Here is a 144,179-nt window from a genome sequence, read left to right as displayed (position 1 = left end):
GAAATATCTTTGAGGAATATGGATATAATATGTGAAGATGAGTTTTTGGAATAGGTAATAGAAATATATAAAAGTTCCTTAGCACCTTAGCAGATTTAACTATTTATATGCCTGTGGAATATTGTGATATGAAAATACAGCACCTGTGTAGAGAAAGGTCTACTTATAGCATTGAGCAGTTAGGAAACATCTAAATAAGTAATTGCTGTAATTTGACTGCACAACTGATTTTTTGCTTTTGGAATATAATAAGGAGTTTTCAGGGTCACACTGAATGTTTGTGTATACTGTATAATATATACTGTACAACTCTAGTGGGTGCTATTTTCATCCTAAACCATGTAACCCTTGGAATTAAAACATGCACAATACTATCAGTTGTATGGAGCAGCCTGGTTGGGTATTAGGGAGTCATGGGATATACTTCCAGAATCTACCTTGAACATAAATAGGAATATTTTCTATAGCATGACCTTGACATCTAGGATACTTTTACATATTAGGATGAGTTACAAAAAATTGCAAATGTTTGACAGCTTTGACCTACAAAACTTGTAATTTCAAATGGTTCAACCCAATAAATGTATAATTGTAGATTAAGAACTTGCCAAATTACCATTGCCTTTTAAAGTTTTTCAATTATGGAAGAGCTATCAGTATAGCTTTCTCTGGTACGTATCTGCCAACCTGGCTGAATGGGTTGGGGTGAATCAAAATAAACCAAGACTGTGTAACACAGGGATAAAAGTGACCTTTGATGAAAGTGTTCATTGAAAATTGGTTTTCCTATAAAGAAGATTTGAGAAAGAAAATGTATAATGAATCTAGTAATGTCAAAAAGAAGCCAAGGAAATCCAGGAACCTTCCAGGTATATAAAAGAACATCCGATAGGTAGTGGCTCTTGACTAAGGCAGGAACATTTGTAACCTTAAAAATAAATGTATCTAGCCGGGCGTGGTGGCGCAACCGCTTGTAATCCCCGCACTTGGGAGGTGGAGACAGGAGGATCGCGCAGGTTCGAAGCCAGCCGCGCGCTCTGGTTTAGGAGACCCTGTTTCCAAATAAAAAAATGTAAAAACAGGTCTGGGAGTGTAGCCCGGAGGTAGAAGGGCTTCCGGGAACCCCAGTACCACCAAAAATAATAATAAATAAATAAATAAATAAATGTATCTAAGAAATACCTTCTTCTCTTATGAAAGAAGACATTAGGTATTAGCTCTAGAGTTCATGATCACAGATGAACTAGGGAACATTGGCTCTTATTTCACAGAAAGCATTTGTGGTCCCGGTGGTCTACCAGCATCGGGGAATTACACACCACCTCATAAATATTTTCATTCCTAAAAGAGTTTACATTTAGCTGATGGTAGAGACATAAATAGAATACACAGGACAGAAAGCGGCTATTTCTAGCTGAAGTAAACATTTGTTGTTACTGTCTGCCAAGAGTCCATTTCCTCTTCTGGAACTAAGACTCTCAATTTTCTTTGAGGAACCATGCCTCCCTACCTCTCAAACACATTGTTGTTTGTATGTCACTGATTCTTCTTTGGTTTCAGGATAGAGAATGGAAAAGAGGGGAGGGAAAAGCAATTGGGACCAACTCCAGAGAGAATTCGCTCCAACACTCCACTCCACCCAAAGTGTCTTAGCAAGGTCATACTGGCCTCCACATAATGACCACTATTACACAGTGCTAAATGCTGTGATCAGTTCTGCTCCACCTTATGTGACCGTTCATACCATTACACCCAGCTCACCATTTCCTCCCCATCAAACAGTTCACTTGGCTCTCAGAACGGGTCTAGTTTATCCCCTTCTCCCACCCTAACACACGCACTCAGCCCCTCTTCTTGGCTTCTCCTCTCATCCTAAACCCTTAAAACTAGAATATTCCAAGGTTCTATCCTTGAAACTTCCTTTCTTTTCCATCTGTAGTCACTCCCTTGATGATGGATCTCATCTAGCCTTGTTGCATTTAAATTCAGTCTCACTGAGTTTAAGCATAACTTAGTAACAGAAATATATGCAAAATGTCCAGAACAAGCAAACGCATGAATATAGAAAGTAAAATGGTGTTTGCTTAGGGCTTAAAAGAAAGGTAGAGGAAGTAGGTAGCTAGGAAATGAGAAGTGATGGTTAATGGTTTGTTTGGGGAATGATAAAATGTTTCAAAATTTTTTGCGGTAATGATGTACAATTCTGTAAATATATTAACACCCACTGATGTGTAGACTTTAAATGTCTGAACTGTATGGAATGTAGATCATATCTTCAAATAATAATAAGACAATGACCATGGATTTGATCTCAACTCCAATACTTACCAACTGAGAGATATGCCTATTTTCAATCTTCAGATTATTATTTGTAAAATAGGGATAGTAAGCCGGGCATGGTGGCGCACACACTTGTAATCCCTGTGCTTGGGAGGCAGAGACAGGAGGATTGCGCAGGTTCAAAGCCAGCCTCGCTGGCTTCAGAGACCCTGTTTCCAAATAAAATATAAAATAGGTTTGGGAGTATAGCCCGGAGGTACAAGGGTTCCATCCCCAGTACCACCAAAAAAAATAAAAAATAAAAAAATAAAATAGGGATAGTAAATAGTCCCAATCTCCTAGGGTTGTTTCAAAATTAAATTAATGTCAGTAAGGCAATTGGAATAGTGTGTGACATAATGCATACTACGAACCTGTATATTAACTAAATAAAGCCACTATTTCCATTTATTAAACACTTAATATTTTAGTTTCCTAATACTGCTATACCAAATTATTTTAAATCTGATTAGTTAAACAGCACACACTTACCCTCTTACAGTTCTAAAAGTCCGAGCCCTGAAATCAGTTTCACTAGACTGAAATCCTTAACTAAATCATATCTGTAAAGACCCCTTTTCCACATAAAGTAATATTCACAGGCCCTAGGAATTGGATCTGGATATCTTTATATCTTTCACCTTATCATAGTTACTATATTGGTATGAAGAACTATGGAAAAGCTCTTATGATTATTTGTAAGTACACCAAAAGAAAGCAATTAAAGAACAGATGATTTTTTTTGTGTGTGTGTGGTACTGGGGGTGGAACCCAGAGGCTTTCTACCTCTGAGCTATACTGCCAGACCTATTTTATACTTTATTTGGAAACAGGGTCTCACTAGGTTGCTGAGCGCCTCACTAAGTAGCTGAGGCTGGCTTCGAACCTGTGTCTGATCCTCCTGTCTCAGCCTCCCAAGTGCAGGGATTACAAGCGTGTGCCACCATGCCCGGCCAAGAAGAGATGATATTAACAACATTTTATGCAGCTTAAATTAGAACACATGAGCAATAAACTTTAAATTTTTTATTACCACCCTTACTTACTGGAAACTTTGGGGGTTTCCCTTCTCTGCCTTTTCAATATTATACCTAAAAATATCTTTGTCGATGACATATCTCTTCAGGTATATTTCTGTACCTATGTCTGAGCAATACCACTGTGATATAATGGCTCGAAGATTCTGGTTCCCATTTCCTAAATCTTGCCAAGAAAACCCACTTCCCAATTCTGCTTTCCTTGAGCATATAATAATTATTTGGAAGAAAAACGCTTGGCAATTTTCACTCACATATATTCTATACTATCTTAAGTTATTTAGCACAGACAAGGCTCAGCTTTTCCCTAAATGCCAATTGAGAAAGTTAACACATTTTCTTTTATCGTTCCCAAGACCTTATTAAATTATTTCTCTGTATTTACTTCACCTTTCTTACCATAAATCTCCATTTCCCACTCTTCTTTCTTTCTTTCTTTTCTTTTTTTTAGGTACTGAGGATGGAACCCAGGGACAATCTACCTCTGAGTTATACCCCCAGCTCTATTTTTTATTTTGAAACAGGTCTCACTGAGTTGCAAAGGTCCTCACTAAGTAGCGGAGGCTGGCCCTGAACCACGATCCTCCTGTCTCAGCCTCCCAAATGCTGGGATTACAAGCATGCACCACCACACCCGGCTCCACTCTTCTAATAAGCCACAATAAAAATATTCATACCTCCTTTTTTTTCCTAGAACCAAAATTCTCATAAGTATCAATAAAGTACAGAAAGTTGAATTACATACACTATAATTTCACATAGGAGAAAATTATAGCTGGAGACGGATTACAATATGAATAGAAAAGACTGAATTGATTAATAGATATCTAATTTTATATCTTAAAAATGTATCTTATTCACAATTATTCATAGAAGATTTACTTATATGCTTACTTACAACATAACCTCAGAAATTATATACTATATTCTCTAATCATTATGAAATAAAGTAAAATTAATAATAATGAAAATACAAGTCATTTAGAACTTTAAAAATGTACTATTATGGGTCAAAGAGGTAATAAAAATGTAACGTTAAACTGCTTAGAAAACTATACAACTGCATCTAAAATATGTGTTGGATTTATTCATTGTTGAGATTCTCATTATAAAAACACTAAGAGCAGATTCAGAAAAAAAAGTTGAGTATGCTTGTGTGATGAAGCCCTTATATAAGTTAATGTTAAGATATAAAATCTGAGTAATAGACAAAGGATGTAAACAGTATGCAGAGATGAAGCATATATTGTAAAAACTCTAAAATTTATAGTAACTAAAGAAATACAAGCTAAAATATAAAAGCGGATAGATAAGATTAATCTTTGTGAATTACCAAAGCTGTCAGGGATGTTGCCAAACAGGAACTGCTTGTGGAAGCTTGAAGGGTCCACCCTTAGGGACTGTATCTTGGCAACAGTGACCAAGAAGTTTAGAAAATATTTACAAGTTTTAATCCAGTAATTCAACTAGTGAGATTCTATCCTCAGAATGCATCCCTACATAAGGAAAAAGTTCCTGCTCAAAGACATTTATTGGAAATTGAAAAAACCTAAATGGTTCAAAAGCAGGGGAATTGTTAAACAAACCATGACTATAAAAATTATGCTAACAAAGACTGTGCTATAAAATGGAAAATACTGTTGATTCATGGCTACTCTAAAAGCCAGGGTTTAAAATTGTATATACAGCCTAATGATCATGGTGCCATCTCATAATTTTTCAAGATCCTCCTCAAGCAAGTGCTCAGTGAGAGAAACAACCCAGGCATAATAAAAAAGGACATCAAAGAAATACTCCAGATATCATGAGGAAATATTTTTCTTCTTTTTCCTATCCTATATTATCATGTTTTTTTAATGGGCATGTGCTATATTACTTTGGGGAATAAAAAAGCATTATTCATATCCTACCTATGAATCAAAAGAAAATACTTCTAATCTCTTAAATGAAAGAATTTCTTGCCTATGAACCACAAAATATAATCCCTTAAAACCTCTTATATCTGTCTATATTTTATTGTATTCCACTTCAAATGCATTATTGATTTGGTTTTGAGATGTCGTTATCATTTATTAGTTGCTAGACTATATTTGTCTATATCAAAAATCTTTTGTATGAGCTGGGTGTGTTGGCGCACGCTTGTAATCCCAGCATTCGGGAGGTTGAGACAGGAGGATCGTGGTTCGCAGTCAGCCTCTGCTACTTAGGCCCTCTGCAACTCAGGAAGACCCTGTTTCAAAATAAATAAAAAATTGGGCTGGGGGTGTAGCTCAGAGGTAGAATGCCCCTGCTTCCACTCCCAGTACTGAAAAAAAATCTTTTGTATGAAAAGAATAAAACTAAATTTTACAAAAGCAAACACCTTAAGCTGACCGTGGTAGCTCACGCTTGTAATCCCTGCATTCGGGAAGCTGAGGCAGGAGGATTGTGCAGGTTCAAAGCCAGCCTCAGATATGAGTGAGGCTCTCAGCAACTTAGTGAGACCCTGTTTCCAAATAAAGTATAAATAGGTCTGGGAGTATAGCCTGGAGGTAGAAAAGCCCCTGGGTTCCACTCCCAGTACCACAAAAAAATAAAAAATAAAAAAGCAAACACCTCTTGCTGTAGGGCATGTCCTGCTGTTAATTGTTTCTGGGTCTCTAAAGTTACTTTGATATTCTAGTACAAAAACTACAAGTTGGATGCCTATAAAAACAACTTCTCCCTTGGCTTCTTTTCTCCAAAACACATCTTTTCTCTTCACAATCCCCTTAATTTTCCAAAAATTTTAGTCCTCTCTACACCCACTTTCCTACCTTCCCATCTTTTGCAGAGTATAGACAATGCCCCAGGCACACTGCTCCCAATCTCGGGGCATTAAGTCCCTGAGACCCCCACTCCCTGGGACCCCCACACCCAGGACAGGGTTCTAGAGATAGCCACAGTTTCTGCTCCAGTATTTCTCAAGTGAGAGGCAGAAAATAAGCGAAGCTTAGGCAATGTTGGAACTGTGGGCAAAAGGTGGAAATATTTAGGAACCTAACACAAGTTCTTCTTATTTAACAAGAGACTGTGTGCTGAAGATTCAGAATTGTTTCTAGGACATGGCAAAACGAGAGCTCAATTTTTTTGTGCTACGACATATATTTGTAGAATGAACCCATGAATTAGGCTTTCCACCATCTTGAAAGGACATAGCTAATCAATGATGCAAAGTGGTAGCTCAGTAAGGGATGAGAAAGGGGGAGAGCTCGATCAATTAGTACCAAAATAAGCCCTGAGACTGAGGCATGCAGTGGCCGCATAACTCTAATCAGAGTGTGGCCTGTGGAGGTTCAACATCATCAATCATCACCTGGCAACTTGTTAGAGGTGGAGAACATTAGCTGGGTGTGATGGGATACATCTTTTGTCCCAGTTCCTGGGTGGCTGAGACAGGAGGATAGCAAGCTTGAGACCAGCCTCTGCAATTTAGCGAGATCTCTCAGCAATTTAGCTGAAAATATAAAATAGGGCCAGGTGTGGTAACAGATGATTGTAATCCCAGCATTTGGGAGGCTGAGACGGGAGGATTGCAGTTCACAGGCAGCCTCAGCTACTTAGGCCCTGTGCAACTCAGTGAGACCATTTCAAAATAAAGAATAAAAAATAGGGCTGGGGATGTTGCTTGGAGGTAGAATGGCCCTGGGTTCTATCCCCAGTACTGCAAAAAAAAGGGGGGGAAATAGGGGTGTGGCTCAGAGGTAGAATGTCTCTGGGTTCAACCTCTAGTATCAAGAAAAGAAAAAAGGAAGAGGAGGAAGAGAAGGAGGGATGCTGAATTTCAGGCCCTACCCCAGAGCTTTTGGATCAGAATCAGAATCCACATTTTAAGAAGAATTAAATGATACACATCCATGATAATGTTTGAGAAGCACTGCTTCAGAAAACACACACACACAACACACACACAAACACACACACACACAATCACTGAGAGGAAGCTAGTACCTCTACACTTTAGCATTTCTATCGAACCAGCAAAACATTTGATTATTCTTCGCCACAGGGAGACTCTTCACGTTGGCTTCCCTCTAAAATGTTTGAATGAATGTACTCTCTGTGGTTTTCCACTGGCCTCACCTTCATTCTGCATAAACTGAGCCCAGCACATCGAAACAGTAGCATGCGGGTTTAAAGGCTATGGATTCTGGACACAATACTGGTCACAAAGAACAAAGAATCAACCACAAAGGCAACACAAGGGAGAAGTCGAGGTGAAAATGTGACCAACTAAAAGCAACATTAATCATAATCATTTGTAAAACTATTTGCCAGATGTTCCTTATTAATATGCAGGAAACTCATGATTAAGTAAATCAATGAATGTGCAACAAACACATTGTAAAGGTTTATTTGATCACATGACTGGTAACCCCCAATTCAATTTCTGGACTTCTGCCTTCAAATCTCCAGGATAGATGTGCCTTTTTAGAACTTAGAAAGGAGAAGGAGCTTTTTTCTCTTGAATCTAGGTTGTAGTTTGGGTAAAAGAAACAGAAAAGTTCTTTTAGCATCACTGGGGCGGGGAAGGGCTTGTTGAGGGCATCTACTCATCTTTCTAGGTTCAGCAAAGTGTCCCATTCTTTTAACAGTTTTCCCAGAAGTCAACACTCTCAATTCTCTTTCTCATGACACTTTCTTTAGGCTTTTACTATGGCCCTTAGGGAGGTAGAATTAGGCTTTGTAGCCTAACCATATGGGTCAAAATTCCCCCTGTGCTTATTACTAGCTGTGTGACCTTGGCCGAGTGACCTCCTTCCACAACTCTAAGATGCAGAAACCAATGATCATAGTGTTGCTGTGAACATTATATGAAGCAACACATATAAAACATTATAGTCTTTGGCACATAATAAATAATCAATGTTAGCTATTATCATTGGCACTTCACAGAGTCTGGCTTCAATTAGACTTGGTTGTGTATGTGTCTCCCTCCCCTATTAGATCATGAGAAAACTGTTTATATACCAAGCAGCTGGCACAGAAACTTACAAATGGTAGACACAATCACATTTGTCAAACTGGTTTGAAGTTATGCCAGGAAGAGGAAAGGGAGGGTACTGGAAAAAACTTAATGTGCTTTATAATTTTACCCAGAGCCAACCTCTGTAATGTTTGTTTTTCTTTCATTACCAAAGTTCACTAAGACAACAAGGTTATTATAAAGTGGGGCTGGGAAGACACTACTTATGGAACCAGATGTTCTATTCAAAGATAGTAAAGTTGTGTTATGAGGCACTTGAAATCTCCAGGTTAGCTCCTGGCTAAGTGGCTGAAGTTCAGCCAGAGCTGCGCTGGCCAAACCAGGTTTACTGGCATGAGGATCACATCCACAATTAAGATCATCCTTAGGCTGGGCGTGGTAGCACATGCTTGTAATTCCAGCATCCCGGAGGTGGAGACTGGAGGATTGCGGCAGATAGCCTCAACTACCTAGTGAGGTACTTCACAACTCAGTGAGACCCTGTTTCAAAAATAAAAGGACTAGCTGGGTGGGCATGGTGGCACACACTTGTAATCCCAGCATTTGGGAGGCTGAGATAGGAGGATTGCACAGGTTTGAAGTCAGCCGCTGCTACTTAGTGAGGTTCTAAGCAACTTAGTGAGACCCCGTTTCCAAATAAAATATAAAATAGGTCTGGGAGTATAGCCCGAAGGTAGAGAAAGCCCCTGGGTTCTATCCCCAGTACCACAAAAATAAATAAATAAATACATAAATAAATACATAAATAAATAAATATAAAAGGACTAAAAAATAGGGCTGGGTGTGCAGCTTGGAGGTAGAATGTCCCTGGGTTCCATCCCCAGTACCACACACACACAAAAGATCATCCTTAGGAAGAATGTCTTTGCAGATTGTGCAAAGATGTTATATACAATAGTAGGCAGGAGGCACTACTATAAACTCAAAGATTCCCTTTTAACAGCCTCTTGACCCTTGAATGAACATCAGCCAGAATAAAATATGGTTTACTAAATACAGTAACTATCCATTAAGAAGCTCAAGTAGCTAGCAAGGAGTTTCTAGACTTGCATAAGAGCCTAGTGTGCACCTTCCCCCAGGGAAAGCCAGCAACATCTCTGAGATGGGTATCAACTTCAAGAACTGTCCTGGGGTTGGTGAATGTGACCATCAAGCTGACTCACAGTAAAGATATCAGAGATCTGTTATGAACCTCATAGAAAAGTTTGCAAGACTGTTCACGCAATCAGTGACTGTCATGTGCTCCTGAATCAGTATTCAGCATATCTACCTCCTTTCTAGTGCCAGGCTCCAGGACCAGTGCATGGGCCCCCTCCTGTGCCTCTGTCATTACTGAGGTCTCTTTCTTACTGCCTTGCACACACTGATGATAAAGTCGCCATGAATCTGGAGACTGAAAAAATATACTTGACACTGCATATCAGAAGATGGATAATGGAATTATACTCTGGGAGGAGGGAAGCTGATACAGAGGGCAAGACTACGGATAAGCAGTGAGTGCCAGCTTAGGCATAAAGGGTGAGGTGCCATGGAAACATTCGAGGTGGGTCCTCACGTAGACTGAAAGGGTTGAAGAAGGCTAAAGTGGGATAGTGATACTTAAGATTAGGCTTGAAGGAGTAACAGCAGCAGCAAACATTTCCTGAACACACGCTGCACGTTAGGCCCGTTCTCTGAATCCCGCATTCATAGAATTCATAGACTCACTCAGCTGATCCCTCATTCAGTCCTTACAGCAATCCTATAAGATAGACACTATTATTCTCTTTATTTTATAGATTTGGAAACTGAGGCACACAGTAAATGACGGAGCAAGGATTCAAGCCCAGGCAGGTTGGCTCCACAATAAAGAGAAGACAGAGGATGGGATAGTCCTTCTTGGTAGAGGAAAGTGCCTCACAGCAACCTCAGAAGAAGGAAAGGGGCAGCTCCCTTGGGGAAGTGAAAGTGGCTTGGTGAGGACTAGCTGCGGTGGGGCCACGGGGCCAAAGACAACTGCTTGCTGTGCAGATTAAAAGAGAAACCAGAAGCGGGGATTTCTGGTCTGGTCGGAACTTCCGACAGCTCCTTCACCTAACCCCTCCCAGCCTCAGTTTCTCTTTTGTAAACAGGCTATAACAGTAACTGCTTCTCTCCCATAAAGAGTGCCCTGAGCACCAAAGAAAAAATGCATATAAACTTGAGTACAAAGTCCAAGTTCCTTCACAGACTTGAGATGTCATCAATATCATTTCCCCAGTAGCACCAGGAATCTGCAACCCCTGGATCTACAGAATCGGGGTACCAGAAAGAACCTTCCCAACAAAACAACAGTAGAGGGCAGTGAAAAGGCCCCTGAGCTGGTCCAATTTGCCACTTCCTAACTCGTGATCCCAGGGCAAGTTACCCTCGCAGTCCCTCAACTATGTTATCTGAGAAATGGGCATGATAACAATAGCATTAATGTGAAAAAATGGCATATAATAAACTTAAAACAGTTTCTTAACAGCTTTCATTATTATAATCATTAAGAAATCCATTGACTGTTCATCCTATTCCACATTCTATGTGATAAAAAACGTTTTGGGATATTAGAAGTTAAAGATGATGAAGGTTTGCAATCCTACATTCTCACACTGCTACAGAAATTCTTCCTGGCTCCCAAGGGCTGGCAAGCTGCTGGCTCTCTGTCCTGGCAGAAAATGCCCAAAAGAGGAAAAAGATACTGCACACCATTTGTACAAAACAGGCTGCTCTCGTAACTTTCAGACAAAATCTCGATGTAGTCAGTCAGATGTGACCTGCTGTTTCAAGACAGAATTTTCCTTATTCCTCCCTCCACCATTCCCCGCCCCTCACCACCGGACTGCACACTCTCCGGAACATCTCCAGAGAGCTCGGCACTTTGAGAGACATACTCTGGGGTTCTGTTGTGGGATTCTGTTGTGATCTCTTGCCACATCAACTTGTCTGTCTAATTCCTGGCAGAAAAACCTTTTAAAATTTCACAACGGGAAAGTACGGAGGAAATTTGAGAACAAAAACAAATCTACACACAGAAACCAGCATCTTGGAGCAAACATGCGAAGGTACCGACCCACCGACCGACCAAGGCTAGATGACTCTGGACTGTAGATGAAGCAGCTGCCTCTTAAACTGCAAGGGGACTGAAGAAAGTCATTTGCCTCTAAAAACACCAGATCTGCATACAAATTGATAATTAATATTCATGAGCTCCTCCAGGCTGCTCAAGAGCCACCCTTGACGACAACCCTGAGCTCTGCTTCCTAAAAAGTCTCCCCAAATGCTTTCTCTGCCTCCTCGCAGAGGGAGGAGGCTGGGAGAGTTCATTTGGGGTTTTCTGCCTCCTGCTCTTTCAAGAACTTGCTCTTGCTCTGGGCTCCCCCACCCCTTCTTGTTGTTGTTGTTGTTCTTAAGGATTTAGATCAAATCAGTTTTGGTCTTACCCTTTATATCTTCCATAAGTAGCAGCTTTTGTTTTCTTCCTCTTTCCTTGTTTTGCTTTTTGAGGATTTTTTGGTTTTGCTTTTCCAGCCTCTGCTTGCTTTAGTCCGTCTCTGAGAGAGGTAGTCAGGATCAGAGATATAACAGACCCTTGGGCTTGTGGGAGGGGCTAATTTAGCCAGCCCCCTTTTGGAAACCCTATGTCTTTTTCATTGACTAGAAAGGACAGATTGGCTGAGGAGTCCAGCAGCTCATTTCCTTAAAGTTAGTCAAAAGCTTCCCCGAATTGTAACTTTTTCTGTTCTTGAAACAATGTGTGTTCAGAGCTCTCTCCCTCTCTCCTTCCCTGTGCCTTCTTCACCTCCTTCTACATTTCTCTCTCTCCCTCTCCTCTCTCTGTTACAGAAAACCATTTTTCTTTTAAAAATGTCATCTTGGCTGCAAGCAAAAATGCTACTTAGTATTGCAACTATGAAGCCAGATAAGAAGAAACTTGTTACCTTGATACCAATCAGGAACCCTGTGAGAGTCGAGAGCAGTCTTCCTCCTCCATAAAGCCAACCACTTCTGGTCCCACTATGAGCTATCCTTTTCTAGGCTCACTAGGGCAGAAGAGCAACAGGTCACCCAAGCAACAGGCGCCACTGCAATAGGAGCTGCCTCAGTGGTTGGAAAGCCAGGTGGGGCCACAGGGGAAGCTGCTCACTGGAAACCTCTGTCTGGCTATGAGTTGATGGAAGTCATCTGCCTTTTCTCAACTTTGACTTCTGAATGTCAAAGACCTATAAGCATGAATTGCCACACCCACTCTTTGCAAGATCACCCAAATGCAGATTAGAGGCTAACCAAATTATTTTCAGCTGTGCATATGAAATTATATTGAAATCAAGGCAACGGCTAGCCCCCTGAGAAGAAGGTAAGTCTTCAAGCCCCGACACCACGTTGAGCAGCTTCTTCCTCCACAAGGCTGTTGCAAAACTTACTTACACTTGAGGTTTGAAAGACATCTAGTCCAACCCAAGATTAGAGAGGTAAAATTAAGCCAGCTGCAGCTATTCACACAGAGCAAGGAGCTTGTCTCTGCTATTTGCTACTACACACACCAGCAGTTTCTCCCACGGTGTTGGCGTTCAATGAATATTGGATAAATGGTTGAATTAATAAATGAATAACAGCAAAGAAAGATTGTAGATCTGGTTTCCTGATTCCTAGTTCATGTTTTTGCCTTTTTAGCAGGAAAATTTGTGTTTAAAGCTAATTAAACCATGTCATCTTCCTACATATAAACCATTACATTTCTGACCAGTTTCAGTCATACTTTAATAAGGGCAGGGATTGATTTTTAGTTTAAATATCTCTGTTACCTTGCACAGTACCTGGTTTGTGCTCAGTAAATTTAAAGTAAAATTTGGAATAAAATCCAAATCCATCTTCTCCACTCTATTTCTATGACTGTTATCATAATACATATTTTCCTTATCTTTGCCTGGCTTACTGAAATATCTAATTAGTATGGCCCATCATTATGATCCTTTAAATGTTTAAGTTCATTTGACTTAAACACCATCTACTCTACTGCAAAGATGTCTCTTCCCTTTGGGTGCCTTTACAGTAATGAGTCCAAGAACCCAGGATTGACCTAATCCAAACAGGTCAGTTGCTGAAATCATAAACTGGTAATCTCAGCAGCTATTGCTGCTTCAGAGGATAGGACCAGGAGTCGATGGCCATAATACCCTGAACGTGCCTAATCTTGTCGAAGGATAGGATCTTCCACTCACAGTTTCCAGAATCAGTCTTCACCTACAGATTAACCCTAAAGGTGAGCTCTGCTCCTCAAATCTCCAAACACTAGCTACAGGCTGACGTCAGCCAAACTACCAATAATGCTAGTCTAGGCACTGGACACCCCCCTCAAACCTACTCACCCCCTCTTCCACCCGCTCTCTACAACAGAAAACCAACCTCTGGGCCATATGAATAGGTTTCCCAACTCCTCTGCCTTCTGGTGTTCAGCATGGGGAGCTCCGCAGGATACAGGAAACAGGGAACAAGGAGGTTAGAGTCTGGATCCTCACTGTGTTGCCATACTCCTCCATAAAAGATCTCTGCCATTCTTGATGCCCCTGACTTTAACTCTTTCCCTACAGGATCAGGTAACTATTCCCTTCATCTCTTCAAACTTGGGTGTGGTAATACCTAAGCTGCTTTTAGCAACCTTCCCACTTCATTTCTACATAATGCCCTATGGTTCCCCTACACCCACATCTTTTTAAAACTAAACTCTTATAACAAAACTCTCTTTGACACAGATTATTTCAAAGGTGTCTTCTGTTTCCTGTTAGGCCCTGACTTATATGGTAAAACATTTCACCCTATAAAATTCTATTCATGCTTAATAGCACCGCCAAGTGGGTGAGTAACAGTCAGGCTCTAACTCTCCCAAAGGTGGATCCCTAAATAAAGTAAGAATGATGCTTAAATTACTAAAATTATAAAATGTAGAATAACACATATTAACTCATTTATCATCAGACTAACTCTTTGAGCTAGATATTATTATCCTCATTTTACAAATGAAGAAAACAGATGCTCAGAAATATTAAGTAACTTGACCAGATTCACATAGTTAGTAGATGGTAGGGCTGATATTAAAACCCCTATTGTTATTATTGTAGCTTTATATGGTTTGAAATCAGAAAATATACATCTTCTAGCTTTGTTCTTTTTCAAGATCGTTTGGGGTATCTAGAGTCCATATTCCATATTAGGATTGATTTTTTTCTGAAAAATAAATATATAAATATATGATAGTTTCACCTAAAAAAAAAAAAAAGAAAAAATATTCTCTGGTAAGAAAGAAAGCAAAAAGAAATATTGAAATGTTATCTTTAAGTTATCAAAAGCTTGGTATCAGACAAATGAAACTGTTATGTGAGATTATCATTTTTAATTTTGGATAAATTGCTATAATACTAGATGTCAACCACTAAGCCAAGCATGGGAAGGAGGGATGGGGAGGGAACGGGGTGGGGATCGGGTGGGGGCTGACTGGGCGATGTGTGCATGTATGTCTACAAAAGTTTTTTTGTATCCCACTATGATGTATGAATACAGTGCACTAATAAAAAATTTAAAAAAAATAAAATAAAACCCCTATTGTTTTGACTTCAGTATACTTGTGCTTATCCACAATATTACATACTTCAGACTCATTCTCTGGTTACCTTTCAGTAGTATCAACAGGTTTAAGGCTATCAGTCTCATCCCCCTTGAGCAATTTTCCACACCATCACCCAAATAATCTTTCTGCAAAGTATATCTGATGTCATTCCCAGACTTAAAAAAATTCCAGTGTCCTTATCATCTATTAAAAAATTCAAGCCGGTTGTACCTGTAATTCTAGTACCTGGGAGACAGGAGGATTGCAGGTTCTAGGCCAGCCTCAGCAACTTAACAAGAACCTGTGTTTTTTTTTATTGGTGATACTGGGGTTCCTTCTACCTCCGGGCTACACTCCCAGACCTATTTTATATCTTTTATTTGGAAACAGGGTCTCCTAAGCCAGCGCGGCTGGCTTCGAACCTGCGCGATCCTCCTGTCTCTGCCTCCCAAGTGCGGGGATTACAAGCGTGCGCCACCACGCCCGGCCAAGAACCTGTTTTAAAATAAAACAAAAGTATGATGGGGCTGGCAAAGTATCTTAGAAGTAGAATGCCCCAGGTTCAATCCCCCATACCAAAAAATACTAAATAAATAAATAAATAAATAAATAAAATTCAAATTATTATCATGTAATATGCAAGATTTCTTTCTACATCTCTAGGCTCATTTCCCACCATGGTCTCCCAATGCTCCAAAAACTATAATTCCAGAATCCATTACATTTTTACAACTCTGCATGAATAGAAGTTGTTTTTTCCTCTGCTCAGCATGTGTTTTCCCCTCTTGTCCACCCCATCCCTTTTACCTATCCTTTATTTAACTATATAGTCTTCTCTGAAGCTCTACATGACACATTCCTGCCCCACCATACACATAAACGTGGCACTGACACACAGAGAGATGCCACTTGTATGATCATGGTGCTTTACAACTTCATTATATCTCAGGCTACATTTGGAATCACATCTGAATCCTCTTTCTTTACAGCCCAAGTCTTGCCCTTTAGCAAATGCTGTGGTTTCTACCTTCAGAATATATCCAGAAGCTGACCTATGCTCATGACCTCTACTGCTGCCATACTGATGCACAGCATCTCCCACCTGGATTGCCACAGCCTCCTCCCTGGTGTCCCAGATTCTGTATGAATATTCTTCAGTCTATTCTTGGCACAACACCCATAAAAAATTCAGTTAAAATGGCATTCCTCTGCTCAAAACTCTCCAGTGGCTCCATCTTACTCCAGGAAAAGCTAAAGTCCCACCAGCCTTGCCTGGCCTGCATCCCCCACCTACCTGACTTTATTTCCTACTACCTTCCTCTTCCTGCTCTCTCTGGTCCAGCGTTTTTATTTATGTGTGTGTGTGGTACCAAGGACTGGACCCAAGGGTGTTCTAACTCTGAGCTATATTCCCAGCTTTGTTTATGTTTTTGCTTTGAAACAGGGATTCATTAGGTTGCTGAGAAGTCTCACTACGTTGCTGAGGCTGTCCTTGAACCTACAATCCTATTGGTACTGAGATTACAGGTGTGTGCTACCATGCCTGGCTTAGCCTCTGCACCTGCTATTCTTTCTGCCTCAAATATCCACATGGTTCATTCTCTCATCCCCCTATCGGCTTTTCCTGAATTATCTTCTACCCTAGCACCAAGATTGTGATTTCTTATTACTATTTTCCACTAAAATAACCAGATTTTTTTTTTTTTTTTTTGGTGGTACTGGGGATGGAACCCTTCTCCGGGCTATACTCCCAGACCTATTTTATATTTTTATTTGGAAACAGGGGGGAGGGTCTCTTAAGCCAGCAAGGCTGGCTTCGAACCTGCGCGATCCTCCTATCTCCACTCCACCTCCCAAGCACGTGGATTACAATTGCATGTCACCAGTCCTCTCCTGGCTTTCTTTTCTTTCCTTTTTTTTAAGAAAATGCCTCATTATAGCCAAGCATGGTGGCGCACGCTTGTAATCCCAGCATTCAGGAGGCGAAAACCAGAAGATCGTGGTTCGAGGACAGCCTCAGCTACTTAGTGAGGCCCTTCACAACTCAATGAGACCCTGTTTCAAAAAATAAAGACTAAGCCAGGCATGGTGGCATACGCACGCTTGTAATCCCAGCACTTGGGAGGCAGAGACAGGAGGATCACGCAGGTTCAAAGCCTCTCGTTGGCTTAAGAGACCCTGTTTCCAAATAAAAAATATAGGTCTGGGAGTGTAGCCCAGAGGTAGAAGGGTTCCATCCCTAGTACCACCAAAATAAATAAATAAATAAATAAATAAATAAATAAATAAATACTGAAAAATAGGGCTGTGGGTGTGGCTTATGGATAGAATGCCACTAAGTTCCATCCCCAGTACCATAAATTAATAAAAGAAAGAAAAAAAAATGGTTCATTGTAATTTGAGGCAGAAATTATATAAGACTGAAACGTTTTGTTATATCAAAATACAAGGACTCCACTGGGCGTGGTGGCACATGCTTGTAATCCCAGCTTTTGGGAGGCTGAGACAGGAGGATCACGGTTCGTGGACAGCCTCAGCTACTTAGTGAGGCCCTCTGCAACTTAGACCCTGTTTCGAAATAAAGAATCAAAAATAGGACAGGGTGTGTATCTTGGAGATTGAATGCCTCTGGGTTCCATCCCCAGACCCGCAAAAACAAAACAAAACAAAACAAAAAAAACGAGAACTCTATCTAAACTTATTAAGGCTGTATCAAAAAGACTCAGGAGCGGGGCATGGTTGCATGCATGCCTGTAATCCCAGTACTTGAGAGGCTGAGACAGGAGGATTATAGATATATGGCCCTCTGCAACTTAGTGAAACCTCTTTTCAAAATAAAATAAAGCAGGGGATGTAGCTCTGATATAGAATGTCCTAATTCAATCACCAGTAAAACACACACACACACACACACACACACACACACACACCCCTCAGGAGCTAACCTCAAGTGGATCCTATTAGTCAATATAGTAAAAATGTAAGCAACAATTAAAATAATAAACACGGTAGATTGAAACATACCAGATATGTTGACACCACAAGTTAATAATACTATGTAGAAATCACTGTTCACTTCTGCAATCAATTCATTATTTTGAAAACAAGTCAAATAAAAACCTGCCAGGACAATCAAATGGTTCATGAGAGAAAGTTCTCAAAGAACTTCTAATTATGAAAAATTAAAATTGGAAACATTTGAATATCACCATTTTGTAAACATTTAATAAAGTACTCAATCTAAGCAATAATTATCAATGACTATTCACATCTTAAAAAGAGTTACAAACATTAATTATGTTCCTTCTGATGGAAGCATATATCATATCTTCTTAGGTTGTTTTGAAAAAAAAAGAAAAGAAAAGAAACTTCTAAACCTAACTACCAGTTTACAGGAAATACAAGACACAACATATCAAAAGACACTATAGAAATGCAATTAGTAAAATCTTGACTAGCCGGGGCGTGGTGGTGCACGCTTGTAATCCCAGCATTCGGGCGGCTGAGACCGGAGGATCGCGGTTCGCGGACAACCTCAGCTACTTAGTGAGGTTCTCTGCAACTCAGTGAGACCCGATTTCAAAATAAATAATAAAAAATAGGGCAGGGGGTGTAGCTCAGAGGTCGAATGCCCCTGGGTTCCACCCCCAGACCCGCAAAAAAATAAATAAATAAAAATAAAAATAAATAAAATCTTGACTGTAGAAACACTATAAAACAACTCAGTTTACTGAATAAATGTGTGTGTGTGTGTGTGTGTGTGTGTGTGTGTGTGTGTGTGTGTGTTTACTGGGGATGGAATCCAGGTGTGTTCTACCTCAGGGTTAAAATCCCAGTCTTATTTTTTATTTTGAAACAAGGTTGCTGAGTTGCTGAGAGCCTCAGCTAAGTTGCTGAAGCTGGCCTAAAGCCTACAGTCCTCCTGAGAAGATCCCAAGAACTGGGAAGGAAAATGAGAATAAAGTACCTATAAATTAAAAGAGATTTTAAAAGACAAACCAATGAAATGCAATATTGCAATTCTGAAATTCTGATTGAAACTAGTTTAAAAGAAACTTTGAGAAAAACAAGAAAATTTTAATGGATTAGATATTTTATATTATAGAGCTGTTAATTTTTGGTATTTAATTTTTTTTCAGTACTGAGGAAGGACCCCAAGGGTATTCTACCTCCAAGCTATACCCCCAGTCCTATTTTTTAGTCTTTTAATTTTTGAAATAGGGTCTCGCTGAGTTGCAAAGATCCTCTGGTGTCCACCTCCCAAATGCTGGGATTACAAGCATGCACCACTGCACCCAGCTGAATACACACACACACACACACACACACACACACACACACACAATTTGTGGTAGTAGGGATGGAACCCAGGGGCATTCTACATCTGAGTTACACCTCCAGCCCTATTTTTTATTCTTATTTTGGAACAGGATCTCACTAAGTTGCCGAGGACCTCACTAAGTAGCTGAGGCTGGCTGCAAACTGTGACCCTCCTGTCTCAGCTTCCCAAGAACTGTGATTACAAGCGTGCACCACCATGCCCAGCTAAGGTGTGATAATATTATGACTATTATTTTTAAAAGTCTTATCCTTAGGGAATTTATACTGAAATACATATAGATGAAATCAGATTAGCTTCAAAAAGAGGAGGATCAGGTAAGGTACAGATTTAACAAGCTTGGGGATAAGTTAATAACTGTTGAAGTTGGGAGATAGGTACATGGGAACTTATTTTTCTCTTTAATTTATATGTTTGAAATTTTCTGTAGTAAAAGGTAAAAAACAATTCTAGACAAAAAGGGGGGAATTATTTAATATGTAGTGCCTATATGGGAGAATTGTTACAGAGATTTTAGGAATTCAATTGAGTACTTACTGAGTCAGTAGCCATATGCAAAACTGTATTAGAACTGAGCGATGGCAAGGTGCAGCTAAAAAAACTTATTCTAAGCCTGGGGTGGTAGCATATGCTTATAATGCCAGTACTTGGGAGGCTAAAACAGGAGGATCACAGGTTCAAGGCCAGCCTCAGCAACTAAGCAAGACCCTGTTTCAAAATTAAAAGAATAATTTAAGCCGGGCATGGTGGCACACACTTGTAATCCCTGCGCTTGGGAGGCAGAGACAGGAGGATCGCACAGGTTTGAAGCCAGCCGCACTGGCTTAAGAGACCCTGTTTCCAAATAAAAATATAAAATGGGTCTGGGAGTGTAGCCCGGAGGTAGAAGGGTTTCCAGGAACCCCTTTGCCACCAAAAAAAAAAAAAAAAAAAAAACAATTAAAAATATAGGACTGGGTTGTAGTTCAGAGGTAAAAACACCCCTGGGTTTTAATCTCTAGGACCAAATAAAATAGTAAAATGGCAAGATTGTCATCACAAAATACTCTAAGCATTTCTTAGAGGCAAATAGGTCATTTTCAAGAAAAATAAAAGTAACTGAACAAAAAACTGTTACATCACTGTAAGCAGGAAAAGTATATTCACTGTGCAGTTTGTCTATAATGAAACAATCAGATAGAAATATTAAATTTTCTTTAGATTTTTGTATGAAACTTACTAGGAGGACAGTGTAAGGTCAAGAAGGACCTTACACTGTCCAATATGACACAGAATAGCTTGACAGTTTGAGAGACAATCCATACATCCAAGAGTGACCAGGCAGGAAGCACATAAATTGGACTGAGTAGTGGTGGTCATTTCTCCATCACTGGGGGCCAGGGGCGGGGAGGGCAGCTGGTTGGATGGACTGGGGTAGAACCCAGGCCATTCTACCTCCGAGCTACAACCCCAGCCCTATTGTTTTATTCCTTATTTTGAAACAGGCTCTCACTGAGTTGCAGAGGGCCTCACTAAGTAGCTGAGGCTGTCCGCGAACCAAGATCCTCCTGTCTCAGCCTCCCAAATGCTGGGATTACAAGAATGCACCACCATGCCCAGCCTTTTGTATTGTTTTTAATTCTCCACTAAAACTGAAGTCTATCCAGGAGCAATGACAAATGCCTATGCTTATCATCTCAGCTAATTGGGAGGCTAGGTGAGAAGACAGCCTGGGTCATATGGTGAGACCCCACCTCAAAAAATAGAAACAAAACACACCACCACCAACAAAAAGAAACCTCCAGAAGTCTGTTGATAAAACTCATGAAAGGGGGCACATAAAAGAGGTTTTATATGTCATAAAATAAATGCCCAGAGTAACTATTATATAGAATGACATGCTTTGCCAATTCAAAGAATACCTGTATTTATCCATTCAGCTTTTATGATGTGTGACTATATTGAAAAGCCGGGTGTGGTGGCTCATGCTTGTAATCCCAGCATTCGTGAGGCTGACATGGGAGGATCGCGGTTCGCTGACAGCCTCAGATACTTAGGAAGGCTCTTCGCAACTCAATGAGACCCTGTTTCAAAATAAAGAATAAAAAATTGGTTAAGGGGGTGTAGCTCAGAGGTCAAATGCCTCTGGGTTCCAGCCCCAGACAGGCAAAAAAAAAAAAATTGTATCAAATTTTAGCTGGGTATGGTAATGCACGCTCATAATCCCAGTACTTGGGAGGCTGAGACAGGAGGATTACAGGTTCATGGCCAGCCTCAGAGTGAGACCCTGTTTTAACATAAAGAATAAAAAAGTAGGGCTGGGAATAAAGCTCAGAGGTAGAATGCCCTGGGGTTCCATCCTTGGTAACACACACACAATTGTATCAAATCTTGACACTATTTGACATTTTGCTTTGATAGTAAACATACACACATTTGTTTTCAAAAGAGAAACATTAATTAAACTGACTGAATTAAATTTGTACTTTTTTTTTTACCATTCATAACCTCTCTCCTCACTCTGCTTGTCTATGGGTAACCAGAGATGATGAAACCCCAGCAGAGGTTAGGAAATAAGGGAAAAGGTATATCTAAAACTGCTCTGAGCATATTAGAATTGATTGAGAAAATGCCCCGCTCTTCTTTGGAGAGTAGGAAGAGGCAACACCTCTTAGGGCAGAGGTGTTGGCTGCACTTTATAGTCACTGGAAACACTTACACTGATGCAATGGCCCATTCCTACCCTCAGAGATGGGTACTCAATGCTCTAAATCTAGGGAGATCAGAATTCAAGTTATTACAGTGGGATATTACACAAAGTTAGTGGGCTCTTCTGAATCTCAGGCTCTCTATAAATAGTTTTTATTTTTTTTATTTATTTTTATTCTTTTGTGGGTCTGGGGATGGAACCAGGGGCATTTGACATCCGAGCTACACCCCCTGCCCTATTTTTTATTCTTTATTTTGAGACAGGGTCTCACTAAGTTTCAGAGGACCTCATTAAGTAGCTGAGGCTGTCTGTGAACTGCCATCCTCTGGTCTCTGCCTCCTGAATGCTGGGATTACAAGCGTGAGTCACCATGCCCAGCCTGTACGTAGTTTTTAAATCTACTTCACAGAGCCTTTGTGAATGAGGAGGGAATAAATATGTGAGCACTCCCATCAGAGACCCTGGCCCACAGCTGGATTGTGACAAGCATGTGTTTCCTTCCTGTCTGCTTCTTGCTAGATATATATTCAGATGAAAGAAAATTCTCTTTTGTTCTTGTGTCTCTTTCTTTTCCTCCCTCCAATACCTTCCATGTATTTCTCAGAAGTAACTCAGGGTATACATGTGGAATGAGGGCAGAAAGGCCTTTCCACCCACCTTACACAAAGTTAAAGTCATTCTAACTATTCAGACAGCAGCTGTGGGACGGGGGCCACGATGAGAGGGGAAGTCAGTGGGGAGCAAGTGTGCCATGGGATCACCTTGTCTTTCTATTTCCAGATAAGCCAATAGCCCTGATACATCAGGAAGGAACGCCTGAACTCTGAACTAGGAGAATCCCTAGAATGTTGCAGAATCGCCTGGAGGGAAATGTATAACCAAACAGTGGTCCAGAAGAAAGCAAGCCTAGAACACTCAGCACAGTGGCACCCAGCACCATGCCTCAGTAAGAATAATAACGTAATAATATTGGTGGGTTGTTTTTTTCAGTACTAGGGATGGAACCCAGGGGCATTCTACCACGAGTTTTTATTCTTTAATTTGAAACAGAGTCTCACTGAGTTGCAAAGGGCCTCACTAAGTAGCTGAGGCTGTCTGAGAATCCTCTTGTCTCAGCCTCCTAAATGCTGGGATTACAAGCGTACGCCACTCCCAGCTCCAATATTAGTTCTTAATTGTACCAAATGTACTATACTAATGTAAGATGCTAATACTAGGGGGAGCTGGATATGGAGTATATGAGAACTTTCTGTACAATGTCACACTTTTCTCTAAATTGAAAATTCTTATTTAAAAATACATTAAATTTAACATTTTATAGATATTTAAATGTAGGTATTAGCCGGGCGTGGTGGCGCACGCTTGTAATCCCCGAGCTTGGGAGGCTGAGACAGGAGGATCACGCAGGTTCGAAGCCAGACTCAGCTACTTAGTGAGGCTCTCAGCAACTTAGTGAGACCCTGTTTCCAAATAAAATATAAAATGGGTCTGGGAGTATAGCTTGGAGGTAGAAAGCCTCTAGGTTCTACCCCCAGTACTACCAAAAATAAATAAATAAATAAATAAATAAATAAATAAATAAATAAATGTAGGTATTATACTAAAACCCCTTGTTGAAGCAAGTCTTTATTAAAGTAACTGCTAAATGGACATAATTTTGCAAAAACATTTGTCATACACATTTCTTGTTCAAACAGAATTCTCCGTATTCACATTCAGCAAAGCAAAGTTAACTTGGGCTATGTGCCAATATACTCAAATAGCATTGTTAGACTCAATGTGAGAGTAGTATTCAAATCATTCCATCCATGACACACAATATTCCCATTGGTCGGAGGCGGGAGGGAGAAAAAAAGATTCTAAATTCATTCTCCACTGGCTCAAAAAGTCTACAAATGAGTATCACCGGGGAGAAGTCAGAAACTCTGGGGCCAAGGGAGGGCAGGAAGGAGTAGTGACTGCCGGTTCCAGTACTTGAAAAAAAAAAAAAAAAAACAAAAGGAAGGAAAAGGCCTAGGCTTCTCCAGACAGGGCCACCCTTATATGGGAACACTGCCAAATTTAAAGTAGCTCTGAGAGGGAGAAGAGCTGATGGTAAGCAAATTTACCACAGTACCCAACCCTAATTACCCCCAGGATTGTACTTTCCAAACATTCAAAATTCCAAAGGGCATAAATCTCTGACTTTTGTTTCTGAACATTGCTGGTCCTAGGAGGTAGTGGAAATTTTTGAAGAACACACGGCCCCTAGAGTCACGCTAATGGCCTTAACAGCACGGTTCACACGCCCGGCCCATGAAGACAATGGTAGTCCTCAATCCCAGGCCAGCCTATAACAGGAAGCTAGCGTGTGACTGTTAACTTCTCCGCCGTTGCAGACAGCAGCTAAGAGTGACAAACGCTAACACAGTGCCGGAATCAGACCTCCTGTTTTCCTGTACATTTGGCCCTTCATCCACTGGGGGACAGCAGATCCCAAAGAAATAGGGGAGCAGAAAAAGGCAATATAGTTTTCAGGGTTTGAGATTTCACCTACAGAATTTCAGACTTTGATACTTAGCCTACCTGGTTTTCCCAGCTCATCGTTCAAGGTCTTATTCAAATTTTAAATCTCTTAATGTCTCCCCACTAATCCTTCCCCTCCAATTTTTAAGAATATATTTAACCTCTCACCATGTCAAACAATTTGGCACTTGCATAATGCCTGGCTTGCTGGCTTTCTCTAAGTACTATGTGTCTTATATATAATTCAGAGAGTGACTTAAAATACTTGAATTAGAGTACAAATTCTTTTTCTCTCCTCCCCATCTAAGCTCTCCCATATCCCAAAGCACTTTGTCCAATATTTTGTACATGTACTTAATAATATCTGATCTCGAATGACTATTGAGAGCTTTCTCAAATTGCCATAAGAAAAATAAAATATAAAACAGATCTTACCCGTCTGGATAAACATTCAGAATACCCAGGAGGTCATCATGATTATGTCTTGGTTTAAGGTAAGAAGAAAACGGTCTTCCCTCTCACCAGTGGGGTTGTGCATGTCCTTGACCAGTTTTTCCTTTCTTGACCCTCCAACTCCTTTGGTCTTGGCTGACAGCCTGCTGCTCTGACTTTGGTATCTAGGCCTCTAAAGAGTATCTCCTTATCTAGTCAGGCAAATGGTACCCAGATTTGCATGGATACCAGATGCCCTAGCACCAGCTTCCTTCATCCCCATTTTGGTCCTGGGTCCTGCCTACTGTCATGCTACCTTAGTATCTGACACCTCCCCCATCTTGGGAAAGGATAACATATGTTTGTAGCTGAGTTCCTAACATGTGGAAATCCAGGCAGGCACGGAATACTACCAGAAAAATTTCTAATCATTAGACTATCATGTTCACATAGAGATCATAGATGCAAAAGAGTGCCTTGTTTTTTCCTATGTGCAACCTTCCCCTGATGAGCATCACTTGTGGACTCATTTACTTAATAAATATTAACTGAACACTAACCATGATCCAGGAACTTTTCTGGGCCTCAGGGCTCTCTCTCCTTTTCTCTTTTCCCTCCCTTCACTTCCTGGCCTGCTGTTAATTATTTCTTCCATAATCCAGAAGATGGGCAACTTGGGTTGTACAGAATGCACTCAAGTGTAACCTACCACTAGGGAAAATAAAAGAAGTAACCAAAAATACTTTAATTCTCAAGTAACATAAATATTTACCACATGTATAATTATTTGCTGCTGTTCTTTCCATTATGAAATGAGGAAAGCTAAGAGAGAATCAAAAAGGAAAAAAAATCATTCTTTCCCCCTTCTCGATTTAAATGTTCCTTCCTCTGCCCAGTCAGAAAAAGGTTGTGGAGAAGGAAATGGAATGTTCCCCCAAAATATATCATGATTTTCTAAAGATATACTTCAATGTTTAGCCCCAATTAAAGCCCTTGTCATATTCTGCCTTTTGGGCTCAAAGACTTATCCCTGAAACAGGTTCTATCTTAATTCATCACATCTAGGTGTCCAAAAAGTTTTGCTATTGTTCTTTTCAGTTAGAATCCATCTCAAGCCTCTGTCCCTCTGAGCTCGTAAGAAATTCCATCTCTCCCCTTGCCTCTCTGGCTTATACTAGAATCTGGGAAATGGGCAAGTATCATAAAGTGAGGGAGAGTTTCTAAGGTGATATTCTCACTGCCAACCTTTCTGTTTTAATGCTAAGTATGGATGAAGGAAGGGGCCCTTTGCCCTGGAAGCTTAGGATGGGGCGCTCCTAAGAAACTATGCGGCTTTCCTTTCTGTGGAATTGTCCACCAGGATAAGACCCAGAACAAACAAGGGTCCCCACTACCCATGGGCCCAACCTCCATCCCCTTCCCAGTGCCCCAGAATTTCCACTCTGACCTGACACTCAAAGGTACCCCTTCCTTTTCCCTACTCCCTTTTTGCTTTAGGGTACCTCGCATTTTCAACAATGAGCCAGTGTAGGATTAGGAACCCACAATAATTAACACCTTAGCGAAGTATCCTGGCACTCATGCTTGAGTTGTCATTTCTTCTCTCCCAAAACTTCCTTTCACTCCTCTTCTCTTTCTCTTTTACTACCAGACTTGAAGTTCCATAGGGAAAGGCATATTTATTGCTTAGTTTATATCTTTTAAAATACCTAAACCAGCTTCATTTTTCTTTACCATGTGTGTATATGAGTTTGATCAATATCAAGATGTCATACATTTTTAATTACCTATCATAAAAATCATTGTTTAAAAAAAATACCTAAACCAGGAATTCTCAACCACTGCACTGAGAGTGTAAGTCCCGCTCAGCAGTCCCTCCAAATTATTATTGATGTGTAAAAAGAAAAAAAAAATGTGAGTCTGAGTGTAAGTACTGTCACAGAAATGCTTGGGATGAGAAGATCAGACAAACTGGAGTGAAATGGCCTTGTTGCACAACTAATACAAGGTGAGTGTGTCATTAGATCTGTACTGCAGAAAAACTGCAAGAAGTTTGCTTCCAGGAAGAGCACAAGCAGGGTAAAACCAGCTCTTCATCAGCAGTAATCCAGAAGAGCGAGCCATAGACAACCAGAGTGCATCGTAATCACTGCTGGCCTAATTAGGGTTGCTTTCAAGCATTTAATTATCACATACGATGTATCAACAAATTTTAGTATTTGACATGTGCCTCTGTGACAGACTATAGAATTCTCATATTTATTCTCATATTTATTTATTCTCATATTCTTTTATTTATTTATTTATTTAGTGGTACTGGGGGTGGAACCCAGGGGCATTCTACCTCTGAGCTACACCCCAGCCCTACTTTTTATTCTTTATTTTGAAACAGGGTCTTGCTGAGTTGCAAAGAGCCTTACTGAGTAGTAAGTAAGTCAGTCCATGAACCGCGATCCTCCTGTCCCAGCCTTCTGAATGCTGGGATTACGAGCATGCACCACCACACCCGGTTTGGCTCTCATCTTCTAATGGAAGGAGATCCAGTGTTTGGCCACCCAGCATGACGTCTGCATGCCCTGTTATATAGCAACAGTGTGTCCCCATGGCTATGCCTGGCCTAAAGAGCCAAGGGAGGAAGAGGTTCCAGAATTCACAGGGCATACTAGGGCCATAGGAAGCAGCTGTCTTACAGTAACTGTGGCTTCTTTGTTGAGGTGGGCCACCAGAAGTCAACCCTGAGGCTAGGATTTGAACACTAATGTCTAATTTGGGTGGCAATCCCAGGAGGCGTGGGTAAATGAGACAGGGCAAGGAAGGAGGCCAATACAGAATGCAGATCACCACCAGTGTGGAGTGCAGCTCCTCGATGGTCCAAGTCAAGGAACAGAAGTAGAGGCATTTATCTACCAATTCTGATATTTTCCATCATTCTGGCTTGCTCTGCACATGATCTGAGTATGTTTCCATAGATAGAAAAGGGCCTCTGGCAGAGAGTAGCAGATATTTTCTAAAGGAGCCCCCATCATGTATATGGAATGAGGAGGCTGAAGGCACTTGGGTAGGGTCTACAGGGTCGGCCACACCTCATTAGCATGTAACTGCCAGCATTTACAGCACAATAGGAAAGGGGCTGAGGAATAGATGCCACACCTCAGAAACCCCTTTATACAGTTCAGTCTGGCCAGCCTTCCAAGACACAGAGCAGGATAGAGGAGGATGCACAATGAACAGAGGATGATCATATATCTGCCTTAGGACATTTTCAAGCTTCAGTATTTAAAATCTGAAACAGCACTCTTTGACTATAAAAAACATTATATCTATACATTAACTAAAACCAGTGGAACTGGAAAAGGCCATGGGAGAGTTATGTAAAAGTCTAAGCAGTCAAAAGAGAAATACTCAATGAGAGGAGACAAGTTTAGTTCCAGCTATGATAATTCCTACTGGCGCCACTTTCAGTACATCTTTAGCAGGTGAGGCCTCTTCTTACTTTCATAATGGGACAAAGTTCTATTGATCTAAAGAAGCTATTGTGAAAATCAAAAGAAAATGAAAATGTTCTGCCATTACAAAGGTTATCCTTGTGTTATATACCTTCACTGTTCTCGAAAGATAAGCAGGTCCACTGTTAAAATACAATCAGAAAATAATGGTTTGGTGTGTTTGTCAATTAGAAAGACATTCACAAAAATATTTGCCATCCTATATCTTTTTTCATATAAACAAGTAATACATGCTTATTACACTTATTCATAATTATTTTCCTAGTACTAATCCCCCACCAAAAAACCTACTTTTAATTATGTGTCAGTTTCTAATAGTCAGGCTTGTCTTTCAATTTTTCTTTCATATTTCAGTTTGCTTTATGCTCTCAATCACCTCTTCTGTGTATATATGCTTAAACATTTATGATGACCCACTAATTATACTGAAGACCATGATTCTTTGTTCTTTCTCTTCTCATTTCCTTTTCCATGTAGAAATTGCAGTAAATGGTAGAAGTACCATTAAATTATGGCAAGAAATACTGGACGGAACATCTTCTATGTACAAGAACCACACCCAACGAGTTGGTAAAATTACTGTTGCTGTTCCTAAATGGAGACTTCGCTGTTTCTGTGTTGTTATAAATCAGGACTCAAGATACACTACTCCAGGGAGTTCATGAAGCAAAGGAAACGTTCCCTTTAGGGTTCTCACATGAATATTGCCTTAACAGCTCACCCAGTGTAAGTAAGTGTAAGTAGGTGTAAGTGTAAGTACATGTAAGTTTATTTAGCTGGCCTATGATGGTGTTCAAAAAGAAACTCTGGGGTAGGAGAGGTTAATTGTTTTTAATCCATCACTACTAGGTTTTTAATGACCACTGCTATGAAAATAAGCATTTTTTGGTTCTTATCTATTCAAAACAAAGCAGAGGAAGGTGGAGACTCAACATCATTAAGGAAACAAAATAAGAAATGGCACAGAGTGCGTCTAAAGCTGCCATTCTCCTTGTTCCTATTGTTTCAAGTCTTCCCAGTGGGTGGGAACAGGAATATTTAGAAGTGTAAGGAAGGAAAAGGTTTTGCCCTTTTCCTTAAAGTAAGTTTACTACATTTTAGTAAGAGCTGTTATCTTTTTGCTTCACATCAGGAACAGTGTAACACCCCATAATCACACCATCTTGAGGAAACAGATACTGCCCTCCTGAACTCTAGTAAGAAGCATAACAGATGCCGCAGCTCAAAATTGACTACTCCAGGAAAGGAAGGTTTTGTGTAGACTCTCCACCAGTAAGGTCAAAAGAAGCTACTTTTTAAAATTTTTGTTTGTTTGGTTTTTGGTACTAGTGATTGAACCCAGGAGCATTCTACATCTGAGCTATCCCCCAGCCCAGTTTTTTATTCTTTTATTTTTTAAACAGGTCTCACTAAGTTTTGGAAGGCCTCACTAAGTAGCTGAAGTTGGCTGCGAACCTGAAATCCTCCTTTCTCGGGCTCCCAAGTATTGGGATTACAAAAATGCACCACCATGCCCGGCTAGGCTATAATTTTTATATTCCCAAACGTACTAAAGGTTTCTTCAATTTACAATATCTAAAACTATAATTATCTTGTGTTATAATTTCATTTTAATGAAAATATGAATCAACTAATTTACACAGACTATTTATGTGAGTATTCTGATATTTATACACCTGTCACTCCAAATATGAAAACTCTGGATTGGTTTGGGTGTTTGAATCAGAGAGCTAGGATTAACCATATAGGTCAATACTTTTATTTCAGCATTTTAAGATGCCATTAGAAGAACCTCTATCAAACTAAAAATTTTACCACTTTCCTGTTGATATCTTAAAATTTTGAACTATAGATGAGTTCTTTACTTCACAATTAGTTATAATCATGAAAGATGTAATATCAACAGATACCATTTCTAGGTTAAAACAATAAGAAGAAAATGCATCTACTTACAGGAATTATAAACAGCGATATTGATATTAATTATATATCTTGATCTAACCAAGAAGGGATAGAGGGATTACATTTTTCCTTTAATGTTTGCATGGGGGGGGGGGAGGACTAAGTATCGAACCCAGGGAGAGTAGGAGAATATTCAACAACTTGGCTACACCTCCAATACTTTTATTCATTTATTTACTTATTTTGAAATAGGGTCTTGTGAAGATGCTGCATGCTGACCTCCAACCTGTGACCCTCCTTCAGTATCTCGGGTGCTGGGATTACAGATGTGTGCCACTGCACCAAGCTTATCCCATACCGTGTTTTAAATTCTTATGGCTGACTAATGCATGACAGTATTCCTTCCATGAATAAATGAGTGACAATTAAAATAAATAAATGCTTATAGGTATAAAATATGAATTTCCTATAAATTATCCAAAGGGAATTCCTAGATAGCTTACAAACAGAAGGTAGAGACGTTAAGGTCATCTCAAGGCTAAATTTTGGGCACCATTCTCAGATCTGGGGAAGAGATTAGATTCTAGAGAATAAATATGAATGGAGGCCCTTTGTTTTGGAGGTTCTGGGATTAATACAAAAGTTCCTCGTCATTAAATGAGTCTCTCCTCTTTTCCTCAAATAAATAGGAAAATGCAAAGTACTAAGATGATGACTCAAATCTAAAGGTCAAGAAACACTGTGAATAACAAATGTGATCCTATATCCAAATGTTAGAGCTCCATATTTAGCCAAATAGTCCTCATAACCCCACCAGACTGCTCAGGCAAGTACCATATGGGACAAATTGCCATCTTATCCAATTGTGAACTTGAGCTGAGGCATAATTTATTGCACAAACATGCTGAAGTAATTTCATATTCTTGAAAGCTCTCTAGATTGTAAGCTGAACTGGAGCAGGTAGCAAGCCAGTGACCAGACAAGAGTTTGAAAGCCTGTGCTCCCAGAAAAGTGGCACCACCTTCAAACTCAGGTGAGTGGCCCCTGTTCTAGTACTGTTACCCCATAACATGTTTCAAGTTCTTTTATGGTTGACTGATGAGGGAGAGGATTCCTTCCATGAATAAATGAGCAACAATTAAAATAAATAAATGCTTATAGTTATAAAATATGAATCATATATAAATTATCCAAAAGGAATTTGGATAAATATGGGTACTTTAGAAGTATCCATAAATTAGAAACTCACAAACTTATGAGTTTGAAAACATCATTACTTCTAAAAGGCACTGCTAGCACTCCTGACCCAGTATTCGGTGATGACAATGGCAACTTATACACCTTATGATACAAGAAATTCAAAGAGCTCTAGGCAAGATAAGCCCAAAGAAACTCACACCAAGATACACCAAAAATAAAAATTGTAAAAGTTTAAAGACAGGTTGGACAACAAAAATGTCTGCAGAAACCAGCAGTCACTGGAAAGATCTCAGGAAATAGGCTTGACAACTGGAAAATGAACTTAACCTGAAACTAGTTTCCTTTGGTAAACTATGTACAAGTTACAGTCACAGCAGCCAAGATGGAAGGCATGGCAGTTCTGATATAACAGCTCTCTAAATGGATCAAGCCAAGACAGAATGTTTGAGACAATGGCAATTGAAATTGAACAGCTTTGGGGAAAGCTTAAAGGAGTAAATGATAAAATGGCAGAATATAACAATAGTGCAGGTGTCCCCTCCTCAAACGCAGCGCTGATGTACACATTACAGCAACATAGAGACATATTGCAGGATTATACACATGAATTTCATAAAACCAAAGCAATCTTTATGGCAACACAGGAAAGGGAGAATCTTATGGGACCAGTACAAAAAGATATTGAGTCTTATAAAAGTGGATCAGAGCCAGGCGTGGTGGCTCACGCTTGTAATCCCAGCATTCAGAAGGCTGAGACAGGAGGATCATGGTTCGCGAACAACCTCAGCTACTTAGTGAGGCCCTCTGCAACTTAGTGAGACCCTGCTTCAAAACAAAGAATGAAAATTAGGGCAGGGAGTGTAGCTTGGAAGTCGAATGCCCCTGCGTTCCATCCCCAGCCCCACAAAACAAAACAAAACAAAACAAAACAAAACAAAAAAAAAAAAAAGTGGATCAGGAGTAAACAACAGGAGAACATAACTTTCTTTTTCTTTTCTTTCTTTTTTTTTTTTCCAGTACTGGGGATTTAACACAGAGGCATTCTACCTCCAGGCTATACCCTCAGCCCTACTTTTTTTTATCCTTTATTTTGAAACAGGGTTTCACTAAGTTGCAGAGAGCCTCACTAAGGAGCTGAAGCTGGCTGTGAACCTGCCATCCTCCTGTCTCAGACTCCCAAGTACTAGAATTACAAGCTTGCACCAATATGCCCTGCTAAAACAAAACTATTTTTGAAAGAACATGACCACCTTCGAAACTCAGATCATCTGATAGAAAAAAACAACAACAATAAGTATTACTATAGCAACAAAAGAAAATATGATTTCACAGAGAGGAACGTTAAAGTCAATTCACAGCAAAATGAACACCTTGGCCTATCGGTTTCCTGCTCTGAACGGTCTGATTCAGAGGATCAACCTTAGGGAGCGAGGAGACTCATTCATCCTGGGTGGCGTAATTGGCATCTGTACCATCCTGTTGCTACTGTAGAGTCCTATTGATAGGACATTTCCAAGGACTCTCGACAATCACCACTTTCACGCCCTGATCTGGAGTAAGAAGAAGCAGAAAGGAGAAGTTGACTATCCTGATAATTAGCCTAACTAGCTAAAGGACTTGGGAACCAACAGTACAGCTCTGTGACGTGGTTGGAGTGAGCTGAAGCCACAGGTTTTCTGTGCTATCTTTTCTAACACATACTTCCCGTTTTTAGTTTGAAAAAAAAAAAGTTTTCAGTTGATTTTTGTCTCCCTGGGAGGTAATTGAACCAATGGAAAACAGCGTCTGTGCTTCAGTGACAGCGCGGAAGCCTGTGACAAGTCAGGCCCAGCCGCTGGGCTCCTCAGAGCACCAGGCTTCTCTGTGTTCAGAGACTGCTTTCCTCTCAGCCTCCAGGTTGCGTTGTGAATAAAAAGAATTCATGTCCTTTCATTTAACAATCATGATGAGACATCACAAGTCCATCCTTGATCATCTGGGCTATAGATTTCCACTCTCTGTTCTCAACTCCTTTGGTATTCAAGGAAAATTCTGTTTTCTAAGATGGTGACGGGCAAACTTCAGCATATGTGAGATTGTCTGAAATGGAAAACACGTGAAAAAAAAAGCGATTGTCAAGCCGGGTGTGGTGGCGCACGCGCTTGGGAGGCTGAGACAGGAGGATCGCACAGATTCGAAGCCAGCCTCAGCTACTTAGTGAGGCTCTCAGCAACTTAGTGAGACTCTGTTTCCAAATAAAATATAAAATAGGTCTGGGAGTATAGCCCGGAGAAAGCCTCTGGGTTCCCCCACCCAGTACCACAAAAAAAAAAAAAAGCTATTGTCTTTTCCTTTCTTTTCTTTTTTCTTAAATTGTGAGTATGCTGGGGTTAACTGTATTGCTAGAAAAATAACAGAAATGACAGACATTTTTTAAAAAGGAATCAGTCATTGTTTTATTTCTTTATTTCTTCCACTGGGTTAATATTTGCTCCTGCAAGATAAGAGAATCTCAGTTCTGCCATGACAAAAGAAACTAATAGCCAGTGTCCCTCATTGCCCCCAGCTATTCCTGGATACATTAGGATTAACACTGGCAACTCGGAGGGAGGGGGGAGTGGACTGCTCAATTTTCAGTGAGATCTGATCAACAAGCCACATGTAAAAAGACATCGAGGGGTCATTATCCAGGTAACTTCCTTTGTAAATGCTCCACAGCGTAGGATCCCAAGTTGAAAGACTACTGCCTGATGAGCCAAGAATTCTCTGTTCTGGAAAACTGATTCATCCTAAATCTATTAAGGTTTTCCAAACCTCCAGAGAACTGTTTCACTGTTAAAGGTGCCTGTGACAGGATGTATGCCAACCTGCACCCTTCTATTACCATCCCTGGACAGTGACAAAAATTTAAACAACCGGACTTCTGGGAAGATGGTGATGGAGAAAAGCGAGGCTTATGAGCCCCGCTAACAACCAATCTCTATTACTACAAAATCAGCGCCTTTCATGGTCAGAAAACACCATCAGCAGAGAAACAAAAAACGTAATTAAAAGGGACAGAGAAAAAGAGGGCTGGAAAAACGAGACACCAGAAATAAACCAGATCGCAGTGCTGTGGCTGGAGCCGTGGTGCGGAGCGGCGGGCGCCATCTTTCCTTGCAGCACCAGGCTCCAGAGAGGAGGGGAACTCAGAACAGAGCTCAGAGCCACAGAGGAGATACGCCGGCCTCACGCCTGAGGACGCGGCAGCAGCGCCTTACTGCTGGCGGCAGCGGCAAGTTCACCAGACGGCTCCAGATGAACGCACTCAACAGCCCACCAGGCTCCAGAGAGGAGCGGTGGACAGCAAGCCGAGGTGAGCTGCTGCGGAACAGCTGGGTGGGATGTGGCGCAGGGAGCATCTAAAGCTCCCAGTGCCTGGGCTCAGCACACCCTGCAGGGACTCAGAGCAGAGCTCAAAACCAGAGAAGAAATACGCCAGCCTCACGACCGAGGGCATGGAAACAACGCCATATTGCCACCGGCAGCAGCAGCAGCGAATTCACCAAGTCCACATAGCTCCATTGGCGCACTCAACAACAGTGAGTCAAATTGTGGCCCCTAGAGGAGAAATCCCAGTACTGTACTCCCAAGGACTTGACCCAGTGGGGGAGTGGCAGTGGCAGAGATATCACACCATAGGAGAACACCCAACCTGGCACCCCCCGTGGTCTAAATCAGCCTCGATTGACTCCCAGGGTCTGAGACTCTGCCATACAACCTAGTAAAGGAGTAGTGGGGACCGAGATACCACAGACTCGAGATCCAGAGCACCTTAAGTGAAGTCGTAGTGACCCAAGGGAAGAACCCAAAGAAGGCACAAACTTCCGAAATCATGGGAAAGAGGAATAACAATGGAGCAATGAATGCCCACAACCCCACAACATCAGAACCTGATAAAACAGAAATTCAGGATTTCTAGAAGATCAAATCAGGAATATAACTGTAGAAATAATAGAGGTGTTTTGAAAAGAATTCAGAGAGAGCCAAAAAGAGATGAAGGATGCAATTAATGAAGTAAAGGCCTCAATTCAAAGCACAAGCAACCGATTAGACCACATGGAGAATAGAATTTCGCTCTTAGAAGATGATCACTCCAAAAATGAATGCATAGTTTCTAAATTAGAAAAAAAAATCTGACAGCAGGAATCTGACATTGAAGAAATATGGGCCCATTTTAAGAGAGCTAATCTAAGAATAATTGGAATTGAGAAGGGAAAAGAAGGTGAAACCAAAGGGGTCAACAATCTCTTCAAGGAAGTAATAGCAGAAAATTTTCCAAACATAGAGCAAGAGGTCGATACACAGGTCCAGGAAACTTATAGAACCCCCTTTAGACAGGATCGGAGAAGAGGATCCCCACGCCACATAATTGTCAAAATGACCAATGTGGAAGCCAAGCAGAGAATCTTAAAGGCAACAAAAACAAAGGGCCAAGTGACATTCAGAGGCAAACCAATTAGAATCACTCCAGACTTCCCAAACCAAGTCATGAGAGCCAGAAGGGCTTGGAGTAACATATTCTAAACTCTGAAAGGAAACAACATCCAGCCAAAAATTTCCTACCCAGCAAAACTTTCTATCAAATTAGATGGGGAAATAAGAAGCTTCCATGACAAACAGAAACTGAAGGAATTTATGTTTTCAAAGCCAGCGCTAGAGAAAATACTCAAAGAGATTAACTACAAAGAAGAATTAGGTAACACACACCAGAACCAGAGAAACAAGATTTTCCATCCAACAGACAACTAAGTGGTTATCTTTGGAGATTCATTATTTATTTTAGTCTTTTACCTATTTCTAAATTGTATTGTTTGCTTTTATTGTTGCTAATTTTTAGGATTTCTAGTTGGAATATTAATATACCTTCAGATATAGCATTTGGAAATATTTTATCCCATTCTATCAGTAACTTTTAACTCTGTCTACAATGTCTTTGGATATACAATTTTTTTTTAATTTTTAGGGAGTTTGTTTACCCTTCTGTTGCCTGTACCATTGAAATCATAGCCAAGAAATCACTGCCAATTTCAATGTTGTGAGGTTTAATGACCCAGATTTTCTTCTAAAAGTTTATAGTCTTAAGATTTATATTTAGGTCTTTTATCTATTTTGAGTTAATATTTGTATATGGTGTTAGGTAAGGGTCCAATTTTATTCTTTTTTATGTAATTATTATTTTTCAACAATATTTAGTTAAAAGATTATTATTTCCTTCACCAAATGTTCGTGGAAACCTTGTCAAAAATAACTTGACAATATATGGAAGAATTTATCTCTAGGCTTTTATTTAACTCCAGTGGTTTATATATCTGCCTTTAGAACAGTACTACACTGTTTCAATTATTGTAGCTTTATATGGTTTGAAATCAGAAAATATACATCGTCTAGCTTTGTTCTTTTTCGAGATCGTTTTCGGTATCTAGAGTCCATATTCCACATTAGGATAGATTTTTTCTGAAAAATAAGTAAATAAATGTATGATAGTTTCACCTAAAAAAAAGAAAAAAATATTCTCTGGTAAGAAAGAAAGCAAAAAGAAATGTTGAAATGTTATCTTTAAGTCATCAAAAGCTTGATATCAGACAAATTAAACTGTTCTGTGAGATTATCATTGTTAATATTGGATAAATTGCTATAAAACTAGATGTCAACCACTAAGCCAAGCATGGGAAGGAGGGATGGGGAGTGGACAGGGTGGGGATCGGGTAGGGCCTAATTGGGTGATGTGTGCATGTATGTCTACAAAAGTTTTTTTTTATCCCATTATGATGTATGAATACAGTACACCAACAAAAAAATAAATTAAAATTTAAACAACCCACTAGAATTCTTTTCCATTTTTACCATTTCTCTGTTTCTGTACATTAATTACTTATCTCACTGAACTACCAGATAGTTTAAAGACTGCCCACATCTACACTCCTCACCCAGAGAGAAGACTGTTGTTCCTGTTGGAATTCACTATTGCATTCAATTTTGGCTTCAGACTGTGCCACAGAGGTACAGGACATTAGCCTGTCGTTCGTCAACACACTGTGGTGTGGAGGTGCTGCTGTTCATGTGGACAGACATGCTGCCTAGCAGTTAGAGGGCCATCCAGACTAGGACAGAGGCTGCTGTCAAGGCTGTATTACATCCTGGGTATGAAGGGCATTTTTTAAATTTTTTATTGGTGCATTATATTCATACATCATATTGGGGTAAAAAAACTTGTGTGTACAGACATGTACACATCACTGATTTAACCCCTACCCAATTCCCACCCCATTCCCTCCCCGTCCCTCCTTCCCTTGCTTGGCTTAGTGGTTGACTTCGATATGTTTAAGTACATTGTGTGTTTTAGAGATTTTTCCTCTTCCCCCCTTCTTTCTCCTCCTTTAGGTTGGCTTGTTTGCTCCCCTATAGGATTCCCTTTTTCATCTAGAGTTCCTCCTATGACCCATTTCTCCCTAACTCTCACATATTAGGGAAAGCATCTGCTTTCTTATTTTTTGTGACTGACTAATCTCACTTAGCATAATGTCCTCCAGTTCCATCCATTTCCCTGAAAATCATGTAATTGAGTTTTGAAGGGCATTTGATATATTTTTCTTAACTATGGGGTTTATTTTTCTCAATATGGGTTGATCAATCATTTTTTTGACTGGAGATGCCCTTGAAACAAAGTTAAGTTTCCCAATGTGAACTTATAAAGAATCAGGGAAGTAAGTTCATTTATTAAATTCTCTTTTGGGAAAACAAAACTTTTTTTCCCTGACACTTTATTATCTTTGATTTTTCAAACGGCCTTGATTGGTGGTTGTGCCTCAGAATTTAGGGGACTTTTGGTTGCTCTGTAGTTGATATTTATTAAATCAGAGATATCATTAAAGTTATTTATTTAATGATACTACCAGTCCTTTCTACTGGTCTGATGACTTGGTTCATTTATTAAAGCTGATTGTTTGGGAGTGAAACTAAGACACCAGCTAAGCTAGCTTGCTGCAGCCAAGCAGGAAAACAGTGTTGGTGGCTGGTCAGTCTGTCCAGTGCTTATATGAAGATTAATAGAGCTGTGTCGGTTGTTTTCTTTATAGAAATAAACAAGTTCTCCCACGGAAGTTGAAAAGGCTTAGTGTAGTTGCTGGGGTCAGATGGAGACCAGCCTCCCAGTGCTGTCACCACAGCAAGGTGGTCGATGGCCAGCAGAGTGTGCAGCTGGCTAGGAGAGCATCCCCGCTTCCCTCATCCATCCCCTGCCTGCTGTCCTTGCAGAAAGGAAACGAGATGTGCCCTTTATGCGATGCGACTTTTTCTGAATCTTGGGGTTGCTGATTTGAACTCTAGTTTTATACCACTCAATCTTTTTTTTTTTTTTCATTTTGGTCCCCCACCCCTTTTTTCTGCCTTCCTTATAAACCACTTGCTATGCTCGGGAGCCAATAGTCAGTTACTTGTTAATGCCAGTCAGAGCCAGGGTTACCAGTTCAGCTGGAGGAGGTCAGAAGGAATCTTGCGTTTCTAGTCCCAAGAAATGTTGCATCTTAAAGAAATGCTTATGCTCTCTTAGTCATTATGCGCGTGCACGTGTGTGTGTGTGTGTGTGTGTGTGTGTGTGTGTGTGTGTGTTACTGGGGATGGAACCCAGGGGCATTTCTACCTCCGACCTACACCCCCAGCCCTATTTTGTATTCTTTATTTTGAAGCAGGGTCTCACTGAGTTGTAAAGGGCCTCCCTCACTAAGTAGCTGAGGCTGTCTGAGAACCATGATCCTCCTGTCTCAGTCTCCCGAATGTTGTGATTACAAGTATCCGCCACTACCTCTGGCTTCCTTAGTCATTATATCATAAATCTTTCCTTTAGGATCTTTTTCTTTTAATTCCAAATGGTATCTTTCTTCTTCCTTCCTTCCTTCCCTTCCCTTTCTCTTCCTTTTTTTCTCTCTTTTTTTTAGAATGTTGGGTCTTGCTAGGTTGCCCAGGCTGGCCTCAAACTCGCAGTTCTTCTGCCTCAGGCTCCAAGTTGTTGGAATTCCAACAGTCAGGGGATATTTAGCCTGGTGTCCAAAAAGATATGGAACTTTTCATAATGGTCTTAATAAACAAATCTTGTTTATGCCTTTATAAATCTACATACCCTTAAAACTTCATAGGAGGAAAGAAAATGACACAGGAACAAGTGGGTTTTAAGAATGCCTATTGGAAAAGAACTTGAGACCAAGCTGAGCCATGTCTGAAGGATTTTTCTCATTTTTCTTGTAACTAACTTAAGATCTGACTTCTGGTATCAAATTATTTCATCCATTTCTACTCTATTATCTTTTAGATAGGGGGAATCAATTCCAGTCACATTTTACTGTGATGGAAGATTTTTAAAATCTATTTTTTCAAATGCAGTTTTTATTTTTTGCTTTTAAAATAGCTTCTTGGAACCAGCTTTATTGTATTTGTACCTAATTTTTTGTGTGGTACTGGGGGTGGGACTCAGGGGCTTTTCTACCTCCAGGCTATACTCCCAGACCTAACTTTTTATACTTTATTTGGAAACAGGGTCTCACTAAGTTGCTGAGAGCCTCACTCAGCAGCTGAGGCTGGCTTTGAACCTGTGTGATCCTCCCGTCTCAGTCTCCCAAGTGCTGGGATTACACGCTTGCACCACCACGCCTGGCTTGTACCTAATTTTTGTTCTCATATAAATTTGCATTTTTGGACTTTAGAATTTAACAATAAACTAAATGCCTTAAAAATTAAAGACAAGATACCAGGCATGGTGGTGCACGCTTGTAATCCCCACGCTTGGGAGGCGGAGACAGGAGGATCACGCAAGTTCGAAGCCAGCCTCGCTGGCTTAAGAGACCCTGTTTCCAAATAAAAATATAAAAAATAGGTGTCTGGGAGTGTAGCCCGGAGGTAGAACGGTTTCCAGGAAGCCCAATACCACCAAAAAAAAATTAATTAAAGACAAGATAATATTTTAAAACTAGAAAAACAGAAGTACTGCTTTACCTATAGAAAAAAAAAAACAATTAAAATTGTAGCAGATTTCTCATCAGAAACCACAGAGGCCAGAGGAAATGGCATAGTATTTTTCAACTGCATAAAGAACTACCAACACAGAATCCTCTGTCTAGCAAAAATATTTTTGAGAAATGAAGGTTAAGTGGCATTCTTAGATGAAGAAAAACTAAGAGAATCTATTTTCAGCAGCTCTATCTTAAAAGAATGGCTACAGGATTTCTCTGAACAGAAAAACAAACTAAATAAGAATTTTTGGAACATCAAGAAAAACATAGCAAAAGTATGAGTAAATACAATAGCCTTTCCTTTTCCTCTTAAGTTTTCTAAATGATGTTTGATGAATGAGGTAGAAATTAAAATACTTTTTCCTTATGGTTATATATATATATATATATATATATATATATATATATATATAGTTGTAAATAAGGAGGGACATCATAAAATCAAATAAGTATGTAAGGAGAAGCAAAAGGATGTAAAGGGAGATAAGGTACCTATTATTAAACACAACCACTTCAGAGCATTGAAAATTGAGTAAAAGAAAACAATAAATTAAAAAGCATTTATTATTGAAAATTATCCAAAACTTTGGGTAAGAACAATGGGTGCTGTGACCTACCTTCCTGGTTGTCTTTAATTTCCTCCCCACCTCAAAAATATGGCTTGGCAAGAATGGCAGTTCTGCCAGTACAGGGTTGGGTGTAAAAACTGGAAGCTTTCCTACCAGAAAGAGCAAGCTCAGGTCAAAGAGAGAGGAGAAAACCAAGTTTGCAGCTAAATGTAGCTGACTCTGCTGGCCATGAATGGGGAAATCCCAGGGTTCTGCAGTCCCAGTTAGGCCAAGAGGTGCATCAGTCAGAAATTTAATGGGACTATCTGAGTTGATATAGACTCTTCACCTCGCTCTGGCTCACTGAAAACTTGTGCTTGTTTAGAAGAAACACAAAAGAGCCCAGCAAAAACCGAAAGCCAGAGACCCGAAGACTGGCTGTAACTCTGAGAGTAATCCCTAACATACACACAGATTGATCAGCAGAGGGTAGGAGTCCTAAGAATGGAATTGAAGGTTGGTTTTGTGTGTGTGTGTGTGCTTAAAGTATTGACTAGTATGTTAGTTTATTTTCTGTTGCTCTAACAGAATACACAGGAGTAGGTAATTTATAAAGAAAAGAGATTTATTTTGGCAGAAAAGTTCAAGATTAGGCAGCTACATCACCACGGTCCTGATGCTGCATCCTAAAATGTTGAATGGCGTGACATAGCAAAGGTGCGTGTGAGAGTGGTGGGTGGGCCCATGCAGAAGAGAAGAGGGGACAAAAGGTGCCAGACATTTTTTATAACATGTTCTCCACGAGAACTAACCCATGCCTGAGATAACTAACCCAGTTTCATAACAAAGGCATTAACCCTGTTAATAAGGCCTCAATTCCCAACACTGCTATATTTGCAGCAAAATTTCAACATGCGTTTTGGCAGGAGCAAAGCGCATCTAAACCATAGCGCTGACCACTCAACTAAAGCAGCCAGAGGGGCAATTTGCAAGAAGCCAGGCTAAAAGATAAAAATAAAAAAATGAGTCGAGACATCAGTGGCTGAACACCACAGTGAAGATAAAGTCTTCAGTTGACTCTCAAACAAGATGCTAGAAAAACATAAAAATGAACAAGCCTCAGAGAAATAAAGTGGGATCCAGGGTTGCTTTATTACCTCATTTATCCAGTACTCAATTTAAAATCACCAGTCATGCAAAGAAACAGAAAAATGTTACCTACTCAGAGGAAGACTGGGGGGAAGATCAGTCTAAACTGATTCCAAAGGAGATCAAATATTCCATGTATCAGAGATTTCAAGAAGCTTTTTATTAATATATTCAAAATTAAAGTAAGATATGATGGTAACAACCTAACAAAAAGGAAATATCAATGAAGAAATAGGAGCTGAAGCAAAGAGCAAATGGAATTCTAGAGAATAAAAGCAGAAATAACTGTCACAAAAACTTCACTAGGTGGGCCCAAAACTTGATTGGGAATATAAGGATAAAGAATCAGTGAAGTTAATATATCAATAAAATGTGTCCAATCCAAAGGATAGAGAGAAAAGAAATTGAAGAAAAATGAGCAGAGCCTCAGAGATCTGCAGGACAATGTAGTGTTCTAATATATATGTATGGAAAGTTCCAGAAGGAGAGAAGAGAGAAAAAGAAACAGAACAAAAGTTTGAGGAGATAATGGCCCAAATTTTCCAAAATTTGATTTTTAAAAATTAACCTGAAGCCGGGCTGGATGTGGTGGTTCGTGCTTGTAATCCCAGTACTTGGGAGGCTGAGACAGGAGTATCACATAGGTTCGAAGCCAGCCTCAGCTACTTAGTGAGGTTCTCAGCAACTTAGTGAGACCCTGTTTCCAAAAAAAAAAAAAAAAATAGGTCAGGGGTGTAGCCCGGGGATGGAGGCCCCTGGGTTCCATCCCCAGGACAGAAAAAAAAAAAAAAAAATCTGAAAATTCAAGAACTTTAATCAGTTCCAAGTAAGATAACCATGAAGAGATCTACATCCAGATAGATGATCATGTGAAAACAAAGAAATGGTGAGGATTTGGGATTATCACGTTACTCTCTCAGGAAAACAGAAGACACGAAATTCCTTGGCCTTCAACACAAGACTTTATTATTCATGGCACAGCAAGAAAAACATGCATCAGCATATTTTCACTGGTTCACTTTACGTCTAAGTCCCGTAGAGTCAATGCTTGCACACACACACAATGAACCGCTTCATAGGACAGGAACCAAAGGCAAAGGACTCGACATACTTTGAGCAAGGAGCACAGCCAGTTTCCTTTTTCCTTTCCTCTCCCCAGGCAGTGAGGAGTCTCACGGTACACTTTGACCGACTATGTGACTGGCTATAGAAACAGCTTGGTATCAGGAAAGGAATAAACTCTGCAAACTAGCACACAGCAAGAACACGCAGGAACAGTTAGGAACACTGAATACTGCCTCTCCTAACAAAAAGCAAGGGGAGAAAACAGAGGTATAGTGAGGCAAGCCTGCTATATTTTATCACAGGTGAATCAGCATTAGCCTGAAGCAGATTTTAATAGATTAATTATGCATATCATAATCCCTAGAGCAACTGAAAAACAAACTTTAAAAATCAGTGGTTGTCAGGGGTTTAGGAAAAGGGGAAAGGAAAGAGACGGACTGCTTATGGATATAAGAATTTTTTGTTCTGAGAATATTAGTGATAGTTTCACAATTTTCTGAAGGTACTAATAAAAACAACTAAACTGTACACATTATTTATTTATTTATTTATTGCGCTACTGGGAATTGAACCCAGGAGCATTCTGCCATTGAACTACACTCTCAGCCCTTTTAATTTAATTTAATTTTTTTATTTTGAAATCGGGTCTCACTAAGTTACTATGTGTAAGCCTGGAACTTCTGATCCTCTTGTCTCAGCCTCTCACTACTGGGACTAAAGGCATGTGCCACCTTACCCAGCTATTCCTTTTTTTTTTTTTTTAGATTGGAAATCTCATTATTTTGCCAAGGTTAGCCTCAAACTCGCAATTCTCTTGTCTCAGCCTCCCAACAGATGAGATTATAGGCATGTGTCATATACCCATCTCAAACTGTACACTGTAAAAGGGTGAACTTTATGGTGTGTGACTTGCATCTCAGCAAATAAAATATTGATTTAACACCAAAGAAGGCAATAAACTGGGAACATAGGAAGAAAATAGACATAAAATGAATACATATCAATAATTACATTGAATATAAATAAAATAAACACTTCAATGAAAAAACAAAGATATCAAATAGCCCTATAGTTTGATCTTGAGTGGTCCCCAGAGGCCATGTGCTTGGTCTCCAGCTTGGTATTGTTGGGAGGAGGTGGAAACTTTAAAATATAGAAGCTGGTGGAAGGGCTGAGGTCACCAGGACCATGCCCTTGAAGAGCCTATAGCACACCTATCTCTCCTCTCCGCTCCCGTGAGGTAAGCAGCTTCCTCTGTCTGCCAGTAACTCCTGCCATGATGTATACTCTCTACAGGGCCAAAAGCAACAGGGCCTTGGAGGATGGACTCAAACCTCCAAACTGTGAGCCAAAATAAACCTTTCCTTCCTAAGTTGATTATCTCTGGGGTTTTGCTACAGTAATGCAAAGCTGACTAATACAGATGTATAAAATATATCCAACTATATTGTCTAGAGGAAGACCACTTCAAATTAAAATATACAAATGGGTCGAACACTGTGCAAACGACAGCAACAAGGGAGCAGAAATGGCTGTATGAATACCAGACAAAATGGGCTTCATGGCCAGAAATAGTAATAGAAGAAGGGCGTTTCATAACACTGAAAGGGAGATACATCTAGGAAATACAACAATTATAGACGCCTATCAACAGGCCATAAAATACATGAAGCAAATGCAAACGAAATTGAAAGGAAAAATAGGAAGGGTATAACTCACTCATCTGAAAGGACTCTTGCTTAAGTAGTGTACACAACAATAAATACAGTTACTGTGCAGTTTCAGGAGAAATAAAAAAGGTATAACAAGAATCACTGCCGGGAGTGGTGGTGCATGCTTGTAATCCCCACACTTGGAAGGTGGAGACAGGAGGCTCACGCAGTTTCGAAGCCAGCCTCTCTGGCTTAAGAGACCCTGTTTCCAAATTAAGAAAAATATATAAAAAAAAATTCGGTGTCTAGGAGTGTAGCCTGGAGGTAGAAGGGTTTCCAAAACCCCCAGTACCACCACCAAAAAAAAAAAAAAAAAAAAAAAAGGCTATGGAAAATGATTCAACAAGTATCCCTAGCTTATCTTTTTGAAAAAGGGAAGAATAACCCTCAATTTGTAATTATAGTATTGAGTGAATTCACTTACTTACTGCTGTTCTTTTGCTTCTAGAGTTGGATAGTGTATGTGTGTGTGTGTGTGTGTGTGTGTGTGTGTGTGTGTGTGTGTGTGTTACTGGGAATGGAAACCAGGGGCATTCTACTTCTGAGCAACACCCACAGCCCTACTTTGTATTCTTTATTTTTGAAACAGGGTCTCACACAGTTGTGAAGGGCCTCACTTAGTAACTGAGGCTGTCCACGAACCACGATCCTCCTGTCTCAGCCTCCGGAATGCTGGGATTACAAGTGTGCGCCACCATGCCGGGTAGAGTAGGATTTTTTAAATGAAGTTATTTCTGGCTCTTTTTTTTTCAGTAAAATCCAAAAAGCATATAACACTTATTTTGTTTTATTTTTTATTGGATACTAGGTTGAAAGAGTTAAAATGTGCCTTTTTTCAGTGTAAATGATAGATAGCATGTTCTGTATATTGTTTATGGTTTGTTTTATACAGTTGCCTTGGAGATATTTCCATTTTGTTAAGTACATAGCTACTTCAAACTTACTGCTTCACAGTATTCCATAGTGAATGGACCGTTTTTATATCTATTCTGCTAATGACAGACACTGAAGTTGTTTCGAATGAATATGCTTGTATTTGTCTTTTCTACACTTGCATGTATTTTTCTGCAGTGGATATCAAGAAGTTAAAACCTAAGTAAAGGAGCATGTGCATATTAAATTTTCCTAGATACTGACATATTTCCTCACAAATGGCTAGTACAGTTTACATTCCCACAAGTGGCATACTCATTTTTCTATAAATTTTTTCATTTCCAATGAGATTAAATTGGGAAAAATATAGTAACTTTTAAAAAATATTTTATTGGTGCATTGTATTCATACATCATAATGGGATTTAAAAAAAACTTGTGTAGATATACATGCACACATCACCCAGTTAGTCCCTACTCAAACCCCAACCAGTGCCCTTCCCATCTCTCCATCCCATGCTTGGCTTAGTGGTTGACTTCAATATGCTTAAGTACATTGTGTGCTTTAGAGAGTTTCCTTCTTCCCCCCTCCTATCCCCTAAGTTAGGTTGTCTTATGTGTTCCTCTATAGGATTTCCTTTTTCATCTAGAGTTCCTCCTATGACCCTTTTCTCCTTAGCTTTCACATATTAGGGAAAGCATCCGATTTCTTATTTTTTGTGGCTGGCTAATCTCATTTAGCATAATGTCCTCCAGCTCCATCCATTTCCCTGTAAATGATGTAACTATGTTTTTTTTAATGGCTGAGTAAAATTCCATTGTGTACATATCCTATAGTTTTGTAATTCATTCATCTGTTGATGGACATCTTGGCTGGTTCCATAGTTTGGCTATGGTGAATTGTGCAGCTATGAACATAGATACACATGCATTAGTTTGGTAGTTTGGTTTCCTTTCTTTTGGGTAGATACCCAACAGTGGTATTGCCACAAATGGTAGATTTGTTCCCATTCTTCTGAGGATTCTCCATACTGTTTTCCAAAGTGATTGCACTAATTTGCAATCCCACCAATAATGTCTTAGAGTTCCCACTTCTCCACATCCTCACCAGCATTTGTTGTTCTTGTGTTTTGAATGATTGCCATTCTACTTGGAGTTAGATGAAATCTCAGGGTAGTTTTGATTTGTATCTCTCTGATTGCCAATGATGTTGAGCAATTTTTCATGCATTTATTGGCCATTTGAATTTCTTCTTTCATGAAATATCTATTTAGTTCACTTGGCCATTTTTTGATTGGATGATTTGGTTTTTTTTTTACTGTTGAGTTTCTTGAGTTCTCTGTATATTCTAGATATTAGTCCTCTATTGGAAGAGTAGGTGGCAAAAAATCTCCCATTCTGTTGGCTCTCAATTGATGTTCTTGACAGTTTCCTTTGCTGTATAGAAGCTCTTCAATTTCATGCAATCCCACATATTGATTTGCCTTTTAGTTTGTTGTGCCTTGGGGGTCTTATCGAGGAAGTTTTTATCTGTGCCTATGTGTTGCAGTGTTGGACCTATGCCCTCTTCAAAGAACCTCAAGGTCACTGGTCTAATTTCCAAGTCTTTGATCCATCTTGAATTGACTCTTGTGCAGGGTGAAAAAGTGGGATTAATTTCCATTTTCTGCATTTGGTTAACTAGTTTTGCTAACACCATTTTTGAACAGGCTATCTTTTTTCCAGTGTATGCTTTTTGTCACTAAAGCTAAAAACCAATTAGCTGTAAGTGTATGAATTTGTTTCTGGGTCTTCTATTCTCCTCCATTGGTCTATGTATCTGTTTTTGTGCCTGTACCATGTTGTTTTTATTAAAATGGCTTTGTAGTATAGTTTAAAGTCAGGTATTGTGATTCTTCCTGCATGGTTTTTGTTGCTGAGAACTACTTTGGCTATTCTGGTTTTTTTGTTGTTCCAAATGAATTTAAGGACTTATTTTTTCTATGTCTGTGAGAAATGATCTTGGTAGTTTAATGGGCATTGAATTGAATCTGTAGATCACTTTTGGAAGGATGGCCATTTTAATGATATTTATTCTGCCAATCCATGAACATGGAAGATCTTTCCATCTTCTAAGATCTTTGATATTTCTTTCTTCAATGTTTTATAATTTTCTTTGTAGAGATCTTTTACCTCCTTGGTCAAGTTTATTCCTAGGTATTTTATTTTTTTGTGGAAAATCCTGAGTGGAAGTGTTTTCTGAAATTTTTTCAGTGGATTTATGGTTGGTGTACAGGAAAGCTTCTGATTTTTTAAGATTGATTTTGTATCCAGACACTTTGCTGAATTTGTTCATCAGTTCTATAAGCCCTTTAATTGAGTTTGTTGGGTTTTCTAAATATAGTATCATGTCATCTGCAAATAGTGAAAGTTTGAGTTCTTCTTTTCTTATTTGTATTCCTTTGATTTCCTTTTCTTGTCTTATTGCTCTGGCTAGAGACTCAAGTACTATATTGAAGAGAAGTGGTGATAATATACATCCTTGTCTTCTTCCTGTTTTAGAGGGAATTCTCGAAGTTTTTCCCCCATTTAATATGATGTTGGCTGTGGGCTTATTGTAGATTGCCTTTATGATGTTGAGATATATTCCTTCTATTCTGATTCTCTGCAGTGCTTTTACCATAAATGGATGTTGGATTTTATCAAATGCTTTTTCAGCATCTATTGAAATAATCATGTGATTTTTGTCTTTGGTTCTGTTTATATAATTAATTTTATGGATTTATTTTCATATGTTGAACCAGCCTTGCATCCCTGGGGTTAACCCTACCTGGTCATGGTGTATGATTTTCTTTATGTGGTTTTGAATGCATGTTGTTAGTATTTTGTTTAGTAGTTTTGCATCCAAATTCATCAAAGATATAGGCCTGTAGTTTTCCTTCCTTGAACTTCTTTATTTGGTTTTGGTATTAGTGTGATATTGGTTTCATAGAATGTATTTGGAAAAGTCCCGTTTTTTTTCTATTTCATGAAATAGATTGAGTAGTATTGAGATTAGCACTTCTATAAAGGTTTTATAGAGTTCACTTGGGAACCATCTGGTCCTGGGCTTTTCTTTGATGGTAAGCTCTTTATTGCTGTTTCAATCTCTGTGATTGTTATTGGTTGGTTTGAATTTTCTATATCTTCTTGACTTAGTTTAGGAAGGTTGTATTTATCTAGGAAGTTGTCAATTTCCTCCAGATTTTCAATTTTGTTGGAGTATAGTTTTTCAAAGTAGTTTCTGATAATCCTCTGGATTTCTACACTGTCAGTAGTAATATCTCCTTTTTCATCCCTTATCTTCATAATTTGTGGTTCATTCTCTCTCTTTTTTTAGTAAGTTTGGCTAGTGGTTTATCTATCTTGTTAACTTTTTCAAGAAACCAGCTTTTGGTTTTGTTGATTTTCTGTATTTTTTTAAAATTCTCTACTTCATTAATTTCTGTTCTGATTTTAATAATTTCCTGTCTTCTACTGGCTTTGAGGTTAGATTGTTCCTGTTTTTCAAGGGCTTTGAGGTGTGTCATTAGGTTATTTATTGAAGATTTTCTGTTTTTCTTATGTGAGCACTCAGTGCTATAAATTTTCCTCTTAATACTGCCTTCAAAGTGTCCCAGAGGTTTGGGTATGTTGTATCTCTATTTTCATTTGTTTCTAGAAATTTCTTGATTTCACCACTTACATCTTCTATGACCCATTCTTCATTCAGCAGTTTAGTGTTCAGTCTCCACATGTTTATGTGGTTTATCTGGGCCTTCTTATAGTTGATTTCTAACTTCATTCCATTATGGTGTGAAAAGACATAGGGAAGTATGTCACATTTTTTTATTTGCTAGTGCTCACTTTGTGGTCCAGGATGTGATGTATTTTGGAGAAGGTTTCGTGAGAAGCTGAGAAAAATGTGAACTCCACTATAGTTGGGTGAAATATTCTATATGTGTGCAACAGGTCCCTTCGATTAATAGCGTATCATTAGGTCTGAGGAATATTTATTTATCTTTTTTCTAGAAAATCATTCTAATGGTGTGAGAGGGGTGTTGAAGTCTCCCAGTATTATTGTACTGGGATTTATGTGTGACTTAATGTCACAAAGAGATTATTTTTTGAAAGTAGCTGCACCTATGTTTAGGGCCTAAATGTTAATTATTGTTATTTCCTCTTGCTGGATTGTTCCTTTTACCAGTAAAAAATGACATTCTTTTTCTCTTATAATAAGCTTAGGCTTGAAGTCTAACTTGTTTGATATCATAGGTGGTACTCCTGCTTGCCTTCAAGTTCCGTTGGCATGGATTACCTTGCTCCAGCCCTTTACCTTAAGTTTGTAACTATCTTTACTTGTAATGTGTGTTTCTTGCAAGCATCAGATAGCTGAGTTCTATTCTTTAATCCATTTTGCCACTTTATGTCTTTTTATTAGGGAGTTGAGGCCATTTACATTCAGTGATTATTGAGAAATGATTTTTAATTCCTAACATGTTTTTATTTTATTTCTGTTTGAAATATTATTTGTTCATATTTATTTAGTTGTCTTCTGGATGAAAATTCTTGTTTCTCTGGTTCTGGCATGTATTCTTTATTTCTTCTTTGTAGTTAATCTCTTTCAGTATTTTCTCTAACGCTGGTTTTGAAGACATAAATTCCTTCAGCTTCTGTTTCTCATGGAAGCTTCTTATTTCCCATTTGAAAGATAGTTTTGCTGGGTAGGAAAATTTGGCTGCAAGTTGTTTTCTTTCAGAGTTTGGAATATGTTACTCCAGGCCCTTCTGGCTTTCATGACTTGGGTTGGGAGCCTGGAGTGATTCTAATTGGTTTGCCTCTGAATGTCACTTGGCCTTTTGTTTTTGTTGCCTTTAAGATTCTCTGCTTGGCTTCTACATTGGTCATTTTGACTATTATGTGGTGTGGGGAACCTTTTCTCTGATCTTGTCTAAAGTGAGTTCTATAAGTTTCCTGAACCTGTGTATTGACCTCTTGCTCTATGTTTAGAAAAATTTCTGCTATTACTTCTTTGAAAAGATGTTGATCCCTTTTGTTTCACCTTCTTTTCCCTCCTCTATGCCAATTATTCTTAGGTTAGCTTTCTTAAGATGGGGCCATATTTCTTCAATGTCCAGTTCCTGCTGTCAAATTGTTTTTTCTAAGTTATAAGCTGTATGTTCGTTTTTGGAGCGATCATCTTCTAGGAGCGAGATTCTATTCTCCATGTGATTTGTGTGTGTGTGTGTGTGTGTGTGTGTGTGTGTGTGTGTGTGTGTGGCACTGGGGTTCCTGGAAGCCCTTCTACCTCTGGGCTACACTCCCAGACCTATTTTTACATTTTTATTTGGAAACAGGGTCTCCTAAGCCAGTGCGCACGGCTGGCTTCGAACCTGCGCGATCCTCCTGTGTCTGCCTCCCAAGCGCGGGGATTACAAGCGTGCGCCACCACGCCCGGCCCTCTCCATGTGATTTAATCTATTGTTTATAGTTTGAATTGATGCCTTTACTTCAATGATTACATCCTTTATTTCTTTCAGATCCTCTAAATTCTTTTCTAAAATCCTGTATTATTTCTACAGTTACATTCCTGATTTGTTCTTCTGGTGATCTCTGCATTTCTCGGTTATCAAGTTCTATTATTGTTGAGTTGTGGGAGCTCACTGCTCCATTTTTGTTCCTCCTTCCCATGATTTCAGAATTTTGTACCTGTTGATTTTGATAGATTTCTCTCAGTCTCTAGGTATCAGCTGGTATATCCAAGGGCAAGTTGTATTGTATTCAACAGTGAAGGTTGAGTAAGGAGGGAAGTGAAGGAGTAAATGGAATAGGGTAAGGTAGTAGGAGAATATGGGAGATAGGGTTGAGTAGTATGAGAATATGTTTTTGGTAAGGTAGTATATACTAGAGATTGGAGATAGTAAAAATGTAGTAATATCTACTAACCAACATAGAGTTTCTGGTATAGTGATATGAAGTGGATTTAATACAAGACAAAGAAGAGATAAAAAGAAGAAAAAAGATAGAAAAGGGATAGAGAGAAGAGAGTAGGTATGTTCAAGGGAAAAAGCTTTGGAGAGATTTTGGGAAGAGGGTTACAAAAAAAAAACAAAAATAAATGACAAAACAAACAAAAAAAATAAAACCAAACAAAAAACCCAGAAAATTACCCAAACAAACAAGAACAAAAAAAATCAGCTAGGCATACACTGTCACACACACAAAAATAATGAAAAAACCAAAACAACCGCATGTATGGACATGAGTTATTGTATTCATCTGACTTTTCTGAAACTTCTGGAGATTTGGGAAAGTGAAAAGTTGGGAGTGGCTAGAACTTTTTCTCAGGAAGTCTTGATCTAATATCCTGACTAAATTTCCAATTACATATTGAACTCCTTTAATCCCAAACACAGACAGCTGCTGTATCATATGATCTAATTTGGAAACCACTGTTTCTGAGGTAATGTCATATTAAACTTTCTCAATTTAAGACTTGGTCCCCATGTTAAAACAGGCATCTGTACAACACATGTGAATAAATTTTATTCTTCTTCCTTAAAATTATCTTCCAGACTTTAATATGAGATCTCAAAAAGAATTGAGATTTTGTACTATGAGATTCCAAGAAACATATAATGATAATAATACACATAATCTTTTTGCTTGGTTATAATAAAATAAATTAGAAGAAAAAATTAACTTTTCTTTAAAAAAATTTAAGTGCTAGAACTTTTTTTTCCTTTGGTGGTGGTGGTGGTGGTACTGGGGTTCCTGGAAGCCCTTCTACCTCCAGGCTACACTTCCAGACCTATTTTTATACTTTTTTAAAATTTGAAAACAGGGTCTCTTAAGTCAGCATGGCTGACTTCGAACCTGCGTGATCCTCCTGTTTCCGCCTCCCAAGCACGGGGATTACAAGGGTGCGCCACCACACCCGGCTTAAGTGCTAGAACTTGAAAATAAGAACAAGCAACTCAAATGTTCCTGACACTGTTTCCTTTATCACTCAACCTTGAAATTATTTCAATCAACAGACTCTTTTGGCAACTCTAATGAATTCAAGAATAACTTAACAGGTTGAAACTTGCAGTATAAATTCTAAACTCTGAAATCTAAAACAGTCTCTGATCAGATGTACAAAAAATAGAAATTTTATACAAAGAAATTCAATTCTAAAATAAAATAAACTATATTAATAAAGAACTGATGAGCTGGGCATTGTGGAGCATGCCTGTATTCCCAGTACTTGGGAGTCTGAGACAGGAGGATTGCACAGGTTCGAAGTCAGCCTCATCTATTTAATGAGTGAGACTCTTGGCAACTTAGTGAGATCCTGTTTCATATGTGTATGTGTGTGTGTGTGTGTGTGTGTGTGTGTGTGTGTACATATATATATATATATATATATATATATATATATATATATATATATTGAAGTGTAGAGTGGAGGCCAAAAGCTCCTGGGTTCCATCCTCAGTACCACAAAAAAAGAGTTGAAAAACAATCTTTCATATACTTTTAAAATATTTATGCAAAACATGTCCTATGCACTGTTCCAGACAAAGGGATACATCAGCAGACAAGACATACAAAACCTACTTTATGGAGTTTATATTCTAGCAAATACATATAATGTGAGTAATGTAATTGGCTTTTTCCTATACAAAATACTAATAAGGTAGATGAAAGACCAAACACAAATATGCACATCTCTCATAGCAGTCAATCACTCAATCACATAAAAATATGTTTGAGGCTGGGAGTGGTGGCACAGGCTTGTAATCCCAATACTTGGGGGGCTGAGACAAGAGGATCGCAGGTTCATAGCCAGCCTCAGCAACCTTGTGAGGCCCTCCACAACTTAGTGAGACTATTTCAAAATAACACACACACACACACACACACACACACAAACTTGTTTGAGAGTATAACAAAGATGCATTCAGTTACTGACTTCAAAACATTAGAAAATCAAGATCTTGGAGAATGTGAGCAATTGAGGTTTCATAAAACGTATCTGCCTCAAAGTGGTTCACTTGGAAAAGGAGGTATTGGCTCAATTTTTAAGAAGTATACTAGATTTCAGATAACTCTTAACATGTCTTAATTTATATTCCAAACTGAACAATTGAGATAATCCAGATGTCAAAACTGTGAAGACAGAAAAAGACTGGGTCTAGCAGGGGCAAGATTTTGCTGTTCAATATAATAGCTACTAATAATCTGTGGTTATTTAACTTTGAATTAATTAACATTTTAAAATTAAATATTCAGTTCCTCAGTCACAAAAGGGACATTTGAAGTATGCAATAGTCACATACAGTGTGTGGCTACCACATTGGATAGTGCAAATAGAAAACGATTCCAACATTGCAGAAAATTCGATTGGATAGAACTGTTCTAGAAGAGGCATGCCACTTCCGAGAAAAACAAAATTCTTCTAAAGAGTGTCACAAATAGCAATGTTAACTATGGCAAAAATTACGTGTTTTTCTCCGTCCTTCGGCTTTTTCCATTCCTGCATCTTATTTTCTCCTCCTAGGAAATCTATTCCTCTACTCTTAACTCTTTCTCTCCCCGCTTCACATTGCCCCCACCCCATTTTCTTATTCCTAATCTCTAAGCTATTTTTCTAGCAACAAATATGCAGCCCACCTTGATAATGACACATTTTTCTTAAAGTTTAAAGAACATTTTCAATATTAAAACTTTAGGAGTGAAATGAACATTATTTCTAATGAATTCCCCCCCCCAAAAAAAATATTATATTTAGAGGAGCTTTTTTAGGTATGTGACCTTCCCTGTATTTTCTTTCCCACCCTTCCACAGAAAGGGTTTCTCACCATAGGCATTCGGTGTGAAAATGATTTGCAATTCTAATTCCGGCCTCTGGGGTTTCCCTCTGTCCGGGAAGGGCGCACTCTGCCGCTCCGCGAAGTCTGTATGGGACTCTGTTCTGTGGCCGGTCCCTCGAACCCCTACTGTCATCTAGCGGAGAGAACCCGCCAGCGCTCCTTCGCCCCCGGCGGTTGCCAGGCAACGGAGGCAGCGCTCGGCGGGCCTAAGGAGGGGGGCGCGACTGAAGGATGCTGAAAGAGCTGCAGCAACCCCGCTTCCTATTGGCTGAATGACTTTACGCAAACGCCGTGAACCAATGAGCAGCTGCGTACGGATGACATCAGACGCAGCGCGACTCCTCCCATCGGCGCTCTAGCAACGCGTCTGGAGGTCGCGGAGGCTCGCATTAGACCCTCTGGCACCTGCCGTGACGTCTCATGTGCAACCCGCAGCTCCTGCTGCTGCAGGTGTTGTTCCTGATGCTCCCCGAGGGCGTCCGACTTCAGCCCTCTTTTAACCCCTCAGGGGCAGTGCCCACCCCCTCAGACCCGGGGCCAGTGACGCCGGACGGGACCCTCCCGTCCTCCTCGGTGGGGACCGCAACCTCCTGGGACACGCCTGGGATCTCTACAGTGGCCCCTACTCTTGCGACTCCCTCGGGGCCTGGGAATAAGACCACAAACCTTTTCCCAGGTAAGAGAAACTACTGACTTCTCCCATCGGAAATTAACTGGAGTGGGCTGTTGAGAGAGGGCCAATTAGCACCTGGATGAGTTTGGGCATCCTCATCGCCCCGCTCTGTCTTTTGTACTTCCCTAGTCTTACCGATCTGTGTCTGCGACTTGACTCTGGGTGCCTGCGATTTAAATTGCTGTTGCGACAAGGACTGCTACCTTCTCCATCCGAGGACGGTTTTCTCCTTCTGCCTTCCCGGCAGCGTACGGTGAGTGCGGTGCTCAGATTGAATCCTAAAGGGGACTGGGGCTTAAATGGTTAATATTTGGAAGTAGGAAAACTAACCTTGATGGCTTTTTGTCCTTGCGTCCACTCCTAGAATGTTCGTTTGCTTTCTCCCAGGAGTGACCTTCCTTTCTGATTTTTTAGACCAGAGCTTGTACAGTAGAGTAGGACCTTGGCGTTGCTCTATAGCTGCCCAAGAAACGTCTTTAGCATCTGACTGACATCCGCGGGACACCCTGTTTATACTTAACTCTCCACCCCCTAACTATGTTTTAATCCTATTTTCTTATAGATCTTCAAGCTGGGTATGTGTAGACAACTCTCTTATCTTCAGGAGTAATTCCCCATTTCCTTCAAGAGTTTTCATGGATTCAAATGGAATTAGACGGTTTTGTGTTCATGTGAACAGCTGTGAGTAGAAACGTGCTGTCTTTTCTTCTTATCTAACATTTACTGAGAGATGGTTCACCTTCGGCCTTCTTGTTTCTTTTTTTAAACTTTAATTTTTGTTCTTCGAATACCTGTCACTTTCCCATTCCTATCCCTTTCCTTGCATGATCCGGCACACTCTCTCCATTTCCTCTCTTTCTCTCTTTAGATAACGCTTGCAATTTCTTTGGCCCTATTGCCAATGGAGCAGATAACTCATAGAGAACTTTAACTTAATGCTTGTAATCGTCTCTGTTAGCTCAGATAATCACAGATAGACTGTATCCCCCACTTGCTACAATCTGCATGAGAGCACTCACTGAATTCCCAGTCTTAGGCACCAAATAATACTTAAATGTGTTTTTGAAAAAATGAATCTGTGCCGACATTGTTTTTCTTTCATGAAGCAACCGTGTAGGAAAAGGAGCATGAGACTAGAATCTCTGTCCTTCCATTTTCTTACCTGCTGCACAGATTGATTTCTTCGGCTATAAAGTGAGGAATTTATGTCCCTGTCCCTGCATTTGAAAGTACTTTGTGACTATAGAGTGCAGTGAAGATGCAGAGTGGCTATTATTGGGATCTTTTTATTGGACTTAAAAGTTTGCTAGTGATAGCTATTCATTTTAAAGATATGAAGCTAATCCTCTTTTTTAAATGTCTATGAAACGAAGTAATTATTCCCAACTAACCAAATTATGTATGTGCATGTCCAAATATGTAACAGTGGATCCCACTATTATCTATAATCATAATGTACCAGTAAAGGAAGAATAATGTTACTACACAACATAGATTTAAATGTCCCTTGAATCCTGAAAGTTAACTCATCTGGATTTTATCTGACTTTGAAAAGAAATTGTAACACTGTATTTGTCTCAGAAAACAAATCAGGTTTGGGTTTAGGGGGCCCTTGAATTTGGAAACAGTTATCAGGGGTTCTGTGGCCATTTAGGTCACAAAAGGATAAAGAGAGCAAGGGGAACCCTGTGGGTGGGTGTGAGTGTGGTGCTAGGAATGAACCCAGGGCCTGGCACTTGTTAGTCAAGCACTGTACCACTGAGCTACACCCCAGGCCCATGGATACTTCACTTGAACATAAGGCTGCCCCTTCCTTTGTAAACCTACTAGACTCAACCTTATCGTGTTCTGGGGCTTTTGCCATAGCATCAAACTGGTGCTCCCTTCTTTTAATCTGTCTTCCTGCCAGCATACTGTCCTGTACACAGTTTCTGGGTCAGCAGTTGTTAATTTTCTTTTCTCAACAATGCCTGGTAAGGGTGGCTACCTTCAGTAGTAATAGTGGATCATCGTATCCATGTACTTTAACTGAATGAGATGGGTAGTGGAGTCATAGTATAAAAAAGGCAGATTTCCCCTTGTTCTGATCATTTGCCTACCTCTCTCCTACCTACACAGGTAGCAAGCACACACAGCCTTGGATAATCACTGCTAGATTAATCCTTGCCTAGCACTACATTATGTTGCTTCCGCAGTCAGAAGCCTCCGATGGCTTTCGGCTCCTTATAGAATAATGTTCCGCTTCTTTAGCCTGGTAGTATGGTGCTCTCATAGTTGAGCCAGCTCTCCTGTCCAGGCTTTTCTCCCGTCATCTCTACGTCAACCCTCAATTCTGACCAAACTCACATCCTCGTTGTCCTAACTGTGCTGTGTTCTTGTGGAAACAGTACCATTTTGTTATAGCACACACACACACACACACACACATATCATATAGGCCAATTTGGAGCATTTATTGAACTTTATTTTATAATGTGTGCACGTTATTATTATGTAACATATAATCATACACATTCTTAGCCACCCAGGACTTGGAACTGACTGGCCCTCATTGACCATATTCTTAGCTTGGATCTTAATACTGAAATGGTAATTCAATTAAAAGGGTACAAATAAAGCCAGGCGTGGTGGCGCTGCTTGTAATCCCTGCATTTGGGAGGCTGAGACTGGAGGATCACAGTTTGCGGACAGCCTCAGCTACTTAGTGAGGCCCTTCGAAACTCAGTGAGACCCTGTTTCAAAAATAAAGAATTAAAAAAAATTAGATCTGGGAGTGTCTCTCAAAGGTAGAATGCCCCTGGGTTCAATCCCCAGTACTGCAAAAAAAAGGTTGCAAATAAATTAAGAGATAGAAATCTGAGTTATTATGTTTGGAGATGGAGTATTGATTTACAACCTTCTAGGACAGTTTTCTATAACTAGACCTAGGTTACAGTAGTACCAGTATGTGAATCTATAAAAATTCTTTGAGTATATACTTTAGTGCATGTATATACATCACTGTATATGTTATATAAGTATTTTATTGTAATAAAATATTTTTAAATTAGTTATTTGGCATGCAAGGTATTTGAAAATAAGTGTTTTTTCTGTAAACTTCTTTTCTTTTTAAAAACATTGTAGCAAAAGTAAACTACTTCCAGGAGCTCCAAAAGGTCAATGCAACAAACTTTCAGACCCTGGCTGCAGAGTTTGGAGGCGAATCACTCACTTCAACATTGCAAACCCAGTTACCACTTCCTTTTTACCGGGTGAGCCTGGGGATGGGGGTGAAATTGTTTTGTTTTGATTTTCCCTTCTATTAGACACTTGGCAAGGTATCTTTGCAATGCCCCACTGCAACAAGCTCCTTTAGAGGGCAATGCTGTCTCTTAAACAGGCTGCTGAGTTAATCTTTACTTCTCTTTTCTGGTGCAGTTCAGTCCAATCTCATTGTGAATAAATGTTTTCCGTATTTTATTCAGGCTGGGGACCCCATTCTGACTTACTTTCCCAAGTGGTCTGTAACAAGCTTGCTGAGACAGCCTGCCGGAGTGGGACCTGGGGGACTCTGTGCTGATAGAAATCCTGCAGGTGAGGCTGAGGCAGAAGAAATTATGGCTCAATTTAACACAGGCTTTCTCAGCTTGGCGTGATGGTGCACATTTGTAATCCCAGCATATGAGAGGCTGAGACAGGAATATTGCGGTTCGCAGACAGCCTCAGCTAGCGAGGCCCTTTGCAATTCAATGAGACCCTGTTTCAAAATAAAGAATAAAAAATAGGGACTGGGCGTGTAGCTCAGTAGAATGACCCTGGGTTCCATCCCCAGTACCAAAAAAATAAAATAAATATAAAAAAATAAAATAGGCTTTATCATTTCCCACCACCTTAATTCTCTTGTGTTCTAAGGTTTCCTAGAGAGTAAAAGCACAACCTGCGCTCGTTTCTTCAGGAACTTGGCACGCAGCTGTACCATGGATCCCTCCCTGGATGCTGCCTCTTACTATAACTTCACAGTCTTGAAGGTGGGTGTCCTTCTCCCCTCACTCCCATTACTGTGACTTTGAAGTCAACACGTTTGTCGTTGTGTGTTGTGGAACAGGCATTTGACAGGCAATCAGAATCTCTAAGAACTACATAAAGGGAGAAGGCCTAGAAACCCTATCATCTGAAGAAAGATGAAAGAAATAAGAATACATATGTCCAGAATAAGACATTATCACCCTCCTGGCTAACGAGATTGGTTTGGGAGGGAAGAAGGGGGCCCAGCTGTCCAGTAGAGTTCAGGGAATGGGCATCACAGTCTTTTCAGCCTCCCATTCAGCTTCACTCCCTGACATTTTAGTGTGAGGAAGAGTCAGGTGGAGGAAAAGAAGCTAATCATCTGATATCTTGGTCCTCCCCTACCCCTCAGCCAAAGTCTGTTGGTGATAATATGAAAGGTATATGCACACTTGCCTCTCCACTGGTCACTTTTTCTAGGTTCCAAGAGGAATGACTGATCTGCAGAATATGGAGGTATGATACTGTGTATCATGAAAGATGAAAAGGAATATCCGGCTCCTTTATATCTGCGGCAATTTCAATGTAGATTACAGTGGTCAAAAGTGGATCTAAAACAGTGCTTTCAGTGAGTTGGTATGATTAATAGCTTCATATAAAATAAAGATTAATGAACTGGGTATAGACTTGGGAGGCTGAGGTAGGAGAATTACAGATTCAAAACCAGCCTGCTCAACTTAGCAAGCCTCTATCTCAAAATAAAAAATATAAAGAGCAAGGGATATTGGTCAGTAGTAGAGTATTCCTGGGTTTGATCCCCATTACTACAAAAAAAAAAAAAAAAAAAAGGAAGGAAAGGAAAGAGAGAAAAAATAAAAGATTAATGAGATATTTAATAATAAGTTTGGAAAATACTGAGTTGAACAGAAAACACTGTATTTGGGGTGGGTTTCTTAGAGGGCCTTATTAATCTCTAAGAGGGGAGTGTTGAATACAGAATTTCTAAAACTTGTTTGGCTATGGAACTTTTACACTTAATAGAATTAGTGTTCTGAGAAATATATTTTGAGATGTGCTGATTTATAATGACTTTTAAAGTTAAGATGTAGGCTGGCAGTAGAAAGAGAGAGAAAGGGATGGTTAACAGGAAGGAAAAATACTCCCATAACATGCTATGCAGCTAGGAGAAACAACGCAGCTTTCGGTCGTGGTTAACTTGCCTCTTCCTCTTGCTAGTTCCAGGTCCCGGTAACACTGGCCTCAGAGGCCAGCCCTCCTCTGTTGGCTGGAAACACTTGTCAGAATGCTGTTTCTCAGGTAGGGGTGCTGACCTTCTGGACTGAGGTATACTGACCGGCACTGCCAGCAGTGCCTCCTTTTCATTGAGTGCTAGGCTGACCCTGCCTGAATTTTTGTGCATTACCTGAAATGGAATATGCCACGCGTTAAGCCATCACCTTCCTCTCTGCTGTGTTCAGGTCATGTGCACTGCTGTCACCCTCCAGTGTTTCACGTTCAGAATATCAGAATCACTTTTGACTCCCTTTCCTTTGTACACACATAGCCTCTTACTAGCCCTTATTGGCTGATTACGTCTTCCTCTGTTGGCAGAGTGTCATCTGAAAGTGTGAAGTAGATAAATCAACCTCTGTTCCTCTGTTCTCTCTTCTAATCAGTCCAACCTAAAGAAGTAAGAATTATCACTTTAAAGGCAAGGCTCAAGCTGGGTGTGGTGGCATATGCTTGTAATCCCAGTACTTGGGAGGTTGAGACAGAAGGAACCCAGCCTTGTGGCCAGCCTCAGCCTCGGCAATTTAGCAAGGCCTTCCACAACTTAGATCCTGTTTCCAAATAAGAAATAAAATTGGGTTGGAGGTATAACTTGGAGATAGAATGCCACTGGGTTTAATCCCTAGTACAAAAAAAAAAAAAAAACAGTGCTCAGAAATTTAAAGTTACCTTCAATTACCTGTGTCTTCCATTCTTAGCTACCATCCTTTTAATATTTTATTTATTTATTTATTTATTTATTTATTTATTTATTTTTAGTGGATATTTCACCATGTTACCCAGGCTAGCCTTGCACTCAAGCCCTCTCTTGAGTTGCCTCTTACTGCACCTAGCTCTCAACTACTATCTTCATCCATTTCTGTCCAAAGACCCAAGGAATCCAGGTTTCTGTTCCATGCTTACCTCTGCCTTTATTTGAGTGCTTGCCCTTATCTGTTCACAATCAGAGCTTACTTTTTTTTTTTTTTCTCTTTTTGGGGGAGTGTACTGGGCATTGAATCCAAGGGTATGCTGCCTCCAAGCTATACCTCCATCCTTTGTATTTCTTTCTTTTTTTTTTTTTTTTGGTGTTACTGGGGTTAGAACCCAGGGGCTTTCTACACTCCAGGCTACACTCCCAGACCTATTTTATATTTTATTTGGAAACAGGGTCTCTTAAGCCAGCTGAGGCTGGCTTGGAACATGTGTGATCCTCCTGTCTCAGCCTCCCAAGCGTGGGGATTACAAGTGTGTGCCACCACGCCCGGCCTGTATTTCTTATTTTGAAACAGTCTCACTAAGTTGCGGAAGTTGATCTAAAACTTGCCATCCATCTGCCTCAGCCTCCCAAGTATTGTAATTATAGGGATGTCCTACCATGCCCAGCTCAAAGCTTACTTTTTCTTTTTTTGCGGTACTGGGGATAGAACCCAGGAGCATTCTACTTCTGAGCTACAGCCCCAGTCCTATTTTTTAATCTTTATTATTATTATATTTTTGAAACAGGGTCTTACTGAGAAAGGGCCTAAGTAGCTGAGGCTGGCTGTGAACCGCAATCCTCCAGTCTCAGCCTTCTGCATGCTAGGATTACAAGTGTGTGCCATCACACTCAGCTTACTTTTCCTTAACATTACCTTTCCATAAACTTTTCCAAAAGGCTCTATTCCCTTGCGTGTACATGCATTCGCTCACTGTTCTTGCTCTTCCCCACCCCATCTCTTTACATGCAGATATAATTAAAATAAAATTTTATCTTTTCATAGTATTTATCAGCTCAATATCTGTTTTATGAATTGAATCTTCTTTTGCATTTCAGGTTATCTATGAGATAGAGACCAATGGGACCTTGGGAATCCAGAAAGTCTCTGTCACTTTTGGACAAACCAACCTGACTGTTGAGCCAGATGTTTCCTTCCAGCAAGACTTCATCATCCGCTTCAGGGTTAGAGCCCTCCTGTAGAGGATTTAGAAGAGAGCAATTATTGGGTTAGAAATAGTTCTCTGAGCCAGGCGTGGGGGCGCACTCTTGTAATCCCCGCGCTTGGGAGATGGAGACAGGAGGATCACGCAGGTTCGAAGCCAGCCTTGCTGACTCAAGAGACCCTGTTTCCAAATAAAAAAATATAAAAATAGGTCTGGGAGTGTAGCCCGGAGGTAGAAGGGTTCCATCCCCAGTACCACCAAAAAAAAAAAAAAAAAAAGAAAAGAAATAGTTCTCTACTTCCATAATGCATGTGAAATAGAATAAGAATATGATGGCCTAGCTCAATCTGCCAATTGAGGCCTCTACATTTAATATTCCTTAGTTTAACTATAAGTGACAGATGTTCAACATGTTTGTTAACATTTCCTTGGATTCTCTGACCTCCCTAGCAAAGCAATATTCAAATCAGAACTCTTTTAAAATAGTCATTTTGAAATCATAAACTCAGCCAAGAACCCATGGGAATTCTTTTAACTAGCTTTTCTCATATTTCTGTATATTGATCATTTGGTTTCCCACTGAATCTAAGTTTCTAAATCTTGATGACCAACTTTCAGCTTTCTTCTACTTCTTTCCTGTCTTTCAGCCCAGCAGAGTTCTTTTCAACCCTGTGATCAGCCAAGTCCTATGTCTCTCACAGTTCATCTCTGGACTTTTCTATAGTTCATTAAAATAAATTTCTGAATTAGATTAAAATTCCTCTGGGTACAGCTACTCTGAACATATCCCTAAATTGATAGTCGTTTTTAGGAAATGGAGTTAGGGAACCCTAACTTGGTTGTAATCACTGGTAAAATCAGCAGGTAGCCAATTTCAATATCCAGATCACTCAGAGTTTATTTTGGTGAAGAAAAAAACAGAGGAAACACTGGAGTATACATTGCAAACTGCTGCACTATGGAAGGAAACAAGGTTGTTCTGGCAGCTCACCTATTGCATTACCTTAAGGAAAGACAGGAAGCCAGCAGTGGGAGGGCAGCGCGCGCTTTTCGCAGTAATTGCCTTCTCTCTCCTCTCTCTCCACAGGCTTTTCAACAGAATGCGGCTGCTTCTCCCTCTCCTTCTCGAAGTGGGAATCCTGGCTATATTGTTGGGAAGCCACTGCTGGTTCTAACTGGTGATGTGAGTCACTCGGTATCCTTTCTGGAGTTTGGCAGCCTGTTGCAGCCTAATGCTACAGCAGCTAATTTTTTAGATTTTCCAGTTGTCCAGATTCCCTCATTTCTTAGGTACTGAGCACATTTCTTACCAAACTCTTAGTACGTTATGTTCCCAAATGGTAATACCACCAAAGGCTTTAAAACTTATGTCAGACTGTGTCAAGGTAAGGATTGCACTTATTTTGCTAATTTTAATGAGATACTTATATAGTGGCACATGGTTAATCATTTTTTGAAAAACTATTTTTTAATTACTAAAGAAACTCCACAAATCTGTGACTTGAATGATATCATGATATTAATAAAATATAAATAGTAGGGGAACAGTAGAAGCAAAAATCTTTCTAGTTCTGCCTGCTTTCTTTGTTCTGTTATGATCTCTTTGACCATCACTTTTCCATCTCAGATGACCCTCTTGAAGAGCCAGGGAAATGGAATTTGCTCTGTTAAGAGACAGGAAGTACAGTTTGCAGTGAATGCAATGTCTGGATGCAAGTTCAGGTAACTCTTGGCTTCCACGTCATTGCCTACAATTTTGTCTTCGCTTATAGGGAATATGATGATATGGTAACTTTTTAATATTTTAAATGACAATCCAGAAAATGCTAGTTGGGAATAGTCTTTCAATAATATCATATCGCCAAGAGTTTTATGACAGCCCTTAATGCCTACTAAAGTATTATTTCCTCCATTCTATTGTATGATGTTACTTGTAATGTTTGAATTAATATGCTAATATAGTTATACTGTCAAGTTAGCAATAGACTCTGGCATCCATGGTGTTTAATTACAGGCCAAAAGAGACCAACTGCAGCCACTTGCAGCAGGAGATTTATCAGACTCTTCATGGAAGGCCCAGACCAACACATGTTGCCATCTTTGGTAATGCTGACCCAGCCCAGAAAGGAGGGTGGACCAGGATCCTGAGCAGAAGCTGCAGTGTTTCAGTAAGAAAAGAAATGCACTTTCTGACAGTGTCTTGTTTTATACCTTTAGGAATTAAGATAATGAGGTTAAAACCAGCCTTGTTTCCATAGAAAATGTGCTCGTCGTGCAAGGAAGAATGTAATCATGCCTATTTGAAGTCATTTCAGGTTAGGCTTACAGTCTAACATTTTCTTTACTTAGAAAACAATTTAAAGGAAAAAAAAAAAAAAACCTGACATTGTTTGTAGTTCAGAATCATACCCTGTATTTCAAATCTTCTCTTTCTAAAGAAATATTTGGAGCCGGGTGTGGTGACGTACGCTTGTAATCCCAGCATTTGGGAGGCTGAGACAGGAGGATCAAAGTTTGAAGACAGCCTCAATACTACTTAGTGAGGCCCTTTGCAATTCAGTGAGACCCTGTTTCAAAATAAAGAATAACAAATAGAGCTGGGGGTGTAGCTCAGAGACAGAAGGCCCCTGTCTTCCATCCCCAGTAGTGCAAAAAGAAAAAAAGAAAGAAAGAAAAAGAAATATTTGGTCAGCACAGATCCTTTAAATTGTGTCCTTTCTGTTATCATTATAAAAATTAATATTTTATACAAAATATATCAACAGGTTAAAAAATGGAACCATATAAAGTATATCTGTCCTATGTCTTATAATTAATTCTCCTAGAACTGCTTTAAATATGCGATGTTTCTGTTCTAGAAACGTTCATGGCTCTCTGATGCCTTCAAAACAGATGACTTCTGTGGACTTCACAATCTAACCCTAAGATCTTTAATCTTTCACTGTCCTATGTCCAAATCCTTTCCTCAAGCTAGTCTGTGGCTGATGCCTTACACATGCCTGGCATGTGAAAGATGCTCCATAACTGTCCTTTAAATCAATTAAGCCAGGTGTGGTGGCTCACACCTGTAACCCCAATACTTGGGAGGCTGAGACGGGAGGATTCAGGCCAGCCTCAGCAACGTAGCGAGACTCTTGAAACCTAGCAAGACCTGGTTTCAAAACAAGACAAAACCAAGCAAAAATTAGTGACTCTCTCTCCACATGGCATAATGTGCTATTCTAATTGTATATTCTATTGAAAAATTTCTCGTTTTAAATAAAGTAATAATCATACATATTTATGGAATATAGTGTGGTATTTCAATACATGTATATGTGTATTGATCAAATGAGAGTAATTACTTACCATTTCCATCTTCTTAACATTTACTTATATCCTGAGCCTCTGAACTCCTCTTCAAGTTCTTCATAAAATATATAATTGGTACTGTAAATTATAGTTAGCCTACTGTTCTATAAGAACACAAGATATTGTTCATCCTATTTAACTATATTTTGATACTGGTTATCCAACCTCCCACTATATGCCCACCCCTCTTTCCTAGGTTCTAGTAATCACCATTCCATTTTTGCTTTAAAATCAACATTTCGCCGGGCGTGGTGGCGCACGCTTGTAATCCCCGCACTTGGGAGGCGGAGACAGGAGGACCGCGCAGGTTTGAAGCCAGCCGCGCTGGCTTAAGAGACCCTGTTTCCAAATAAAAATATAAAAATAGGTCTGGGAGTGTAGCCCGGAGGTAGAAGGGCTTCCAGGAACCCCAGTACCACCAAAAAATAAATAAACAAATAAAATAAAATCAACATTTCTAGCAACTATAAAAAGCAAGAACATGCAGTCTTCATCTGACTTATTTTACCTAACATAATGTCCTCCAGTTCCCAGACAGGACTTTATTCTTTTTTATGGATGAATAATATTCCATTGCATATATTACACATTTTCTTTATTCATCCATCAATGGATGCCTCAGTTCATTCCATACCGTGGCTATTGTGAAAAAGACTGTAGTAAATATGTGAGTGCAGAGATCTCTATGACATGCTGATTTTTTTCTTTGACTATATACCCAGAAGTGGAATGCTGAACCATGTGGTAGATCTATTTTAGTTTTTTTTAGAAACTTCCAAAGGATTTATTCCTACCAACAGTGACTAAGACTTCCCCTTTCTCTACATCATTGTTAGCATTTGTTGTTTTTGTGTTTCTTATTTTTGTTTTTTTTTTTTTTGCTTTGTTTAGCTTTTTTAATAATACTCATTCTATCTGGCATAAGATGATATCTCCTGGTTTTAATTTGAATTTCCATGATGGATAGGGATGTTAGGTATTTTTCCATTGTGAAGAGAAGATACATGATATGATTTCCATTATTTTGAATTTGTAAAGGCTTATTTTGTGTCCTAATACATGGTCTATCCTGAGGAATGCTCTGTGTAGCTGTATAACTTTTTTTCTACCCAATTTTGCTTTTAATGATTATTTCTCCTTTACTCACCCTGGTTCCACAAGGCCATCCACATTCAGAAACGGCTGTCTTGTCTGACATTTCACAACACCCACTGAGCATTTCTTGCAACCATTGCAACTTTACTGAATTCATTTATCAGTTCTAACAATCTTTTGATGGAGTCTTTTTTACCTATATACATGTACATATGTATACATGGAATCTTGTTACCTACAAACAGGAATAGTTTTACTTTCGCAAGCCCTGTTCGTAGGCCTTTCGTTTCTTTGTGTTGCCTAATTGTTCTGGCTGAGACTTCCAGTACTGCATTGAATGAGGGTAAGGAAAATAGAGATCCTTGTCTTACTGCAGATCTTAGAGGAAACGCTTTTGGCTTTTCTCTGCTGCAGTGTTAGCTATGGGCTCGTTATCTGTGGCCTTTATTATATTGAGGTACTTCCCATAACTAATTTGTTGAGTTTTTGTCATGAAGGAGTATTGAATTTTATCAAAATGCTATACAGTTTCCATTTTTGGCTACTTTGTTGGGAATCTTTTGACTGTAGATGGGTGGATTTTTCTAAATTATTTGTTCTGTGTTATTGAACAGAACAATTCCATAATTGATAATTCTTAAAGGTCAAGAACAATTTATATAGCCTGTTGTGAACTTTTGTGCACTCCTTCTAAGCCATACTGCCTCTGTATTATTGCATAATGTTTAAGAAACAATGTCTGCTTGTGGTGATGTGGCTGACTATAGGCAACCATCAGTCCGTTGAAGCGGGCACTCCTTTTTTTTCTGCAGGCTACAAACTGCACTTCCTGCTGTCTCATACCAGTGTCCTTGGAGATCCAGGTGTTATGGGCATACCTAGGCCTTCAGTCCAACCCTCAAGCTCATGTGGCAGGAGCCAGATTCGTATACCAATGCAAGTTCATACAGGTAAGTCATGGCTCATAAAGAAGCAGTAAGCCTCACAAAATCTAGACTGACCCATCAGCCATTTGATGACCAGATAATTTCTTAACTTCTGAGAGTCAGATTTTGTTATAACTAATGTTTATGTAGGGTGAGCTAACAACAATTAATTTTCAGGTATGTCTCCCCTGCCTGATTACTAAAAGTAACATTTTATCATGGTGAGAACAACCTGTTCTCACCATGTTTCTGGGGTTTTGTTTTGGTGGTACTCAGGATGGAACCCAAGGGCATTCTACCTCCAAGCCCTGTTGTGTGTTTTTTTTTAAATTATTCTTTATTTTGAAACAGAGTCTCACTGATTGCAAAGTGTCTCCCTCACTAAGTAGCTGAGGCTGGCTGTGAACTGTGATCCTCCTGTCTCAGCCTCCCAAATGCTGGGATTACAAGCGTACACTACCACGCCTGGCTTATTCTTTATTTTGAAACAGAGTCTCAGTAAATTGTGGAGAGCCTCACTAAGTAGCTGAGGCTGGCTGTGAATCTGTGGTCCTCCTGTCAGCCTCCCAAATACTGGGATTACAAGTATGTGTCACCACTTCCAGCTGTTGTTGGACACTTATAAAACTTAAATTGAGCAGGAAATATACCACTTATGGTAACTTTTGAAATAAATATTATGTTTTAGGATGTATTCTTTTGAGAAAATGAATAGATGAATGATTAGAGCATTTGAAAATATAAATTATATATAAAGATATACAAGCTCTAGATTATGGTTGCCAACCTATTTTAAAACACCTGTGTTAATGTCACTGAAATATTCACAGAATTTAAAACTTGGGACTTAATGGGTAATCTCATATAGATTCTGCACTGAATCCATTGTCAAATTTTTCTAAACTCTGTCTTTATTCTCTATAAGTTCCCATGTGGTAAGGAGATACCCAAGGACTTTTTTTTTCTAAAATGTTTTATTCTCTTAGGCATTTAAGCCACCTACTGCCTCTTTCTTTTTTCTTGTCTAGTTAATATCTTTTTCTAATAGCTAAAAGAGATTAGCTTTTCAAGTTAGTTTCCCCTCTCTACAAAACCACACTTTGCAGTCATTCAGTGCCTCTGCCTGGCCTGGGTGGGTGACCGTTGAGAGTTCATCTGTGCTTTGATACGGCATCACTGACACAACATCTATTCCAGCAATAATGTATGTTGTCTTGCACTTACTGAGAGGTAATACGATACATACATACAAAGGAAATTTAAAGGTGATTTAAGGAATTACACAAAGGTAAGTCTGACTACATAAAATTTTTTACATTATGTCTTAACTTGAGCAGCTTATCTCCATGAAAAATGTCATGCCAGGCCAGGCATGGTGGCACACGCTTGTAATCCCCGAGCTTGGGAGGCTGAGACAGGAGGATCGCGCAGGTTCGAAGCCAGCCTCAGCTACTTAGTGAGGCTCTCAGCAACTTAGTGAGACCTAGTTTCCAAATAAAGTATAAAATAGGTCTGGGAGTATAGCCTGGAGGTAGAAAGCCCCTGGGTTCCACCCACAGTACCACACACACACACACACAAAAAGTATAAGGAGTTATTAAATAACTCAAAATAACACAAAAGTTACTTACATGCAAGCATTTCCTTATATAGACTTTCTTTTACCTCTTCAACTTTTGGTGGAAATGCACTCCTGAAATCATATAAACATATTCTTTTTCTTTATGCATTTATGGTTGTTTGTCTTTAACCTAAACCATTTCCCTATTTATACAGATTTATCTCTTAAGAAATCCTGGGGATTTTTTCCCCCCAGAATAGCAATAGCTTGCCTGAAGAAAACTAGTGTACATATTCTAAAGCTTCTAAAGTGAAAAGTAGTTATATTTGCCAGGTGTGTATGTTCTGAGATTTTTCTCCCTTTCCCTGTGGCCACCCTTTGAAAGCACCTAGTTGATAATGGTCCCACCGAGGCTGTGCCAGTCACTTTAGTGTAGCTGAAACTTAAAGGTTTTCATTTGCTTCTCCCGCAAATATACATTCACTCCTAAGGAACTAAATGAAGAAATGATGTGAAAGAAGCCGGGCGTGGTGGCGCGCACTTCTAATCCCAGCATTCAGGAGTCTGAGACAGGAGGATCCGGGTTCGCGGACAGCCTCAGCTACTTAGTGAGGCCCTCTGCAACTCAGTGAGACCTGGTTTCAAAATAAAGAATAAAACATAGGGCAGGGGGTGTAGCTCGGAGGTAGAATTCCCCTGGGTTCCATCCCTAGTATGCAAAAAAAAAAAGATGTGAAAGAGAATATTTTATAAAAATAACCCATTGATTATTTTTCAGAGATGATTATTCTCTTTAATCTTACTTTATCTAAATTACTAGTTCTCCTAAAATCATAGTGTTAATACTAGAGATCAGATAACTTCTTAACAACTGTGTACTTCTTTGCCAGGCGTGGTGGTGCACACTTTTAATTCCTGTGCTTGGGAGGCAGAGACAGGATTGCGCAGGTTCAAAGCCAGCCGCGCTGGCTTAAGAGATCCCGTTTCCAAATAAAAAATATAAAAGAATAGGTCTGGGAGTGTAGCCCGGAGGTAGAAGGGTTCCATCCCCAGTACCACCAAAAAAAAAAAAAAAGAAAAAAAAAAGTGTACATGGGCCTTTACAATATTCTTCATAGTTCAATAAGCTTAAACAATCACAGTAAAAAATCACTATGTCTGATTGTGTTAGATAAAAAAAAGATTATACACAGTCACAACACACACATCTACATATGCACATATATATGCAGTTCATGTTTCTGGCTTAGACAAATAATTATAAAGCCCATTTATTTACTCAAAAGAAAATATATGCCCCCCCAAAAAAAACTTGCACAAAAAAGTTCATAGCAGCCTTATTCAGAATAGCACAAAGAAAAACCCAAAATATTCATCATGAGGAGAATGGGAAAATTATGGTACATCAACACAGTGGAATACTACTCAGCAGTCATAAAGAGTGAATTACTAGTACACACAAAAAATTTATGAATACCAAAAATATTTATTTCGAGTGAAAGAAGATATACACGTGCACACATGAATATACTGTAAGAGTCCATTTTTATGAAGTACAAGAACAAGAAAAATTATTTTTTAGTAATAAAAGTCAGGAAGTGGTTGCTTCTAGCAGAGGGACAGGGAATGGACAGGCAGGGGGCACAAAGGAACTCTGAAATAATGGACCTCTTCAGTCATATACCTTGTTGTGGGTGTTCAGATTGATAATTGAACTAAAAACTTCAGGTGTATACATTTTATTATTTATAAGTTTTATCTCAATAGAAATGTTAAACAAAAACATTTGTGAAAAATGAAAAGAAAAGTCACTACTAAGGGAAAATATTAGCAATACACATCCATGGCAGTGTAATTTTACATAGAATGAAGAATTCTTAGCTGGGTGTGATGGTGCACACTTGTAATCCCAGTACTTGAGAAGCAGAGACAGGAGGATAGCAGGTTTGAGGACAGTCTCAGCAAATAGTGAGATTTTTATCAACCTAGCAAGACCCTGTTTGAAAATAAAAATTAAAAAAAAAAATAGGGCTGGGAGTATAGGTTGGAGGTAGAATGCCCTGGTTTTAATCCCCAATGCCCCCCTCCCAGAGCGAGAGAGAGAGACAGACTGACTGACTGACTGACTGACTGACTGACTAACTGACTGACTTCTTATGGCTTAATAGTATTAGAATTGTAGTTTAAATAGAAATAAATTAGTAGGGTGCAGTGGGGCACACCTATAATCTACTACTTGGGAGGCTGAGACAGGAGGACCGCAGGCTCCGGACCAGCGCACAGTAACAGCAAGACCTTGTTTCAAAATTTAAAAAAATAAAAGGGCTAAGGGTATGGCTTAGTGGTAGAACATCCCTGGGTTCAATCCCTTAGTACTACCAAAAAAAAAAAAAAAGTAGAAACAAATTAAGTCAACCATGCATAACAGAACTGAATCCATAGTAAAAGAAAAATGTGCTGACTTGGCCATGTGTCTTTGTCTGTCTTGATAAAAGAAATGAGATGTCCAAACTTTGATGGAGTTGTTTTTGCAGTGTTGACACATTGAATAGTGAATTCTCTGATTTTGTCTATGCATAACTTTAAAATTGCAAATAGAAAAAGTTTAGACTTCAGAATTTAAACATAACGCACTGAACATAACTCAAACTCAGTTCCTTTTAATTGGATGATCTGCTCGGCTGCATTTATTCCAGACCTTACCACAATTATGGTAATTATTTTTATTTGACACAATTATATATATTTTAGGGTACAGAATAGTATTTTGGACATGTATTTAATCTATAGTTATCAAATGGAGTAACTAGCACTTCTAGAACCTCTTTTATGATTCTTTTCATATTATAAATGTTCAAAATCCTCTCTTCTGGCCATTTTTTTTTTTCCGGTACTGGGGATGGAACCCAGGGGCATTCTACCTCCAAGTGACACCCCCATCCCTATTTTTTATTCTTTATTTTGAAACAGGGTCTCACTGAGTTGCAAAGGGCCTCACTAAGTAGCTGACCTGGACAATCCTCCTGGGATTACAAATACTGGGATTACAAGCGTGCAGCACCGCACCCGGATTCTTTTGGCCAATTTGAAATATATAGTAAGTTTTTAACTATGGTCACACTACTGTGTACCAGAACTCATTCCTCCGATCAAACTGTATTTTGGTACCCATTATCCATTCTCCCTCTCTCGCCCCCTCTCCCTATCCTTCCCAGCCAAGGCTCTTATTTTAATAAATGAAGAATAAACATTTCATTTAAAATATTTGTTAATAAATAAATGTATGAATTAATAATTAATTAAGCACAGCCATTAGGGAATCTTAATTATAGTGTGGTAGGAAGGGTTAAGGGGTCAAATAGATCTGAAATTGCTGACTCAAATAGCTAGCTATGACACCTACTTTCTACTTTGTGATTTATCATTTCTTGTTACTTTATATTCATTCCCTATCTGAAAAGAAAAAAAAAAGTCTTTCCTGGATGCCTGCTTCCCACCAAGAACGATGCTTGGATCTAGAGTGCTGAGCAAGATAGGCTTCATCCCTGGGAGTTCTGAGGCGAAACCAGGCAGGAATTAGAACACTGCTGTTGAAATACACCAGGAGGTTCTGCTGACCCGGACCCAAGTGGGATGGCGAGGGCCAAGAGTAGACAGAACTCAGAGGTTTAGGGGTGACACAGGTGGGACTCCATTGCTTGGCCAGGGAGGGGGAGGAGTCCAGGATAGTTATTCACCGCCAAGTGATAATCAGAAGCTTGCTTGGTAAGCGCAGAGTCAGAACAAAGGGAATTCGTATTGGATGGCCCTGAGTCATTAGGTACAGCTGTGTCGACCAAAAGCCATGTCTGTGAGAGCAGATACCGCTATCACCCCTACAGGGTACTTTCTCCTGGAAGATGTTTTATTTAATTTGAGTTGGTGAGTGGTAGGGAGGGTCCTTTCTCACCCATGAGTTTGTGTATCTGCTGTTTTTTTTTTTTAGTCTAATATTACTGAGTTCTTTGCTTTTTCTATAAATTGCCCCTTTCTTTACTGCTTGGCGTGTGTGCGTTTTCTGAGCCTGCGGCCTTCTGGGACCTGATAGAGCAGAGCTGCCGAGTGCTGAAGGCAGCAGTTCTGTCATCTGGCCTCTCTGATATCAGGCAGCTCCCCAGCCGGGGGCAACTAGAGTCGCTCTTTAGGTTGGTGCTGCTGCTCACAGCTCTTGTGTTGTGGACTACTGCTAAGGGATGCATTTCTTTGTGTCTCACAGAGAACTACACAGAACCATATGAAGTATACAAGGTGTATCTTGCTTAGAGCAATTTGTCTTTGGTCTTTCTTCAGGGAAAATAAAAATAAGAGTCAAGCTGGAGGACTCTGCGAACGGGTCCTAAGCACTCACATGTCCTTGGCTCTCTCCCTGCAGGATTCCCAACAAAGAACAGAGGAATCTTTGACAACTCTCGTGAACTTTGTGGACATTACCCAGAAGCCAGATCCTCCGAGGGGCCAACCCAGGATGGACTGGAAGTTGCCATTTGACTTCTTCTTTCCCTTCAAAGTGGCATTCAGCAGAGGGGTAGACTCTCAGAAAGGCTCAGCCTATCCCATCCTTCTCCTGAGCCTCCTCCTGCTCAGAGTTCTCAGCCTGGAGGCTGAGTGAAGAGGAGGAGGAGCCAGACTTCAGTTTTCCCTATGGGAAGCTCTGAGGCAGCCTACTTACCTTGGCTGAATAGCTTGTCCTTACCTGGCCGCGAAGGGAGGACAGCGTTGGGGGTTAGTACTAGTATAGAAGGCATTTGAGAAGGCCAGGGATGTAGCTCAGTGGTAGATCACTGTCTAGCATCCACCAGGCCCTGAGTTCCATCTCCAGTACTAAAAAAAACAGTATTTTAGAAAAGCACTAAAAATACTTTCATCATCACCCCCTGCTTCAGGCTGGGGAGGTCACCAGGTTCACATTAGGTTCTCTGTTTCTCAAGCTGGGGGGGAGGGGGGAGAGCTTTCCTCCAGGCCCCTCCCCTTGTCACCTGATTAAAGGTGCACCAGCTTTTCACCCATCTGCTCACCGGTAGTCAGGCCCAGCAGGAAGAGGAACTCACACCCAGGGTGAACTCCGAACTCCTGGACAGCTGCAGGATTCCACAGGAGACGACGGTTCAGCCAGAACACTGCTGGCCACGTATTTTGTCTGGCTCCTTTGCCAAGGTCTAGGCATACCGTTTGCCCAGGCATGAGTGGAGAAAGCAGCTCTTTCTACTCAGTTTCCAAAGCAAATATGAAATACCAGCTCCCTTTTCTTTCTTTTTTCTTTTTAATACTGAGGATTGATCCGAGGAGAATTCTACCTCTGAGCTACACCCCTAGCCCTAATTTTTTTTTTTTTAAACAGCCTCACTAAATTTCAGAGGGCCTCGTGAAGTTGCTGAGGCTAGCTGTGAATCTGCAATCCTGTCTCAGTCTCTCAAGTACTGGGATCACAAGCATGTGCTACCACATCCAGCTACCAGCTTCCCTTTCTACTAGCTCGTACCTCCGAGCGATACCCCCAACCCTGTTACTGTTTTTTGGTTTTTGTTAACCACCTTGCTAAGTTTCTTCGAGTCACACTGAGTTGCTAAGCCTGGCTTCAAACCTGCAATCCTCTTGTCTTGTCTTCTAAGTTCTAGGATTACAGGTTTGTGCCAACACGCCCAGCCCTACTATGCATTTCTGCTCTGTCCTCTCCATTGAGGTAAGGGGAAATAAACTGAGAGTTTTGTTGCATGCAGCAGCATGGGAGAAGTTAACTGCTCTGTGATGTATTTCATGATGAAATTTTTTCAATTTGTGTAAGGTTTAAATAAAAATATTTCCTAAGTGGCACAATAGCATGCAAACCAAGGAACCTGAGTTCTTTTCCTGGGCGATAACTCTCTGAAAACCCAAATTTTATGGCAGTCATATTAGTAGTGGGTTCAGCATTTTTTTCCCCAGTATAAGGCAATGGCAACTTATAAAGGGCCCTGACTGCCTGTCTTGCAGAGAAAACAATTTGAAAGGTAATTTGGTATCATTATTCTTGAGCAGAGAGGAATTAATTGGCTGGGAATTATAATGAAAAATTGGCAGAAAGCATAAAGTGGCTTAGTCTTGGGGAAGATTCATGCTATCCTTGTAACTAAGACAATTTTTTGGTTTTGGTTTTTTGGTTTGAATTTTGTTTGTTTGTTTATTTTGTTTTTGCAGTACTAGGGATGGAACCCAGGGGCATTGTATCTCTGAGTTACACCCCAGCCCTATTTGATTTTTTTTTTTTTTTTAGTCTTTTTAATTTTGAAACAGGGTCTCACTGAGTTGCAAAGGGCCTCGCCCAAGTAGCTGAGGTTGTCTATGAACCGCGATCTTCCAGTCTCAGCCTCCAGAATCCTGGGATTACAAGTGTGTGCCAGCACGCCTGGGTTCTAAGGGAAATTTTTGATGGAAGATATAGTTACAGGGCACCCACCGGAGAAGACCACTCAGACTTAGTTTAAGCCAAATAGAAAGTCTTTATTAGCCAGCCGGCGACTACACACTGCCGAGTGTTTAGTCCTGAGTGCAACCCTGAGCCATTTTTTAGGGCTCCTTTTATATGTCAAAACCAAAAGCTCAGGAGTAAAGAGGTTAGGTTCCCACAGATATGGACAATTCCCAACAGTTTGCTTTAGTGAGTGCGCAAGTCAAGCGGAAAGTACAGAAGCCAGGATAGCACTGTGCAGGAGTCAACAACCCATGTCCATCCCTTCTATCATCCACCTTTTGATTGTTTTAAGGATAGAAAGTTCCCAACAGCCTTTGTTTCTTTGCAGGTGCAAGCTAAGCAGGAGCTATAGAAGCCAAACAGGCAGTTATGTGTGACCAGCAAGGTACCTGGTGACCAACATTAGTTCCCAGGCTGATGAACATGAGTGCTTTGGGGTCACCTAGGGTAACATCTTGGTGTTACTGAAGCTAAGGCCTAGGCTCACTTTATCACAATATCATTAAATCTATTTTTTTTGAATTTTAAGTTCCTTAGTATAAGGAACTGTACATAAAGAGTAAGATGTTAACTTTCAGTGTGGTAGCCTGTGCCTGTCATCCCAGCTACTCAGGAGGATCTCAAGTTGAAGGCCAGCTTGGCTGGTAACTTAATGCGCCCTTGTCTCAAAATAAAAAGGACATGGGATGTAGCTCAGTGGCACAGTGCTCTGGGTTCCACCCCCAGTAACACACACACACACATCTACATGCACATGCATGCGTGTAAAAACGGGGTGGGGAGGTGGTAGAGTAACTCCAGTAAAACTAAAACATGGAATTGTAAAGCGTATCTCTTCCGTTACCTGACAGTTTGTTTGGTGGGGGACACTGACCTTTGACACTTGTTGAGAGAAGCAGATGGTCACTGTGGCCAAGTGAGGGCAAGCTTGAGCTGGTGAGTGGAGCTCAGGTACAGGTGGGCAGGACTGGGAGAGTCACTGACCCCACGACTGAAGGGCCAGGGCTCCTGTGGGTCAGCAAGTCTGAGGCCTGCAGTGACTGCAGAAGAAACACTCACGGGCAAAACAGTATAGGAGATCATCATGTCATTGTGTGGGGACCTGGGGGCAGTTTGCGTTTTTTCACAGCATATTAATGCTCTGAAACTAAGTTGTCTTCTGATAAAGCATATACTTGGTGATAAAAAAAAGAATCCTGCTTCCTGAGCAGAAAATACTAACTATAAACTATCTCTGCCTTATCATTTTGCTCCATTCTAAAGTCCCTGGGAAGCAATCAGTTTCCCTGTAAGAAAGAGGCAAAGTTCTTGTGGCCGTTATTACTAAACTAGAGGAAGTACTTCCATACAGGGAAGATTTTGCTCAGGAAGTCAGGAACTGGAAAGCCCGAACACCATCATCCACTGCAGAGATGTTAACTCAGCAATACTGCCTGCAAGGAGACCTGTACTATTACAGGACTTAGGTCCTCCATGTTTGGTCTTAGAGAAATAACCTTATGTGCCAACTCACCATAGGTTATGGGGTAGCAGACGGACACCCAGTCTACTCACAATAGGCTATGAGTCCCTCGTGAATCTAGTCTCTGCTCCTTTATTCAGATTATCCCCATGCCCAAGGGCTATGAGACCACTCTGCCCAGTAAAAATACATATAATTTATATGCCTTAAAATTTACCCTTTTAAAATATGCAGTTTAGTTTGTTTTGTTTTGTTTTGCAATACTTGTGATGGAACCCAGGGGCATTCTACCTCCAAGCTATACCTCCAGTTTTGTTTTGTTTTGTTTTGAAACAGGGTCTTAGTGAGTTGCAAAGAGCCTCACTAAGTAACTGAGTGTATCGAGAACAGTGATCTTCCTGTCTTTCAGCCTCCTGAATGCTGGGATTGCAAGGGTGTGTGCCACCAAGCCTGGCTTATACAATTCAGTTTTTTAAAGTATATTCATTGTTACACAATAACCACCACTGATTCCAGAATGTTTTCATCACCCTAAAGAGAAAAGGTATATGCATTAGCAGTCAATCCCCATTTCTTCTCTTCCCCCCAGCCCCTCGCAGTCACTAATATCCCTTGTCTATATAGGGTTGCCTATTCTGGACATCTCTCATAAATGTAATCATATAGCATGTGACCTTTTTATGTCTGGTTTCTTTCACTTAGCATAATATTTTCAAGGTTCCTTCATGTGACATGTATGAATACATTGTTTCCTTTAATGGCTGAGTAATTTATTATATAGCTATGCCACATTCATCAATTTATCAGCTAATAGACATATAGGTAGTTCCTCCTTTTGGGCTGTTCTGAACACCCATAGTTTTCATGTAGACTTTTTTTTCATTTTTCTTGGTATATGTATAGTAGTGGAATTGGTGGGTAATTCTGTGTAACTTACTGAGAAATTGCCAGGTTACTTTCCAAAGTGACTGCAGCATTTTATAATTCTACCAGTTATGCACAGTAATAACATGTTACTGTTTTTTGTTTGTTTGTTTGTTTTAGGCTATTCTAATGGGTACGAAGTGGGATTTCATGATCACTGTGCCTTTTTTTGGGAGGGGGCAGTACTGAGGATTGAACCCAGGCCCTTATGCATGCTAGGCAAGTGTTCTACTACTGAGCTATATCTTTTTAAAATTTTATTCTCAGACTGGCCTTGAACCTGTAATCCTCCTGCCTCAGCCTTTTGAAAAGCTGGGATGACAGGCATGTTCCACCACACCCAGTCACTGCCTTTTTAATCTGCAGGACAGATTAAAATGTAATGTTGCATAAGCAGTCAGCACTTGTGTTCTTCCACTGCAGAGACACCCCCGTGTACTTTTCCTCCTACTTCTAGTGATTCATCCCTTCTCCTTTGCCCCTTGAATACTCACCAGTATGCTTGTAGCTGTAGTGTGAACCCAGAGATCACAGAAATATACCACACATACCCCCAAAATCATTGAATACCGGTCATCATGTACATTTCTGTTATATTAGGATTAGAGACAAGTTCTATTTAGAAATAACTCCACAAAACAATTTTTATATTTTACTTTCACATGGAAAACCAGATTTGCTTCAGCCTCAAAGAGCATGTTTGTATAAAATTAAATGAATGCAGCAGTAAAACTTCACTTATTTTCTCTCTAAACAGAAAAGGGGTTAATTCATAAGCCTGTTTTCCAAATACAAGGTCACTGAACATACCTTAGATAAGATTTTATGGTCGTCTTATCTCTACTTAGGCTTCTTGTAACAGAACTTCACCTCGATTGCCTTATTCATTTGAATGTTTGGTACACACTAGGTCCTGTACTTAGTTTTCTTTACATTGGAAAGCCATCCATAGAACAATACAGTCTTCTTAATCCTTTTCCTTTTTCTACACAGGTAAGTTATTAGTCACTTAACTTACTCCACAAAAGGTCTTTGTAGTAATCACGTATTCAATTTAAGAAATGGGTTTTACTTATAAAAGGGGCATGTACAATTTGGGTAAAATATAAACTTTAGCAGAAGGACAGGTAGATATTGATAATATGTATCAAAAGCCTTAAATGTTTATAAACTTTGTCCCACCAATTCCAGTTATTAGAAATTACCCAAGGGGGAAAATATTCAATAATATAGATCTAGCTAAGTAAATTATGTACCTCTGTAGATTGAACAGTTATACAACTACTGAAAATTGTTTACAACTGCCTTCATTGCAGTAGGGAAACATTTATGATTTACTTTTAAGTGAGCAAAATAGACTGCAAAATAGTGAATATAATTTATGGTTTTCGTTTTGTAAAACAAAATGTGTGTATGGTAAACAAAAACTGAAAAGCTACGCGTCAAGTGAGACTTTTAAAGTAGCATCTCTGATTTTTATAACCAAAGAAAATAAAACTGCATTTGAAAGATATTTGCTCTGTTAAAAGAATCTCTGTTTAACCAGGCATGGTGGTGCATGCTTGTAATCCCATCATTTGGGAGGGTGAGACAGGAGAATCGCAGTTCGCAAACAGCCTCAGCTACTTAGTGAGGTCCTTTGCAACTCAGTGAGACCCTGTTTCAAAATGAAGAATAAAAAAAGGGCTGGGGGTGTAGCTCGGAGGTAGAATGCCCCTGGGTTCCATCCCCAGTACCGAAAAAAAAAAAAAAATCTCTATTGTATGTAAGAATGTTCTGCATTATAACCCCCCCCCCCTTTCTTTGGTACTGGGGATTGAACCTCAGGGTACTTTACCACTGAGCTTCACCCCTAGTCCTTAATGTTTATATCTTGAGACAGGATCCTGCCAAGTTGCCCACCTTGCAATCCTCCTACCTCAGCCCCCTGAACACTGTAACTTCCCTTTTCTATCAACATATTTAATATTCTAGGCCTGTGTAGCAGTGGTTCTCAAATGCCCGTCACAACATAAACTGCTAGGGTTCTTTATAAAAAAATATTGATTCCTGGGCCCTATCCCTAAGGGATTCTGGTTCACTGGTGGAAGAGGAGGCTCAAAAGTGGATCTGTAAGACTCCATAATTTTTAAAAAAAAGCTTTCCGGGTGCTTCTGATGTGCAGCCTAATTTGTGAAAGTATAAAGTGATATCACCCAATGTAGTCAAAACTGGTTTCCCATAAATGTTTGTCCCATCATTGTCAGCTCATGGAATATGCCCACCCTTTTTCTGAGCATTCCCATTACTCAGAGATCTGCTGAAGGGGCAGCTCCAGCCTCTGTGTACCCATCCCAAGCATGACCTTCCTCTCCCTGCCACGGCTGACTGGTCCAAGAAGAGTCCTGAATCACGGCAGGCCAGAAGGTTTCTGTCTCCCAGGGATCTGGAAGTGAAACCAAGACTAGAAGTTAACCAGGAGTGGACAGCAACTGGAAGAGATGTTTAGGGCCGGGGAAAACATTTCCCACTAAATGTTCACTAATGAAGAGTCTATTCGAAGAAAAGGAGGAAGAAGGAAGCCAATGTGCAAAGAGGATGTATCGTTTCCTGATTTTCCAGGTCCTTGTCTTTGCCCCCTTCTGAGATCTATGTTTACCTCTGACTCTTGGAGACTGTCAGTTGCTCCCGCCAATACATTGCCTTGTCAGAATGGGTTTCTTTCTCTAATATGAGACTGAGCGAACCGAAGCCTAAGAAGACATAGAACTAGCATCTGAAAAGCAGATCTCAGACCTGCCTCCTTACAGCCCGACCCTAAGATGTCCCACTTCCTACGTGACTTCCTGGCCATTCTCAGTGTTATTTCCATTTGCTGAAACAAAATCCTTCCAGTCAAAAAATAACCTTTGTATATGAAGGAAATATACTATGACTGAATTGCTCCTTAGACTTTTGTGGGGAGATAAACTAGCTCATATGTCTGGTATTTGATTTTTCTCAATCCACAGTCATAAATTCTACTCCCTTTTCCTTACTGGTGGAATAGAATATTAGTGGTAAAATAGTAATGAAAGTAATAGTAATAAAATATAAAATGGCTGTAGAATATTAAGCATCTTTATATTTGATACTTTTTTGGTACTAGAGATTGAACCTAGGGCATTCTATCTCTGAGCTATACCTCCAGCCCTTTTTATTTTCTTATTTTAAAATGGGTTCACTGAGTTGTTGAGGCTGCCTCAAACCCACAATCCTCCTGTCTCAGCCTCCCGAGTACTGGTATCATAGGCATGTGCTACCATGCCTGACATATTTGATACTCTATAACCCTATGAAATATACAAGGATATAGTAACCCAATTTTATTAATCCTATTTGTTCCTCCTTTCCTCCCTCCCTCCCTCCCTCCTTTTTTCCCTGCTAGAGATTAAACCTAGAACATCACACACTAGCCAAATTTCTTACTTGAGAAAGTTAAAGCAAAAGAATATATATATATATATATATATATATATATATATTCATTTACTGAATATTATATCTTATGTTCCATCAATATACTTCACTGCTGTTAGGGCCTTACATTCTAGCAGGGAAGGAAGACAAGCAATTGCCTTAAGGTGATATGTGGGTTAAGAACCAGAATAAGCCTTATATCATAGAGAAAGCCCTAGTCCGTTAGCTCTAACTACACCCACAGTTACCTAATTTGTCCTGAATATGTGATGAGAATCTTTAAAGTGGAGATGCCGGATGCAGCTTATTTGAGGGCAGATTTCTTTTGCATCTCCCACCCTACATCAACCTGAAATGCTCAAAATTTAACACATGTTCCACCCTCTCATCCTGTTACCAAACTCAAGTTCTCAGAGTTGTAGAAAGGAAAACTGGACCCAGAAAGAATTTTATGTAGCAACAAGACTTTATTTGGGACTCCTCATGCCAGAAGGTCAGAAGGTAGGCGGCACAGGGCACAGGAATCCCAGGCGGGCTCAAGCAGAGAACAAAGGAGAATAGAGCTCTTATGGCATGTATGGGCTAGGCAGGAACCTGATGCCCTGATGTCCCACATGGGGAGGTGGGGCTTCAGTCGCACCTGTGCTTGCTCATCAAGTGTCCTTACCATTCTAAGTCTTCACCAAGGGTGTAGTTTACTAAGGTAATAAAGTAAAGGTAACTGTGGGTCACTTTGCTGACCATTCTAGGTCTGAGTTTGCCCCTCACCACCTGGAGTTGCCCCTTATCAAATCTAGAAAAGTCTCTAATATAATTATTTTCAGAATAGTGCTGAGCTGGGTTTAATGGTTTTAGCCAGCACTTCTAGTCAACAAATAATTTCTCAGCCTCCTGTCTCCTTATCTCATTCCCTTACCCTTGAAAACTAATGCACCTACTACTTCCTCATTTTCCAGTATGGCTGCTGACACCATAAGAGAGGGCCAGCCTGGTTGAAAGGTGCTCATCCTTTAGTCCTAAGGGTCCTGTTTTTCATGGAGGGAGGGGGGCTCCTGTGTCAATCCCTCACATTTCCTAACTCATTGCATTACAGCACCATCAGATGCCCAAGTCCTCCCCTTTAGTACTGTGAGCAGTCAGTTAACTTCCTTTGTGCTCCCGAGCCCCCTCCTGGGGCCGTCCTGACCTGAGCCTTTGAGCTAGACTAGCCAACCTCCCAGCCTCTACCCTCCTTTTACTGATTTGTGATGCATACAAAATCTGATCATATCATTCCAGTACTTTAAAGGTTTGGGCTCTGTCTTTGAGGATCAAAAAATTCAAAATCTTTAACAAAACGCAGAAAACCCCCTTGCAAGGAGGGCTGTCAGCCGGCCATCTCTTGGGTCACACTCCACATGCAGCCTCCTCTCAAAGGTGTCTCTGCATACTCTGTTCCCTCTTCTTCAGGTTCCTGATCTTCCTCTTCTCTTCCAAGTGAACTACTTACTTCTTGTCCTTCAAAGCCCAGTTCAAATGACGACTCTCTTTGAAGCCATCCCTGAACCTCTGGGCACCCCCTTATCTAGTTTGTCACAATGCTTTACAATGATTTTCTCTTTTATCTGTGTCTCCCATAAGGAGAGTGAACTCACCTACGGTAGGGGACAGTGTCCTCTGCACCTAGGGGAATGCCCAGCACCTAAAGTAGCAGCCAGTCCATTCTGTGCAGCTACAATAGAATACCTAAGGTACATGATGTACACTCACAAACATCAATCACTAAGCCAAACATGAGGAGGGAAGGGGGAATGGGGTGGGAACTGGGGAAGGGCTGAGTAATGTGTGCAGGCATGATTGCCTCTACCATCTTGTACTCCATTAAGATGTATGACTACAATGCACCAATAAAAAAATAGAAATTTATTCTTCATAACTCTGGGGGCTGGGAAGTCCAAAATCAAAGTGCTGGCATCTGGTGAGGGGCTTGTTCTCACACAGCAGAAAGACAAGCCAGAAAGGCTCGCATGTCTGAAGAGTGGAAGAGGGCAAATTCACTCGTGCAAATCTTTTTATAATGCCCTGAATCCATTTATGACTGTAAAAAGGATCCCTTTGGCCTAAAATCTCCCATTAGGCTTCACCTCCCAATACTGCTGCAGGAAAGATGAAGTTTCAAACGCATGAATGTTGCGGGTACCAACTGAGACCACAGCAGTAACCAGTGCTTAATGAATGAGAAGATGAATACATAGGCTTGGTAGGGTTGTCAGGGCTGCAAACGCTAAAGGCACCTACCTGTCACCAACCTCCAATCCAGCACCCCGCCCAAGCTATGTGCCCTTTGTGGAAAACACAGCAAAGTAGAAAAAAAAAAAAGAGGGAGAAAATACCTGGTCTCATTCTAAGGGTAGATCTGTGTTCGCTTGGGAATAATTTCCAGTTGTCAGAGATTAAATGCACTGTTTTGCGATGCAACAATTTTGACCTCTGTCTTTGTTGAAAGATACAGTGTTGGTGGCAAATCATTTGACTGTCATGCCAAAAAAATTCTCATTTAAACAACCGGAGAAGGAGGGGAGTTTTCTGTAAAATAATTCAAACAACCCCCCGAGGGATGTAAATGATCAACACTGACAAACATACCTTGCGGAGCCTGGCAGCAGCGGAGCACACCGGGCCCTCTGGTCTCCGCAGCCGGCCTCCGCTCGTGGGCGTGTCCGGCGGAGCCCCGCCTCCGGCCGTGGGCGTGTCCGACGTGGCCCCGCCCCGACGCGGGGGGCGGGGGCGGCGCCGCCACGTGGAGCGCGGGCCGCATTCTCGGACGCCGCCTACGCCGATTCCGCGGCGCAGCTCCGGGCCGGCCGGCCGCCCCACGCCAACAGCGGAGGCCCGCGGAGGGTTTACTCCATCACTGCTGACGTAACGCCATCGTGCGGGCGCAGACGGAAGGAGGAGGAGAGGAGCGGGCGCCGGAGTCAGCCCGGAGCCGAGTGCGGGAAGGGCTGCGGGCCGGGCACGGTGGCGGAGCGCCGCGGCGGTGGCGGAGACGCGGTAAGCGTTGAGCTGCGAGGATGGCGGGACGCCGGCACCTCTGCGGAGGAGGATGCGCGCCCAGGGCGATGGGTGTGCGCGCTCGGCCTCCCGCCACCCCGAGGTGCGGGGGCGCGGCCCGAGCCCGGCGGGGATCTGGCCTGCGGGTGGCTGCGGGTGCGGATGGAGAGAGGACGGCGCCCTCGGGCGCGCTGCAGGGCGCCGGCGCGGCTCCATATGCCAGGGTACCCAGACCCCAGAGTCTACTCGTGGCGGGCCCCGTCCTCCCCGGCCGCCCCTGGGTCGCCCACAAGCGTGCTGGGCCCGTGGAGGTCAGAGAATCTGCAAGCCCCTACTCTGAGAGCCGGAACCGGCTTCTAGTGCACCTGCGCGGGAGCTGGTGGTGCACCAGGTTTGTAACGGGCCACATCCAGACTCCCCCGGCCTGGGCATTCGTGGGCCGCCCCGGAACCCCGGAATTGGCTCCAGACCGCCCGCGCGTTTGGAGTGTGGCATATGGTGCGTGATCGTTCCTTCCTAGCGCATCGGGGCGCACTGGGGCTCCAACCCTGACACCTCCCCTTCCCCCAGAATTATCAGCCCTGTCCTTTGTTAAAGTGGTGAGCCATGTACTGAGCATGTGTTTCTCAGGTGAGTTTGTTGGGACTGAAGTTCAGTTCTCCGTCTACATCAGTAAGATAAGGGCTTTTTGTTTACAGAGAATGTAACGAGGTCCTGAGAAATGTTGAGTCAAACAAAACATGGAGACGGTTTTCACCTCATGACATTGAGCCTAGACACACACACACACACACACACACACACACACACACACACACCTTGGCTCCTTAGAATCAGCTGTCTGCTTTTTTTTTTATGTACTAGGAATTGGACCTAGGGGCTTTCTAACTGAGCCTCACCCTCTCCCCTCCCCGCCTTTTTTATTTTTTGTTTTGAAACAGTCTCATAAGTTGCTGAGGCTGGTCTCAAACCTAAACCTGTGATCCTCCTGTCTCAGCCTCTCAAGTACTGGAATTAGAGATGCGGGCCACAATTTCAGCTAGAGCCGTCAGCTTTTTGAGGGCTCAGTAAACTCTGGCAGGATGAACCCTCCCACCGCAGGGAAGAAAGTCAGCGGAGACAAGTGGTGTAGGGGAGGAGGCCAGGTTCCAGCAGGTGACTCAGTGGACCTGAAGCATTCAGAGCTTCCTAGTACCTTAGGTAAGAGAGGAGAAAGCTGTCTACATGTGTGTCCTCCTATTCATCAGTGTCTTTGTGCCTGTGATGGGCCCTGAGGAAATAAAAGGAGAAAAAGTTGTAAGACATTGTTACTGCCTAGAATACTGATGGAGGAGGAAACGCGATGTTTATGGTATATCTTTTGCACTCAAACACTGTTCATGATCTCATTTAATTCTCACAGTAATCTCATGAGGGCTTTACTGGTACGGTCCCTGATCCACAAATGAGGAGACTGAGGCTTAGGAAGAGTCAGTTACCCTCCAAAAGGCACACAGCTGTCAGGTACAGAGCTGGAGCCCAAATCTATCCAACTCCCAGGTCCAAGTTCCCCATCTTGTTTGCAGTGCTGTCCTGGTAAGTTGGGAAGAGCTAACCTGGAGGCTTAAATCCAACCTCGAAGGCTAGAATTGCTGGGGAAGATTTTATGAAGAGTTACAACTAGAATTTAATATTGCTATTTGATTATATTACACTTTGGCTCTGTATACATATTTTTGGAATCACATATAAATAATTGTTTAGCAACCATTATTGAAGGGTGTGTGTGTGTGTGTGTGTGAATGTGAATGATACTGGAGATAGATTGAACCCTGGGGCATTCAGCCTCTGAGCTACACACACACCCAGCCTATTTTACTAAGTTGCAGAGGGCCTCACCAAATTGCTGAGGCTGGTTGTGAACCTGTGGTCTTGTTCTCTCGGCCTCCCAAGTACAGGGATTACAGGTGTGCACCACCACACCCAGCTTATTGAAAGGATTTGTATTGGACAAACATAGACTGTGGGTTCAAATCTTACTTCAGTAGATTGCACAACTAGAAGTCAACAGAGACATCTTTTTTTCAGTTGTCTACCAGGTGCCATGTGTTTTATAGCAGGTGTACCCTGCCCGTCTCTTCTCTTTCCCACTTCTGTGCATTAAAAATTGTAGAGCGGTTTGTGCTCTTCCTTGCCTTTCACTGTGGAATTAAATGCTAGTTTTTAAGGCACATTTCAGAAGAGAATTGGACTATATCTACCAATTTATATGATGTAAGTTATAGGGAGGCCCGTGAGAAAAAAAAAAAAGTGCAGCGTTCGTCTTATCTTGTGAAAACAGCGACATCCCTCTAGCATAATAAGAATTGCAATAATGAATGGCTTAGTCTCCATGTGTATATAGGAAGGAGTCCCCTGCCCTTTTGTGAAATAAGCTATTTTTTGTCTCAAGCCTCAATTTTCATCCAGGGTGAGAAAAATGTCTATAAGCACCCTGTCCTCGAGACTGACATTTCTAAACATGTATTATCCTGCATGGGATGGGATGTGCTCACAGTCCTTTAAAATGCTAGCAACCTCCCACCCCCACCCTGTTTCAGGAATGCACGAGTTGCTTCAGATTCCTCTGGGCAGCAGGAAGAAAGGTATTGCAGCAGACTCTGCTCTTTCCTCTCTTACTTTGTTGCTGGCAAAGATCACACTGACATTTCAGGGGTGTGAGTTTCCTTGTTTGATTGGTAGGTAATAGCAGGAAGATTGGGATGGCTCTCCAGGATGGTGGGTTTGTTTATCTACTGGAAACCCCCCAACTATATAGGAATTGTAATGAAGATTTAGTGTCAGTGTATGAACACTGTATATTAAAGGTTTTTTTCTCACTCAAAATAGTCACTGTCCTAACTTCTTGTTGGCTTATATAAAAACTAAGGTGGTCTTGGAAAAGAAAGGATTAGGGTTGAGGTCTGAGAAACCATCATTTATTCTTTTTTCTTATAGCACAGAGGAGGTGGGAGTTTCTCTAATACAGAAGAGTTTGGAACAGGATGATGAATTTTTTTATTCTGAGTATGGGGATGTAGAGGGGGAAAAAAGAATTGTTTAGTATTTTTTTTTCACTTTTTTTAAAAAAAAATACATTCTGCAGATACTTGGATTAGTGATCACATCTCATCAACATGTTGAGTCAAGTTTACTGCTCTGGGTTCCAGCCCTTCAGCCATCGTCTCCTGCCCTGGGTCCAGTCCACAGCCATCTCCAGATCTCGTATGTACCACTGATGAGTATGTGGGAAGTTTGGTGGTCAGAGTGTGTTTCACACGAGGTTTAAAGGAAGAAAGAAAATGTAATTTAACAGAATTGGACAGATGCAAAGAGGCTGCCTACTGGCGAAATGTTCTAAGTATTTGTCAACAAAGTTTGCTTTAGTTTTTTTTCCCCCCTCTCTCCAAATTTGTACAGGCTATTTTTTACTTTTGTGTGTATTTAATTAGGTGTTTAATTTTGAAATAGTTATAGATTTGCTTGCAGGTTTTTTTTGTTTTGTTTTGTTTTGTTTTTTAACGGAACTAGGGATGGAACCCAGGGGCATTCTATCTCTGAGCTCCACTCCCAGCCCTATTTTTTATTCTTTATTTTGAAACAGGGTCTCACTATGTTGTGGAGGGTCTCACTAAGTAGCTGAGGCTGGCTGTGAACCTGCAATCCTCCTGTCTCAGCCTCCTAAGTACTGGAATTACAGGTGTGTGCCACCTTGCCTGGCTATTAGATTTGCTTGCAGTTTTAAGAAATAACATAGAGAAATCTCCTTATATACTTTACCCATTTTCACCTGGTGTTTCAGTGTTTTAGCCATGGAAATTAATACAGTCAAGGGACAGAACGATTTAATCATCAGAGGAGCCTTCATGTTTCCCTTTTATTGCTACCATTCTTCCCTATTCCTAACCATTGCCCACCACTAATCTCCTTCACATCTTTATAATTATGTCATTTGAAGGTCCACTGGGCATGGTGGTCCACACCTATAATTCCATTTACCCATTCAACATCTGGGTTTTTACACTTTTGAGTGGGTGCTATTATGAATAAGGCTGTTTTGAACATTTGTGTACAGGATCTTGTGGATGTAGTTTTCATTTCTCTGGGATAAATGCCCAGGAGTAATGTGATTGTTGTCAGATGGTAGTTGCATGTTTAGTTTTACTAGGAACTTTATGCAGAGTATCTGAACCACTTTACGTTCTTACCAGCAACGTATGAGTGATCTACTTTCTCTCCGTCTTCATGGTGTTTGATGTTACTGCTCTTTTATTTTAGCCATTTTGAGCACTGTGTAATGATTCCACACTGTGGCTTTGACTTGCTTTCCCCTAATAACTAATGATGTTGAAGATCTTTTCAAGCGCTGTCTCCCATCTGTGCATCTTCTTTAGTAAAACATCTGTTCATGGTTTGAGTTTTGGTCGTTCTTTATGTCTTCTAAATATTAGTCCTTTGTCAGATACGTGGTTTGCAAATATTTTCTCCCTGCTTCTTAGTTTGCCATTTTATTCTTTTAATAAAGTTCTATCATAAAAGTTTTTTGTTTTAATAAGGTACAATTTTTCTTTTTATGGATTATACTAAGAACTCTGTGTATAGCCCTACATCCTGAAGATTTTCTTCTTTGATTTTTTTCCTAAAAGTTTTACAGTTTTTCATTTTATATTTAAGTTTATGATCCATTTTTGTATAAGGTTTAAAGTTTAGGTCAAGGTTCATTTTTTGACCTATGAATACCCAGTTCCAGTATCATTTATTGGATCCTATGAAGCTGTCCTTGGTGCTAGGACCCACTGGACTTGTCTGGGTGTTGGTTTTTTTTTTTTGGTTGATGGTGGGTTTTTTTTTGTTTGTTTGTTTGTTTGTTTGTTTTCGGTACCAGGAATAGAACCCAAGGGCATTGTGCTTCCCAGCTACACCCCAGCCCTATTTTTTTAGTCCTTTTTTATTTTTGAAACAGGGTCTCACTGAGTTGCGGAGGGCCTCGCTAAGTAGATGAGACTATCCAGAACTGTGATCCTCTGGTCTCTGCCTCCTGAATTCTGGAATTACAAGTGTGCACCACCACGCCTGGCTTTGTCTGGGTTTTTATCTACCTGGAACCGTACAATAGTTGTGACCTGCTCTTGAACCTTGTCAGCCCTAATCTACTGTGACCCAATTGCCTGCAGCCAAAATGACCCTTGACTGCCTGGCACTGAGCCATAGCAACCTCCTTTGCTGATACAAACTATGGGTCAGAAGTCTCCTTCATGCCAGCCTTTCTGCTGGATTCTGATTGGTTTCTGCCACTTGATCACTGGGACTGAAAGGGTGGCTTCCACCATGGGTGAGGTGTCCTTCCCATGTTCATAGGCCTTCCACTGGACAGGAGTGGAATGGCCAGCAGGCCTAGAACTGACAGCTGCCAAAGGAATACATGCTCCTTGTGTAACTCTGAGCTCTACAAATTCTACTGATGATCCTTGATCCAGACCTCTCTTATGGGAGTAAGTCCCTCCCTCCATCACCCCTCTCTTTATCAGGACACTGAGGCCAAAGCCAAACCAGCACTCCTTAGTCCCTGGGACGCCCCAGCAGAGACACACAGGTCACCTGTGGGTCCAGCAAGGGTGTCGAAGCCCCAGTTCTGTCCTGGATGATGCCTTCATGAGCAGCCTAGGGCTTGGGTTAGACTGCAGATGTGTTGTGAAAAAAGGCCAGATCGTCTTTCTTGTATCTCCACAAACCTGAAACATAGTCACTGTTAAGAAAAAAAAAAAAACAACAACTTCTTATTTAAGGGAAGGAAGAAAGGACTTTTTAGTGCTTTTTTTTTTCTTTTTTCTTTTTCTTTTTTTTGGTGGTATTGGGGTTCCTGGGAGCCCTTCTACCTCTGGGCTACACTCCTAGACCTATTTTTATATTTTTATTTGGAAACAGGGTCTCTTAAGCCAGCGCGGCTGACTTTGAACCTGCGCGATCCTCCTGTCTCCGCCTCCCAAGCGCGGGGATTACAAGCGTGCGCCACCATGCCGGGCTTTTTACTGCTTTCTAAGAATGCTCTAGGATTTGCGTGCAGGAGGCTGGGGAAGGAGAACGTGGTAACCCTGCAGGCCATGGGGGTGAGCTGCTGCCTGCTTCTTCCCACCATTGCTTCAGCAGGGAGAACGAGAACAGAAGCTGGATGATGAGGAAAGGAATTAGCAGTCAGGAGATAGAGGGAGAGAAATTTGTTGGTAAATACTGGCTGATTGAAGTGAAGGTAGTTACTCTGTAATAGTAGAGTTAGAAAACAATGGTCTAAAAATGGCTTGGAACAGTTGTTTTAGTAATTTAGTCAAATATTTATTAGCTGTTTGTAATGATGCATAGAAAACTCTCCATGGGTAATGTTCAGTCTTCCTGAGAGAGAATCTCTGTTAACCCATCTTGTCTCACTTCTTGCAGTCGAGAGTCCCACTAAGGGAAGGTCTGTTTGCCATATTGACAGCATCTCCTTCCAGCCCAGCCTCACCCTACCCATCTACCCCTGCACTCCTCATTCTGACCAGTTGTTAGGTGTGTGTAACAGGGAACTCACATAATGGCTCCCACAGAGAACAGTGCATTTCTCTCCTGAAGGGAGTCTGGTAGCCTTGCAAGTAGGTGGGCCATCTGGGGCTGCCAGAGCAGCTGGCTCTGTGGCTTTTTTCTCTTATTTCATAGTTCCAGTGTTTTCCTGTGGTCCCAAAGAACATTTGAACTCCAGGCTTCATACTCAGGTTCCAAGTAGCAAGATGGATGAAGACAGTTCCTAGAAATCTCATCTAACACTTTCACTTGTGTCCCATTATCCAGAACTTAAGTTATGTGTTCAGGTATAACTGAGCAAGAAAGGCTGGAAAAGGTGGTCTTTTAATTTCTGGCATTGTGCCAGCTAAGACTTGGAAATCTATTTATTTGTGAGAGGAAAGCTAACTAAGTAATTGGTCAGCTGCCAACAGAAGGACCTAGGCTCCTGAGAAATGCTGAAAGAGCTCCTTGCCCAATGTTCAACTTTTTCTCTTCTGCTTTTGGCTTTATGCAGATATCTTTCCAACTTCCTTGTTGTTGTTGTTGTTGTTGTTGTTGTTGTTGTTGTTGTTGTTATTGTTGTTGTTGTTACTGGGGATTGAATTCAGGAGATTTCTACCTCTGAGCCATACTCCCAGCCCTATTTATTCTTTATTATGTAAAGGATCTTGATAAATTACCACACACTGGCCTTGAAGCTGTGGTCCTCCTGTCTCAGCCTCCCAAGTACTGGAATTACAGGCATGTACCACACTGCCTAGCTTTAGCTTTTTAATATTTTTTCTCCTTCCATGAAAGTCTTTTATAGTGTTCCAGGAAAAGAACCAGGAAAGGATTGCTTGGGGGCAGATGCCCAAAGGGATAGAGGAGAGTATCTCAGTCCAACATTGCTTTTTCCTCAGAAAACCTTCTGGTTGTTGTTTTGGTTGTTTTTTTTTTTTTTAATATCATTGTTACAGGCATCTCAATTCATCTCTGTCATGTCAGAGATAAACATTGTAGGTAGGTTAGTTACGATTTTTTAATTCACACCAATTGCTTTGCTCTTTAGTGTCTGCTAATTAGATTCTTCCTCTTTTTATAATATCATTTGCATAAGAGCACACATTTTTCTTACTATGAAAGCAATACATATTTACTGTATAAGTTTGGAAAATACGGGAAAGGTTGAAAAAAATTAAAATTGTCTACAATCCCATCAGGATTTTGATTGGTTTTATTCATCTTTTTTCTACATATTTAGACATATGTATGAAACTAAAATATTATGAGCATTTTTCTATTATTAAAATCTCTAAAAATGTTCATCTTTCTCCTCTCCCTATTTTTTCTTGACATTTGCTCTGTCTTATATTATTTTTCCTGTCCTTAATAATAATATAACATTCTGATAAGTAACTTTCTACCCTTGATCTTAGCCAACAGGCTGAGAAATGATAAGTAGCTTTTTATTTATTTATTTATTTATTTATTTATTTATTTTTTGGTACTGGGGATGGAACCCAGGAGCATTCTACCTCCAAGCTACACCCCTGGCCCTATTTCTTATTCTTTATTTTGAAACAGGGTCTCACTAAGTTGCGGAGGGCCTCACGAAATAGCTGAGGTTGTCTGCGAACCAGGATCCTCCAGTCTCAGCCTCCCGAATGCTGGGATTATAAGCGTGCGCTACCACGCCCAGCTAAGTAGGTTTCTGATACAGCTCTTTGTTCCAAGATTGTTTTAGACAGTTGACCAACATGTCTTCAGGAGAGATTATTTTATTTATGTTCTTCACCAATAGTGTTGAGTGAGCTGTGACTTGTGTACTGGGTATAAACTCCATACAGTGCTAGAATAAGAACATACAAAAATATAGTTTTGATTATAGTGGTTAATAATACCAGTTACTAAATGATAGAGCTATTTTTTGGTGACTTAAATGGTTAGCATTGTTCATGTGTCTTTGCTGTGAAGTAGGTTTTATAAATATTTCTCTAATAGTATGTCTTTTTTTCTTTTCTTGCATTTAACTTTGGGAGCTACAGATCGTATCCAGCCTTCAGCCGTCAGACATGTTCGTTCATGGAGCAACATCCCCTTTATCACCGTTCCCCTCAGTCGTGCTCACGGCAAGCCCTTTGCCCACCGCAGTGAGCTGAAGCATGCCAAGAGAATCGTGGTGAAACTGGGCAGTGCCGTGGTGACCCGAGGAGATGAGTGCGGCCTGGCTCTGGGACGCCTGGCGTCCATTGTTGAGCAGGTAACCGCCAAGATTGATAATTCTGTTGAACCAAAACAGGGTCTTCAAGTTGTTATTTTACTGTAACAACTTGTAAAAATAATCCTGATTTGAGTGCACTGGATTTAACCCCATCTGAAAATTCTCTTTGCAACAATAGAGATGCCAGTGAGAGACATCCTAGGGCAAGAAAAGAAGTAGAATTGAAGCCATGCAGTTCATCCCTCAGATTTCCTAGTGATACAGAGATGTGTGTGTCAGCAGTTCTTAATCCTGGCTGTACAGTAGAATCATCTGAGGAGCCTGGAAATGCTTGGGCTTCACATGCATTTTTTGATAAGTATCTTGGGGAGGAGACTCAAGCATTCACGTCTCTAAAGTCCCCTAGGTGCCTCTGATATGTAGTCTGCATTGAGAATCCAGATGGACATGTGTAAATACTGAGCTTTTTTTTCTTTTCTGTTTTGCTGATTTGAATTAAAAACCAGTCATCCAGACATCCCAGAGATAAGCTAGAGCTTGTCTCTAGCTATAACATACCTCAATCCTCCATAAGCATATTTTTTTCAGTTTTTTAAAAAACAACTTTCCTGAGGAATTGGTATTAGGAAGCTGCTAACCTGAAATTGATGGAATTTGTGACAGGTTCATCAGGGAGAATGGAAAATAGAGCAGCTCATGCTGGCAGGCAGAGCTCGGGAGATAGGTGGAGTTGCCATTCAGTCTGAAAAGCAGATTAAAGGTTTTGAGCCGAGGAAAAGATTGACGGGAACAACAAGGAGACTGGTAAAGGTTTGCTTTAGGTCATCAGCTTCCCTTCTGGGGCCATGATGGAGCTAGTGGAAAGGCTCTAGTGATCATGGGCTCAGAAGCCCACTTAAAGTGGCCTCTACTGACTAACGGTGGGATGACTTGAACATCAGTAGTTTCTCTAGTGCAATGGAAAATGTTTTCAAAGTTAATATTTATGCTTTAAAAAACTCATTGGATATCTTTGGAAGAAGCTAGAGAACCTGTCCACTCAATGTTTTGAAAAAGGGTAAGTAAAAGGAAAGTTGTGAGTTGTCCTGTTTTCTGCAGACCAACTGTACCTCAAGGTACACAAATAGTTGATGAAGGAGTTTCCCTTTATGATAGCATTCCAGCCTTTAAATGAAGAAGAAATGGATTGAATTAGAATATCAGCATTTTGCAAGCCCTAATAGAATAAAAGATCTTGGCCATGATCATCTGCAGCTGCTAACATTGCAAAAAGAAAAGACAGCCAAGCATTGTTCCCTTGATGGAAATGTGCACTACAACCTAAAGAGAATTCTCAACCCAGGAAAACAAAAGCCTCCTTACCTACCTGCAGTTTACAGGAGATACAGAGGTCAGAATTAAACCATACCGTATAGACACAACCAGCAAAATGTAAGCCAGGAAATCTTAATGAACACGCAACTCAGCTTAACAAAATTTGCAAAGGGAGAAAATGATGAAGGGGAGAGGATTAAAATTACTCAAGAGACATTTTGCCTATTTGCAGTGTATGGGCTTAAGTTGCATTTCAGTTTGAGCAAGCCCAAAACGTTTAGGGAATGTGAATACTGGCTGTTTGATCTGAAGGAATTCATTCCAGTGTGTTAGATGATAATGGTTTTGTAGATGCATACATATGTAAAATTCCGTATACTTTTAATGATTACTAGTAAGTTATTTACGGATGAAATAATGTGTCTGGGGATGGGATTTATATTAAAATAATGGTGGGAGTATAGAGGCATCAGAGTAGAAAATTGGTCATGGGTGGTAATTATTAAAACTGAGCAGTTGGTACATGGAAATGTATAATAATGCTTTCACTACTCTGATTAAACATGAATTTTTCCAAGATAAAAATTTATTTTTTTAAATCATGGTTCGTTACATCTATTAGTGAGTTCCTGAAACAGGAAAGAGGGTTCCGGCATCAGGAGGAATGAACAGGTTAGGGGTATTGACTTTGTTATGTCATACGTCTTTGATTCTTTATGTGGGTCTGTCCAGGGTAGGACAGGAAAGAGACATAGCTGATTCTAGGTAGACAGAGCAGAGCAGGGTCAGCATCCGCCCTTGGTCTAGGCGGAGGTAACATAGAGACTAGACGTGCCCCAAATTCAGTCTTGTGAAGGGAGGAGAGAGAGCGTACAGTGACCTGTGCTTTTCCCTGCTCAATGCCAGGTGTCAGTGCTACAGAATCAGGGCCGAGAGATGATGCTGGTGACCAGTGGAGCCGTAGCCTTTGGCAAGCAGCGTTTGCGCCATGAGATCCTTCTGTCTCAGAGCGTGCGGCAGGCCTTGCACTCAGGACAGAACCAGCTGAAAGAGATGGTGAGGTCCATTCCCCCAACCCTGTGACCCTGGGGTGGTGCTCAGGTCTTCTTCCCCGTTAACAACCACATCTTGTCTGATTGATGTATTTGTAGGCAATTCCAGTCTTAGAGGCACGAGCGTGTGCAGCCGCCGGACAGAGCGGGCTGATGGCATTGTATGAGGCCATGTTTACACAGTACAGCATCTGTGCTGCCCAGGTGAGAGGTTTGGGGGGGGTGGGACCTGTGAGGCAGGCTCTTGTAGAGCAAAGGGCTCTGGAGCCAGAGGCCAGGAGGCTCTCAGCTTTACCACTTGCTGCTTGGGAGTTCTGAAAGTCTGCCTTAGTTTTCTCATCTGAAAAACGGGGATATCTCTGTCCCCTTCAGAGGGATTTTAGTAGGGGTCAGAAGACAAAAGTGCTTAGTGCCTGCTACATAGTATATTCTTGGTAGTACTTGTTATCTTAATAGTAAGTCTGAGGACCACTATAATTGCAAACTATCACTTATCATTACCTTAATTCATATACTTTTCATCCTTTTTATAATCTTATTGGTGCATCATGATTATACATCATACTGAGATTCGAAGTGATATAAACATACATGCACACAGCACTTGGTATGTTTCCGTCTGGATCCCACGCCACTGCCCACCCCTCCCTCCCCAGACATAGCGAGATTGATGGTGATACCATCATATACAGATGTAGCACTATTTGAATTATCTCCTTCATTAGTTCTCCTTTTTTCCCTCCCTGACTCTCTCCCCCACCTCCTTTTCATTATTCTACTAGTCTTTCTTTTCATTTATCTAAAGTCCCCCTTTTTTGTTGTACTAGGAATTGTACCCAGAGGCATCCTATCTCCAAGCCATAGTACCCCAGACCAATTTTATTTCTTATTTGAAAACAGGGTCTCACTAGGTTAATGAGATTCTCAGTACTTGCTCAGGCTCTCCTCAAACCTGTAATTTTTACAGTGACAGTTTTAGTCCTTTTTTGTTTTTGTTTTTGAATGGCATCTTGTTATGTTGCCCAGACTGGTCTCAAACTCCTGGACTCAACTGATACTCCTGTCTCAGCTTCCCAAATAGTTGAGACTACAGGCATGCATCACTGTGCCCAGTTTTTTTTTTTTTTTTTTTTTTTTTTTTGGTGGTACTGGGGATGGAACCCTTCTACCTCCCGGCTACACTCCCAGACCTTATTATTATTATTATTATTTTTGGAAACAGGAAACAGGGTCTCTTAAGCCAGTGAGACTGGCTTCAAACCTGTGGCGATCCTCCTGTCTCTGCCTCCCAAGCGTGGGGATTACAGGCATGCGCCACCACGCTTTGGTTTTTTTAAAGGTACTTGAAGCCAAGTATTCATTAAGTTGTTTCCCAGGTTAAAGACATAAACAAGTACAGCGCCTTATTTTTTCTTTATTAAAAATGAAACTGATTTTGCATTTCAGCAATTTGCTTTTATTGAAGCACAAAATTTTCCCTCTTGGGGCCCTCTCCATCCGCCTTCATAGCCTGAGTCTGTGAAACTTTTTTCAGCAACAGTATTTTCCCTGGACCTTAGACCTCCTGCTTGCCTCTCCCCCACACACACGTTAATTTTCATTGATCTTTCAACTGCCATGACTACAATCCTCATGTTGAGCTTTGACTCGGTCCTGAGCACTACAGAAATAAGTTTTTCTAAGAAAGAGTTCATGATCTTTCTAGAAAAATAGGCCACATTCCACCTTCTCCCAAAAGATCAGGTTATTTTGGGAGTGTGTGTGTGTGTGTGTGTGTGTGTGTGTGTGTGTGTTGTGCAAGAGGTCAAACCCAAGACCTTGTGCATTCTAGGCCAGTGCTCTGTCACTGAGCCATATCCCCAGCTCTTTACTTTTATTCAAAGACAGAGTCTCACTGAGTAGCTGAGGCTGGCCTCACACTTGAGATCCTTCTGCCTCAGCCTGCCAAGTAGCTGGGATTACAGGTGTGTGCCGCTGCACCCAGCACCATCACCACTTTTATTCTCCATTCCAACAGTTAGTCCAAGCCTTGGCATTTCAGAGGCACTCAGCAAGTTTTTTTGTTGAGTGGGCACTTTTTTCCCCTCAGTCATGTTACCGCTTTCTCTCCACCCCCTATGTTTTATGTCATTAAAGTTGCTGCTTTTTTGCTGTGTTCTTTTCAACTGTAGCTGGACCTGGTGCAGTCCTTAACTGTCTTGCTGTTTCAGTACCCTCCTTCTTTCTGCCTCCAATCTTTTCTTTCACCTGCCCTACATAACAAAGGACCCTCTTCCTTTAACTTCAGATGGATGACATTAAAACATTTTTCTTTTTTTTTTTCTTTCGAGTTTTAGGCTTTGCTCCCAATTAGTTTCTTGTTCATCTTCATTCACCTTCTCTCCTGCTAAACATTGCCTAATACTCCGATTCAAGCAGGAAAGCAGATCTGTTTACCAGCCCCCGCTGCCAGCTCTCCACTCTCACCTGTGAGCACCTTATGCTGCCCCCCTCCCCTGAGCTGAGTTAGGTCTAGTGCCTCTGTCAGCATGTGACTAAAGATTCAACTCCACAAAACTCTCAAACTAATTCCACATTGCCACATACTCAAACACAGTCTTTCCTAACTCCAGGAATGTTCTGCCTCAGAACAAGAATGGTGACAATGTAGCCCTGTTCCATTTTTGTCTCTTAGACTTTTCAAAGCATGTTGCAGGGTGGGGGGGGCACACTGTAACCTCTGTACTTGGGAAGCTGAGACAGGAGGATTGCAGGTTAGAAGACAGCCTCAGCAACATCAAAGTGAGATCCTATTTCAAAATTTAAAAATAAGTAAAAAGGATTGGGATATAGCTTGGAGGTAGAATGTCCCTGAGTTTAATTTCCAGTATAACAAAAAGGCAGGGTAAACCATTTCTTTACTCACTTACCAAACATGTAGGTGTCACCTCTGGCCGGGTGACACATTAAAAATGAGCAATCATTAATCTTCCCATATCCCTTTAAAGTAGATCTATAGTTTACCTAATTTTGTAAATCGGTGAGATTTAGTAGCACCTTTAAATCCCCCGGGTGATTGTACTTTTTTTTAAATCTCTGAAAAATTTGAGTAAGTACCCGAAGACGTTTCATCCCAACCTGTGTGAAGATCCAGAAGTCTGAAGCTGGATTCCCCTACTCTCCGCGTCTTGTGTCCTGGGAAATCCCCCGCGTCCCTCCCTACTGGATTTCTGACCTGTTTGACCCTCTTAGATTTTGGTGACCAACTTGGATTTCCACGATGAGCAGAAGCGCAGGAACCTCAATGGAACACTCCATGAGCTCCTCCGAATGAATATCGTCCCCATCGTCAACACCAATGATGCTGTCGTCCCCCCCGCGGAGCCCAACAGTGATCTCCAGGGGGTAAATGTGGGTACAGTGTTCCTAAGGGTCGAGCATGCTGGTGGCACTAATGCACACTGCGCGGCACATACTAACACGGAAAGCCTGGCATGAGCGAGATGGCAGATTGGGAGAGATGCTGGCGTCCCGGAGCAGTGGCTGCAAACGCTCCTCCGAGGCCAGGGAGTTGCATTCGGCAGGGTGAGGTGCCGTCATGGCTCAGAAGGCGCTGCGAGCATGGCTTGTGTGTTTCGGTGGCTAGAAGGCTGCATTTTGGAAGAGGGGGTGTCGGGAGGCGTTGCACTTTGCAGAGCTGTCATCTGTCTGTTCGGGGTCATTGTTTTTGCCTGCCAGAGCCTATTCCTTTTGGACCACGTAGCTTACTCACTCATGACATTTTTCCTGCATTCTAGGTTATTAGTGTTAAAGATAATGATAGCCTGGCTGCCCGCCTGGCCGTGGAAATGAAAACAGACCTCTTGATTGTCCTTTCAGATGTAGAAGGTACAGAGCGATGCCTTTTTCACTTGTTTGCATTGTGAGCACATTGAGTTTCCTCCTTGCTTGAGTCTTTGATTTTTTTTTTTTTTTTTTTTTTTTTACTATAGACCATTATTTTCTAAGCCATATGGTCTGACAAAGAGAGTTTTTATGACTCAAAAGAGGGTGGGCAAGTCTGGGAGATGCCTATTGGGTGGTGAAATATTATTTCCAGGTGCTTTCAGCTTCATTTAAAAAAAATAACAGCTTTATGGAAATATAATTCACATACCATACAATTCACTGATTTAAATTGTACGGTTCAGCAGTCTTTAGTGTAGTCACACGGTTGTGGAACCATCTCCACACTCAGTGATAGGATATTTTCATCACCTCAGCAAGAAGCCTCACACCCATCTGCAGTCACTCACCACTGCACCCCAATTCCCAGCCCCAGACAGCCTCCACTCTGGATTTACCTTTTTTAATGCTTTATATTAATAGAACCATGCACTATGTGGCCTTTTGTGCCTGGCCTCTCTCACTTACTATGTTTCTAGGTTCATCCATGTTATAGTATTGTATTGGTCAGCTTTCCATCACCATGAAAAAATTCCTGGGAAAATCAACATAACGAAGTACGTTGATTGTTATTATTTTTGGTTCACGTTTCTGAGATGTTAGTCCATGTTGATCTGTCCCCATTGTTTTTAGGCCTGTAGCAAAGTAGAACATCATGGCACATGGTAGAACAAAGCTGCTCACTTCGTGATGGCCAAGAAGCAGAACGAGGAGAGGGCCAGGGACAAAATATATCTTTTAAGGACATCTCCCAAAGACCTGTTCCCCAGCTAGGCCACCTCCTAAGGTTTCCATCACCTCCCGATTAGCCCATGAAGTTATCAATCTGTCAATGGATAAATCTCTTCAGAAGGTCAAAGACCTCGCGATCCAGTCTCTTCCCATTTCTGAACACTGCTGCACTGCACACCTAGCCTTCACCCATGAAGTTCTAGGGGACGTTTAAGATGCAAGCTATAGGCCGGGCGTGGTGGCGCACACTTGTAATCCCCGTGCTTGGGAGGCAGAGACAGGAGGATCGCACAGGTTCGAAGCCAGCCGTGCGCGCTGGCTTAGGAGACCTTGTTTCCAAATAAAAAAAATGTAAAAATAGGTCTGGGAGTATAGCCCGGAGATAGAAGGGCTTCCAGGAACCCCAGTACCACAAAAAAAAAAAAAAAAAAAAAAAAAGATGCAAACCATAAGCCACGCTGCATACCTATCAATCTAGTAGCTGGGAGGCAGAGACAAGGAGGATCATAGGTTCACAGCTAGCACCAGCAATCTTGTGAAGCCCTCCAAAACTTAGTGAGACCTTGTTTCAAAATAACAAAATAGGGCTTGCAGTGTAGCTCAGAGATAGAATACCTCTGGGTTCAATCCCCAGTAACACACACACACACACACACACACACACACACACATCCAGAGCATAAAAAGTATGAGTTAGTACTTCATTTCTTTTTGTTGCCACTCTCTGGATATACAGCATTTTATTTATCTATTCTTCAATTGATGGACATTTGGGCCATTACAAATAATACTGCTGTGACCATTCATATACAAGTTTTTGTGTGAGCGTGGTTTTATTTCTTCTAAGAGTAGAATTGTTGGGCTGCAGATGGAGGCCAGTGGTAGAGTACTTGCCTACTATGCACAAGGCCCTGGATTTCATCCAGGGGATCAGAAAAGCCCTGCTTAATTCCCAGGCCGCACCCATGGCAGGTTAACGTGGCAGAACTTGTTCCCTGTTTTACACTTCAGCTATGTAAGGTAAGAGCAGGGGCTGTCTATTAGAGACAACAGCAGATAGAGGTGACTTACTGGGTCTTCTGGCCATGTAAAAAGTCATAGATATCCTGTGTACATGTCAGTTGTTACTGTGTAAGAAGTCTTGGCGCAGTGCGTTATTGACTGTAATTCGAAAGATGGGTACAGCTAAATTAGGATGAGTATGAGCCACCCTGAAGAAGGCACCATTTTGGTTAACCAGCAGATTTTCATTGTATTCTTTACTGTGTGCAAATAGCGTGCTAGGTTCCCTCCCTAGAAATGTCAGTTTATTCAGTCTTTGGAGTAATCCTACAGAATCGGTAGGTTAACCCAGTTGTATAGATGAAGAAATAAAAATCAGTTGTAAATAATACATTCAAAGTCACACATCAACTGCTTCTCCGAGGCTAGTTTCCAGTCTAAATCTATTCAGTTGAAAACTTACTCTTCTTTCATTTACTGCTTGGGAAGGTAGAGGATGGGGGTTTGTGCTATCAATATAAAAGACCCGATATGAACCAGACTGTAGTAAACATTTTTGATGTAGCTCAAGATGCCAAAATTGGTCATCAGCAGGCTTATACTCTTACTGTTAATTAGTTATCCATCAAATGTGGATTCTTCACACAGTATCAGGATTTTACCTAGGCTGTTGGTGGGGTTGGTGGGCTCCTCCCAGGGAAGAAGAAGAATAGGCAGACTTCTAGAATGGTAGGAGCCCCTCAGTGCCTCTGAAGATGGTTTGGCTTAGAATTGTCCAATATTTCCCATACTGCTGCATGAAACCCAATAGCCTCTCAGCCCAAGCCTGACATCTGGTCATAGCACATGTCTTCTGGGCAGAACCCAGCCTCAGATCCTGGAGCGCTGAGGGGTACGAGCTGAGCTAGACAGATACTGCGCCAGGTTACTCTCCCTTTCCCTGCCCTTGCTGCTCATGGTTTGCACTGGTCCTGTGCTGGACACTGATTTCCTCACTCCCCTGGAGAAGTCATGTATAAAACAGGATTGTTTCAAAGATCTGGAATAGTGGAGGGGAGGGGTCCCCTACCTGGGGTCCCCCACCCTTGCTTTTCCCTTTCTACCTTCCAAGGCCCCAACTCTACTTCAGAATGAAATTGTGAGGATTTTTAACCTCTTGTTCTATGCACATAACATTTCACATAACTATTTTATGTCACCCTACTCGGTTACATATGCTCTTTGGTAGTAAATTCAGGCTGAGTGGTGAGAGTCACGAGCTCTCCTGCTGACTCAGGCCAGCTTCTCCAACCACTCACTCGTAAAGTGGAGTTTAAATCAGGGCCTGTTTCAAAGGGTGCAATGAAAGTTAATGAGTACCTGTTTCACATTTTGTCCTGCCTGGAAACATCAAACGACATATGGCCACCGTTTCTTCATGTGACTTCTATTTCTGCAGTAGTCTCACTTTTTCAGTTGTGTCCTTGAGGTATAGCATGGTAAATGGCAACAGCAGAGGTCAGGGTGCCTGCCAGTGGATATATTCTATGCCAACGATATGGCCATACTCCAACATTCCTTTATTAAGCAAAAAGATAACAATGTAGACGACGAGCCCCCCACTCCCACTGGAGCTATTTTTTTAGCGTGGATGGCTCCACAGATTCCTTGTTCTTACTTCTGGTTGGAGCAGTAGAATTCATTTAAATGAGTAAAGCAAAGTCGTTTTCTCTGGTACTGGCAGTCGCTTGGGGATCCCTTTCTGCGGGACACATATTTCAAGGCAGTGTTACTGACTTTTGTCCACTTTTTAGGCCTCTTTGACAGCCCCCCAGGGTCAGATGATGCAAAGCTCATTGATATATTTTATCCTGGAGATCAGCAGTCTGTGACATTTGGAACCAAGTCTAGAGTGGGGATGGGTGGCATGGAAGCCAAGGTAAGAATCAGTGCCCTAACTGTGTTTAATAATTGTATCGTATTTTGTCCTTTTTACTTTTATAATTGTTTGGGGGATAATGGTTTAGATACCAGGCACCTACACTCAGGTATGCACATAGAAGCTTAATGAGTATTGTCTACCTATGTTTAGTCATGTCTGTATTTGTGTTTTTATTACTGTTTTACTGCTCGTATTGCAAATTCCTGAAAGCAGAGATAACATAATTTTCACAATTCATAAATCCTCTGTCTTCAGCTCAAATATTTCTTGACTTTTTTTGTGTGTGTGGAACTGGGGATCGAACCCAAGGGCCTTCTACCTCCGAGCTACACCCCCAGCCCTGTTTTTTATTCTTTATTTTGAAGCAGGGTAAGTTATGGAGGGTGTCAATAAGTAACTGCGGCTGGCTGCAAACCTGCGATCCTCCTATCCCAGCCTCCCAAGTACTAGGATTACAAGCGTGCGCCACCACGCCCGGCTTCTTGACATTTAAAAATAATTTTCTGCCGGGCGTGGTGGTGCACGCTTGTAATCCTCGCACTTGGGAGGCAGAGACAGGAGGGTCGCACAGGTTCGAAGCCAGCCGTGCGTGCTGGCTTCGGAGACCCTGTTTCCAAATAAAAATGTAAAAATAGGTCTGGAAGTGTACCCCAGAGGTAGAAGGGCTTCCAGGAACCCCAGAACCACACACACACACACACACACAAAAAAAATCTCTCCCATTAATTGTTCTAAGAAGTTATACCCTTAAAGATAAACCATCATATATAGCAGTGACAGAGATGAGGACAGATCCCCATTTGCCAGAGCTAAATGTATAAGGATCACACCCTCTGCTCTTTACTGAGCTGTTGCTAAGTTGAAGTACAACAAATCAAAGCACAGAAGTTATGAGTTGCACTCGTACCAGAGAGTCTCAAAGAGAGAACACGCTAAAAACAAAGGCTAGGTGGGTTCCTCTCTAGGCACATGCCAGGGCCAGGCTGGGAAGAGAACATGGGCCACACATGCTCTCAGAGCTTTAGAGCTGTTAAAAACCACTCCTACATTTACCTGACTTGCTCAGTATCAAATTGTATTTTATATCTTTTCGTAAGTTTAAAAATGTGTGGCTAGGTCTGAATCTCGCCTTTGGACCTGACCTGTCCCATCAGGTGAAAGCAGCCCTCTGGGCTTTGCAAGGTGGGACTTCTGTTGTTATTGCTAATGGAACCCACCCGAAGGTGTCTGGACACGTCATCACAGACATCGTGGAAGGAAAGAAAGTTGGCACCTTCTTCTCAGAGGTGAAGCCTGCAGGTAAGTAGTAAGGCCTGTGAATGGTAGCTAGTGACACCTAGCCTAGTTGGGACTGAAGACTGAGTGCAACTGAGCTCTCCCTCTGGGAATGTGGATCATAAAATCAGTGTGCTAATGTTTAAAACTCTGATGTTGTTTTAAACACTCTTTGGAAATTTGGATTTTGCTCTTCTTTTGTAAAATTCTATCCTGCCTTGTGGGTCTCCTGTTCTCTTCAAAATCACTAGGTTAAAGAACAGAAGTTTTCTTTTTTTTTCAAGGAAGGTTTACTAGGCCTGCACTGGATGCTAGGTACTAATAAGCACTATGCATACAAAGATGTATAAGATAAAGTGGGCATTTTTAACCAGGCATTACACTCTGGTAATCCTATTATTACAGACAGAAAGATTGCAGGTTTGAGGCCAGCTCAGCAACTTAACAAGACCCTGTTTCAAAATAAAAAATGAAATAGGCCTAGAGATGTAACTCAGGTAGAATGCCCCTGGGTGCAATCTCCAATATCCCCCCCACCAAAAAAAAAGTTACAAGTTCACCCATACCAGAAAGATAATGGTAGCTATTCAGTAGTGTTCACAGAGGCTAGAACTGCCTGTAGTCTGTACTCACAAATGCAAGCACATTAGAAAATGCAAGTCAGAGTGGAGTGGAAAGAACTCTAGAAGGCATAAAATTTCTTGTCTACCCCAGAAATGCAGGCAAGTTCCTGTGTTTGTACCGGAATTAATCTGGCAAGTTCTTTGGCCACTTTATTGGTCATAGTGATCCCCTTATGTAAAATAGGCATGCCAAGATGCCGAGCACTCCTTCTGCACATGCTGAGCCTGTGCACGTGCTAGAAAAGATAAAACTGAGCTCAGCACAGCCTGATGCTTGCGTGTTCTTGCAGGTCCCACTGTGGAGCAGCAGGGAGAAATGGCACGATCTGGAGGAAGGATGCTGGCCACGTTGGAACCCGAGCAGGTAGGAACCCAGCTGATGGTTTTGTCAGTTCCCAGAGCAAGTCGTGCTGTGCTGTGTAGTCTACAGCTCAGCCTGCTGACCACCCCCCCCCTTATTCCTTTGTCCATTATTTTTCCTCTGGCTATTGTAGACTGACATAAAATGACAAGGTCAGGAAGGCCACCTAATCTTACCATGGTGGACATGGGAATGTGAGAAAGTTCTCCCAACCATTGCAAATCTCCTGCAGACCCATGAGGCAGAGGCTTGAGAGCCCACCCCATTGCTGGTGCCCTGCCCGTCTATAGTGAACTAGTCATGAACTAGTCTAAGTAGCACACGGGATGAGGCTGGACACAGCAGGGAAGGCAGGTGAAAGCCAGGGCTGGCTCTCCAAGAGGAACTTGAGAGCGATGGATCTAAGTTGCCTCTAGGGAACACTTTGGCCTGAAAAAAGAGCAGAGAATTTAAAATAACTACAAGTAAGCTTGGTGTGGTGGTGCATGCTTGTAATCCCCGTTTTTGGGAGGCTGAGACAGGAGGATCACACAGGTTCAAAGCCAGCCTCAGCTACTTAGTGAGTCTCTCAACAACTTAGTGAGACCCTGTTTACAAATAAAATATAACATAGGTCTGGGAATATAGCCTGGAGGTAGAAAGCCCCTGGGTTCCACCCCCCAGTTCCATAAAAACAAAACAAAACAAAACTACAAGTAAGGAAAGAAAAGCAAAGGAGGAAGAACCTAGATTCTTTCTCAAAGCACTTCCCTCAGCTCCTTCAGTAACCACACCCCTCTGCCACATTTTATACTCTGAAGAGACTCTTCAAGCTTCTAGGGCTGGAATTTTCCTCTTTGACTGATCTTATCAAATAATTGACAAAGAAGAAAAGCTATAAAAACATACCTGGGAAATAAACTATCAGTGATATTAAATCTATAAAGATGTTTAGCTGGGTGTGGCACTGTAATGCCAGCACTTGGGAGGCTGAGACATAAAGATCACAGGCCTCTGGGGCAAACCTTAGCAACTCAGTGAGGCTCTGTGTAACTTAGTGAAATGCTGTCTCACAGTAACAAAATAAAATAGGGCTGGAGGTATAGCTCAGAGGTAGGATGCCCCTGGGTTCAGTCTCCAGAACCAAAAAATGATAGATAGATGGATAGCCAGACAGACTGAATCTCTAAATATGTGTGTATCATGCCAATTCATAGTGCTGGCCTGAGCCATGCATGGTAACACACACCTATAGTCCCAGTACTTGAGAGGCTGAGTCAGGAGTATCACAGATTTGAGACCAATCTCAGCAACCTAGCAAGGCCCTCAGCAACTTAGTGAGACTGTTATAAGATAAAAAAATAAAAATAAAATAGGAGTAGGGGTTGGAGTGCTCAGAGTTGGAGTGCCCTTGGGTTCGGTTCCCATTACCTCAAAGTGCTGGTCCGGCCTCTTTCTCATGGGGAAATTGTATAATCCTCGTGCCTCCTTCTCACCTGTAGGCCACGGTTTGCTAATTACAGTAGTCGGGAGTGGTAAAAGAGGGGGAAAGGAAGAAGAGATGAAGGGAGGTTGGAAAATGTGGGCAGGAGGAGTGGTGGGAAAGGAATGATGGAGTGGTGGCCTTGCTTGGGAGCCAGGCCTGGCCCTACCAGAAGATCAGGTTGAAGAACCATTGTGCGTTCTTGGTTTTTTAATGGTTGGTCTTTCTTCTAGAGAGCAGAAATTATCCATCATCTGGCAGATCTATTGACGGACCAGCGGGATGAAATCCTGTTAGCCAACAAAAAAGACCTGGAGGAGGCGGAGGGTAAAAGAGTCCTGCCATAGAGGGTTTCTGTTTTATTTATTTTTGTTGTTGTTTTTTGCTTGGTTAGCAGTTCTTAGTCTACATAAAGGTGAGATTGTTATAGAAGAAATTACAAAATGTGCATTGTCTTTACTGGTTAGGTGGCTAGTACTTGTGAGGTCTTTTTAAACTATTCATAGTATTCCTGACCCTTTCCTGATATTTTAGAACAGCCCCCAAAGGGGTTTTTTCTGTTCCCCACAGCTCATACAAGCTGTGGCTGCTGTGGCATTTTCAGGATAAAAAAGATGAACTCCTCCACTTTAGACATTTAACTACTAGCAGCTAGCAGTTACTGGGGCTTTTCTGTATTACTAGACACTTCGCTAAGGGCTTTACCAATAAGATCTCATTTAGTCTTTACAACATAATATATCTGAAGAAGCTGTTCTCCTCATTTCACAGAGGATGAACTGGAGCTCAGAGAAGCTGTCGTTTTCCCAAAGCCATATGGCCAGTGATGGGCCTGGGATTCCAACACAGATGGACTGTATGCATATACATATAAAAGAGTTGTAGAAGTAGTTGGTGCAGCCTGTGCTGAAAGATGGGTTGTCTCTTAGTTCAGTGGCCAGTGTGGAGTCGTCTCAGAGTCAGCACCAGGTGCTGCCCAGAAGTGCCCTAGGATGCAGAGCAAGTGAGACTGCTGAGCTAGCGTCACAGACAACTAGATAAAGTCAAGGAAACGCGGATTCTTTTTTTTCATTTTGTCTTTTCCACAGTAAGACAATGGAGGTTGACAGGTGTGGTGGCACATGCCTGTAGTCCAGCTATTTGGGGAGCTGAGGCAGAAGGATCACAGATTTAAACCCACTTTCAGCAACTTAAGACACTGTCCCAGAATAAAAAATAAAAAGAGCCGGGGTGTAGCTCAGTGGTAAAATATCTTAGGGTTTAATTCTCAGTACCACAAAAAAAAAACAGGGTTTGATTTTACGGAGTTTTGAATTTCCTTTCCTTTTGTATAGGCATGCCGTAGCTTACACATCCAGATTAATGGTGTTACTTTCAAAGAAAGCATCCAGGGCTCATCAGCATTACTTCTGATTCTTCAGACACTTTTGAAGCATTGCTCTAAAACTTTTTCTAGAGGTTACATCTAATATTTTGAAGTTTTGTAGTATTGTAAAGTCATGAAACAGATTTTCAGAAATGGAAGGAGTCTTTGATAATACCCTACCCTTTTCAGTTAAAGAATCAAGACACCCCCCCCCCCCGCAGTAGTTAAAGCTATCACTCAAGGTCATATAGCTTGTCAGTCTCCAAATTCTGATCCCAGTAATACCTGAGTACACAGGATACACACCAGAGGCTAAGAACAAAATCCTGGTCAGGCACAGGGGCTCAAACCTGTTACCCCAGTTACTTGAAAGGCTAAGGCAGGAAGAGTGCAAGTCCAAGGTCAGCCTGTGCAACTCAGCGAGCCCCTGTCTCAAAATGAAAACTAAAAAGGGCTGGGGATATAGCTCAGCAGTAGAGTGCCCCTAGGTTCAGTCCCCAGCACTCTCTCCTCCCCTTCCCCCCAGAAGAAAAGAACAAAGTCTTGGTATACACGAGCTTCATAATCCCCTTCAGCTCTGTAATCCTAATTCAGGGAATTGATCCCATGAAAATTATCAAGAGGAGAAAACAGCTCTGTATGTAGAGAGGAGGAGTATTTATTATACTGAAAAACCGGAAAGCTGAGTATCTAACAACATAGGATTGGTTAAGTACATTAATAATCTTTGCAATGTAGAAAACAAACTTGCATTGAGAAGTTAAAACTAAGATGTAACATTTAACATGCAATATAAACTATAATTAAAACTTAGCACATGGGAAAAGTGAATTAATTTATTTGTATTTATAATTGTTTGGTAGGATGGTGCTTTAATTGTTTTCTTAAGATAAGGCTGGTTCTTCGTCTCCAAAGTGGAAACATTCTATTATTTTTATCTCGGTCTGTATAACTAGGGAAATTTTTCATAATCTCATCTCAGCATTAGCCACAGTGACTTGTGGTATATGATTCCAAATTGTTTTCTGAATATGTGTACATGTACATGTATATTTAGAGAGATACACACAATAGGATACTGTTATATTTAAAATTTACTATAGCCAGGTGTGGTGGTGCATGCCTATAATCCTAGTACTTGGGAGGCTGAGACAGGAGAATTGCAGGTTTGAAGTCAGCCTCAGCTACTCAGGCCCTCCACAACTTAGTGTGAGACCCTGTTTCCAAATAGAGAATAAAATAGGGCTGGGCATGTAGCCCAGAGATAGAATGCCCCTGGGTTTAATCCCCAGCGTCATAAAAATAAGTAAATAAATAAAATTTAGTATATGAACTGCCATAATTTGATTTAACTTATTTCAGAAGAAAAAAATCACGATTGCATCTGATTATAAAAAGAATTTACTCATTGTAAAAAATTAAAACATAGAATGATAATGTAGACAGAGGCTGTAACCTTCCAGACATCTCCCTGGGCATACTTGTCGTACCCAATTTAAAAATCGCATCATACTTGTTGTTTTATTTTTTTTAATTTTTTTTATTGGTGCACTGTATTCATACATCATAATGGGATAAAAACCTTGTGTAGACATATGTGCACGCATCGCCCAGTTAGCCCCTACCCAATCCCCACTCCATTCCCTCCCCCTCTCTCCTTCCCATGCTTGGCTTAGTAGTTGACATCTAATTTTATAGCAATTTATCCAAAATTAACAATGATAATCTCACATAACAGATTCATTTGTCTGATATCAAACTTTTGATCACTTAGAGATAACATTTCAATATTTCTTTTTGCTTTCTTTCTTACCAGATGATATATTTTTTTAAGGTGAAACTATACATTTTTTTCCCAGAAAAAAATCTATCCTAACTTGAAATATGAATTCTAAATACCCAAAACAATCTCAAAAAAGAACAAAGCTAGAAGATGTATATTTTCTGATTTCAAACCTTATAAAGCTACATTAATTGAAACAGTGTAGTACTGCTATAAAGGCAGATATATAAATCAGTGGAGTAAAATAAAAAGCCTAGAAATAAATTCTTCCATATATGGTCAAGTTATTTTTTACAAGGTTTCTAAGAACATTTGGTGAAGGAAATAATGATCCTTTCACTAAATATTGTTGAAAAATAATAAATACATAAAAAAGAATAAAGTTGGACCCTTACCTAATACCATATACAAATATTAACTCAAAATAGATAAAAGACCTAAATGTAAATCTTAAGACTATAAACTTTTAGAAGAAAACCTTGGTCATAACACTTCACAACATTGAAATTGGCAGTGATTTCTTGGATATGATTTCAAAGGCACAGGCAACAACAGAATAAACAAACTTTCTAAAAAATAAAAAAAATTGTACATCCAAAGACAGTGTAAACAGAGTTAAAAGTTACTAATAGAATGGGGTAAAATATTCCCAAATGCTATATCTGAAGGCATATTAATATTCCAAATAGAAATCTTAAAAATTAGCAAGAATAAAAGCAAACAATACAATTTAGAAATAGGTAAAAGACTAAAATAAATAATGAATCTCCAAAGATTTTAACCAATAAACACATGAATATATTCTTCTTTGCTTAGTTGTCTGCTGGATGGAAAATCTTGTTTCTGGTGTGTATTACCTATTTCTTCTTTGTAGTTAATCTCTCTGAGTATTTTCTCTAACGCTGGTTTTGAAGACAGAAATTCCTTCAGTTTCTGTTTGTCATGGAAGCTTCTTATTTCCCCATCTAATCTGATAGATAGTTTTGCTGTGTAGGAAATTTTTGGCTGGAAGTTGTTTTCTTTCAGAGTTTGGAATATGTTACTCCAAGCCCTTCTGGCTTTCATGACTTGGTTTGGGAAGTCTGGAGTGATTATAATTGGCTTGCCTCTGAATGTCACTTGGCCTTTTGTTTTTGTTGCCTTTAAGATTCTTTGCTTGGCTTCCACATTGGTCATTTTGACAGTTATGTGGTGTGGGGAACCTCTTCTCTGATCCTGTCTAAAGGAAGTTCTATAAGTTTCCTGGACTTGTGTATAGATCTCTTACTCTATGTTTGGAAATTTTTTTGCTATTATTTCTTTAAAGATATTATTGATCCCTTTGGTTTCACTTTCTTTTCCCTCCTCTATTCCAATTTTTTTTAGGTTAGCTCTCTTAAAATGGGCCCATATTTCTTCAATGTCAGATTCCTGCTGTCTGATTTTTTTTTTCTAAATTATAAATTATGAGTTTGTTTTTGGAGTGATCCTCTTCTAGGAGAGAGATTCTATTCTCCATGTGGTCTAATCAGTTGTTTATACTTTGAATTGAGGCCTTTACCTCAATGATTGCATCCTTTATGTCTTTTAGATTCTATCTAAATTCTTTTTGAAGGTCCTGTATTATTTGTACAGTTATATTCCTGATTTGATCTTCTGGAGATCTCTGAATTTCTGTGTTATCAGGTTCTGATAATATGGGGTTGTGGGCATTCATTGCTCTATTGTTCCTCTTTCCCATGATTTCAGAAGTTTGTGCCTTCCCTGGGTCACTACAACTTCACTTAGGGTGCTCTGTATCTCGAGTCTGTGGTAATCTCTGCCACTGCTACTCCTTCACTGGGTTGGACTGCAAAATCTCAGACCCAGGGAGATTATCAAAGTCCCTTTAGGGGCCGCATTTTGACTCACAGTTATTGTGTGTGTTGATCAGGAGCTGTCGAGGGCGCAGTGAACTCGCTGTCGCTGCTGGCAATATGGCGCTGCTGCCACGCCCTTAGCCGTGAAGCTGGAGCTGCTGGCTATGTGGTGCCACTGCCACGCCCTCGGCTGTGAGGCTGGAGCTGCTGGCAATATGGCACCGGTGCCACGCACTCAGCAGTGAGGCTGGCGCTGCTGGCAATATGGCGCCACTGCCACGCCCTTGGCTGTGAGGCTGGCGTATTTCTTTTCTGGTTTTGAGCTCTGTTTTGAGTCCCTGGAAGGCGTGATGAGCTTGACCACTGGGAGTTTTAGACGTTCTTTGTGCTGAAAGAACTGCTGAATCACACCCAAATGATCCGCAGCTGCTCACTTCAGCTCCTTGTTTACCTTTCCTCTCTGGATCCTGGTGCTGTGAGGGAAGATGGTGTCAGCGCCGCCTTGCTGCTGCATTGCGAGCCTGATTTCTGGTCTCTGGTTGTTCTTCTAGTCTTTTTTTTTCTCTGTCCCTTGTATTTACATTTTTTTGTTTCTCTGCTGGTGGCGTTTTCTGGCTATGAAAAGCGCTGATTTTGTGGCAATAGAGATGGAGTTTTAGCAGGGCTCATAAGCGCTGCTTTTCTCGGTCGCCATCTTCCCGGAAGTTTCTTACTTGTTGTTTTATAGTTGGCCTTTTTCACAAACTATCCTGCATAACTTTCCATGTCAGTAGACATAGATTTAATGTTTATAACTGCATTGTAGCCCATTGTCTGAGTTTTTATCTAGAATCAGTTTCTCGTTTTTATAAAATGCTGTGGTATGTGTCCTTGTCACATAAAGCCTTGCTCACGCAAATGATAAATTTCTGGAACTGAGATTTCTGGTAGAAAGAGCCTAGATGTATAAACCTTTACATGATGGTACATGCAGCAGTCAAACTGACCCCCAGGTAAGGCTGTGTAAATGGCATGCCATCTTACTCAGACCCTCAGGTTCAACATCTGTCCCTAATTCAGCATCACTTGTCAGTAAAATGTCAAGAAATGTAGCTGTCGCCTGCCCAGGTCTGCTGCTACGTCATGTGTTCTCAACACTTTTCCAGGGAGACTTGCAGCCCCTCTGCTGAAGCGGCTAAGCCTCTCCACGTCTAAACTTAACAGCTTGGCCATCGGGCTACGCCAGATCGCAGCCTCCTCGCAGGACAGCGTGGGGCGTGTTTTGCGCCGAATCCGAATTGCCAAAAACCTGGAACTAGAGCAAGTGACCGTCCCAATTGGTGTTCTACTAGTGATCTTTGAATCTCGCCCTGACTGTCTACCTCAGGTTTGTGACTGCCTGTGGGTGGAGTAGAGGGTAAAATTAGAGGAAGCATGGACCTCCAGGATCTCGAAAGTTGTGTGTGTGTGTTTGTGTGTGTGTGTGTGTGTAAGAAAGAAGACCTTTTTTTTCACCCAGAAGACAACCTTTGAGATGTTATTCTTAAAGTGATTTATGTCCTTGAGTATTACAGTATCCCAAAGTAGTAGCTATTCATATGCCCATCTTACAGTTAAAGAAACGGAACCTTGAAAAAGCTAATGTTCTGCTCACACGTATAAGAGGGGAGTTGTTACTGAAGTCCAGATCAAACCACTCTGGGACATTTGCAAGAGCGAATTTCCAAATCTCTTTGCTCATGGTGCACTTTGAGTACACGGTGTTTTCTGTGTACAAGGGCCGGGCTGCCCACCTTTGCTGTGCTCGTCTGCTAGCTCTTCTTGGCCTTAAGAAGAAAACCCATCATTATCAGTGTCGCAGATGGCTTCCCATAAGCGCATCTCCTAAAATAGAACTTCCAGTAGATAGTGGAAACTAGAGTGTAACTCTCTGTAAGGAGTGTTCAGAAAGCATGTACTAAAGGTCTCATAAACACAGGCTAATGTTACAGAGCAGCCTCGCTGTTGCCCTAAGCTCTCCCAGAAATCTGGGAGCCTTTCCTCACTGGATTGTCGGTAGAATGACACCAGCTCTTTCTTCACCTTAGCCCCAAAATCTCAAAAGGAAATTCTACTTTAAAACAAACAAACAAAAAACTGAGCTCCTCTGGTATAAAATGCCAGGGACCGTGGTAGTCTAGGTGCTCCACGGAGGGTGTTCTCCAGTGACCTCAGACCAGCTTGACTACTGGAGGACTGCTGGGCACTGGTTCTATCCTCTGCCCCCACTGATGCTGGCATACCATCCCTCCATCCACGAGTCTGTCCTGGAGAACAGCCTTATGGTAACTACGCAACTCATTTACGCTAGTAAGAATGGGCTGTGTCCATGAAGTGTCTGCCCCTCTCCACACAGCTGACTCCTCACCCAGAGTAAGTTTCCTCCTCAGCTCAGGCTTTCCCCCTGTGCCCCCTAGATCTGAACCTGGATTGTGACCAGGATTGATGATTCCTAAAGATTATGCAGACTACAGTGTCCCTGTGCTAAGAGGTCCATAAGCAACAAAAGCAAAATATGAATTAACTTCTAATCTGAGCCAGGCATAGTGGCACGTACCTGTAATCTCAGTACTTGGTCATTGGAGACAGGAGGATCACAGTTCCAGAACAACCTTATTGACCTAGCAAGACTCAGCAACCTAGTGAGACCCTGTTTCAAAACAAAAAAATAAATAAAAAGGGTTGGGGGTGTAGCTTGGAGGTAGACTCTCCCTGGGTTCAATATCCAGTACCACAAGGGGAAAAATCAACAACCCTAATCTGGAAATTAACCTGGTCAGGCAAGGGTGTTTTTTTTTTTTTTTTTTTTTTTTTTTTTTTTTTTTAGTATAGTTTTATTCCCTGCCTTATAAAAGCAGGAAGATTTCATTCATCCCATGAGCATTAAAAAAATTAAGCTTCCGGCTTAAGATGATCAGGTGGATGTCACTAACTGCTTTTAACAGGGTAGCTGAGCCCCCTCCCAGTTTCCTCCCACTCACAGTATGTGCTTCCTTCCCAGAAGCCTCCGCCATTGCTGTCAAGGTTGGCAGGAGTGCTGGTCTTCTCCGGGTTCTTAGCATTAGGCATTTAGAGCCCTGGGGACAGTTCCAGGACCTGAGCAGGATTGGCCAGGGGTGCTGCCCAGCCTCAGACTGAGTCAGGGAGAGCAAGTGCGTCCATAGGAAGCCAACTAAGCACCCTCCTCTCTACCACTGGACCCAGGTCGCCAGGCTGATGGTGCTGAGAAAGCCACATAGCTCGGTTCCTAGGATCCAGGTGGTTTGATTCTAGAGTCAAACCACCTCAGTCTGGCTTCCAGCCCTGCCATTTTAATTTTTGTGACTTTGGGGAATTGATGGCCTCTCTGTGCTTCAGTATACAGTGAGATAAAACAGGTATTTAACTCACTCATCCCTGAAGATGAGACAGCATAGCCCTTTAGTGAAATGCTCAGAAAGTGCTGACGTCTCTCCTCTGGTTGCTTCTCTCCCTGTGATCTGCCCTCTCCTTCCGTCTGTAGGTGGCAGCCTTGGCTATTGCAAGTGGTAATGGCTTGTTACTCAAAGGAGGGAAGGAGGCGGCCCACAGCAACCGGATCCTCCACCTCCTGACCCAGGAGGCCCTCTCCATCCATGGAGTCAAGGAGGCCGTCCAGCTGGTAGGTCCCTGGGGATGCGTGCCTCATGCTTCAGCACTTTTTAACGTGTCACATTTAATTACTTTTACCTATTTTTTACTTCATATAAATGGAGTCACCTACGATGCACTTTTGTGTCCCGTGTCTCTTGTTGCTTATTATTTCCATGGCTTTCTTTCATCAATATTGTTTCACTGAGTGGTGGTTTTTCCTTTTTCATCATGGTGTAGTATTCCATTCACGTGCATATACCCTGGTTTATCCTTTCTTCTGTTGATAAATTTTTGGGTTGTTTCTAGTTTTTGTCTGTGCAGAATAAAGTTGCTATGAACATTCTGGCACATGTACATTTATACTTCTCTTGTAAAGGTAACATGACCCGATGGGGAATGATTAAAAAATCAAAAAGAGAAAAAAGGAAAAAGGAAAAAAAAAAGCCTATAATCTCAGTTCCTGACCCATGCAATTTATAAGCAGTTCTACAAGTGTGCCAGGAGGAAGACTGTCGACAGAAGTCTTAGAAAGCCGTGACTTCCTAGCATCACCCAGCATTTCCTCAGAGCTATAATTAGAGAACCAATGGAGGAGCCACTTCCTTCAGTAACCCTCCTAGCCTGGCACTAGCTATACCACCTTGAACTTGCACAGTTAGCACTTGGTACCTTCTCTGGCATTTTAAAATTGTCTTCCCTGTATTACAGCTAGTTGTGTCCTGGCCCTGCTTCCCTACTAGACTGAGCTCTGGAGACAGCGACCGTATCCTGCATGTTTTGTTACACAGAGCCTGGTACCAAGTGTGTAGAGTTTGATCACCATTTGTTGGACAGCGTTTCAGTTCCCAGGATCAGGAGCTTAGTCTTGTTCTCAGAATCACCTTCCCAGCGCCGCCTTTACTTCTCAGGGTGTGCAGCCAAAATATGCAAAAAAAGGGAAGCAGCTATTTCTATATTTTGTGTGGCCAGAAGATATTATCTTTACCTTCTTATTCTCTCCCTCTTCAGGTAAATACCAGAGAAGAAGTTGAAGACCTTTGCCGCCTGGACAAAATAATAGATCTGATCATCCCACGTGGCTCTTCCCAGCTGGTCAGAGACATCCAGAAGGCGGCCAAGGGCATCCCAGTGATGGGCCACAGCGAAGGCATCTGCCACCTGTATGTGGATTCAGAGGCCAGTGTGGACAAGGTCACCAGACTCGGTGAGCTGGAAGGGCTGCCCCGCGTAGCGAAGGCACCGGAGCTGCTCAGGTCTCTGTGCCTGTGGATCACACCAACAGAAATAATCCTCTGCTCTTCTTGCAGTCAGAGACTCTAAGTGTGAATACCCGGCTGCCTGCAATGCTTTGGAGACTTTGTTAATTCACCGGGATCTGCTGAGAACACCATTATTCGACCAGATCATTGACATGCTGAGAGTAGAACAGGTAAAACAGACCTACAGGACTGGGTGATACCCCAAAACCCCCACTCCCCAGCCCAGGAGCAGCTGCCACTTAAAGCAATTCAGGAAACAATCTTTTTGAGCCTGTACTTGGTATGAAATGCTTTTATAAGCACAAAGGTGAATAAGACAACCCTGGCCCTCTGGCTGTGCCGTAGGTGAACTGAACTGATGCTCAGGTAGAACATTACAAAGTGCAGCCTGTTACCTGCTGGAGGGTTCAAAGGTAAGATTGACCACACAGCAGTGTGCTGAGTAGACTCTTTCTGGCAACCTTTTATTCAAACGGCAGAGATTAAAGTCTCTTTATGTTCCTTTCTGGATTTGATTTTAGAAGATTATGCAAGAGACAGGCATGGTGACATACACCTGTAATCTCAATACGTAGGAGGCTAACACAGGACAATCACAGGTTCAAAGTCAGCCGTAGCTACTTAGTGAGGCTCTCAGCAACTAAGCAAGATGCTGTTTCCAAATAGAAAATAAAGTAGGACTCGGTGTAGCTCAGAGGTAGAATGCCCCAGAATTCAATCCCCAGTACTACCATAAAAATTATTGTCCATAAATGTTGCTTTCAAACCAAAAATGTATATGTGTTTGCTCCCCTGCCCCCACATGTCTACAGTTACCAATATTAATGTAGTTTATACAATGATATTTGAGGTCAACAATTTGTATAGTGTCCTCTCTGGATTATGTCTGTACCTTGTCATTAAGGTTCTAAGCAAACCAGAGCTAATAAGCTTCAAATATAAATTTATGCTGTCCTAAATTCATGATTGTGAGGTAATAGAAGCTCTAAGGCAAGTGGACAGTTTGTTCGACTTCCTGCATGGATGGTTTCAGTTCTGAGAGCCAGTGTCATGGTGCTCTTTCAGAATTACATAAGCACAGCCCCAGGGAAGGTGCCACCGGCCTTGGCTACTTTGACCCTGATACATCTCTTCCCTCTTTCCTTTGCAAAAAAGGATGGCTGTAGTCTGCTTATAAATCTGGCATGGTCCTAGTAAGAACCTAAAAGAATCATTTTAAAAATGAAAATGCACCCCACAGAGTAAGGGGGGTTTAATTCACCTGATCATTCATGTTCTTTATGTAAGTGGCCCATTTGATTTGATACTATGGATGCTACGTGTCACAGGGACCTGGACTGGATGGGAGGAAAGTGCTGTCTCCATTGGCCAGGACTAATCGCCCTACCCTAATGTGGACAGACCCTTAATGCTTTCAGTCATCAAAGTAAGGGTTGCCTTGACGCTCCTTACACCCAAATGGGTCAATGTGTATAACTCATGTAGCACCGTCACACGTAGGAAGCAAACCCAGCCAGGTAACCTGCTTAGGGGTGGGGATCCAGTCCCTAGTGGACATAATTGGACCCCAGTCCTGTAGGAAGTTTTGTGGCAGATGGGGAGCCCCAACAGGGCTTCAGGAACAATGAGGACAAGGCAGACATCGCTTGTCATAACCGAAGCCTAGTCCAAAGCTTGGCGCCCAGAATCAAGGCATGTACCCCATCCTGGGTGGTCTCATAGAGCAAGGCCCAGGTGGGAGCAGATTTGTGCCAGTAGCTCTCAGTGATCAGTCTGGGATTCTTATGTTTCCCTAACTAGGAGCAGGATTAGTGACTGACCCAGTCAGAAATCCTGTAGGTGACCACAGTTTATAGTACTGAAATAACTGCCAGCCCTGCTTAACTTTCCTGGGTATGGGGAGGGGAAAGGGAAATGTTACCCTCTCTCTTTCATTCAGCGTCCCATGTTAGGTGCCACATTAACATTCAAAGGGTTCCTGCTCTAGTTGTCTCAAGGGCCTGTCACTGGCAAGGGACCAGTTAACCCTTCCCAAAGCAGAGTTTGCAGGTGGAAGGCTGGGCTACATCTGTCCTGGGCTGCACAGGCCATGTGGGGCTGTGGTTTTCCAGACTCTTCCTGCATTGCATAGGTTCATCATACAGGCTCATCTTGCTGTTTGATCCTATTGCCGCTTTTTTTTAAGCATGCAATGCATTTTTTATTTTATTTTAAAATTTTTTATTGGTGTATACATCTTAATGGAGTACAAGATGGTGGAGACATACATGCACACATCATCCAGTTAGCCCTTACCCAGGTCCTGCCCCATTCCCTCCCCCTCCCTTGTCATGTCTGGCTTACTAATGATGCTTCTTTCTGTTGTTTTATGTGATGCTCCCTGGCCTGCCTTGTTCCAGGTAAAAATTCATGCCGGCCCCAAGTTTGCCTCCTACTTGACCTTCAGCCCTTCAGAAGTGAAATCGCTCCGAACAGAGTACGGGGACCTGGAATTGTGCATTGAAGTGGTAGACAGTGTCCAGGAAGCCATTGACCACATCCACAAGTATGGCAGCTCCCACACGGATGTCATCGTCACAGAGAATGGTCAGTGTGTGGGTACTTCGGGTATGTGGTGTCTCTTGGTCCACTTTGATCTCCATATGGTCCTGCTCCTCCGCACCCCGGGACTGCAGGAGAACACAGTCCCAAGGCCAATGCCGATCCCAGCACTGGCTGCATTCTTTGCTGTTTTCTTGTGTGTTATCCTGTTGTTTTGTCTCGGTGACCCTGTTGGGGGCAGGACAGGGATGATGAACACTAAAGACAACTCATCCTGTGTCAGAAGCATCGTCATTTAACCCAAGCAGCCATCCTACCAGGACTTAAACCCAGGCCAAGAGATTAAGGACAGAACCAGCTCTGTCCCTTGATTCATTCATTCCACAAATAACATATCGAGGGACACGTCCAGGTATCATTCCTGGGGCGCAATGGTGAAGGGAGCCATGTGGTCCCTGAGCAGTTCACAGCAGTGTATTGGAGATCATAACCGCAGCATCAGCAATGGCAGCTAACATTTCTTCTGCACATCTGTGGGTTAGGTACCTGGATGAGTGCTCCTGGCTGCCAGCCCAGCTCATCCTCTCCCTACACAGTGAGCCAGGTAATGTCCTTTCCTTTTTATTCAGGTGCAGAGATGTTCAGACACCTGTCCAAGGTCACATCCTTAGGGGGTGTGGACTTGGAATTCAGAGATAAGCAGTCTGGCTCCAGAGCCACTGAGCAGGAAGTGTGGAGAGGCCATCAGCCCAGGAGATCTGGATTCTAACTGAGCCGTTGCACAACACTGTGACTGGTGGTGCTGGTTGGCCCTCTTCCTCTTCAGAACTTTCCTGAGCCTGGTTGTTTAATGTGTGAGGAGAACTCATGGAGCAGCTCCCTGAGAGCCTGAATGCTGCCCAGACCTGTCGCCCAGAAGTGGCCGAAGCAGGGACATTTGCCCTGGGCCATACTAACTCAGTTTCTCTTTACTCTGCAGAGAAAACAGCGGAGTTCTTTCTGCAGCATGTAGATAGTGCCTGTGTGTTCTGGAATGCCAGCACTCGCTTCTCTGATGGCTACCGTTTTGGACTGGGTAAGAAAGATGGGTCAGGGAAGACAGTTTGGAATCACCTTGGGAAGACACCTTGGGAATCACCTCATGGTCAGGTGGAGGAACCCTCCCCACATGAGTGAGGAAGATGATAGAGACAGATTTGTAGCAAGTAGAGAGAACAAGAGCAAATGGTACTAGTCGCCTACCTTGAGCTGGTGGGCATCCTCTGCCTTAGTAGTTTCCTGTGTTAGAAGGTAGGTACTTGTATTTCCTTTTTCATAGAGAAAACCAAGTCAGAGAAATAACTTGTCTAAAGTCATTATAGCTGATGTTAAGACCTGAACACAAGTGCAAAGCCTGCTTGCTTCTACCGCGGTGCAGGCAGACACAGCCTGTCTTGCGCAGCCAGGTCAGGCAGATGTGCCAGGGTCCCTCGAGAGCACCACCTTGCAGATTGACAGGTGCCTAAAGATAGGAACCACAGAAGACAAGAGAAGGTATTGTACTTGTACTGGACCTGAGTACCAGCCAGAAAAGCAAGTAGGTTCAGTGGCAGACACGTGGCTTAGCATGCTCAGGGACCTGAGTTCCACCCCCAGCACCAGAACAAAAACTGGTAAGCTTAGAGGTGCAAGCTAAACTTCCGCAGCAGACTTTGAAATAAAAGAATTTAGAAGGTCACACTTCTCCCCCCTTACATTATCTATAAACTCTTCAGCCTCTGTCATGTATGGCTTATTTGGACAATCTGATTTTCGGGGGTACCATGATGCAAAACTCCAGTAAAACACTTATGTCACATTTTCTGAATATTTGAGGATTATCTCAACCACTTAAAATATTTTAATCCCCCTAAACTTTTTGAGTAGATGATCTGCCTAGAAAAATAGTTCTCCCTGAATTGTTAAAGGCTATTAAAGGGGATTTTACTCAGTTATTCTTAGTCATCAGAGTCTTTATTTTTAGTTCCCATTTCTATCATGTTGGAGTTTGGACTTAATTATCACATCCCTCGCACTGATCTTTGTACTCCATGTTCTTGAAAAAGAAACCGCTGCATACTCTCAAGGGCTGAGTTCCCTAGTGTTTAAGAGAAGGTCCAGGTCAGGAGAAGAGCAAAAGGCCACCTCATTGTCCTTCCAATACCAGTTCAAAGTCCCGTGGTCTTTGCACTCTCGACGCAGGTTCTGAGTCCTGGCGATCCCCTCTCTGTTGGATACTACGAGGGCACACCCTCTCAGCCTCCACACTTGCTCTTCTCTCTGCCTGCAGCACCTCACCTGCTCCTCCCTGGCCAGATCCTCTGGGTTCAGATTCCAGACAAAGGGCACTATTATGTAAGGGCTTTGCCTAACAACCCTACATAGTATGTTCCTGACCCAGCCACCTAGTCTCTGCTGTAGCGCATCCCTCACTCTATTTGAATAACATATGAAATTATTTACTGACATGTCCTATGGCTGCCTTGCCTACTAGAATATCAGTTCCACAACTTTGTATCTGTTACTCATCATTTTTATCCCTAGGGCCCAGCACATGCTCAGTAAAGTAAAAATGAGTGAAGGAATTTTTTTTTTTTTCACTGAATACCATGCAAGACGCCAAGCCAGATGCAGGAGAACCTCTGGTGTGCCCCGACTCTAAGCCAGGAGCAAGAAGGAAGGGAATGAACAATGACTTTCCGTGTTTTCAATAACTGTCTGAGGAGTGCCTGTGTGCTGCTTAGACTTCTGGAGGATGCTAAGAACATGTTCTTTATTTTAAAAGAACATTTAGGGAGATGAAAAACTTTTATACTAAGCATTGTTGTACAAATCAAAACAGGCCCAAATGTCAAAATATGGTACACGATTTAGGTGCTTTAAGTTTAGACTCCAGAAACAGGACTATAAATATTTGTTGGTGATGCATTGGGATTCAGTACGTTGAAGAGGTTGTGCTCCCTTAGGAGGGGTGCACCATGATATGTGGTGACGGAGAACATGCTGGTGGGGACAGTGGGACTCGAGCTGGCCTGGGGAGGTTGGGACAGGAGTTGGTAGGGAGAGAGGGTACCCAGTGGGCAATGAAATAATGTGAATCTGGCAGGGTGGTAGGAGGCAGGGGCTGGGAAAAATCATTCTCTTTATCCCTATTTTTTCTCAGGAGCTGAAGTGGGAATCAGCACATCACGAATCCACGCCCGGGGACCAGTGGGACTTGAGGGACTCCTTACTACTAAGTGGCTGCTTCGAGGGCAAGACCACGTGGTCTCAGACTTCTCAGAACATGGCAGTTTAAAATATCTTCACGAAAACCTCCCTGTTCCCCAGAGAAATACCAACTGAAAAGAGCCAGGCAACCCGGGAATGTTCCAAGAGTTTTTCACACTTAGGCTAGTCTTGAGAATCTCTGGGGAGAAGCTACATCTTGTCTACACCTCCTGGGAGGGTCTGCCTGTTGGAAAGTGCACTTAGATGCTTCTGGGCTCAATTTGGGACTGTCAGTCTTGGCTAATGTTCATGCTCCATTCCATTTTATAATTTTTAGCAAGAAAGTAACTGCTACAGATAGAGACTTCACCTTGCCCCCTCCTGTTCCCTTCAGCAATAGCAGCAAAGGAGCAGTTTCCTCCACGAGAAAGCAAGGAGACTGACTGCCTCTGATCACCTCAGTGAGGTAAAGTCTCCCTTGGCACGTGGCCGGTACTCGCTTCGTCAGCCCTGATACGCCTTTCCACATTCCATTGCATTTCCTGTCCCATATAGTCATCTTGGAAAAGAAAGATTGCAAATGTTAGAAAAGGGCAGGCCTTCTTGTTAGCTTTCTCATCAGAAACGGACAAAAATGGACACAATTATTTCCACTGGGGAAAGGAGCCCTTGCGCATGTGTTTGTGGTGTAGGTAAATTGGCGCTGCAGACACCTGTGGCCTGTCCCAGGGTACACGGCGCCTGCGACACAGCAGGAACCTGAGCTGCACACAGGAGGCCCGGCCTCCGGGATGTTCCCACCGCGCGAGAAGGAGTATCTACAGCAATTATGCTTGAAACTTTTCTACAAATTATTTTGTCATCCTGTCCTTTTCCTCCAAAACAAAGATTAGAGGATTATTTTAATACTTTGGATTCTTCCTCCCTTTTTTGAGAAATAAAATTGTTATGAAAAGCTTGTGTTCCTGGTGAAGCTTTTCTTCCTTATTTGTCCTGACTGTTCTTCCCTTCTCCTGGGTGACCCTCTGGCCCCTGCGCTCAGGCTGACTGTGTTCTCTGGAAGCAGGCTGAGGAGACCAGCTTCCACCTCAGTGTCTGTGGAAGCAGCCAAGCAAGCCCTGGGGGAGGGAGGAAAGGAGAGCGAGTGGGGACCAAGGAGCAGGAGCCCCGTGAGCTAGCAGAAAGGCTGGAACAGAGATGCTCTGATGGTCTGAAGTGGTGCTGTGACAGCCTTATGCCATTTCCTCTGTGTCAAGGTCCCAGGCCAGCCACTCAGCCAGAGGCCCAGCTGACATCCTTAGTTCACTGTGGCTGTAACTGAGTTCCCCCACTCCTCCCTGCGGTGGCCTCAGGGTCACCTGACAGCTCTCACTCCTCCCTCCCTTCTGCCCTCTATCTCTTGTCCTGAGGGTCCCTGGTGCCCGGCAGTCTGCAGTCAAATGGTTTTCTGTCTCATGGGGGCCCTCCTGAAGAAATAAGTACTTGCCGACATGCTGTTGCTTATCTGCTGAGGATGTTTTATGAGCACAAGAATTACAGTGTTCTGTGGAACATGTTTCCAGGCTGGCTCCAAACTACCTCTCCTCTAGACCCTTACATGGTCTGACAAGTCACCCCGCCTGTTCTGCCCCAAGAAGGAGGAACTCCAGCATAGCTTGCCTGAAAAGGCAATAAACAAAGTCCTGCTGAAACTATATCACAATTACTGCAGTCGGCTCCCAACCAGACAACAGATGCCCCAGGAGTCTAAAATAGAAAGCAGCCCCAGAGAGCGGCACCCTTGGGGAAGACCACTCGGAGGCAGGCTTGGATCTGGGCCCGGGGGAAGACGAGTTGTGGGAGTAGCAGGTGGGCAGAGCATCCAGGCAGCAGGCTGGTGCAAGCTAAGACCCAGAGGTAGGGGTGAAACTGCAAGTCTGGGCAGCGGTGAATATGCCAGTTTGGGGTAGAAGGTCATGGGTGAACAGGATGGTATCATGTCTTGGACAGCAGTGTTGTTAAAACCTCCCCTGGAGCCTCTGTTCTCAAGGTAGAAAGCTGTTACCCCTATGCACAACCTCAGCATTAGTTTCTACTGAGACCACCAGCATCCTCCCTTTTCCACCAAAAACGAAGAGACTCCTGAGTAAGGACTTGCCTTACTCAGGCAGTCATAGGGTGCTTACTGGCTTGTCCTACAGGAAGGGGCTTTTTATGAAACCCTTTGTGCTACTTGCTGGTCCTGGTGACCAACTTCTGACAACACATGCCATTGAACCAACCTCCCCAGCAAGGAGGAAAACTAGGATGTGTAAGAGAAGGGTTGTCTTTCGAGTCAGTTTTACTTGGATTTAGGTTTTGTTACTTGCATCCAAAATAATCTCAGTGATATAGGATGTACCTACATTTTGAGGGCATTTGTAATATGACTTGTAAGGATGAGATTATGATGTGTTATTTGCCCTGTATATTTTATGGGAATACCTTTCCCCCATTTTTCTGTAAACCTGTTCATTTTCTGTGGTTCAGAAGAGGGATCCTGGTCCCCTCCAACATTTATAGTGGTGGTCACATGACTCGGGTCTCATTAATCAGAGTACTTTGTTTCCTGTTGACAGTGATTATTCAGGGCTGGGCATATAATTTAAATTTGGCCAAACAGGATACTAGTAGGGATTTTTACTGCAATTACTATAAAAGTGAATTCTCTTTCCCTCTAGGGTCAGAGCCCAAGTGAGTAGTATCAACAGAGGCAGAGTATTACATACTTATAACCCCAGTTACTCTGGAGGCTGAGTCAGGAGGCTCCCAAATTTGAGACCAGCTGGTAAGATCCTGTCTCAGAATAAAAAAGGCTAATGATGTAGCTCAGTGGTACAGATTTGCCTAGCATACATGAAAGGGAGAGAGACAGAAATGTTTGCTCATGGCTTCCACCTGTGTCTGAAACCCATTCCTGGACTAAAGTCAGTAAGAGGCATTCTACTTCTAAACTATGTCCCAGCTTTATTTTATTTTATTTGTTATTTATTTATTTATTTATTATTATTATTATTATTTTTTGGTGGCATTATTTTTTTTTTTGGATGGAACCCTTCTACCTCCAAGCTACACTCCCAGACCTATTTTATATTTTATATGGAAACAGGTCTCTTAAGCCAGTGAGGCTGGCTTTGAACCTGCATGATCCTCCTGTCTCTGCCTCCCAAGCATGGGGATTACAAGCGTGTGCCACTACGCCTGACTTATTTTTTTATTTTGAAACAGGGTTTTACTAGGTTGCTGAGGGCCACATGATGTTGCTGAGGTTGGCTGCAAACCTGCCATCTTCCTCTCTCAGCCTCCCAAGTACTGGCATTACAGGTGTGTGCCACCACGCCTGGCATGCTCTGATTCTGTGCTTGGTTCTGTTCTCCACTTGGAGCCAGAAGTGTCTTCTGTTATTAGGTGAGGCTATTTTCAAGAGCCAGATTTCCTCATCTCAGCTGCGTGTGGTCACCAGAAGGCCAGCCTTGCCCTCAACATGAGCAGTGCAGAGCGGAGTGTGGAGCCTGATCACACTGACCTGGGTGTGCAGTGGCTGCTATTGAGAAAGCCAGGAGGTGCAGAGACCCTATTTCAAACCTGAGAAAGAGAAAGTGAATCCAGGTGAATGTCATCTGCTACCTGAAAGAAGAGAGGCATTCCCAGGGTGGCTGGAGGGGAGCGGAGCTGCTATGCAGGGAGGTGGGAACAAAGCAAGACTGGGTTTCTAGGTACATGTGAGCACAGCCATGGAGTGTGAAGTATAAAGAACATATGCAGTGTGTGGGCTCTTCTGAGTTGGCAACTCGTGTTTACATCTCTAAGCAGCCGGGCGTGGTGGCGCACGCTTGTAATCCCTGTGCTTGGGAGGCGGAGACAGGAGGGTCACTCAGGTTTGAAGTCAGTCTCGCTGGCTTAAGAGACCCTGTTTCCCAAAATAAACAAGTATAAAATAGGTCTGGGAGTGTAGCCTGGAGGTAGAAGGGCTTCCAGGAACCCCAGTACCACCAAAATAAATAAATAAATAAATAAATAATTAAAAAAATAAATCTCTAAGCAAACACAAAGGTTTTGCATATTTGGACAGATCATCTGGATACCTTGTCTAGGTAAGACTTTAGATCTGTTATTTGTGTCACTATATTCAAGTGGTCACAGAACAAAACATTTCCAGGTATTTTTTTTTTTGTGTGTGTGTGTGTGTGTGTGTGTGTGTGTGTGTGTGTGTGTGTGTATGTGTGTGTGCTCTGCAATGGATAGCATCTCTGAGTAGTAGCAATGGTGGGGAATGTTTTCATGGATAAGTAACAGAAACCCTGGATCAAACCAGGGGTATGTGTGTGAGAAATTGAACCCAGGGGTGCTTTGCCATGGGGTTACATCCCCAGAACCTTTTGTAGACAGCAGTGGGGAAATGGTGGGGGGTGTGAGGTCTCACTGAGTTGCCCAGGCGGGTTGCAAACTTGCAATTCTTCTGCCTCAACCTCCCAAGTAGCTGGGATTTCAGGACCGTGCCACTGTACCCAGATCAAACTAGTTTTTACAAAAATAAGATGTACTTGTTTATAAAACTAAGTAAGTCCAGAGGTATAGTTCAGATGTGTTTTGATCAGGGCTCTGGCTCTATTTCTCTGCAGATCTCTGTAAATCAGTGGTTCTCAAATTTTAGAATCCTCAGAATCACCTTCTGGGGTTATTTAAACAGATTCCTGATTCAGTAGTTCTGGGATAATGGTTGAGAAATTTTCACTTGTCAGACGTTTCCAGGCACTGTTCCTGCCACCACTGTTGCTCCAGGGTCCACACTCTGAGAACCCAGCTGTCCAGCATTGGCCTCTTTGCACTGTGGGCTGGGTTAGGTGGGATCAGAAAATTGATCCCTCCCACCACCACCGCATTCTAAGCTCTGCTTTTATTAAACTAGCCTGAGTCACTGTGGTAAATATAGACCTGGTATTGAGCTGCAGGTCACAGAATATCCGAGCATCGGGGGTCGAAGAGGATAGTTCTTTCTTCATGCACAAAGAGGCCTGGAAGTAGGCAGCCCCGGGCTCCACAGTGACACCAGGCTCTCATCTCCTTTTGGGTTCTGTTCTTCCATTTTAGGGTGCGCCCCTCACTCATGTGCTAGTGGCACTCCGACCATCAGGACGGCATCCCAGGCAGCAGGAAGGATCATGGGCAGAAGAGTAGTGCCAGCTGCCCGCCCCCCCAAGTGGCCGTTCAGGTAAGCGCATCCAGTGGGTTGGCCAGAACTGGCTCCTGGCCTCCCCTGTCTACCAGGCACATGGGAACTGTAGCTTCTTCTTCTTCTTCTTCTTCTTCTTCTTCTTCTTCTTCTTCTTCTTCTTCTTCTTCTTCTTCTTCTTCTTCTTCTTCTTCTTTTTTAACTTAAGCACATTGCAGCTCTAAGAAAGTATGGGTAATATTGGTAAGGGAGAGGGGAAATCATGTGGAGGAAGACTGTAGCTGATTCACAGCTGGGTGTTATTGATAGAAATAAAATGTCCCCTACAGGGCTTATTTATTAATATTCAGAGTTGATGTAGTAGATTCCTGAGGGTTGTAATCCCAGCAGTAGATAATCCATTCTAATGGATTTACCTGGATGGTACCCAGGAGGCCAGTAGGGTGTGGCTAGAGGAGATGGTCCCTGGGGATGCGACCTTGGGGATTATATATATGGCTCCTCCTCCCTCTGATCTCTTTTTTGCTTCTGGCCTCCATGATGTGAGCACAGTTCATGCATTCTTCCTCTCTCTACCTCCTGCCGCCAAGCCCTGAGATGCACGGTCCCTGGCCTCTCATGGACTGAACCTGAAACCATAAGAAAATAACTCTTCCTTCCTCTAAGTTACGTGGTCAGGTCTTTAGCTTATGGCTGTGGGGATGCTGACTGGAACACTGGGGATGGTATCGATTCATCAGGACAACATGGCTGCTGCACGGGGAAGGGATATGGAACAGAGGCCAGGGAAGCAGTCACAATGTCCCACCACACTGTTTCACATAGAGGAAGGGGGAGAGGAGACAAGGCATCCCAAAGGCTCATGGTACTAGCTACAGCCCAGAATGTGGGAAGAAGTCTGAATCCGGACTCCAGAAGGTTTTTTCAGCTGTTACTGCCTGGCCCTGAGACCTTGGGTGACTTAAATGAACATCTGTACCTCAGTTTCCCTATCTGTAAAATGGGGGCTTGGACCAGATTTTCATTTAGATAGGGGTGGGAATGCTTCCCATCCCTAAATTGCAACTTAGGTGTTTTTCCTAGCTGACATCTACAGCTGCTCATATCTTTGGTAGGCATTTGAAAGCTAAGTTCAAAGTCTCTGACACCCCTCCCCTCTGCACACACATCCCTCTACTAATGGCTGAATTTATGGAGGTTCCTCAGAAGAATGGGAATGGACCTAGCACATGACCCCGCTTTACCACTCCTGGATATCTACCCAGAGGGATTGAAACCAGACTACTATATTAATGCATGCCTATCTATGTTTATAGCAGCACAATTCAGGATAGCCAAACTATGGAACCAGCCTTGGTATCTATCAACAGATGCATGAATTGCAAAATTATGGGATATACATACAATGGAATTCTACTTAGTCGTAAAAAAAACAAAATCATGTAATTTGCAGGAAAATGGATGGAATTGGAGGATATTATGCTAAATGAGACTAGTCATTCACAAAAAATGAAAGGTCAGATGTTTTCCCTCATATATAGAAGCTAGCAAGAAACTGAAATACAAAAGTGACCTTAGACAAAGGAGGAGAAACCCTAGTTCAGTGATAGAGGGAACCTAATGGAGAGAAGTGAGTAAGGGAAGAGAGATTCATGAAGGAAACACCTCAGTGGGCATGATTTACATACACAAAATTGCCACTGCCAATGCCAATATCAGTGTCTGAACAGGGAAGGCCACTTCAGAGAGCTTGCCCTCACCCACTGCCCCAGCCAAAACCTTGCTGAAGATAAAGCAAGAAGGCAAGATTACTTTCTGCCAGCTCGGAAGCAAGCCCTTCACCATGAACCGAATCAGCTAGTACCTCCATTTTGGACTTCTCACCCTCCAGACCATGAGAAATAAATTATACTGTATGAACCACACAATCTCAAGTATTTTTCTATAGCAGTCTATGCAAACTGAGACAGAAATAATTATTTGGAGTTAATTGCTTTTTTTTTCTTTTTCTCTTTTTTTTTTTTTTTTCTGGTATGAGGGATCGAACCCAGGGGCATTCTACCCCTGAGCTACATCCCCAGTCCTTTTTGTTTTTATTTTTTTAATTTTGAGACAGGCTCTCACTAAATTGCCCAGGCTAAACTCAAACTTGCAATCCTCTTGGTAGCTTTCTGAGAAGCTGGGATTACAGGTGTGCACCACCACATCTGGCAGGGCCTTGCTTTTAGAAAAGGAGTTCTGTTATTCCAAAAAGAATTAGTCAGAGTGACTTGGCAGAAAGAACATGCATTTGGGAGCCATATGACACGTGCGGCCCTTTGTAAACGGTTAACTTACAGAGAATTGCCTTTACTGAAATGAGCCTCGACTTTCTTATTTGGAACAAATACAGCTAATACCTACCTTAAAGGGTTCCTATCAGGAAAGACTCAGGTAACAGGCCATGCAACTCAGAGAGGAAATGCACTAGTGTTAACCACCAGCAGCCACATCAGGTAGGCCCGTTTCTATTCCCCACTGTGCTCAGAGAGGAGCAGTACACAGGTGCTCGCCGAGTACCTACTGAAGGGCTGATGTGGGCAGAGTTACAGAGGTGGAGGGGACTTCCCTGAGATCCACGGATCAGCAGGCACACCAGTGTGAGGCCAGCAGTCTGGAGTGACCCCCAACTCATTTCTTCGCAATGGAGGAGTGTCACTGTTCTAACCTAGTTGTAAAAGGGCCCTGTGGAGCCTCCTGCAGAGAAAGGTGGGTTAAGTGTCCCAGTGTTTTTACTACTAGTGCTTCTGGCAAAACTCGATGAGTAACTTTATAACTGGTCTCAGGGGCACCTGTAAATGAGCAGAATTCCCTCTAGCGAGAATGAGATAGAAAACTTCAAGCCGTGTGCAGTGAGCACCTTCTATCCACCAAGCGGTGGGAATCAGACATTAGCCTGAGGTTACTGCTCTAACCCCAGATAATAATGCTCCTTAACTCATAGTTCTATTTTGCCTCTGTTCCTAGAGAAACTCTCTGGCCAATAGGAAGGCATCAGACTAGAGAGACTTGCTTCCCTGCTGGAAGGCTTCTCCACAACCCCAGAAGAAAGAGCCTCACTCCTTACCCCAGCTGGTCTCCTCTAACACTAGGGGGCAGACTGGCCCCATGGACCTAAGGAAGTCAGCCCTTTTATCTACAGTAGCCCAGGACCTATCCCACCCGACAATCTCCAAGGGCTGGTCTGGTAACAGTAAAATAACTTCCAAAAACTCATTTACCTGCAGGAGAGGAAAACAGGCTTTTTGACTAGGTAGTTCAATAGGATTTGGACCTGGATTTAAACGTCTACTAGCTATCCAACCTAAGGCAAGAGTCTTCACTTCTCTGGACTTTGATAAGACCCATAAATGAGCTTTGTGAGATTCTATATACATCACTCAGCATAATATTCCAGCATGTGGTAAACCTGTTAACTGTTCCTGCATATGCTTGCAACAAATAGATTTTCCTCATTTCTGCACATTGCTGTTTTACTTCAAGTCCAGACACTTCTTTTTAGGAAATAAAGTGAGAATACTCTTAGGACATATCTACTATCCATCAGGCACCGTAGTAGGAGCCTTATGTTTGGCATCATATATAAATGAGGGGATCATTAGCATTTTACAGCTACAGGAACTGATGATTACAGAGTTGAGTCAATCACCCAAAGTCACACAATTAGGAAGCAATAGAGGAGTCTGGATTCGAATCCAAGACATTGTGTGGGCTTCAAAGCCCTTACCCACCATGGAGTTGTAGCAGAAGTGTTTCCCCAGGAATTGCTTGTGCCTTAGCTCAGAAGCAAGTTGTAGGGCTGAAGAAGGAGGTTGCCATTGCTGTTAACTGGACCCCTTTGTAGGTAATCAGATCCTCCACCTGCTCCAGTTTTGCAAGAGGAGCTCTGTCTGGAAACGCTCCTCAACACCTGCCCCTGGAGGAGCCGGCGGTGCCTTAATTATTCAGAGAGTCTCTAGATACTTGATATAATGAGCAGGTGTGGATCTTCCTGGATGGTCCGCGACATGCCTTTACTTACCCTGGTCCCCTCTCCTGGTTGCCTAGGAAACAAAGGGAGGCCTTGGCCTTCTCCATGTTGTGGATGCATCTACTTCCTCTGTCGCTGTCTACCCTGAAGTTTATTGGTAAGAAGTGGACCATTTACCTTGCAAATGTCCAAATCATGTTGATCTAGGTCAAAATTGGTGATGTAAATGGGACCCTAGTGAGTAAATGGATAAGACATCATTTTCCATGGAGACACAGTTCCTTTTCCTTGATTCTAAGTGCATACAAATCAACCTTAAAGTACGAGTTTATGTAAATGAGAAAATGTAACAAAAGTATTCATATTATAAATTTTAACTATGTCAGTGGCAAAACCCATGTTTAGGGGAAAATACTAGAAGGAAATATGAATAGGAAAGGTGGCACCTAGCCTGCAGTTCTGAGGCCCTGCCACATTGCAATAGCCTAACATCAGGCCCTAAGAGGGCCATGTACGTCTTGGGATCTGCAGCTCGTGTACTCTCTTCTGAACACTCATATACACCTCATCCCTCGATGACCTAGCATCCCCTTTCTACCACTTTCTGTTTAAGGGCCAGTGGCATAGGGTCATTGTGCTGCCTGGATTTGTCCTGATAGGAAAGAGTTATTTTTGGATTTGTCCCTGGTCCTTATTATCTGTCTAATTTTCTGCATCACTTCTAGCTCCCCAATCAGATTTTAATGTGAACTTAAACTGAATTCATTGGGTCCTAATCACATACCTCTTTACAAAAACTTGAGTTTTTGTCTAGTGTGATGGTATATTCCAGCTACACTCCCAGCTACTCAGGAGGCTGAGGCAGGGTGTTGGTGAGTTCAAGGCCAGCCTGAGCAAAATTTAAAAAAAATAAGAAGTGCTGGGATGTAGCTCAGAGATAGAGTGTTTGCCTAGCATGTGCAAATAAAATAAATGTTGTTTTTGAAGACTATTTATTGACATAGGGAAGAGGTTCACTATAAAGTATCAAATAGGAAAAATTAGGTCATAAAACAGTATAATACTTCCCAATAATATATAATTGGTTAGAAAAAGACTGAAAGAAAATATTTTTTATAAATATCTGGCGATTGCTATTGAGGAGTGAGAGTAGAAATGAGTTTTATTTATGTCCTTGTGCTTTTCTAAGTTTTCTACTTCACTACTTTTAAAATGTTTTTCTTATTTTCGTAGCTTCTATTATTTTTTCCTATGTTTCATACAATGGTGAGAATAAAATCTGTGATAACAGTCTTTTAACTCTAAAGAGGCTTAGTTTCCCTCCCTCTACCCCTTGAATTCTGGCTTTTGCAGACAAAGAAACCAAGACTCTGGGGCACTCAGTGACATAGATAGTTGAGAGGAAAGTCCACACTGGAACCCAGACCAGCCCTGAAAGGAGACGGTCACAGGGGAGCCTAGACCAGAGAGTTCTCAGGCATCCAGCCCATGACTCTGTGCCTCTTTGATGCGGTGCCGGCTTCACCCCTGCAACTCAGGGCCCTCCAGGAAGCCATGGTGTGCTTCTACTCCAAGTACCTCATTGAACTCCTTTTTTTCTTCTCTAGTTTGCAAATAAGGCCACATCTCACTGTGTTTCCAGATTCTGTTTCACTGCAGACAATTAGATGGTAAATAATTCAAGAGAACGGAAACTGGCAAAGTGGTGTGTGATGTCCAAGTAGCTATCTTGTTTACTCTCTGGTGTAAACCAGAGGCTTGTCTGCACGTCGGGAGCCCTGGGGGTAGGTGCAATGTGCAAACACAGGAATTGCCCTGTTGCCGTTCTCCTCTGTCCCTTGATAATTGTTTGGGAGTGGGAATGCTGTTTCCTGGTTTGATTAAAGAATAAACAGTGTGACTCCACCAGATGGATTCAGATGACTCCTTAGGTGTGTCTTAAGTTCCTCCCACCATGGAGCAGGTGATCCGAACCCAGACGCATCAGTTTCTCTTTAGGGTGAAGGTTCACGGTTCAAAGCCGAGGCCTCAGAAATATCACCACCCACCCTCCCTCTCTTCCTCCCTCTCCCTCTTCCTTTGCACAGTGAGAGGAGCTGCCTTTCACCGGGCCCTTCTAGAGCCGCTGTCATTAAAGCAGCAGTCTTAGTTAAGACTCTTTGAGTTACAGGTAACATAAACCCTGTCCATCTTGCTTAAGAAGAAAGGATAGTATATTATGTGGACGTGGGAGTGTCTCATAAAGCCCAAGGACAAAATTAAAATAAAAATGAAAAATAGAGATGACCTAGTCTCCCAAGAACCTGGAACTAAGTCAGGCATAAAAGGGAAATGTGTTCTGGTCACCCCTGTAATTCCAGGGACAGAGGCTGAGGCAGGAGGATTGCAGGTTCAAGGCCAATCTGGGTAATTTAGTGAGACGTGTCTCAAAATAAAATACAAAGGGCTAAGGGTATGGCTCAGTGGTAGAACACCACGGGTTCAAACACACACACACACACACACACACGTGCACACACACACGTGCACACACACACACACACGTGCACACACACACACACACACACACACACACACACTGGAAATACAAACCATAGCAAGAGCAATATTACTAGGCCCCTCCTGGCAGAGGCTACCCTCTTTCAGGAGCAAGGGGCATAGCCAGTGGAAGCTTCCAGACTGATTTTTACAGATTTGTTTTACCTCCTACCTACTGTTTTGTAAAAAAGCTCTCAGTCTCAGTTTCAGAACAAAAAGATTTTGCCTGGTCTACTTGGGCCTCTCCTCCTCACTGTAGTGAAGGTGTGGGAAGGGGCTGCCTGAGTTCATTCCACCGTATCATGGTTAAATATTAAAATCATCTTGTAGCACTTCTTTTTCTAGATAGGATGTCCATGGAGGAACCATTCAACACTCCTGCTGAAACAACTAGAAAAATATTGGGTAAGTTACACTCAGTTTGAACCCAGGGATCTTTTTCCTCTCAACTACATCTCCAGCTATTTTTTTAATTTTATTTTTTAAAACAAGGTCTTGCTAAGCTGCCAAAGGTCTTGCTAAATTGCTGAGATTGGCCTCAAACTTGTAATCCTCCCGTCTCAACCTCCCAAGTACTGGGATTACAGGCGTGCAATAGCACACCTGGCTTAGAATCATTTTTTTAAAGACATGGAGAGTTTGGGCAATAACATAGAATAATGGATTAAAGTTTTGAGAGGAAAGAGCCCTTTTTTTTTTTTTTTTTTTTTTTTTTTTGGTGCATACTTGTGAAAGAGCCCTTTCTAAACGAGCTGGTCATCACCAATCATTTTCTTCCCTGGGAGTAGTTGCCAAATCTCAGTTCAAAAAAAGGCTATAGTTAGACCCAAACTCTGGCACCGATCAGAATCTAGAAGAGCTCTAAACACATGGCCACTTTTCCTCACAGAGCAGTTGCTGGATTCTGGAATGCAGCAGGAAAGGCAGGGCTCTGTTAGCAGGGAAATTTCTTACGGTTTTGCAGTTCATTGGAAACAAGTCCTATTGGACAGAGGAGTCCTGCCCCAGGCGTAAGACTGGTGTCCCCCAAGGTATCTGCCAAATGTTTAAACTTCTATGGGACAAGAGACCAGAGAGCTAAGTTTGAGCTCCTGAGAACAGAACTGAACCTTCCACAGACTTTGAGGAGCGAGGAGACAGACCTGCCAGGCTGTTAGTCCAAAGCTTGAGCAGGCTCCGTCCAAGGAATAGGATGCTTGGGACCAACTGAACTGGCAACCTGGCCTCAGCCCAGCTGGGTCACTGAATACACTGACCTGGCCAGGACCTTGCTCCATCTGCTCACACAATAAAAGGAGAATCATCACAGGAGGACAGTAACATCATCTGCTCCATGGAGTCTTTCTCTCCACAAAGCTCATTCATGTCTTTGAGACTGGAAGCTGAAGAAGCCCAGTTTTCCTTGGATGGTTCCTACCATCTGGATGACTGAGATTACCACAGGTGTGTAGGGCATAGCAGGGCAGACCTGGCCTCAGGCCTGGGACTTTTGGGTGGTGACTAGAGCCACCAAGTCTTGGGATAGAGACCGACCCCCTCATGCTCCCTCAGAGTTAGGACAGGCAGGTTACTCTCCCCCACACCTTACTTTCCAACTCAGTATTTCTGGGTGGTCCCTTATAATTCACCAAATGACAACACACCAGCTGAGGAGCAAGTGGTGGAGAAGAAAGGATGGCAGGAGGTGGTTCTGAAATCAGTTAAAGTCCAGACACCCATTGATTTTCACAGCCACTCTTTCTCTGACTTTCCAGTGGGAGGCTGTGGTTTTGTACCCCCATCCCCCACCAGACTCTTTGGAGGTCTCCGACCTTGTCGTCCAGTCTGATGGGACCATCTGCGTTCACACACATTCGCTTCCTCCTTGACCGAATCAGCTACCTTTCAGAAAAGGTTCCCATAAGACCTCAAAAGAAAAAGAATGTTGTCTCAAGGTTCATGATATCTGGGGCCAAAGGCAGGGGTTCTTGTTAACTGATGTGAGGGCAGTGCTAAGAAAGACCTTAGATAGAGATCATCTCAAAAATCAAGTTAGCTAGGCACACACCTATAATCCCAGTACTTGAAAGGCTGAGACAGGAAAGTCACAAGTTCAAGACTACCCTCCACAACTTAGTGAGACTCTCAGTAACCTAGTGAGATCATGTTTTGAAACCAAAAAAAAAAAAAAAATCAGAAAGTTCTGGGAGTGTTGCTCAAAGGTAGGATGCTTCTGGGTTCAACTCCCTGTACCACACAAAAAAAGGAAAAAAATGAGTTCATAGACTGTAAGAACCTACCAGACCCCACTGGAATTGAATCAAAAGGGCTAAGGACAGAAACACGCTAAATACTATGTGCATTTCTATCACTCTAAACCTCATTATGATGTATAATTATAATGTACCAATAAAAGCATATTGGGGGGGGGCTCAAGAGAAAGAGAATCCCATGGCCTCGATGGCCAGTGGTGGGATAATCAATAAGTTCAACCTCATTGAACTCAAACTCATTAAATATACTTAAACTCATGAGTTCATAATGATATTTTTAAAAAATCCCTCAGGAAGGGGGTAAAACTCAATGATAGAGCAGTTGCCTAGGATACAAAGGCCCTGGGTTTTATCCTTGGCACCATAAATAAATAAAATAAATAACTTCCTGTGTCATCTTTTGAAGGATGCTAGGGAATCCTTACTTTAGAACTAACTACAGGGAGCCGGGCGTGGTGGCGCACGCTTGTAATCCCCGCGCTTGGGAGGCGGAGATAGGAAGATCGTGCAGGTTCGAAGCCAGCCGTGCGCGCTGGCTTAGGAGACCCTGTTTCCAAATAAAAATGTAAAAATAGGTCTGGGAGTGTAGCCCGGAGGTAGAAGGGCTTCCAGGAACCCCAGTACCACAAAAAAAAAAAAAAAAAGAAAGAAAGAACTAACTACAGGGAGAGAAACAGCATTTATTCTGCCTTTCTTTTTCTAGTCCTGAGTCAGTTAATTGGTGAGGTGATGTTTTTCTTTATACAAGCATTTCAGCTAATAAATAAAGAAGAAGTGAAGTTAGCATATCAACATTTTATAATTCTTATTGAGATAATGGATCTAAACAATGATCATCAATGGCTGCCAACTTCCTGATGAAACACAAAAAGTTATCTATGATGCATTCTTACTGAAAAACAGAACCTGAACCTTATCCAATCTTTTTATCTGACTGCTGCTACCAGCTTGTAGGGAAAACAAGTGACCCTATCTCTTCAACAAGTAAGTCACAAGGAATTGGTGGTGGGGAGAGGATTCTAGATTAAACAAACAAAATATACATGGAACCTGATTTTAAAATTTAGATCCTAATGAATTCTTTAAAAATCAATTCTATGGCATGACCAGGGAAGTTTGAATATTGAATTGATGTTATTTAGTATTTAGGAAAGTACAGTTATCTGGGTACAGTGGCATATACTTGTTATCCCAGATATATGAGAGTTCTGGGCCAGGAGGAACACAAGTTCAGCCTGCCTGGGCAACTTAATGAAAGCCTGTCTCAAAATATAAATAAATAAATAAATAAATAAATAAATAAATAGGGATATAGCTCAGTGGTAGAGTGCTTGCCTGACACACGAAAAACCCTGGATTCAATCACCAGTATCTCCCTTCATTTCCCCCCAAAACCTACTGTTAATTTTTTAGGTGTGATCATGATATTGTAGATGCATTTACACAGTGTTTATCTTTTAAATTGACACATTGAAATATATGCAGTTGAAGTTATATGATATTTAGAACTCGCTTCAAAAGTCTTTGCAAGAAGGTTAGGGGTCAGTTGACAAGAGCACAGAAAAGCTAAACTGGTCCTGTGGGCTAATTCCTGGGTGATGAGGGAATGAGAGTTTATTGTATATTCTTTCTGTCTGATTTGAAACTTAATGAGTACCTCATGGCCATGTGTACAAAGGAGGTGCAGTCCTGGGGGTTAAGAATTCTAAGACAGTAGGAAGGAATGCCTCAGTTCTGGACTAATTTCAGTCTAGTTCCAAAATTCTCGTGTGTGTGTGTGTGTGTGTGTGTGTGTGTGTGTGTGTGTGTTACTGGGATTGAACCCAGGGACATTTTACCTCTGAGCTATGCCCCAGTCCTATTTTATTGTTTTATTTTGAAACAGGGTCTCACTAAGTTCCTGAGAGCCTCACTAAGTTGCTGAGGCTGGCCTCAAACCTGTGGTCCTTCTGACTCAGCCTCTCAAAGTACTAGGATTACAAGTATCCCCCATCGTGCTTAGCTGCAAACACCTATCACTAAATACCTCTCTTGCTCTTGGACCCTATGTTCAAAAGATTATGATAACTAAATTACATAATTATGTATTTGTTTATTTATTTATTTTTGTGGTATGGGAGATTGAACCAAAGGGGATTCTATCTCTGAGCTATACCACTAACCCTATTTTTATTGCATATTTTATCTACCTATTGATTTATTTTTTGGTACTAAGGATGAACTCAGGGACATTTTACCTCTAAGCTATACCTCCAGCCCTCTAGCCCTTTTCATTTTTTATTTATTTTTTGTTTTTTTAATTAATTATTTATGTATTTACAGCTTTCTTTTTTTATTTTTTTATTGGTACACTGTATTCATACATCATAATGGTATAAAGAAAATACTTTTGTAGACATACATGCACACATCACCCAGTTAGCCCCTACCCGATCCGCACCCCATTCCCTCCCCATCCCTCCTTCCCATGCTTGGCTTAGTGATTGACATCTAGTTTTATAGCAATTTATCCAATATTAATGATGATAATCTTACATAACAGTTTCATTTGTCTGATACCAAGCTTTTGATGACTTAAAGATAACATTTCAATATTTCTTTTTGCTTTCTTTCTTACCAGAGAATATTTTTTCTTTTTTCTTTTTTAGGTGAAATTATCATACATTTATTTATTTATTTTTCAGAAAAAATCTATCCTGATATGGAATATGGACTCTAGATACCCAAAACAATCTCGAAGAAGAACAAAGCTAGAAGATGTATATTTTCTGATTTCAAACCACATAAAGCTACAATAATTGAAATCGTGTAGTACTGTTATAAAGGCAGATATATAAAAGCCTAGGGATAAATTCTTCCATATATTGTCAAGTTATTTTTGTCAAGGTTTCCAAAAACATTTGGTGGAAGAAATACTAATCTTTTAACTAAATATTGTTGAAAAATAATAATTACATGAAAAAGAATAAAATTAGACCCTTACCTAATACCATATACAAATATTAACTCAAAATAGATAAAAGACCTAAATATAAATCTTAAGACTATAAACTTTTAGAAGAAAATCTGGGTCATAAAACCTCACAACATTGAAATTGGCAGTGATTTCTTGGATATGATTTCAATGGCACAGGCAACAAAAGGGTAAACAAACTACCTAAAAAATAAAAAAAATATTGTATATCCAAAGACAATGTAAACAAAGTTAAAAGTTACTGATAGAATGGGATAAAAATATTTCCAAATGCTCTATCTGAAGGTATATTAATATTCCAACTAGAAATCCTAAAAATTAGCAACAATAAAAGCAAACAATACAATTTAGAGATAGGTAAAAGACTAGCATAAATAATGAATCTCCACAGATAACCAATCTTAGTTGTCTGTTGGATGGAAAATCTTGTTTTCTGGTTCTGGTGTGTGTTAACTATTTCTTCTTTGTAGTTAATCTCTTTGAGTATTTTCTCTAGCGCTGGTTTTGAAGACAGAAATTCCTTCAGTTTCTGTTTGTCGTGGAAGCTTCTTATTTCTCCATCTAATTTGATAGAAAGTTTTGCTAGGTAGGAAATTTTTGGCTGGAAGTTGTTTTCTTTCAGAGTTTGGAATATGTTACTCCAAGCCCTTCTGGCTCTCATGACTTGGTTTGGGAAGTATGGAGTGATTCTAATTGGTTTGCCTCTGAATGTCACTTGGCCCTTTGTTTTTGTTGCCTTTAAGATTCTCTGTTTGACTTCCACATTGGCCATTTTGACAGTTATGTGGCGTGAGGATCCTCTTCTCCGATCCTGTCTAAAGGGAGTTCTATAAGTTTCCTGGACCTGTGTATCAACCTCTTGCTCTATGTTTGGAAAATTTTCTATTACTTCCTTGAAGAGATTGTTGATCCCTTTGGTTTCACCTTCTTTTCCCTCCTCTATTCCAATTATTCTTAGGTTAGCTCTCTTAAAATGGGCCCATATTTCTTCAATGTCAGATTCCTGCTGTTGGATTTTTTTTTCTAAATTAGAAACTATGCATTCATTTTTTGAATGATCATCTTCTAAGAGCGAGATTCTATTCTCCATGTGGTCTAATCGTTTGTTTGTACTTTGAATTGAGGCCTTTACTTTATTAATTGCATCCTTTATCTCTTTTTGGCTCTCTCTGAATTCTTTTCAAAACACCTCTATTATTTCTACAGTTATATTCCTGATTTGATCTTCTAGAAATCTCTGAATTTCTGTTTTATCAGGTTCTGATGTTGTGAGGTTGTGGGCATTCATTGTCCATTGTTATTCCTCTTTCCCATAATTTAGGAAGTTTGTGCCTTCTCTGGGTTCTTCCCTGGGTCACTACGACTTCACTTAAGGTGCTTTGGATCTCGAGTCTGTGGTATCTCAGTCCCCCCTACTCCTTTACTGGGTTGTATCACAGAGTCTCAGACCCTGGGAGTCAATCAAGGCTGCTTTAGACCATGGGGGGTGCCAGGTTGGGTGTTCTCCTATGGTGTGATATCTCTGCCACCGCCACTCCCCCACTGGGTCAAGTCCCTGGGAGTACAGTACTGGGATTTCTCCTCTAGGGGCCACAATTTGACTCACTGTTGTTGAGTGCGTAGATGGAGCTGTAGTGGGCTCAATTAATTCGCTACTGCTACAGCTGGTGGTAATATGGTGACACTGTCATGCCCTTGGCCATGAGGCTGGCGTATTTCTTCTCTGGTTTTGAGCTCTGCTCTGAGTCCCTGCAGGGTGTGCTGAGCCCAGCCTCTGGGAGCTTTAGATGCTTCCTGCGCCGAGAAATCTGCTGAATTCCTCCCGGCTGATCTGCAGTGGCTCACCTCGGCTCGCTGTCCGCCGCTCCTCTCTGGAGCCTGGTGGGCTGTTGAGTGTGTTGATCTGGTGCCGTCCGGTGAGCTCGCCGCTGCTGCCGGCAGTAAGGCACTGCTGCTGTGTCCTCGGGCGTGAGGCCGGCTTATCTCCTCTCTGGTTCTGAGCTCCGTTATGAGTTCCCCTCCTCTCTGGAGCCCGGTGCCGCAAGGGAAAATGGCACCCACTGCTTTGCGCCCTGGCTCCAGCTGCAGCACTGCGGTCTGGTTTCTTTCTGGTGTCTCGTTTTTCCAGCCCTCTTTTTCTCTGTCCCTTGTAATTACATTTTTTGTTTCTCTGCTGATGGTGTTTTCTGGCTATGAAAGGCGCTGATTTTGTGGTAATAGAGATTGGTTGTTAGTGGGGTTTGTGAGCCCCGCTTTTCTCCGTCGCCATCTTCATATTTACCTCATTTTTTATTTTGAAACAGGTTCTTTTAAGTTTCTGAAGCTGGTCTCCAGCCTATGATCCTACTGTTTCAGCCTATCTCAAGTACTAGGATTACAAGCATGTGGCACATTATGTAAAAATATAAAAGTACTATGTATTTGAGACAATTTAAAATATCCACACATTTCTTCTTTATGGATCATTAAAAGAAGTCTTGGCAGGGAACCCCCAAAGTGGTCCAACATTTTAATTTTACAGAGATGGAAACCACGACTTAGACAAGGAGATTGTCAAGGTCACCTGTTGGCAGAGGAGAAGCTGGATCCTGGCTCTCCTGTGGCTAAGCCTCCTGCTTCTACAGTGAGCCACCACTGCTGAGCACAGAAGGGGTTTGGGAATGTGCAGATGATCTTGTTTACACTACTGGAAACAGTCACTATATTAGCCTGTCATTTTCTCTTTTTAAAGTTGAGCTGTGCCAGTTCCTTCAACTCTTCCTCATAGATTTCATTTACTTGCTTGAGATTATTACAAAGCAGTTCCCAGTTTGTTTGAACTGTCCCTTTATGACAGGTTCTAAATACTTATTTTCCTTACTTCTCTTCAGTTAAGAGTGGAACTGAGTAGAGAAGTCAAGCACAGTCAACTCTCGACCTGGGGGCAGGCTGACTATGATTCATCAATCATAGTCAGAACAAAACAAAAACAACCATCTAATAGGGTAGATGAGCACCTACTGACTAGTAGGTGCCATACCAAGTAACTGCTACAGTTGGATCTAGACTGTTCCCCAAAGATCACCCGTGTGGTAAAAGCTTGCTCCCTAGCTTAGTGCTGTTGCAAGGTGGTAAAAACATTAAGAACTGGAGCCTAGCCAAGCATGGTGGCCCATGCCTGCACTCCCAGTACTTGGGAGGCTGAGACAGAAGGATCACAGGTTTGAGACCAGCCTCAGCAATTTAGCAAGGCCCTCAGCTTAGTGAGACCTTGTTTCAAAATGAAAGCTACAATAGGGCTGGGGGTATATCTGAGAAGTAGGACAACCCTGAATCCAATCCCCAGTAACACACACACACACACACACACACACACACACACACACACACACACACATCACCACCAACACCACCACCACCACTAACAACAACAACAACTGTAGCCTAGTGGAAAGTTTTAGGTTAGAGGGGATGTGACCTTGAAGGAGATTATGGAACCAGTCTCTTCTTTCTCTTTCTCACCCCAGCCATGAGGTAAATGGTGTTGCTACTCCATATGTTCCAAGATATACAGCCATCTATGGTTCCCTAGGGCTCTAAAAGTAATAGGTTCAACCCATGATGGACTGAAACCTCCAAAACTGTGAGCCAAAGGAAATATTTGTTCCTTTGTAAGTTGATTAACTCAGCATGTTACAGTAACAACAAGCTAACTTTGATATTAGGATGTTCCATCCTTCCATCAACCCTGTCAGATATGCAGGTTGTCTATTGGGAATGTCTGCATGTACAAGTTCAACCTACTTTATTTTGGATGCTTGTTATAGACACTCTCACTGAAGCTCTTCCAGTGTTAAGTGAATCTCATCAATGTTTCACTTAAAAACCTCTTCTCACTCAAAGAGATTTTTACTGTCAAATGGCAGAAGCGTGTCCTCCTTCCTCTCCAGCCTCCTGCCAGACTGACGGTGTAGAGCAAATGACCAACCTCAGTTGCCAAGGTTCTCACATGCAAGATTTAAATCTTTAAAAGCCCTTTTGGAGGGTTCTGTGGTCAACTCTTGTCTCTGCTGGGAATTATTTGGTTTCCTTCCTGAATTTCCATCAAGGAGAAAAAGAGGCCTGATTTACTCACAGCAAGAACAAAAAGTGGCTTTCACAGCAGCTGATTGGAATGGGAAACCAGCATCAGACCCACCTCCAAAAAAGCTCTCACATGAGAGGGCAATGAAGTTTCAGTTATCTGCTCCAATTTTTACCAAAAAGTTTCTTGAAA

The 144,179-nt window shown here is 41.6% G+C and overlaps 2 protein-coding genes and 1 pseudogene across 6 annotated transcripts; all 3 read left to right on the top strand.

The window, feature by feature from the left end:
* The first annotated feature begins 31,796 nt into the window (after positions 1-31,796).
* LOC308262115 (Golgi SNAP receptor complex member 1-like) lies at positions 31,797-33,032 on the top strand (annotated as a pseudogene). Its single transcript has 2 exons — positions 31,797-32,257; positions 32,729-33,032. The product of its transcript is annotated as a Golgi SNAP receptor complex member 1-like (transcript).
* Positions 33,033-55,185: 22,153 nt separating this feature from the next.
* Positions 55,186-74,195, top strand: TCTN3 (tectonic family member 3; the record flags this gene model as incomplete). Its single annotated transcript, XM_080694000.1, has 14 exons — positions 55,186-55,441; positions 55,568-55,691; positions 56,001-56,119; positions 58,562-58,689; positions 58,903-59,011; positions 59,330-59,445; positions 59,903-59,938; positions 60,659-60,739; positions 62,508-62,633; positions 63,702-63,809; positions 64,242-64,336; positions 64,629-64,782; positions 67,873-68,010; positions 73,959-74,195. The coding sequence occupies 14 exons, from the start codon at positions 55,186-55,188 to the stop codon at positions 74,193-74,195; spliced, it is 1,827 nt and encodes a 608-aa protein (XP_080550126.1).
* A 13,851-nt stretch (positions 74,196-88,046) lies between these two features.
* ALDH18A1 (aldehyde dehydrogenase 18 family member A1) lies at positions 88,047-123,095 on the top strand (the record flags this gene model as incomplete). Of its 4 annotated transcripts, none has more annotated exons than XM_080693792.1 (17): positions 88,047-88,134; positions 93,474-93,688; positions 95,870-96,019; positions 96,115-96,219; positions 99,247-99,399; positions 99,792-99,882; positions 103,467-103,591; positions 104,749-104,893; positions 105,783-105,856; positions 107,549-107,642; positions 113,448-113,668; positions 115,823-115,960; positions 116,941-117,136; positions 117,240-117,361; positions 119,591-119,777; positions 120,712-120,807; positions 122,914-123,095. In XM_080693792.1, 17 exons carry the CDS (start codon positions 88,047-88,049, stop codon positions 123,093-123,095), a joined length of 2,382 nt encoding a protein of 793 aa, XP_080549918.1. The 4 variants fall into 4 exon arrangements, with proteins under 4 accessions (XP_080549918.1, XP_080549917.1, XP_080549916.1 ...); XM_080693791.1 differs by having other exon boundaries at positions 99,247-99,405; XM_080693790.1 differs by having other exon boundaries at positions 93,468-93,688; positions 99,247-99,405.
* Positions 123,096-144,179: the final 21,084 nt, after the last annotated feature.

The sequence above is a fragment of the Muscardinus avellanarius genome (genome assembly GCF_963383645.1).
Source record: "Muscardinus avellanarius genome assembly, chromosome: 4".
NCBI lineage: Eukaryota > Metazoa > Chordata > Mammalia > Rodentia > Gliridae > Muscardinus > Muscardinus avellanarius.
This window is presented reverse-complemented; position numbering and strand designations above follow the sequence as displayed.